We start from the raw sequence: 125102 nt of genomic DNA, 5'->3' as shown, positions 1-125102 counted from the left end.
TTCTCTTTTCAGATCCCGTCGGGGAGCAGGGGGTGGCGCGCGGAGGCATGGAGAGCCCCTCCGAGCAACATGTTGTGCGTGGGGCCCAGATACACCATCCATACGTACAGGCTACACCTAGGTGTGTTTGGATGGAGAGACAAGTGGGACGGGACACGATCATCCCCTTTTTAAGAATGAGATGATCCCACTTGGTATTTAGTTGGTTGGATGGGGATGTTCCAGTTTCGTTGTTTTGTTGGAGGGACCAGGACATATGAAATAAACGAGATTTATATTCCATTAGCTGCGGGATCCACTTGTCAGCCTCATTTCCCAATCTTCTTCCTCTGTTATTTCCTGTTTTCCTCTTCCTCAATCAAAACTGCCATCCAATCTTGAAATTCGACATCCATGTTGAATTCCAACTCAATCAATTGCAATAGAAGCATCCTTGATGTCTCGCGAATCCATTTGACTGCTCATTCTCACAAATCCATGTGCAGCCGAGCCAAATCGAGGAGGCACCGCCCGGTCATGGACGCGTCGCCGCCCCCAGAGCTCCGCTCCCCCTTCCTTCACCTCCTTCGCCTCCGCGGGCGCGGCCCCCGGCCTCCTCCCGAGCTCCTGCTCACCCTCGCCTGGCTGCGCCGCCGGCCACCGCCTCTTGGCCCTGAGCTGCGCCGTGCCCGCTGCCCACTGCAGCCGGTCCCTACGCGCCAAGCCATCCCGCCGCCGCCGGCCGCTGTCGCCGCCCGTCGCCCCGCGCGCCCGCTGCCGTGCCCTCACCCGCGCCGTCCCGCCGCCGCCCGCGTCCTTGGCCGGCTGCCATTACCGCCCGGCCTGGCCACCACCGGACATAGCGAGGAGGAACGGAGGGGCGGGCGCGAGGAGATGGAGGGAGACGCCGTGCACAGGGGATGGATCCATCTGTCAGTTTTGGAGGGACCGATCCATCCCTCTTTTTCAAGGAATATTTCTGTTTGATGTTGTCCCGTCCCACCTGTTACTCCAACCAAACACATGCAAAATTGGGACCGTCCCATCCTGTCCCTCCATCCAAACACACCCCTACTCGATCCCTACCCTGTGGAGACATCCCCTTTGCTGGAAAGACGTCGGGCCGGTCTTGAGATCTGGCTACCGTCGGGCTAGCTGGGGGACCAAGCTGGCCAGCCACACGCTACCCTCGCGACGTAGCCATGAATTGTGGTGTACTACTCACCCCACACCACCACTGATCACGAACCCCCACGGCCATGGAGTTCGTAATCAGTGAAGGGTGATGTGGGGTGACTAGCACAATAGCGTGGGAGCTTCATATGATGCTTGTGGAGGGAATGGAGGGAGCCCATGCGTTTTCGTCCCCGGGCGAGCGAGCGGCGAGCTTCGCCTGCGGCAGAATCGCGCGCGACGGGCCTCGAAGCTCCCACAACTGCGACGTGAGGAGGGCTGGGCGAGCGCCTCCCTACTCCGAATCTGCGCAGAGGCGAGCCCTAGCGAGCTCCGCTGTCCGGATCCACGTTCTGGCCGCCTCCGATGAGCGCGAGTGAGCAGGGCAACGGATCTCGATGAGCTGCGACCTCCCGGCCGGCGTGACGAGCTCCGACAAGTCCGCAACGAGCTTGGAGCTCCACACGGTGTTGGCGAGCAGATCCCCGGTGCGGCGCGCGGCTTCCTCCTACCTCGACAGCGGCGGCGGCCCCGGCGCAGCGCACGGCGGCGGCGGCCGGGTGCGACGATTTTTTTCTTTTTTTATATGATTTATGCAAAAGTTTTGTACAAAAATTTTTATCCTCATTTTTTTAAACTTTCTTTTTCCCGATAAGTTTTCTTCAATTTTTTTCGAGAATTTTTGTGCAATTTTTTGTTTCAAAAGTTTTGAATGTTCAAAGTTTTTGTTTTGAACATTTTTTTTATCTTTTTTGAAAAGTTTTTCTTAAAATTTTTCATATCAAAGTTTTTGTTTCGAATATTTTTCTGTATCTTTTTTGAAAAGTTTTTTTCGAAATTTTTCTTCTCAAATTTTTTATGTTTTGAATTTTCGTATGTCTGAATGTTTTCTTAGATTTTTTTCGAAAACTTTATTTATGAATATTTTAATTATTTTGTTTTATCTAGTGGGCTGTTTTGTTTTTATTGTTTTTGGTGGAGAGATCACGCGCACGTGAGCACGTAGTGGTGGGTCAGTCTGCCTCTCTATCTCAGCTGCTGTTCGAAAATCATCCTGTGGGAAGCCTTCTACTGGACCCGAGTCCTAGTGTACTTTTCAGCGAAAGAACGAGTAATTGTACGTAGAATACCATGTATCCCTGAGTGCGACGAGATGTATAATCGTATATTGACGAGTATAGTACTATGTATATGTACATATAGTATACGTAGACGGGAGTGGAGCCCGTGGATCACATTCAGCGGACTGTGGTAGGCAACGTCATGATCAGCACGGGTAGGCCCGGCCCGGCAGCGTGTGATCATGGCACTCCAACTCAGAGAGGCCGGAGCACTAGAAGTTGCCCAAGAGAGGGATCAAATCATCACAGGAATTTTCTAAGCCGAAAGGAAAGGAACGTGCTCATGAGCAAATAGCCAAATACTACTAGCTACCAGTGCTAGATAGTGGAGACGGGGCAGGGGATTCTCCATTCCCCAATCATGCAGTCAATGCCCGGGATCGGAGAGGCCAGCCCAGAGACCGCAAGAGTACAAGGCCATGTGTCGTTGCCATGCGATGCCTGCAACAGCTGTGGCTGCAATCTTCTTGTTCCAAATAGAGGGAAAAAAGGAGTATTGTGGCTGGTGAAACCTGACAATTTAGGGCATTGGAAGGCTCTAAAAATGGGCTTATCGCCCACCAGCCTGGTCGGCTGGAACTGCCTTGACCAGCCCGGGAAATGCCAGAGCTCTGTGACTCATGCATGAGGTGACAACCTGCCTTGGCCCCCCTCCAATTTGGTTTGAACAAGCTACAAAGAAGCATGTACGAGTAGCTGCTTTTGGCGTGATGTTCAGTCATCAGCATCCTTGATCACGACCGCATGATTACGAGTGCTATTACCAATGCCATATGGTCTTGCTTGTCACATTCCAAACCTTTGCAGGTTCAGAGAAGAGAACAATGCAGAAGCTAGAAGAAAAAAGAACAGAGGACAATCCATGGGAACATTTTTAAAAGCTTTGAACAGAATTATAATCAAGCATCTTCTACTTTCTGTATATATGGCCAGCATGTTCAGCAAGCTCATAGATGGCCACAGCCCAAAAAATTCGGCAAGGAATCCTACGTGGACGTCGTACGTCGCTACAGTGCTCCACAGTGCACCCTGCTTTTGTCTGGACGTTGCAAAACGCATATACTACTTGGCACCGCACGGCACGCGCGGTACTACACCGTGCTTCGTTCGCCTTCCCGGCCGTCTGCTGCCGCGGCCCATGCATGCTGTTGTGTTGTACGCTGCGGCTGCGGCTGCGCCGCGGCAGACAGCGAAATTTGGAATCCTCCCTGCTGCAAAGCGCAACCGGCGTCCCGGACCGGTCGCCTCTCGCTTCGCCCGGTCGCCTCGGCCGGTCGGCGTGGTGGCCCATACCCCGACGCCGTGGGCCCAGCTCGTAACGCACGCCTGTCGTCATCACGGTCACGGCCATGCATATCCTTTCGCGGATTATTCACCAATCACCAGCAGAAAAGGGGGCCCAAAAAGGAAAAGCTACTCCCACTGGTAGCAAAATCTTGGTCTCGTCGGTTCCCATCTGCTTGCTCTCCAACATGAATCATCTCTTTCACCGTTTCGCGGCTCTGATCGATCATCAGAATACAAATCCCAATCTGCTCGTCGAGCCGCTTCGGTCGTCGATCGGTTCCGATTTCTCAGGCACGCCGAAAAGCCTGAAATCTGTAGAAGAAAGGAGGTACCAGAGAGACGTTTTCCACGACGCCAACCAAAGCCCGAACCATTCGACGCAGCGGCCTTGCTGGTCGTTAAGCAAGTACAGGGGCAACTCGGCGGCGAATGATTAACGCGGCCCTGAGCGCCCGTACGCCGTCCAGTCAAATTACGCTGCGAGAAGCCGCCCGGGTGGGGGCGCGTCATCGGAGCGTGCCGCGCGGGGGCGAGGCAACCCGACAGGCGGTCGTACGCTCCCCCCCGGCGGAAACGACCGCGTGCAGGTGCCCCGCCTGCCGCCCTGCCCCACGCCCACCCGCGCCCGGATTCCTGCGCCCGCGGCCGCGCAGGCGCAGGCGCGGCACGATCCGAGCCGCCCAACGCAACGCGGCCGAGCCGAGCACCCGCCCGACGGGCGCTCGTCTCGTCCCCTCGGCGCGGCGCGGCATGCCAGGAGCAGCCGGGCGGGCGGGGGCATGGTGCCAGGGTCACCTCTTCTTTGGGGCCGACCCCGCCGGGCGCAAAGGCAGGCCCCGGCAGCGCGGGCAGGGAGGCCCGGCCGGCAAACGCAAAGCGCAAAAGCGACACGCGCAAAAGCGAGAGGCTACCGGGGGCGGGGCTAGCTAGCTAGCGGCTCGGCTCCAGTAGTCCAGTCCCTGGTGCTGGTGGCGTGGTGGTGTGCCGATGGATTGACTGACTCCTAGAAACCCGGGCTCCGAGTCCTTGCCCGGCCGGGCCGGCCTTTACCTCGCTACGGCTGCTTCGCTTCTCCCGGACATGACGACCGATCATGGGAGGCCAGCCGACGACGAGATGCGTGAGAGATTCTCTCCTCGACTCGACCCCCCCTGCCGTGTCTGCGTGCGTAGCTAGTACTCTATGAGGAGTAGCTCGTTCCGTGTCATGATGGTACAAGCTACACTGACGCTCTGGCTATCAGGTTGAGGTACGAGTAGACACCACTGTTCATTTGATTCCTTGTTTTCCCTGGTTGGATGCGCACCTGATCTGCATGGCATGGTATTTGGTAACGGGAGGATATAAACATAGCATTCTTGCTATTGGAAACCAATGGCAATGTCGTACTTGCATGAAAGGAGCACATGTTTATGATGACACAAAAACAATATAGAAGCAGCGGTACAATCAAAAGCTGAGTTAGAAGGGGAGCTACTGATGATGAGTTGATCAGGACACAGAGCATAGAAAGGTCCAAAATTGCGGTGTGGATCATGATGGGTCATGAGTGAAGATGGAAAGGAGAGGCTTCTTGGTGCGAAGAGAGACAGTCACAGACAGACAGAGAGAGAAAGACATCAGACATCAACGATCAACAAGCACTCCGGAATCGGAGTCTGGGCACGCTGAAATCTTGGGCGAGTGGCGAGAGCCATGAGTCTGGTCACTCGATTGTGCCCCGGCCAGCACTTTCGGAGTTCGGGAAAGATGAATGAGTCGACGGATGGATGCGTCGAGTGGACGGCCGAGAGGACGGGTGCAGGCAGCAGGCAGGCAGGCAGAGTGGGTGCAGGGCCTCGTCGGACGGGCCCAAGGCCAACACATGTTTGTCCGCCGCCCGTCGGTGTCTCGCTGAATGACAGGACGTGACATGAGGAAACAAACTCTTGTACCCTTCCCTGCTTTTTCCTCTGTGTGCTCCTCGCTCTCCCTCTCTCACCTTCTTCTTCTTCGCCGCGCCTGTGTGGTGAGGTGAGGAGTGACCGAGTGAGTGTGCACTGCACGCACGAAGCTCGATGCATACATGCACGTCAGGGGAGAAGAATATCGGGTGGGGCCTCCGCGTCTTTTCTCGCCGGCCGGAACGAGAGACTGGACTGCAGATTAGAGGTGGGTACTGGTAGGAAGCATGATGATGGTGGTCAAGGTCGGGATTCGCGCCCGTCTGCGCTAAGCTGTTCACAAAGGTGCGAGAGGGCACGCGCTTGAAAATTGGGCGCCCCCTGCTCCTGCTGGCTCGCGCTCCTCGCAAATCCACGCTTGGAACGAGGTGATCTTGCCACCAGAATCTTTCGGTGGCCTCATGAGACCGAGAGCTAGCTCTTAGAAAATCGGTATCCAACTGTATTCTTCAGTAGCTTACTGCACGAGATCGCTGCAAAATGGCCGATACTAAGAAATATGGTTGGGGCATGAGCGTGAGATTACTACCTCGAATACTTGCTGCGAATTTTCACTCTACAGTGCAATGCTGTGCTACTGTTCCGTTCCGTTCTGTCCCTGAACCTGAGTTCCTGACGATCCATTTAGACACAGTGCTAGGGCACAGTGGTATGATCAGGAGGGCTGGCGCGTCAAATTAACAATGGCAGCCGGATACGTCACAGCTTTATCAGATCACCCCGCAGCGCGCTCGCTTTATTCCTCGGAATTTCCACACGCGGGGAAGAGCGCGGCAGCAGTGGCTGCAACCCAAGCACGCGATAGGTCCCGTTTGGATCCAGTCGTGGATTTTGAAAATCTAGATTTTAGATGGATTTTCAGAATCTAGATTCTAAGCAAAATATGGATGGTGTTGTTTGGATCATAGATTCCAAAATATGATGGTATGGTAGTTTGTTAAATAGATGTTTTATTATACCATCACTACCTTAAAAGAGTGGACAATAACAGATAATTATCTAGAAGGTTGATGGGCAAGATAGTAAAATATGCATGCAAAACCTGGTTAGCAGCTTCTAGGATTCTCAGAATCCAAAATCTAGATTGTAGAATCTGGATCAGAATCTATGATGTGTGGAGGGCAATATAGATTCTGGATTTTGGATATTTAGAATCTCTTGTTCTCCAATCTGGATTTTGAAAAACAAGCCTAGTCCCAATCCAGCACGGATCGTGGCGCGCTGCCAGAGGCAGGAGGCAACACCGCACACAGCAACAGCAGCGGTGAGCGGCAACCGGGAAACAAAGATTCGGGAACCGCCATCATCACGCCAGGAACACCTGCTCTGCGCCTGCCCTTCCATCGATCGGCGCCACCCCCCAAGAACATTCTCACGCATCAGATCCTTGTCCCCCAAATCTTTTTGTTTAATCGATCGCTCGCCGCTGCTGTGCTCACTAGCTAGGCCTGTAGGCCTAGGCGAGGCGAGGCTAGGGCAGTGTGCGTCGCAGCGGTAGCAGACTGTGCTTGTGTGTGACAGCGGGAGGAGGGAATCGAAGACCGGATCGACGCCGAATCGCCATGCGTAGAGGCCTTGGACGGCACGAGAGGGGATCGGAGAAACCATTGCGCCCATAACGTGATCCAGGCGAGGGGAGGTGCGCGCCTGTCAAGGCTGGCTGATCGAGATGGGATCCGGCCGTTATACTAATATGATACGCTATAACACCGGCCGGCATGAATCATGAGCGATGGGGTAAAAAGAACGGGGATCAAGATCGTGGTCACAAGCCCCAGGCGCATGATTACTGTCTGCCAATGCCAATGCGGCGTCGTTGGGGATTCGGTGCTGGCCGTGGCCGGACTCGCTTTCAAACGTACTAGTAATGTCATGTGCGCGGCGTTGTTTAATCTGTCCGTTTGTGTAATCTTGGAGCAGTGATGGGAACGGCCGGAGAGTGAAAGGTGCAGATTTTCTTCTGTAGGGACACCACCAGGTGCGTAGGTCACCCAACAGCAACGGAGTTTCAGAGTTTCTTACGAACCATTACAAGAAACGACTAGCAGGAACTGAAACTAGCGAGGGAATACATGAAGCTACTGTCCAAGCGACCTTTTAGAGTGTTACTCCATGGTGACATACTACTCCCTACTGACATGCATGTCTAGACAGGACAAGACAAGGATTGGCACGTAGCCGAGTGGGTGCCGTGGAAACTGCAGAGCGGCCGCTGGGTAGACGGGCGGTCTGGGTGCACTGAAGAAGCCGCAGAGTAGGCTGTACCGTTCGGCCTGGTTGGTGGCGCCGTGGCGCCAATCGTCGATCAATTTGGGCCCGTGGCCTAGATTGCTGGCGCGCTAAATGGGCTGCTCGGACGATGGTGTTGGTCTCGGAGGAATTCGAGCACAACATATATGGAATAGGAAAAACAGTAATGTCCGTCACCCCCTTTACAACGGTGCAGGGCTCCCCTTTTATAACGATCCATGAGTTATTTTACATCTCGTAAATATCTTTCCTCACTTATTACATTCCTAGGATATGACTTACATAAAGATCATTGGGGTAACATGTACAAATTGAATTCCCCTACGTAGTCACACTTCTCACGCCTTCATATAGTCACGCTTCTCACGCCTTTGTGTCCGTAACCTCGAGACTTCTTCTCTGTGCCAGGTTAAGCCCTCAGCTTCGCACCCTTAGCCTCGCGCTGAAAGAGCTCCTTAACCTCGTGCTTTCAATCTCGAGCTCGAGATAGATGTCCAACCTCGTGGCGTTTAGTTAAGTTCTGATCCTGAGTAAAAAACAGAGTGAAAAGTTCGGTGTTCGAGACTAGCTTCGAACATTCAAAGGTAAGTTAATTTATAACTTAGCCATCAGCCAATAACTGTTATCTTCGAAGTCAAAGTAACAAAGAAGCTGCGAGGTTAACTAAGTTTATACGTTGGTTGAGAACCTACGAGGTTAACTGAGTTTATACGTTGGTTCGGAACCTGCGAGGTTAGGAAGTTTTCGCTTACGAACGTCACTCGAGGTTGTTCGGTTTTTGGGTGATCCCTAACAGAAGCCCCTCGTGGGCGAGGGTCGACTCCGACGAGCCGAACCCGCAACGAAGGATCGCTCTACCAAAAAACGTCACCCTCAAGCGTTGGATGAGAGATAAGCCAACGGTTACTTTCTGCATCTTACGTGTCAAATTTTGATTGGTTGATGCTTCGGCTCCGGTTTGAGGTTCGAGACTCCTGTTTGCGCCCGTTAGCGCGCCTATAAAAGGCGGGGGGTGTGAGTCGCCTTGCATTACCCTCGCGTCTTGCTGTTACTTTGCGCGCTGCCCGCTAAGTGCTTTAAGATTCGTACTTCTTCTGTTGTTCTCCTTGATCTTCAAAGTTTCGAAGGTACTGATGTTGTCTATATTTTACATTCTTCCTTAACTCTTGTTTTATTGTCTTATTTGATTTTCTGCTTTTGTATTTTTCAGCTGGCTCAGATTATGCAAACAGCGAGGTTGATGTCTACCGAAGAACAAGCGGAACAAATGAGGTTACAAGATGACACTGCTGAGGGACATGGGTCAGATGAGGCTGGTGAAATTTTGGTTTCTTTCGATATTGATAGTGGGGAGGATCTTTCAAACATAGAGGCTGACCCATCGGAGTTAGTGGCTGGCAAGGAAAAGTACCCTCCTACCCTGTGCTTTGGGTGATCATTGGCTTCGTGGAATACTATTGATTTCTATGTGAGTAAAGGATATTTCCCCGAGGGTGTTGCTAGGCTTCCTGGTGATGAGTTAGTGCTGAAACCACAGATTGGCGAGGCTGTGGTATTTAGGGACTTCTTTACTGCTGGTCTGCTATTTCCCTACAATAAAACATGACTTTGATCTTGGAAAGATACAATACCAAACTTCACCAGCTTACCCCTAATTCTTTCATTGCACTTTCCAAATTTTACTAGGTTCAACGTACTTTTGGAGGTGCGATTGATGTTGATGGGTTTGCGAGGTTATTTGAGTTTCATATTCAGAAGAAAAGGGTGGAGTTTGATGATGAGGATGGCGTTTCTAAAATGCAATTTGGCTGCTGCATGTTCACGATTTTAAGGTGGATATATCTGATGGCTACATTTAGCTGTTCTATCCGTTTTTTACCTCCCTGTCGCCTTTGGACGTTACAACTGCTCCTCCATTTGTAAGGTCAAAATCTTTCCGAAGGTGCGAAGAAGCTTTGGCGTTGCCTCCTCGTCAATTACTGGTCGATATTTGGTTGAGGAATTTTTGGTGGCAAACATTTGGTCCCTTTCTAGCGGATGGGCGTCAAAGGAAATTGTGATGAAGTTTGTATCATGGTACCCTAGGCCAGTTCCATATCCTATTGTTGGATTGAGTTTGCCGGAGGGTGGTAACGCTGGCATTTTTATTGACGAGGTTGAAAGGCGAGCTGTGAATATTGTTAGACCTTGTAGTGAGAGCGAGTACTTGTCTGCTTGCAAGTTTGTTACACACGGCCTCCGAGTGAACCGTGTTCTTTCGGAGGACGTTACAACTGCTCCTCCATTTGTAAGGTCAAAATCTTTCCAAGAGTGCGAAGAAGCTTTTGTCGTTGCCTCCTCATCAATTACTGGACGAGATTTGGTTGAGGAATTTTTGGTGGCAAACATTTGGCCCCTTTTTAGCGGATGGGTGCCAAAGGAAATTGTGATGAAGTCTATATCGTGGTACCCTAGACCAGTTCCTTATCCTATTTTTTGATTGAGTTTGCCGGAGGGTAGTAACGCTGGCCTTTATGTTGACAAGGTTGAAAGGCGAGCTATGAATGTTGTTGGACCTTGTAGTGAGAGTGAGTTTCTGCTTGCAAGTTTGTTACACACGGCCTCCGAGTGAACCGTGTTCTTTCGGAGATGGGTATTGAGGTCGAGCCTCGCGCCAAGCCTTGCAAGCCCTTCAAGCGGATGCGCGATGCTGGCGTGACTAGCTCAGTTAAGATTGGTAGGAATGGTGGCAGGGGGCAGAGAAAGAAAGCTGAGGACTTGGCCTCTAAGCCTATGAACGAGGTTGGCAAGAAGTCCAAGACCTCCAGCCTTGAGGCCCTTAAGAAAAAAGGCTTGCTCGGCCAAAACTCTTCTGATGATCCGCTAAGTGTCCTTGGTAAAAAGCCCGGGGTTATTATGAGCTTTGTGCCTGCAACTCACAATCCCGAGGCTAGGCCTAAACCTACAAGGCTAGAACTCGAGGCTGCCGGTGCTCTTGCTAGTATGAAGGTGAAGAAAGCTGGCAAAAAGATCAGGAAATTATCAGTGCCACTGTCAGTTGGTGGGTCTAGAATTGTTAGCGCCTTGGATGAAGAGGAATATGAGGGTTTTTCGGATGAGGACTTGTCTCTAGCCTTGTCTCAATGCCCTGAAGCTAAGGCTAAAACTCCTCCAAAAGAGGTGCAACTCAAGGTTGCTACTGCCTCTCAGTGCCCTGAAGCTACGGCTGAGACTCCTCCGAAAGAGGTGCAACTCGAGGCTGCTGCCGCCGGTAAGACAGACAAGCCTGATCCGGTGCCTGTTGAGCTAGGTAAAAATGTTGTCAATTTTTTACTTAAGTTAGACCTTATTGATTCCAGCGGTGCGTCTGTTAAATTTTTGATGGAGTTGCAAAATACTGTTGGTGCAGCTAGAGAGGCGTATAGCGAACCCCCATTGCTTCTCAAAGTGGAACCTTTACCCGAGGGTTTTGCTTTGCCTTTGTCAGTTACTAGCTACAACCGGGCTTTTGGCACCGATATCAAAGAAAAGTTGTTATCGATTCATGTGCCCAGGTCAGGTAAGGATGATGACCCTTACAATCCACCGTTGTTGTGGGGTTCTAAGGACTCATTCCGTGCTGTAGATGAGGCAGCGCGAGCGGCTTTAGGAAAGGCTAAGGCCGGTAAAGGCGAGGTTCGTGGGGGCATTGAAGAAGAAGAAAAAGATAAGATTCCTCAGACCTCTGCAATGGTTAAGATATCTGTTAAAGATGATGCTCAAGACAGAGCTTTTGACCCTGAAAGTTAGTATCTTTTATTTCTTGACTTGTTCTATGTTTGTTCTTTGTTTACTTTGTTTTTTTTTACATGTTGGTCTTTGTTTTAACAGAATATGAGAAGTGCCTTCGTTGCTTTGACCCTGATCATCTGGCAGGATAACAGCTACCCTCGGATATAAGGTACTATTTTGGAAATGGACAAGGTTTTGGTTGTTTCATAAATTTGTTGTTTTTCTTAGTTTTTTACTTATTTTTTCTTATTTTTCCTTTCCATGCTGTAATTGTTGGAAAGGTCGCTGCTCAGAGGCTTCATGAGAAGGAGAAAGACACACTCAGCCGCAACACTAAGGTTATGGAACTCAAGGCTGAAAAAGGAGAACAATGCTTTAAATGATCTCAAGACTTCGCTTTCTGAAGCCAACTTCGCTTTCTGAAGCCAACGCTGAGCTGCAAAAGAATAAGAAGTTGCTTGTGTAGACATGCAGCGACCTCATTCAGAGGGTGGAGAGCCTAGAGAAGAATTCATAGGATAACCTTGGTGTTTTGGAGAAACTTCAAAATACAATAGAGGAGGACTCAACAACTATCTCATCTTTGAAGAAGGCTTGTGCCGAAAGGGATAAAGCTTGTGAAGAAAGAGACACAATGATTCACACGCTCGCCAAGAACCTAGAGGAACAAAAAGTTTTTATTGATGAAGCGGAACAGATGCTAAAGACCAGCTTTACAGAGATTTATAATGGGTATAAGGTAGCTTTAGCAGAGTTTGGTGATGTACCTCTTCCTTTCCCCACCGATAAGGGTGCAAAGGAAATGTTCGATTAGATGGACCGGGAGTTCGAGTATCTGCCTAGAGTTATAACTGGAGCTAGCGACTATGCTGCCTCTTTTTGTATTGAAGGCATGCTTAAACTATTGGAGAAAGAGGGCTGTTCTGATTTTCTCAAGTTTGGGGTACGTAGCTATCAATTTCCCTTAGCTTCGGAGCTTGATGAACAGAAAAAGCCCAAGAATATTAGAATTGTGAAGATAAATTTTTATAAACAACTTTGGGCTGCTTTTGGGCGCGAACATGCGAGGCTAGTTGCTCAAGATTGTCTTGCGAAGGTTTGGGCTCTTTATCTTTCTTGTTTTGATTTTTCATTTTTCTGGTTGTTTTTTAATCGATAATGTTTTGCTTTTGAACAGGCGAAGGGAGAGGGCTTGTGGGATAAAGGTAACGGTGATGGATCTAGGCGACACGAGGGATAGTGCTCGAAGCTATAAATGAAAACTTGAATGCTGTAATGTTTTAAGGCTATGAAATGAAACACTTGGTGCTTGTAAAATTTGTTGGTTGTAAACTTTTGGTGTAAATGTTGGATATTTAAGTTTAGTTGTTTTAACGTTGTTAAGTATTTTTGTTGATCATCTTGTTTTTGATTTATACACTCTCGCATGAATCCTTTTGCTTCGAGGTTGGTTGTATAAAAGCTTTTCTTGGATTTGTAACAAAACTCGAAGCATAAAGGAACGAGCACCGTCTTTCTTTAGAAAAAAACGTCACCCCCTGTTCCTTTGTGCAAGGGTTTTGCCAGGTTGTTAAGTATTTGTGATGTCTGCACGTAGTAGGAGCTATCTGTTTTATTGTCTAAATGCATTTTAGGCCACGGGGTTTCGAGGCTTGATGTTTGGTTATGCGATGAAAACTATCGTCGAATTTGTAGCAAAACTCATAGTACAAAGCAATGAGTATGGTTTTTCTTTTTTGAAAAAACATCACCCCCTATTCCTTTATGCGAGGATTTTGCTTGGGAAGCCAAAGCTTTATGATACCTGTTCGTGGTAAAAGAATATTTTTCACGTTAAAGGATGAAGATCTTTTTTGTTAAAAAAGGTCACCCCCTTTCATTCCTTTGCGTGAAAGATGTTGGTTTGTGCCTTTCTAATTACAGGTTGAATCAATATCTTGAAGCATTTTTAAGGTGTTCAGTCTTGTCCTGCCCAAGATAATGGAGCAAATAGTTGTCATTGGCAGAATATTGGTATAACACATCATTTCATTCAGTTTTGGACCACACGTCTTTTGAGGTTCTTTATGCCACACTTTTGGCATAACTAATTTGAATGCTTACTCAGTTCCTGAATTGGAGATTTGGTTGACATAAAGAAATCTGCTGACAAAACTGATTCAGCAGCAACTTCTTAGAGCACAACAAAGGATGAAATCTCAGGCAGATAAGAACAGAACTGAGAGATAATTTCAATTTGGTGTATCTTAAGCTTCAACCATATATTCAAACTTCAGTAGCTTCCAGAACTAATCAAAAGCTATCTTTCAAGTTCTATGGGCCCTTCAAAGTGTTGCAACGCATTGGCCATGTAGCTTATAAGTTGGAGCTCCTTGAAGACTATAGAATGCACCCTGTTGTCCATGTTGTCCATATGTCTCAGCTCAAACAGCACATTCCACCATCAACAACAGTTAATCATGAATTGCCTACTCTGCCGACAAGTTCACCAGATCAGGTAACTTCACTGGCTCTCCTTGATCACCGGCTAGTGCATCAAGGATCATCTTCGGTGTCTTAAGTACTTGTGCATTTGGTGGGTTTACCAGCTTCACTTGCCACTTGGGAGGAAATCAATGATTTGCAGCGTCGATTCCCTAATGCTTCAGCTTAGGGCAAGCTGGATTTTGAGGAGGGTGTAGTGTTATGTCCCTGATAAGCTCAAGGACTAATGTTATGAGTCGATTGTTTGGCTGCGTGTGCGCGTATGGGCCGTGTGTTGTGCTAGTGAACATGTGGGTCGAATGCCTTATAATTGGATCCATGGACTAATTTTCAGTTCAGGTCATATCGGATGTTTAATACCAATTAGAAGGACTAAACGTGAACTAATTATAAAACTAATTGCATAAACGAGGGCTAATTCGCAAGATGAATCTATTAAGTCTAATTAGTCCATAATTAGCTCATGTGATGACTATATTTAGGCTCCGTTTGATTCTTTAGGAGCTCATAAAATTCCTGTCACATCAAACGTTTAGATACTAATTAGAAGTATTAAACATAAACTAATTATAAAACCAATTGCACAGATGGAGGCTAATTTGCGAGATGAATCTATTAAGCCTAATTAGTCCATGATTTGACAATGTGGTGCCACAGTAAACATGTGCTAATGATGGATTAAGTAGACTTTAATAGATTCGGCTCGGGAATTAGCCTCCATCTGTGTAATTAGTTTTATAATTAGCTCATGTTTAGTCCTTCTAATTAGCCTCCGAATATTCGATGTGACATGAATTTTAATCCGGACTAAAGATCTAAATACCCCTTTAATACTTCTAATTAGTATGCAAACATCCGATATGATAGGGACTAAAATTTAGTCCCACCATCAAACACCCCAGCTATCAAACACCCCAGAGCTGGGTCATTCGGTTGAGACCAGTAACCAGAATAACCGAACATTTACCACTCGCTCATTCTTGTTCGTCTGTTTTCCCCCTTCTACCTCTCGCTCGCATGTTCTTCCTCCAGTTCTTCTGATTGTATCCCTTGGGTTGCGGTTGAGCAAAGCGAGACCATAACACTTCCTCCAACTCGACGACTCGACGGCGACGCAACTCGCCGCGGCCTTCCTCACCTCGTCTCCCTCCCACGGCGGCCACTCCCGCGCACGATGGCGGCGCGTAAGGAGTGGAGCATGTCCGACTTCGAGATCGGCAGGTACATCGGCGAGGCCGCGAGGGCAAGTTTCGCCCGCGAGGGCAAGTTTCGCCCGCGAGAAGAAGGTTGGTTCTCGGAAGCATCGCTCTCCAATCCCCCAAGTTTCCCCCAAAATTTTGCCTGCTGAGGCTGACCTGCGCATGGCGATGATCCAGAGCGGGTACGTGGTGGCGCTCAAGGTGACGTACAAGGCGAAGCTGGGTACCAGTTCCACTCGCACCTGCGGCGGGAGATTGAAATCCAGAAAGGGCTCGATCACCCCAACGTGCTCCGCCTCTTCGCCTGGTTCCACGACGAAGAGCGCGTCGTCCTCGTCCTCGAATACGCGGCCCGTGGTGAGCTGTACAAGGTCCTCCGCACCGCTGGCCGCTTCACCGAGCGCACCGCCGCCACCATAAGGACCCCTTGCCCCTGTTCCTTTTGCTTCACTGTTAATTTTGCCCCAAACGTTTGTACCTCCGGCTGGATTGGACCCGTTGCCTTCCTTCTACTGTTTATGACTTAAATTATGTTAGCCTGAACCCATAATATTAGAGGCAAGGCTCTTGTGGCAGCAATTGTTTAATATTTGTTAGGGAAATACTGCAGGCTACTCTAACGTTACTTTTATTATTTATTAAAACAAAACCAAGATGAAAACGGCAGAGGAAAGAGAGAGGAAAAGGAAGGAGAAAGAAAAGCACCTTATCCGCTTCCTCCGTCCTAAATTACCATTCGTTTTGGCTTTTCTAGATACATAGCTTTTGCTACGTATCTAGACATATATACATCTAGATCCATATCAAAAGTTTTGTATCTAGAAAACCCAAAAGAAATAGTAATTTGGGACGGAGGGAGTACTAACAAAGTTTCAGAGAACTAGTCCATGAGACGATTAGGTCTTAAGTTGGCAATTCTATGACATTACTTCTATCGACTCCTGAAAGACATCAAGAGGGTCTTCAGAAATGCCACCAACTTGATTTTACTCTGATACCATGTATAACTCATTAATTGCTGATTCCTTGATACTGGTTTCCTGTGCATTGGAAACAAGTAGAAGTTACAGTTCATAAAAAAGGCGGTTGAAGCAGCAAATTCTTTGATATTAAAAAACTTTGAGTTCCATTTTATAATTTGTCAAAATGGTTCTTGGGTTTTATAGACTTTTGTATTTTCTGATTGCAACATTAAGTATCAGAAACTCTGCAATACAAGGCAAAGGATCAATCCCGTTCTACAAGTTAAGCTGAAACAAAGTTTTCCACAAACAGCGACCACATGAAGTGCACTCTGCGGTTTACTCCACTCGACCTATACATTTACACATGAAACAATGTGAGAATACATTGCATTTCCTTTAGCATGAACACTGCAGCTTTTGATAATGCCATTAATGGCCAAGAACATGTGCTGGCAACTGGCATTGCCATAACAGTTCCTAGAATATGATATACATATGCAGGCTTCCTTCTGATTTGCCATTCTTTTGTTAGATTCTGACGGCTCAACGCCGCAAGCCTTGCTGGTGCACTGGCGCACTGTCACAGGAAGCAGGTCATTCATAGGGATATCAAACCAGAGAATCTGCTACTTGATATCGAGGTTGGTTCTTTATGCAGTTGTGGCACCTCAATGCTGTTATCATTTCTATTTATTTTTTGTGAGCAAATTTAGTGGCACCTGTCTTTGTACTTTAACTTCCTTCTGTTTTGTTATAATTTTTCTAGCCTGATGGTCTTATTTCAGCACAGCATTTATTTGAAACATAACCATTACTGCAAACCTTGTTCAAGAGTAGTGCTCGTACTTTTTACACCATTTTTTTATAATTTTAATAGGCTGATGGTCTTCTTTCTGTACCGTGCACACTATAAGCTCTGATAGAACCACTGCTGTAAGTTTGCTCAAGAATCTAATCTATAGCTAACATCATAAAACCTCATATGGTTGAAAATCTCTCTAAATGGTTTGCTCCTCTTAACTGTACAACTGTACACTATAAAAGTATTTCACTATTTTTTGCATGTAAACAATACAGAGTTTAAGAATTTTATATGCTGTGTAGGAAGGGTAGACAACATTAAAATGTGAAATTAGCCATTAAAATGTGAAATTCAAGTCACTGCATTATATGTATGATGAAGATGATGTTTGCTTTACAGTTCAATAAGTGTAACCCATTTTGCATGTAATTCATACTGGACAGGATATGCAGGATGCCTCTACGAATAGATTTGAAAACTCATATATATTGTTGCTGATACGCATAACATATATGTGGAGAAATGGTTATGCAAATGCAAGTGCTTATTAAATGTCTTGGTATTTCTAAAGAACTGCTATTGTCATGATGGACATCACTAAGTGCTAGCAGCAAAATTGTTAGTTATGCTGCCTGTTAAGTCGGGGAAAAAGAAAATCGTGGCTGATGCCTCATGCTACTGTCTTGAACTCTTGATGCACCAAGCATGAGTGTTTATCCGATAACTAGTTAACTTCCATTTTCTCCAGGGCCGGCTTAAAATTGCAGATTTTGGATGGGCAGCTCGATCAAATGCTAAACGACACACACTATGTGGCACAATTGATTATCTGGCACCAGAGATGATAGATAAAAAAGCTCACGATCATGCTGTTGACAACTGGACTTTAGGAATCCTGTGCTATGAGTTCTTATATGGCTCACCTCCTTTTGAAGCTGATAAACAGGCTGATACCTTCAGAAGGTATGGCCTGAAACATCTGCTTTCTTTTTCTCCCCTATCTTCATTCCTTAACATTCTGTGCCACATGAATCTTGAGCAAGATAGTTAGAGTGGATTTGACATTCCCTTCAACTCCTTCCGTATCTTCAGAAGCTAAGGATCTCATTTCCAAGGCAACGTCAAAAACTATTAGTTATATATCATATATAAGAGATTAATTAAAGTGGTGGGTGTGGACTGGACTGTTGACTTTAAGTGCGGTTTTGTATGCAGCTTCTAGTGAAGGATTCAAGCAAGAGGCTTTCTCTTGAAGACATAATGAAGCATCCATGGATCAAAAAGAATGCAGAACCTTCAGGGAGTTGCATTAAGCAAAAAGACCTATGAAGAGTTAAGGTAAATGATAATCCCTCTATCTGTTTCTATTGGCGATACGAGGATGTGAAAAGGCCAAACTTCATAAGTTTTGACCAACAATTAATCAAATTATGTGCATATTTATGCATGAAAGTTATATCAGTAAATTTGTCTTTCAGAAACATTTTAATATGGTATTGACCTTGTAACAATAGATATTATATTTGCAAGAGAACTTAATGGTCAATGTATGCCCTTAAAGACTTTCAAATCCTAATATGTCTTATAAAAGGAGTGTGCAAGATATCGTCTGATAAACACTCACTCTATTACTTTGCTGAGCATGGAAATTATTATTTTGGTCCCACAGTTATAATATTCCTGTTTAGCTTCACATACTTTATCTTTGCCATATCTGATTATATTGAGCTGTTAAATGCAAGGATTTAACAATTATTGCACCCATAAGAATTAGTGCATGTTCATATCCAAAATACTCCCTCCGTCCCAAATTACTATTCGTTTCAGCTTTTCTTGATATGTAGCTTTTGGTACGTATCTACATATATATATCTAGGTTCATAGCAAATGCTATATATCTAGAAAAGCTAAAACGAATTGTATTAGGCTAACGCACTTTCATAAGGATGGCTCATTTTTTCTATCTGTCTGCATGTTTGCATAATCAATGCACCTTTTGCTCTGCTGACTACTTGTAAATGACACACAATTACTGTAAAGTATCACCCCGATATTTAGCTAAATTTCCTTATGGTCTTCTCTACAGCCTGTTCTCATCTGAAAATCGGCCTATTTTGGCGAACGACTTGTTTGCCAGTGGCCCAGAAACTTCACATGTAAGTTAACTGATGTGGTGTGCCGAACTCGTCGCTTTTGGAGCTCAAATATGAGGGCACTGTGGATGTTTGTAGTTCTGTTAGTTCTGGAGTGGTTGTGTGCCTGCAGGCTTGCTCCTACAAGCGGGAGGAGTCTGTACTCTGTTGCCGATTGAGGATGGAATTGGATGCAGCGCTAGTGTGTTTCCCTTTTGAAGTGAGCTGTGAAACCTTTGTAAATTGGAGCATTGATGGTTCGTGCGGATGGATGTGGTTTTGCCTGTGGGCAATCTTACTTATTCATTGTCGAATATTGCAGTATTTTGTGTTCTGAACAGCACTGACGGTATTAGTAATTCCGTGGTCTGTAGCAACGAAATTCTGGCCATTTCAAAACGAAATACGCAAAGCCTTCTCCACCGGGAACATGCCGCTACTAGCGTTCGTCTGCTGGGTGCCGCTACTTACGATACGAGTAGCTGGCTCAACCGAGCAAAGGCGCTTTGGCCGCCTAATTACGTAACCCACTGTTGCGTCACTGAGTCTGATGGGAATAAAGGCCCAGACGGCTGGCGCCACGCCGTAACCAATCTTGTTTTCCGGGCCCACACGTCAGCCTTTGCTTATACGGTTCTAACCATCCACGAGCGCACCCACCAGGCTTCATCGTCTCCGCTCTTCCTCCTCCGCGAAGAGATCCCCCTCTCCGGGGAAGGAGGCCTGGAGACCTACTCTTCCTCGAACTCCAATCCTTCCAGAACCTTCCCGATCCTCCGACCCCCATGGCCTCCTCGCCCCTCCCTCTCACCTCCCTCGTCCTCCTCGCGCTGCTGCTCCTCTCCGCCCCGTCTCCGTCCGCTTCCGCCTCGCTCTCCTTCCTCGCCGATTCCTTCAACGCCTCCGTCTCCACCTTCGCGGACCCGGAGCTGGAGGACCCGGCCCCGGAGCCCACCTTCCTCGAGGAGGTCATCGACGCCGTCTCGGAGAAGTACGACTGGGACCCGGACGCCGAGGTCAGGGTCTGGCCGCTCGACGCCGACGCCGTCCGCGTTGGCGCGGTGCAGCGGTACGATTTTCGGGCGCGGGCGGGCGGGGTGGCGGCGCTGGCGCGGTTCTCCGACGAGGCCGTGGAGTGGAGGCGCCCCACCTCGCCCGCGGTCGAGGAGGTGGACGGACCGGACGGGATCGACGTCGTCCCCGGCGACGGCGCGTTTGGGTTCAGCCGCGGCGTGAGGGACGTGGAGCTGGTCGGGCCGGTGGAGTTGAAGCTCGCTGGCGATGAGGATGGCGGCCTCGTCGAGCTCCAGTTGCCATCGGTGAGTGGGTTGACTTTGACTTGTCGCTCCTCCCGATTTTGCATCCGATCAGTTGCTTGCGGGTTTGGTTTGGTTGGTGTGGAATTGTGTTAGTTACAATCCTGCAAGGTTGGGGTTCAACAGCTGAGTTGATTTAGCAGCAGCTATTGTACTGTAGAAGTACATCTGCATCTATATTTCGCCCTGTTGTTAGTGTTGCTGATAACTTCGCATTGATTGCTGGTGTGTAGTAGTTCAACGTTAAACCAGTATGGATCCCTGGTTTTGGTAAGGTAATTGTGTAGAATCAACACTCAGGTTGGTTCAAGGTGTTGTTCTGGCTTGATTATATTGGGGCTATCTAGTATTGGACTCATGTACAGTGATTTAAGCATAGTGCAACATACTGTCGGCATTTAAGTTTATGTTAATATTTGGCTCCGTTTGGCAGGGCTTCACCACCGGCTCCTCCACCGGCTTCTGGTGAAGCCCTACCAAAGGGGCACAAGCAAAACGGCTCCAGTGCAGGAGCTCCATGAAATCCACTCTCTGGAGCGTTTTGGTGGGGGAGAAGCCAAAAAATTTGGCTCCCCGCGGCTTCATCCTCAACCGCGGGTGCATGTGACCCTTTTACCCACCGTGGCCCATGGCCGAGGACAGCAGGGAGCAGGCGTGGGGCAGAGCAACGGCGCGGTGGAGCTCCATGGCTGGGACAGGGCGCGCGCCGGAGGGAGGCGGCGCATTGGCGCGGGTTGGAGGGAGGCGGCGCTGGGGCGCACGCCGAAGGGAGGTGGCGCATCCGTGCGGGCCAGAGGGAGGCGGCGCTAGGCCAGCGGGCTGGTGCACTGGGAGCGAAGGAGCCGGGGCCGGCGGTGCGAGATGGAGCAGAGGCGCTGGGGGGCTGATGGTGCGAGTGGATAAGGAAGGAAACGGGGTGATGAAGAGATGAAGGAAAGAGAAGAAAAAAAAGGAGGGGAGAAAAAAAGAAATATGAAGAAAAGAAGAAAAACTGGAAGAAAAAAATGAAGGACATTGTGGACATTTCACTTTTTTATCCATTTGAAACAATGAAGAGAAGCTATTTTGCCAAACGTTTTTCTAACCAAACAAGCTGAAGCTAAAAAAAGCTGCTCCACGAGAGAAGCCACAGCTGGAACTGTTTCAGCCACAGCCAAACGAACCCTTATTGGCACACACCATATGGAAATTTGTTACTATTGAATACAGATAGAAGGCAGTTTTATTAGACATTTAAATTTTGAATGCTTCGTTCTTTTCAGTACCTGCTTTCTGGTTGAACTGTTGAAGTGAATGTATCTTTATGATTGTTTTAGTTGGATTAGAGTGTAGCTCAACAACAAAAGATAAGACAAGGACCAGTGAAATAGAAAACAAACATTCTGTTCTTGCTTGCCATGTAATCTGGGTATTGCTAGCTGTCATGGGTGTAATGGAACAGGACATGTTAGATTTGCTTGGTTACTAACTGATGGCCGGCTGTGAAATCTATTGATTATTTTAGAAGAATGTAGTTTTGCGTGCATCACTGAAGTGATTGATCTGCTAGTCTATTGATTGGTTTCTTACTACTGAATAATAACATCGTGGTATTATTGATGCATAAGGGTATACAAGTTGCAGTAGCAGCCGCAGCAGGAGCAACACCTTCGATCCATCTTGTTTTAGAACTTTGCTGGCTAGGTTTTCATATTTGATTTAGTGTTTGCTATCAATGTCGCTTTCAAATTTTGTCTTACTAGACTCACTTTTCAATTGTCGTGCGCTGAGCATGTGACAAAATGATGTCGGTTTTCTTGGTTTGCCGTATATAGTTACCCAGTCTTTAACAAATTAGTAAGGTCTAGCTCTTCACATTCTGTGCTAGCATCTTTTTATGAATTAATAACAAAACATCCATAGGCTAATTTTGTCTTTCCTTTTGTAGACTTATGGCAATCCTGTTTTACTCAGCATATATTTCATCAACTCTTAGTATTAGAAAATGCACACTGTAATATTTCCCTTGATTGTTGCAGAACCTTATGTTGCACTTCTTGTGCAGGGGAATGTCACTTATACAAGGCTGAAGAAGATACTAGTCGCTGATGGAGTTGGATTAGAGGTCATCGGTGCACAGAAAGTTTCACTTTCCCACCCACACAGTATAGGTCTTTTAGCAAATGGAAGCTTGCTGAGTAGTAGCAACAACCTCAGCCAAATATGGCCTTGGAGCACAACTTGTGCCCCACTACTTCAAGTTGGTGTTGTAGGATCAGTTGTAATTGTGGTGCATCAAACCAGTGTGTCTGGAGGCCATGTGAAGACTGAGTTGAGGTCACATGACACCATGGAGTTATTGCCGGACAAGTGTCAAGTCAACGTATCAAATCGGTTGATCTCAGCATGTTTGTTCTGCTCAATTAGCCCAAGACTGATAAAGCTTGAAAGGATCTTGAAGAGTTGGTTTAGCAAAAGAAACATGGAGAATAGCTCAATGCATTTCATTGAAGCTAAAGTGACATCGATACCTTTGGTGAAATTCCGTTTGGAGCTTGAAAGGGACATCACTGAAGAGGATCCCATCTGGAAAGATGTTCCAGAATGGAAAACACTACCTATTGTCCAGCGAGTCACCCTTGACATTGTAGCTAGGGTGGAAGATGACGATAGGCTGAAGGCTATTTCAGTGAAGAAGGTTAGACAACCGTTCCCTATAGTGGACACTACTTCTTGGGGCAGCCTGACTTCAAATGTTTCGTTCACACAGTTTATGTCATTTGTATTACCACCAGAACCTCTGTCGCTGGATGTAAAATGGTGATAGCTTTTGCTCTGGTCTGCTTCTCATAGGGATGATAGGAAATTGCACATATACCTCGATTCCGTGTATACTTGAGTAGGCTGGAAGTGTACCTGAAAAATGGTCATGCTGTAACATCTTGTTAAAATTTTGTATTGCTTCTGGCAACTGTGTGAGTAACGTCTTACATTGTTCATAGTGCCTTTGTGCAACGGCTGTCATTAGGGCCTTGCGAGTTCTGATTCATAACTGCCTTCCTTGTTCAAGTTTATAGCCATGCAATATCACTAAAAAAATTTAGTCATGCTGTATTGTTGATTTTTTTCCAGCTTGTAATTCTAAGTTACATGTGCATTCTTCGTGCAGCTATGCCATTGCATGTTGTATTCTGAATTCGTGTCCCTGCAGACCCCTAATGTGTGCTCCAGTTCTGCCAGTTTATTACCATGATTTTGATGATCCGAAACAGGTGAAATACCATGCAACGCACGCAAATATAAAAGCAAACAGACTGATCTCATTTAAATTACCTCAAGAATTCCAGAACACCAAAATATAATATGGCTAGCAGGGCAAAAGTTTTACACCATACAACATGAATTCAATCAAACCATAGTGTCGCCCTCAGCACCATGCTGGCCGATACACGAATGATGAGCCTCATAATACAGAGTGAGCAATCTTATGCTTTCTATTTCCTTTACACAAGTTTCGAACATCATCCCCATGTCTCAAAAACAGAACATAATTTGCCATGTGATGCTCTGCCTTTACAAACATGTATTCTGGGGGGTTTCTTCTAGGGCTACAGCGTACAAGAATTGTTGCCCTCAAAAGAGCAGCTGCCCATAAGGAGGGTAAAACTAATGTCAGCCAAGCTGCCAATGGGCATCTGCAGCAAGGCGACAACTAATAAATAAGAATGCAAAATGTGGCTCAGCTTATCACTTGTCAGTAAAGCTCGGCCGAAAAAAGGAAAAATGGGGCTGGATTTTCCATGCAGCATTGCCACAATGCATGTCAGGAGGTAGCGACAGTGAATTGCGCCATATCGTGCTCATATATTGTATCTGATATTTTCGATGGTGGCCAGTATCGAAGCACAGATCTCCCTAGGATGCTCTTCATTGGAAGAGGTCCCCTGCAGAGATAATACAGCACATAAGCTATTGTTGTGGAAATTGGGGTTAAAAATATGAAGCACAATCCTCCATTAGGAGTTTGGCATACCAGTTATGCGAATCAAAGCTGTTGTTTCTGTTGTCCCCGAGTACAAATACATAGCCTTCAGGCACACTCTGCCCAAGCAACAACAATTAATTAGCATGTGCCACTACTACAGTTTTGGAAGATAAAACTGCTTTATACCCGTATGCGATCCACCAATAAAAGGCCCAACCCATAGAGATCAATCAAGATAGAAAACAAGAACAAATTTGAGTAGTTTTCAGAGATAAAACTGCTCTATACTTGTATGTGATCCACCAATAACAGACCCAGCCATAGAGATTAACCATGATAGAAAACAAGAACAAATTTGAGGTTGCAGCCAATTCAATGTTTCAACTTATCAAATTTTGTCAAACATGCTATTTCAGCATATCAAATATTTGACATCTTAACATCTTCTCTAACAGAATCAAAAGTTATTTGAGATAGGATTGATGTCATATAACTAAGATGTTGTCAACATACAGCAAAGTACAAACTACAAATAATGGTGCTTTAGTATGTAATAAGAGAAGTTGTCATACCAGTGGATCCATTACATAGTCAGCCGGCTCCAGCACAAAGTCCTCATCCTGGACTACTCCATTAACCAACAAGTTACCATCACGTACCTATCAAATACAATGAATGGCGATGGGTACAAATCATAAATGAATCATATAACCCCCAAAATTGTTTATTAAACAATAATGTAAAATTGAAGGAAAACATAAAGAGGTTACTACCATTGGGATAAAAGCTTACTTCAACGATGTCCCCACCCTTAGCCACAACTCTCTTGATGAACACATCACTTGAGCTGTAGCCCAATGCCTACCAAAAAAAAAAATTGTTCTTATTATAACTAACCTTGATGAGCTAGATAAGACAAAATAGAGATAAAGATTATCATACCTGAAGGACTGGAGGTGCACGAAAGATCACAATGTCCAAAATTTCCGGCTCTCGGAAAATGTACGAAACCTAGTCACAATAGGAGCTGGATGTTAAATGCTTGTTCACCATCATCAGCAGACAATACATAGGCAAGAAAAATCCTATTCATGTAACATAGTGAATGTAAAGCATTATACCTTCTCAGCAAGGATTCGGTCACCAACATCAAATGTTGGGTACATGGACTTGGATGGAATGGACCTCGGCTCAGCTAGGGATGATCTATAGAGCAGCGGCACAGTCACAGCAGCGAAGACAGTCTTTGCATCATCCGAGCATGAGCTCACCCACCTTGAGAGCCAACCGGCCCTCCTGCTCACCCTTGCACCAGTGGCAAGACTAGCACCGCTCTTCCTCACCATCCCAGCTGCACCGGAGGCGATGGCGCCACTACCAATCCCAGCTGAACCTGAGGCAATGCTGGCACTACCAACCAATGCTTGAATGCCCACCTTGGAAGGAGCAGCCACAGCAGGTGACGGCACAGGTGCAGGACCGGGCAATGGGACAGCTCTGCGTGGTGCAGGACGCGGTGATGGTGCAGCTGCGCGAGGTGCAGTTGCTGTTGAGGCACCTGCTGCGCGGGATGCAGGCGCCGTCGAGGCACCTGCTGGGCGTCCTGAGCTGCGGGACGCTGTGGCAGCGGTGACGATGTCACTGCAGGGGAGCCACTTGGTCGCCTGCAGGAACGGGAGGAGCGCGGCAGGGCTGAATCCGGCTGATATTGACGGCGACGCCGCGAGGGAGGAGGCCCCCGCAATGCCACCAGTCGAACCCATCCCGGACGCGAACACCGACAGCAGCCCCACTGCCAACGACGCCGGGGGCTCATCGACCGGTGCCTTCGTGGAGGACGACCGCGGGAGCAACAGCGAGTGGCCACCTCCCGCGGAGGCGGCCTGGGGCAGAGCCTTGGGGCTGGGCTTCGGGTGGTTGTGATCCTCGGCGTCATGGTGGGAGTCGGAGCGGCGGGAGGACGCGAAGAGGCAGAAGGGGCGGGATAACGCGTCCTGGATGAAGCGGCACCCCGCGCCGGGTGCAGCGCCAGCGCCAGCGCCCGCGGCGGCGGCGGAGGTGCAGCGCAGGCCGAAGGACGAGGCCAGGTTCTGCGCCACGTAGCCCGAGTAGGACATGGTGATGCGGATCGCCATGGCGGCGGCGCCTCGCGCACGCGCGAAGGCGGAGGCGGGTACTCCTGGGTCGCTGGACCTTACTGGAGATGGCGGCCCATTCCGATCGGGTGGCCGTCGGCGGGAGGGCGCGCGGGGTATCGGAGATCTAGGGTTCCGTGGGAGGGCAGCCGGATGCGGCTACAAGGATCGGCGGAGAGGGAAGGAAAACAGATCGAGGAGAGGGGGTGGGTGTCCGGCGAGGTGCTGCCTCGCCGGCGGTGCCACCGAGGTGAGCGGCGGCGGCGGCGAGGTCGGGGGGGAAGGTGGGGAGATGCGGGTGGAAGCCTGAAAGGCTGGAAGGGAAGCGACGACGCGGCTCTTTTATGTCGGCGAGGAGTTCGTGGAAGCCGCTCGGATTTTCGGGGATTTTTTTACGGGGTGGCCCTGCTAAGTTGGAACGAGAGTGGTGGGGCGGATCAACTCGGGGTGCGTTTGGTTCTAGGGTCACGTAGAATGGTTCGACAAGGTGTTTGGTTGGAGAGGGTTAGAATGATTTTGATTAAGTTAAGCGATATGTTTCTCCGATGCGGGTTGTAGGTATCCGTCCAAAATGAGTGAACGCATCCAACCCACATGCACGGCGTCTCCCACCATTTTGTTCGAGAGGAGGAGTAGGCGGGGAGAAGGGAGGGGCGGGCGGCGGCGACCGGCGTCGGGGAGAAAGGAGGGGCGAGTGTTGGCGTCGGCGTGGAGCACGAGCTACGGTTGTCGGAAGAAACAAAGGAAGAAGAAGATGCAGGGGCGAGCTCCGAGCACGACACCGGGAGGGTCGGTGGAGGGCGAGCTTCACGCGGCGACGAGCATGGGTGGCCGCCGGAGGGATGAGCGGTGGAGTGAGCTCGGGCGGCGCCCCCCACGGAGGGGATGAGCTTGATCCGAGGACGGCGCCGGCGAGCCCACGGTCACGGCCTCTACGTAGGGGAGCTCGTCCTCGAGGCGGCCCCGGCGAGGCCGTCTGCCAGGGAGCCCATCCCGAGGGGTGCCGGCGAGCCCCGGTTGCTCCATGACCTGGGCACAAACAGGGAGCAGAGAGGCGAACAAGAAGATGGGAGGCGGCAGATGGCAGATGAGACCACGAGGAAGAAGCAAGGATAAGGCTCAAGGAAAAAAAAGAAAAATATTGAATAGAAAATGACAGGTGGGTCCACCAACTGTTGTGGCTAGCGATATTAAAATAACATCCATCACAACCTTCTCAACCTATCCAATCGAACATAAAAATTGGAACGGATCCATCCCTCTCATCCAAATACGAGATAGGTTGAATCCAACCTAAAAAATGGGATGAACCTAACCTATTCCACATCATCCCAAAACTAAACACATGCTTAGATATCGCCGCATCCGCATGCTGCAAAGTTATGGGAAGAAAAACCGAAAAGGAGATTTTTTCAAAAAAAAAACGAAAAGGAGAGTGGCACTTTTGGGGGTTTACCTTTCGCGTTTAGATCTGCTGACTTTTATCTGATATTTTCCGGCAAGCATTTTTCTCTTTGAAATAACCGAGTTTGAAGATGTTACGGGATTGATTACACATTGCACGCAATTTGCAACAGTGATTCTCTTTATCCGCGAATACACGCACGATGAAGCATCAACATCAAGCATTGCAACTATCGACCGTTAAAGCTCGAAATTCTAAGGTTAGACAGATCGCAGATGCACTGCCACACACACAATTGGGTCAAGTCTATACTCATTCTATCCAGTAATCGATGCTATAGTCACCATCTTCACAGCTATACCAAAGCATGTACAGGATCCCCAAATTTCACAAAACTACAGTTAGTTCCTGGCACTCAGAGAAAGGGAGAGGATGAGCCTAATTCAGAGCATCCCACCACCGATGATCGGAAAGAACCTGATTCAACCCACTAGTTTTACGCCCGACAGTGACGACACTTTGCTACACCTCAAAGCAAAGCAACGCGGACCAGCCTCCGGTGGTTGATTGGTTGCCGACCTGCCGAGGCGATGCTTCTTCGCAGTTTCCCCATCCCCAATCCAGGTCACAGATCATCTCACGTGGTTGCCGCCCACGAGCCGTAAGAGAGAGCACTGCACGGCCATAACCTCCAGACTGCGAGGGAAGTAAGTAAACGCAGATTCGGATTAGAGTTGAACGAGTCCAGATTCCAACAGAAATAAACAAGAATGAAGGGGCACCACATGGTTTGGTTAGAACGATTCAGAGGCCAAAGATGAATGCATGAACGCCACCATAATGTCCTTATAACAATTAAAGTAACAGCTCTTCTATACAAACATATGCGAGGAATCGTCAGATAGTAGAACTTCAACGGCTGAAATTCCACTAATTTTCTGCTGGGCTTCTGACATAGGAACTGCCGTAAGCACTGACGTAGCCCGGACGCAGATAGGGATATTAATTTTTGGGTAAGGAGGCACTAAAGAAAAAATATCGACTCGGCTACCCACCAGACTTTGATAACGAAATCACAACGTGCCCTCAGGAACCTACATGACAATGCACGCAGCAGCTGCTTTTGTGGCATTTTGTTAGAAACACAGATCAAATATGCAACTAGCCAATTCAGAAGTTAACATGAACCAATGCCCTTAAACAAGTATACAGGTCCTGATCTGAAAGCGTGGATTTTTTCAATAATCTACTGCACCAACAAAGAAGCTTGGTTCTTAGATTACAAGCGAGGCAATGGCCAAACCAAACAACATGCCCACTGTGTCGGCAGTCGTCGGAAACAGTCCTACATTTATTTGCACAATGCAGATTCACGAAGAGGGTTTGGACGAATATTTTGGAAAGGATGGCCATCCCGGTTCTGCAGCCGGCGGACGGGCCGATGTTGGACAACCTACAGGAATGGTGGACGGCCATGGCGAGCAGGCCGTGCAACTCGAGGAAAGGCTTACGTTCACTGATCATGCTGATCTTGTGGACAATCTGGAAGGAGAGGAATGTAAGGATTTTCAACCACAAAGAGTCTACCGTTGCCACAATATGCTACAAAATTAAGGATGAGTTAAACAACTGGATGATGGCGGGCGCCAAGCAACATATCATCTCTGTCCGGCCAAATCTAAGAGAAGTTTTAGAATTTTTTTTCTCTAAATCTTTGTTTAGAGTGTTTAGTTTTTAATCCCTCCCATCTGGGAGCTCCTTCTTTTTAATATAATTGGCAGCCTGCCGGTTCGTTTTTTTTTAAAAAAAAGAAGCTTGGTTCTAGACTTCCTAGTGTGCAGCAACAGGAATGTGAAATAGTCCATGTTTTAAAAGTGTGTGGAAGTGTAAAAATGCGCCGTGCAATAGACCAAAGAAACAACGGGGTAACCTGTTGACACAAGCTGTTGCGGAAAAAAGGAGGGGAAAGGGATGGAGTCAAATGGACATACATGAGGATGAAATACACAGCTAGCGGTTTCTATTTCTTCCGGGTTTCGTCCTTCCCTGTAAACAATTGGACATGCACAGGAAAATGACATCAATATAGTGAAAGATAAAAAGCAATCAACACGGAAGATGACAAGTGATAGCTCTGACTCTGCAAAATTCAAAGCTCACTCACAGTACGATTGATGCCTGAAGCTGCTATTCCACCTATATATGAACATAAAGGCACGAAGTTAAGCAACTCTTACAAATAAGAGAAACCAGGATTATAACTATCTGGAACATAAAAGCCAAATAACCATGAGGATCAGGCAGGGAAGTTTAATCCTGTAGGCATGGAAACTAACAATCAGGCACAATGGACAAACATTATCACAACTGTAAGCAACAAGATAAAAGACAAAAGTGCTGATGCCTTCTCCTTTGACCATTTTCACTGCATGCAACTCAGATGCATCATACATGCCAAACAGCATACAAGGATGATCGAATTCAAATAAGAGCGATCAAATACACTAAAGATCTGAATATTGTATTTTATCCTTCATGTTTCAACAGCAGAATTCATTAGTTTTTACAAATCCCGAATCAAGAAGGTACATGACATTGACCATATTTATAATTCTAAACTTTGCTGCTGATTCCGTGAAGTCCTTATTGAACTTCAAGTAAACTAATGTAACTTCTGATTCAAAGAGGCCAAATTGTTTTCTGATTCTATCCAGTTGCGCATAGCATGTGATGCATACCTCCGGACGGTATTGGGAAAAGTGAAGTAGCAGAAAAGGGGGTGCCAGTCCCTAACAAAGATGCAGCCTGTGTGGATCCAAGCTCAAGTGTGGAGAATGAACCAAATGGTGTGAACTGCAACACGGGCCAGGGTGAACTTAAAGGGTTCGTTGTTAATGGAGCAGGGCTAGTTTGCATGCGGGATGGAGGCAAAACAGAAGGCAGTGGAAGAGTTGGATAAGATCTTGGGGAAGTTGCTACAGTGGGGAATGAAGTTTGGTGTAGCTGGCTTGATATCACTGGCACAACAACTACTGTTGTTGGCTGGCCTGGAGGCGGTAGATGCAACATCGGATGCTTTATTCTGGCAGTTGCTTGCTGTTTGGCTTCCTCTCTTCTATTTGCCTTGAGAAAAGGATTACTCAAATCACCCCTGCATCGTCGATTATTCAGATACTGAGTCTTCATTGTTTCAACACTCTGATGAATATGTTCTGCCTGGACAAACAAAAAAAATATAAATTTAGTATAAACGAAAATATACCAAGATGGTATAGTTCCAAACAGGACATTATCTTTATTTTTACAAAGCCAGCAACGACAGCTAACTAGCTAAGGTTGTTATATTAGAAGGGAGAAAATACAACGCGCAGAAGAGATTTAGACAAGCAGGAGGTTACCAAATAAAAATATTATCAACCTACAGTCATCAACATATATAGAGGAACTTATGGTTCTGTTACTAAATCCAAAGTTATATCAGGTCACGTTTTTATCAGAAGTAATAAGATGGATGGGAGCTGGCGATCTAGGAGGAAGCTCAAAACAGGAATAGACAAAAGTGAATGAGACTTTGCATTCCCTGAAGAGACAACTTTATTATAAATTCATAGTGACTGAATATTTGATTTGTGAGCTTTGTTAGCATGATTAGAAAACACATGTTGTGTTAGATTTCTAAGTATTTGTGAAGGATAGCATTTTGTGTGAGAGTTACCTTAGATGCCAAATGGATTAGATAGTCATGGACATTAGACATAACTTTTGATAGAGATTCCAAAGATTCTGCAAAGGTTTTATCATTCTTCGTCTGGACAAGCTGTTCTAGTTCTAGAATCCATTTGCAGCATTCTCCAAGGTGATCCTCAAACCTGGCAATTGTGTGTTGCACAAAAGGAGAAGGCCGCCTTGTAGCACTACTATAACAATGAAAGCTCGGTGCCGTGGTCAAGAGCTGACTGAAATCAGTCTGAGCACCAGAAGATCCAGAGTGATTTGCAATTCCAGCACTTAAATGCACAAACCTTGGCCTCAGCTTTACATATGAACGTATAGCAAAACCTGTGTTCCACATAATTTCTTTGATGACAGTCATTAAGCTCTCAATGGAAATCTTCTCTCTATTCATGGTGGTAGAGATAGATACAGCCTCCTGTTACATAAAGAAAACAAATCTTCCTATGAGAAAGAGTCCCTTGAAGTTAAAGGTGCTACTTCACACAGTTGGATTCACAAATTATGTGAAACAACCTATATTTTCATTTTTCAAGCGCCTTTTCATTAAAAGTAAATTCCACACCAAAAAAAAGAAAACTATACAAAAAAGGTGCCAGAACTCTGTCGAACATTTCAATCATTCAGAATATGTCACACCAGTTACTTGACAGTATATATTTCTATTCTAAGTGCCCTAGTCAAACTCAAAAGTCAAAACAAAGGTCCACCTTGAAGAGGCATTCAGGCGATGGCAGTGACAACATTAGAATGAAGTATAAAGACAACTCTACCAGGGAAATTCATGTTATAACAAAATTTGATATAAACTGGAAGCGCACCAAATTATGAAGGCTTAATTATAATTGAAGTGACTATCAAACATGAAATTGCAAATGAATATACTCGAGAACATTTAATATCACTGATAACACATTGATCTGTGAAGGCTGCAACATATACCGAAGTTACTACTCCACAAAACATGCATCGCAGATTGAACAACAAAAGTAGTAAAACAAACCTGAGTAATCTGACCAGCATCAAATTCAAAACTGAACGGTGATAGGTCATCAAGGCGACTGCACTGATCCAATCGTTCACTATCATCTCTGTACTCCCTAATATTGTCCCTGAAATCAAGCAAGAACCAGGTGATCATCACAGTAAAAGCTTGGTCCAAGATAAGTCGATCGAGATCTATCCCAAAATCTTCGGATTCTTAACCACAACCTGGTGGAAAACCCCAGAAGGTCACTACAGTATGAAACAAAACCCCACCAGAAACAAATTTCACAGGAAGTTTCCTACACAGAAGCAAGAAAAGCAAAGTGACCTCCAACGACATCCAGAACACAATGTGACCCATGAAACCCACAATTCTGATCTAAACCACACCATGCGTCTTCCATTCATCATACCAACAACAACACAATGTGACCCAATACCCCCACGATTCTGATCTCAATAACACAATGTGCCTTCCATTCACCATAACAAAAGAAACCGAACACAATAATCCAAGAAATTCACAACTCTGATCTCAAAAACAGAATGCGCCCTCCACTCACCGTACTAAAGAAATCAATCTAGAACACAATGTGACCGAGAAATCTACAATTCGATATCAACAACATAACGCGCTCTCCATTAATGCAATGCAGCCAAACCTCGGAGAAGAACCCCAATCCTGACCGGAAATAAACGCCTCTATCACCAATCACTCAACCGTAGAACATCAAGCAAGAGTGCAGAGCAAGCCGTACTCGATTCGAAGAAGCAGCCCCTGGGAGACAGGGTGCAGCTCCTCCCACCTGGTCTCGTACCCGGCGGCACCCCCATCCACGGTGTACAGCATCAGCTCCTGCGACTGCAGCCGCCCCGCTGCCGCCGACGCCCACGCCTGCTGCAAACCCTTCTGCGCGGCCAACGCCTGCTGCTGGTGGTGGTGCTGCTGCTGATACTCCCCAAATAATTCCGCCTGGCGCCGCTGCTCCGACATCCTCGTCGCCGCTACCGCCTCCTGCGATTGCTGAGACTGCGACGGCCCAGGAGGCGCAAGGGAAAGCGAAGTCGCCACGGGCGCACTGGGTGTCGTCGTCGGCGTCCCTCCCGGCGTCGGGTACAGTGGCCCGGTCGTCCCCGGCGATGGCGGAGGCGTGTTGGATTGCGAGAGGGCGAGTGCCTGCGCCAGATCATCGCCCTCCTCTCCGATCGTCTCGAGACCCGGCTTCGGCTGCACCGAGCCCCCGCGACCGGGGGAGGGGAAGTCGGCATCGGAGAAGCTGAGGCGCTTGGACGTGGCCAGCAGGTCGGGGCGCAGGTTCAGGTCCAACCAATGGTGGAGGCCAGGCATGGCGGTTCGTTCCCGGAAGGGGAAACCGAGAGGGCGCGCGGCCGGGCGGGGTTGCGGCCCTTGCAGGTGGCGTGGAGTGGCCGGGTGGGTGGGGTTTCGCGCAAGGGCAGGGGTATTTATTGCCTTGGCAGGTGGAGTTGCCGGAACCGGCCGCTCCAAGACGGCAAGCGCCAACGGCCTGTGGTGCGGCCTGCGGCGACGGCGAGGCCACCTTGGCCGGCCGGTGGTGGCGTTGCGTTGTGCCGTTGCCCCAGGCAATCGGCGAGTACGAAGATGAACACAGATTTTAGCATGTGCCCCAAAGAAACGACCCATTTTGCAACACACGGAACAAGTGAAAAGTGGCAGTCATGGCTCACGAGAGGTCAGCAGAACTGCCATCAGCACATCAGTTCAAAACGCCATTCTTAAATCCTAACTGTGATGTCCAGAATTTTCCCCAAAGAAAAAGAAACTATGATGTCCACGAACTCTGATGAAACCCAGAGATTTTATTCCAGTATATATAAAATGATGCATCATTACACAGAACCTCGAAGGGGGATAAAGAGTGGAATAAAAGCTATTCTGGACGTAGGAGCTGTACAGCACAAAGCAGACACCATCATACAGTTCATATAGCAAAAGCAGGGAAGAACAAGCTTAATCTGCATAGGTGCAACATCAACACTAATCTATATCAGAGGCCACAGAGGTTCAGATTATCACGCCGCAAAATTTCGAAAACGGACAATTGGATGATGGTGGATGACTTGATTCAGTCAGTCTCATGATCAGGGCGTGGGGTGTACCAATCAGGGTATCTCCCCATCCTTCTGAGTAACCTGGTGTAAGAAGACTCAGGCATCAGGGCTTCCTCTTCTTCAGCAAGCTCTTCCTGCGTTTTCGGCAACCCGTCAGGCACAGGGAAAGGCCTCGGCTTCGCTGATTGCCCCAGGGAGCTTGATGAGACGGTAGCACGAGTTTTCTCAGCCATCTTCTTCCGTAGATTTGAACGGTGATGGATGCTATCAATCAGGTATCTCACATCTCCCTCTGAATCCTTCACCATCCTTGCGATTTCATCTTTGGGTAGCTCTTGCTGTTGAACAATGAACAGGTGGAGATTTAGATGAGTCCAAGCGCGGGATTACAGATATCTGTTGATGATGGATTAATTAGCACGTACCTCAAGTTTATTCAGTTCAAAATATGCATCCCAACAGCTGCAACATTCATCACCTTCTATGGTCGTGCAATAATCTGTATCCATTTCAAACAAGAAGAAGCACTGTTAACTAGTTGCACACGACTATCCAGTTATCGAAGGCACAACCTCAATTGAGAAGTTTCCTACCTGATTTACACAAGTCAGGAAAAAAAGCTTTACTGAAAATTTCTGTGAGTTCAGTAAAATTTTATCTATCTTTCTTCAGTAGCACTATCTCTGCCTAATTTGAGATACCGCTCATAATTTTACAGTAGGACATCATGATTCAGATCATGCATCCCATGAAACAACTCCGCAATTATATTTGAAGTGTAGCTCCATTGATAATGAAGACAGAAGAGTATGCCTATTTACAGACCTCGGCGACACAAATTCCATCTTACAGCAAGACTGTGCATTTAGAAAGCATATCCCACTAAAACAGTTCAGAGATCATTCCCTAATATAAATATACTGAAAACTGAGTTCTCTGCAAATGATACGTGCCTCTGAATAATGGACAACGTTCTTAACTTCTTACTAGAACGTTTCCCTCCTTGTGCTTGTTCACCACCACATTCTAACCAGTGAGCAATTCGATTCAATACACGCTAGTTATCTAGTTCTACAAATCTACAACTACAGAAAGACATGGGAAAATACGTTTGAACTTTGAACTACAACAGGAGTTAGTATCACGATCTACCTAATTTTACGCCAACATAACATCTTAGTACCATCCAAAAGTACGGTTTAATCAGGAAAACAACAAAATCAGAAACAAAGCTAAACTAAAAAAAGACATCGGCAGGATGCCGCATCACACGCATAGAAAACTCAGAAAAATAGATCATGGAGCAACGACGTGAGACAGCGAGTGTACTGCGGCAGCGGAGCATCGTACCTGTGATCTGGTCCTTGGTGCGCTGGACGAGGGGCTTCTCCTGCCTGAGGAACTCGTCGAGGATGCTGCGGCTGGAACTGAAGGGCTTCCGCTTCGGGATCGAGTCGTAGTTCCGCACCGCGCGCACCGTCAACGCCGCCGCCGGCGAAGCCGCCGCTGGCACCAGCGGCCGGAGTGTAGTGGAAGGCATCATTTGCGGTGAATTTTCGGTGGATTTCGCGCAGCAGAATTGCGAGTGGATTGGCTCGGGAGAGCTATATAAAGCAGCGGCACCGGCAAGTGTCAGTATAGAACGGATAAGGATCGGAGCGCATCATGGAACACTTTTTCCTCTTTTGCAGAATGATCCTTCATGTATATATTATTTTCTAAAACAACCTTGTATCTTCGTCTTCCATTCAAAGGCTGTATATGCAGAAGAAGAATGCACGCGCACGTAAATTTGTGGGGGCTAGAATGCTTAAGAGTGTGGCGAGTCGCAATCAGCGAAATGGTCTGGTAGCGAGAGTACAAAACAATGTTCTGGAACGATAAGAAATATCTTGAGATACTTTTGAGAGATAATTCCAGTTTCGTGCACCCGGTATTGGACTTTCTGGGACTGTTCCATGGGCTTGCTTGTTGCATGTGAGCCGTCGGTTTTGGCCCCGTTCGTAACTTTGTATCAGCAGCTGCCTTTCCTTCGTTTTACGGAGTACCGGCTATGCAGTGGAAAAGACTAAATTGCACCAAACTGAATATTATTGCTTAGTTAGTATTTACAGTATTATTTTATAAGTGAAACCTGGCTCTCAGTTTTTAGATTAAATCTAGAAATTATTTTTTAGATTTAATCTAGAAATTAACGACCTTACGGGCCGCACCTAGATCGAAGTTTTTCTTCGCGCGCAGGCCAAAAGATGAAATAGGCCGAAATCACTCCACGGGCCCGCGGCCATTTCTCACTGTCAGCCCTTGGCCATTTCTCCCCGCGCGCGGCGTCGTCCGTCGTTGCGCAGGGCGCAGGTGGGCTTGCATCCGCGGGCCGCGTGCAGCTGGAAGGGCAGGCAACTCAGGTGCAGGACTCGGGTTTCTGAGATTAATAAAAAAAAAGGTGGACTTGGAGATCCAAGTATCCAACTGCCCTTGTCGTCACCGGAAAGCCATTGGCACCAATACTCTACTGAAACTTGGGGAGTCACGCGAGTACGCAACACATGCTGCTCCCTTCCACGAGCTGATTCATCGCATAGCAAGTTCTACTCCATGTTGTCGTGACCTGGACCTCCTGGCTGCCCAGGGATTAGGCACACCAACCCTTTTCCGAGCCCTGGGTGTGTGTTGTGGACTTGTGGGTAATCCTTGGGCCTACGTTTGACTAGATGTTTGGTTGGATCGTCCTTGGCTCGTCAATCTGTTTGACATGGTGGCATGATTAGCAAATGTAAGAGGAATGATTGATTCATATCTGCAAAGGCAACCATAATGCGATGGAAAGTCATCAATCGTACCTTCCCTGCACCTGAACATGAATAACTCATCTAAAATTTTTAGGTAAAAAAAGATGAAGTGATGGGCTTATTTAATTGCCCAACCAAACTGTCCAGGTGTGTTTTGTACACCACGGGCAGCCACTCTATATCGTTCCTACAAGACAGTAGTATGTACAGTACTGCCAGTACAGCACAAATACTTGCAAGGTAAGGACATGTGTGCAGTGCAGCCTGCAACAACAGTTTCCAGATGTGCTTACCGAAAAAGAAGTGTCTGCTTTTAATTATTCTGCATCAAAGGAGAAAGGAGACAAACACAAGGAGGCTAGAAGCTTTGCCCAAAGACAACAAGATAGCCTACCTGCTACTCTAATTGGAAGTAGAGAAGGCAGTCGCCATGTACCATAATGGACAGGTAAACAATAAAAGTGGCACATTATCGCAAGTGTTCTCTTTTTTTTTTACAAAGCTGTGCAATTGCAGCTGTACCTGTACCTGTATGGATACGAGTACAATCTTATCTCCAATTGGAACTGGTCCTGGCTGTATATCAAAAGGCTTGAAAAGCTGTGGTTAGGTGTATATGCTTTGGCCTTTAGCCAAAAGCTTTCTCTGAGCTGTGGCAAAGGGGATTCAAGAGGAAAACAGCATTATGGCATGGGCCAGTTGTGAGATAGATTTGGCTTTTGACCCTTCCTCCTTTTTTTTCCAACACTTTGCCACTCAGAGGAGGGAGAGGGAGAAAGAACGATGGAAAACCAGATGGTTCCTCCTAATCTCTTCATCAACTGTCAAAGCTTCCCTGCAGGTAAGTCTCCGCCTTGAATTCTGATGAATAGACTGAACAACATCTATAATTGAGTTGTGAGCTTGTGCTATCAAGAGGAATGAGTCTAAACACATCTTCTAGAAAAGAAAGCTATGTGTGTCCTATGGTCATGCCAGGCTTTAAACTAGTATCATGGATGCTCCACATGGAGAAGAAAAAAAGATAAGGGAAAGATTGCCATCCATGGGCATTGACCTGAATTAGTTGGATTTGTCCTCTACCTTTGTTTATCTTAGTCCATAATCCTTCGGTTTTTTAAGGATATGGTCACATTGGTGGCCTTTGGCCGTCCAATAATGTTGCTATCTTGTGCATCAACCGAGTCATCACGCCATGATTGGGTTTAATAAAGTCATACCACTCACCAATGTCTTGTAGTAGTATGCATATATTTCTGCTCCGGCAGTCAATTTGACGCAGCATCCGCTGTGTAGGCACAAGAGGAAGAATTATGCTGGCATTATGACCGTTTTGAATTAAAAAATCAAGAAAATCTGGGAATAAAAGGCACCGAAATGATGTATAATTGTGCCTAGTAGTCGTGCTTATTGTTCTTAAAAAATACTCCAAAAGAGGTAAGAAATCTTCCTACAAAAGTTCCTTAAGTATTCATCAATCCTTGAAACAAACTCAAAAGGACAACCAAAAGAACTACTACAAATGATTCATTGAAATTTAATAAATAAATGGAAAGGTAGTAGCCGATTAATGAAGTCTACGAGACGTCGAGACACAATATCGGACTGGCCCAATAGATGTTCCAATCCAATTTCCAAACATCATGCATGATCCTGGACATCATATCGGAGTATGCTTTAGAAGCCTGAGGATGACCCCCTGATGCATCAACATCGAGCACTAGTATAATATGGAGATCGAGCAGCCATGGTCACCAACGTTGACGCCGTGCATATTAAAACATTTCCCCGATCTCGACGGGATTCGTGGATGAGCAGGTAGCTGACGACTGACAAATAGACCAAGGAGTTCTAGCTGATCAGTTTCCTTTACATCCTGTACCAATCCGGACAGAGTCTATCAGATGCAAATTCTGCTTCTTCTCTGAAGCTGATTCATATAGGTGATGTCTGAAGTCTGAACATGGATCGGAGGATCATGTACAGAACGCAAGTTGGAGGCCCTCCTGAACATGGCCACAGAGGAAACCAAGGGCCACACAGTTCAATGAAAAGGAACTCCAGCAAGACAGACAACCCCCCCTGTTCTTGTTTAAGCACGGCTGATGGCGGCACGGCGTTGGCTTGCAACCGGGGTTTCAGGTTGACATTATCATCAAACCGGTTGAAGAAAACCTTCTGCACAAAACTATTCGTCGGTTGAAGAAAACCTTCTGCACAAAACTATTCGTGCTTACTCAAGGCAGCTCAGGCCTCTAGCACTGTAGCACACTGTAGCGTTTTGTTTGTATTTATGAATTATTGTCCAATTATTGACTAATTAGGCTCAAAAGATTCGTCTCGCAAAGTATAACAAAAATGTGCAATTAGTTTTTGATTTTGTCTATATTTAATACTTCATGCATGTATCGCAAGTTTAATGTGATGGGGAATCTTCTTTTTGCATAGTGTCAAAGTTGGGAGTTTTGGGTGACTAAACATGCCCTCAGTTGGTTTCGGTCGTCCATGGACGGCGACAGAGATCGGTGATGTCCCGGTGCTGATCCGACCCCCGTACTGCGCGCGAATCGGTCAAAAATCCAGAGCTCGGGCGCGTCGGGTAGCGCCGATTTTTGCATGGCTGCGGCGAGGAGGCTGACGGCAACCGGGGCCGCCAGCGCCGCTACCGACAAAGGCATGAACAAATATTCCCCGCCTCGCATGTGAAAGGAGCTCGTTTGGAGCTCTACGCGAAAGCTACGAATTTCACACGAATTCGGTTCAGTTTCGGACGGGAAAAACAGGGAATATTTCATCCGTCCAAATCTCGCCCTGACAGGCCGAGTGTTGTTTGGCAGCGGAAAGTCCAGCTCCAGCGCGTAGTCTTTTTGACAGGGGTGCGTGTGCTTGCATTGCATGCGTGGGCCCTCCGTGTGGACACGCATGGTCGATGGGACTTGAGACTGTCAGTCAGGCAGGGCTGGAAATTGGAAAAACCAAGCCCACGGTTTGGACGATCTGAGCGCAGAACACACGAACACCGACATGGATCTTCTGCCGATCACTCACTGACCGACAGACGCTGCTTCTTTTCTGCATCTAGATGCGCAGCAATCGACCGGCGACGCGATCGCGTGGTCGTTTTCTTCGCGATCGGCGTACGTCCTACGAGATCGCACGGTTCGACGGACTCGCTTTGTTCGTAGTCTTCGTACCGTACGTGCCCTGTATGAGTATCCCGGGACGACACACGAGCAAGATCTGCCCGGACTCGGGTGGATTGTGGAACGGACGCGTCCTTCGCCTCGGAAATCAAAGCCTCCTCCCTCTCCGTGTCAGCGTGTGTGTGGGGAGGGGGGATGAAAGCGTTGCGTGCTAAAAATTATATCCTCTTACATTTTACATTTGGGTGTTTGGGTACGAGATGCTAAACTTTATCAGGTCACATCGGATGTTCGGATGCTAATCAGGAGGACTAAATATGAGCTAATTATAAAACTAATTATAAAACTTTAATAACCTTAATAGATTCGTCTCGCGAATTAGACTCCATCTGTGCAATTAGTTTTGTAATTAGACTATATTTAATACTCCTAATTAGTATCAAATATCTGGTGTGATACCCCCTTAATTAAGAAAAAAATAAGGTGGAGATCCCTTTATCTTGCTAAAGAAAAGACTGAGCAATGAGAATTACTGAATCATATTGCGTCATCTAAAATCTCCGTAAATCCCCAAATGCCCATGCATTTGAAATCAGCCCGATGACTTCTCTAGTTCCCTGGCCGAAACCATGGACAGTTGAGGTTCACCGTCCCACAATAGTTCAAGGTCACGCTATACCAAGTCATTGGTAACTGTGCGCAAATTCCTAAAAGGGCTTAGACTACGCTGATTGCTGACATTCCACAAGAGACTGGGCCAAACTACTTTAATAGTACGGCTAGGTATCATATCAATAATCTACACTTACTATGCATTTGCCAAAAAAAAAAAGGTGTAGTTTGGATGCTTGTACATAAAGCTGACGGCCACGCATGCCGCATGTCTCTTGCAGCTGAAAACAACTCGGGTGGTGTTCTTCAGCTGTTCATTTGTTGCCCCTGCAAGAAACCGCATGAACTAACAAGTAACAGTGTACTAACAGCACTGTCCTCCCACCTCCCTGGAGCTACTCCATTTGGGCTTGCTGCCATGTACGTTTGCTACAGGACATCTATTTGTTAACCTGTTCTTATCACTGGTGTGAATCGCAATGCTCGTCGTCAGTTAAGCGTTTGATCCTGAACGCCGTCCGCCAACTGTCAGGAGCGCGTGACTTCAGGAACATGCTTGCTTGATCGTTTGGGAAACGTGTGTTCCTACAGTAATCTCGTGCAATGCAAGCTGGAATCTGAACAGCTTATCGATCGACAGAGCTTGCAATTCTTGGTGCTGAAAACGAGAGATCATGTTTAGCCTCGATCGGAAACCAGCTCGTTCCTTTCACCTTCTGATAACGAGTTGGAAGCGATCATCATGTTTTAGTTTGTGGCTGGTAATACCCTTTTGTTGTACTGCTGCATTATTGAGTTTTTTTGTTGACATCCCAAGAATTTTTGCTGAATGCAAGAAAAATTATCGGATCGGTTTGCTAATTTTTGCATTGCGAATTCCTGGTGCAAACCGTGGCAAGCACATGCACTTGTACGATGGCCATCCATAGGCTGTACGGTACCGTGGGAGAAAAGAAATCAGGGCATCGTTAGGTTTGACAATAAACATGCGGGGATTAGGACGTGAAGTTCCTGTATGACCATCATAATCAGGCAGGGTCCCATACTTCCCATGTAAGATGCGACGGGGGAGAAGCTTTTGCTGATGTGGACTCTTCTGAACCATGGGCAATTGACCATAGGATGGAAATTCAGTAATTCCAGAGGGTTTGTAGTGAAATCCATCCCCCAAGGAGAATATCTTTACGACAAAGTCAATGGACACGATCCATCACATTTCCACTCCTATCTTCTCCCCCAAACCAAACCTTTCAGCATAACAGAATATTCAAACCCCAAGAGTAAACATCTAGTGAGAAAAAGAAAAGGAAATCAAATGCATTTGACCCTCCCTCCTTTTTGCTTGGGAAAATAGTAGAAAATGCCATGAGCCATGTGAAACAAACACAAATACAGGATCACCAGGACCAGGAGGGTACCCTGCAGACTGTAGTGCTAGAGGTAATTAATGAGCTCACCAGCAACTGCAAATCTGCAACAACTGTGAAGCATCCAGCCTCATTTATCTTCAGAGATTGCTTGGATCCAGTACAGATTTCATTTCCTGTGAAAAGGCAAATCTGGGATATCTGTACACTAATTTTAGTTCATAAATGACGATGGAAATTTACTGATGCGCAAAATACAGCAAAAATATGTGGAGTCGCCATTAAATGCTCCGGTGGGACCCCTTGCTTTTAATTCCGTGCAGGCGAGTTGGTGTGCTCCAATTTACTCCCCTCCGCCTCCTCCTCCTCTGTCCTCTCCCCTTCGGCCCTTCCTCCCTCACTCCTCCGTCGCCCCCCCTTGCTCGGCTCCGTTCCTTGATCTAGATTCCACAGCGGAGAGGGGGCCCAGCCCGATTGTCTGTTTCCGTCGATCCCCCAAGCCCTAGGGGGAACCCTGCTCCGAGTCGAATTCGATCGCGGGCTGATTTGATCCCGAGAATTCGCGGGGGGACGCCGGCGCCGGGGAATCGGATGGTGTAGGAGGGAGGGAGGGAGGAAGAAAGGTCTCGGCTTTGTGGGCGGGCGGCCATGCATCTGTCGCTGTGGAAGCCGCTGTCCCACTGCGCCGCGCTGCTCCTGGACAAGAAGCACCGTCCGCCGCGGCCGCCGCCGGGCGGGGCCGGCGCGGGGTCCGGCGGCGGGCGGCGCCTGCAGGAGAGCAAGCTGCGGGAGGCGCTGGAGGAGGCTTCGGAGGACGGGTGCCTCGCCAAGTCCCGCGACGAGGCGCTCTTCGATGGAGGGGACGGCGCGGAGGAGGGGTCGGTGGGGCGTTCGCGGTCGCTGGCGAGGCTCCACGCGCAGCGGGAGTTCCTGCGCGCGACGGCGGTGGCCGCGGAGCGCGCGTTCCAGTCGCCGGACGCGCTCCCGGTGCTGGAGGAGGCGCTCGCCACGTTCCTCGCCATGTATCCCAAGTACGCGTCCGCCGCGGACGTGGACCGCCTCCGCGCCGACGAGTACCCGCACCTGGACAAGGTATGCCTCGACTACTGCGGCTTCGGTCTCTTCTCCTACCTCCAGAGCTGCAACCCTGCCGACCCGTCGGCGGCGTTCACGCTCTCGGAGATCACCGCCAACCTCAGCAACCATGCGCTCTACGGCTCCGCCGAGAAGGGCACCGCCGAGCACGACATCAAGAACCGCATCATGGATTACCTCAACATCCCCGAGTCCGAGTACTGCCTCGTCTTCACGGTCAGCCGTGGCTCGGCGTTCCGGCTGCTCGCAGAGTGCTACCCCTTCGGCACCAACAAGCGGCTGCTCACCATGTTCGACCACGAGTCCCAATCCGTGAATTGGATGATGCAGGCCGCGCGCGACAAGGGAGCCAAGGCATACTCCGCCTGGTTTAAGTGGCCCACGCTCAAGATCTGCACCACCGAGCTCCGGAAGCTGATCTCCACCAAGAAGCGGCGGCGCAAGGACTCCGCCACTGGCCTGTTCGTGTTCCCTGTGCAGTCGAGGGTGACGGGGGCAAAGTACTCTTATCAGTGGATGGCATTGGCTCAGCAGAATCACTGGCATGTCCTGCTCGATGCTGGGGCTCTGGGGCCTAAGGACATGGACTCGCTGGGGCTGTCGCTGTTCCGGCCAGACTTCATCATCACGTCATTTTATAGGGTGTTTGGGGCTGACCCAACGGGTTTTGGCTGCTTGCTGATCAAGAAGTCGGTAATGGCGTGCTTGCAGAGTCCGAGCGGCGGGACGGGGGCAGGAATGGTGCGGATTGTGCCGGTCTTTCCACAGTATCTTAGTGACTCAGTTGATGGTCTTGATGGTGTCCTGGATGGGCTGGAGGATGATACTATCATTCCAATTGAGGAGGGGTCAGTGTCAAACAATCACCATGCATCCCAGTTACCTGCATTCTCGGGCGCATATTCATCAGCTCAGGTGAGGGAGGTGATTGAGAGTGAAATGGACCAGGACAGTTCAGATAGGGATGGTGCCAGCACAATATATGAAGAGAGTGAGAGTGTTTCTGTTGGGGAGGTGATGAAGAGCCCTGTGTTCAGTGAGGATGAGTCATCCGAGAACTCCTTCTGGGTTGATTTGGGCCAGAGTCCACTTGGTTCAGACCACTCAGAGCAATCAGGCAAGGGGAAATTGGGATCTCCATTGCCAGCGTCCTGGTTTTCTGGTAGGAGGAATGCGAAGAAGGCATCGCCAAAGGTGCCATCAAAACTGGCAAAGAGTCCTATTCATGACAACCATGTTATGTCATTCGATGCAGCTGTGAGGTCAGTATCACAAGATTCAGGGCCTGTGAAGGTGGTTCCAGATGAAGATCATTCACATAATGACATAAAGAATGCCATTCCTGTTAGTGAGATTGAAGAAGATAAGGATGCCAAAGGAAACAAGAGGTTCGTAAAGTTTTCTTGTGCCAATGGCCCTGCTGAAGGCAGTGCAACCTCTGTATTTGGGAGTTACACCACCCATGAGAATGGCTCCACTTCAGAGATTTGCTCAGAAAGTCAGGCAGAAACCAAAGAGAGTGCAATCAGAAGGGAAAATGAAGGTGACTTTCGTCTACTGGGAAGGAGGGAAGCACACAATGGCAGATTCAATGGTGGAAGATTCTTTGGAGTAGAAGAATCGGAACGAGTTTCAAGTATGGGGCGCAAGGTATCATTCACTATGGATGATAGTAGGCTCTGTCGTAATTCTGATGCTGGGGAAACATCTGGGTATGCAATGGCAGATGATGATGACGAAGCATACAGTGACTATGATGAACCTCAGGATGGCAGGAAAGAACCTGAAATTATCTGCAAACATCTTGATCATGTGAACATGCTTGGACTTAGTAAGACCACACTTCGGTTGCGATACCTGATCAATTGGTTGGTGACCTCACTATTGCAGCTCCGGCTACCTGATTCAGGGGATGGCGAGGGGGTATCCCTTGTCTATATATATGGTCCGAAGATCAAATATGATCGAGGAGCAGCAGTTGCATTCAACATAAAGGACTGCAACACTGGAACCTCACTGATCAATCCCGAAATTGTACAGAAACTGGCAGAAAAAGAAGGCCTCTCTTTGGGCGTTGGGTTTCTAAGTCATATACGACTCACAGACAACCAGAAACATGGTGCGGCTGATGTGGGTCTTAGCTCTTCCACACCAGCAGCAAACGGTCGCCGTGAAAAGAAAACTAGCAAAAATGCTATTATTGGTACTGAAGTGGTCACTGCTTCTCTTGGGTTCCTTACAAATTTTGAGGATGTCTACAGGTTGTGGGCATTTGTTGCAAAATTTCTGGATTCGTCATTTCTTGAGCAAGAGAGGCTATCATCTATTCCTGAGGATGCAGAAAGGTAGTATTAGAGGATTCAAGTTTATGGCTATCGCAGCTACTTCATAAATATAGAGGGAAGGAGGCGACAGTGTAATTGAGAGGAGGATAGAAGAAGAGATGTCAAGGTGCTTCTGTGTATTGCTTTTGCATCCGAATATCTCTGCTTGGCATCAAGGGGCAATACTTGCCAGTTTGGCTGGTATATTTCTTCATTCTTCTTTTTCCCCTTTTCTAGGCATGCGACTTTTTCGTCTGTAGATTTTGTTGGAGATCTATATGTACCACCTAATTATTTTGAGGAGCATCCTTTCCATGTACTTGTTTGTAAATTGGCTCCATTGGCCATGAAGTACACTCAGCTCGCTTGTATGATTCTTGCAACATGAATAGCATGATGATAGGTGATTCTACCCTTTTCAGTTTTGTTGTTAAATCCTCTACTTTAGTGTTGTGATGAATTCAGCGAGCAAGTACATGGTGATTTCAATCACGTCGTTTTCAGATGGCGTTGAGAATAATGGTCTACTAGCTACAGTTTTCTTTGAGCTATCATTCCAGATGATAACATTTTTTTAATCCTTTGCCTCTTTTAGCTTTACTGCTAGCACTAAGCGGCAAAGTAGGACAGTTAATCATGTGACAATTGGTTAAGGAAGCGAATCCTGCTCTGACTGAAATTGCCTGCTTCCTAACATATGCTGACCTTTTTTTCTGGGCGCTGCTGTTAGTTGCAAATTTTGTATTGTGGCGATCAAAGCTTATCGACAGACAGGGTTGTTGAGCTGGTAGTTTTTGGGTGCATTTCGCTGTGCTGTATCTGGAAAGGTAATTGTTCTATCTGCTGGCTTTGTCCATTTGCTTAATCTCGAAGCACTGTTGTTGCCTTGCGGGAGTAGAGTTGGATTAGTTATCAGGCAGCAGGTGGCGTGGCTGTTCTTTTGAGTTGCCCTGCCGTTCTCTGAATATTCGGAGTCGCCTGCATGCAAACCATAAGAAAATGGAAGACATGCCATAGTGCATATCGTACCCAGAACTATTTGTTTCATTCTCTACTATTCTAGTTCATCCTGTGTTCTCCAAGGTCTACAGTTGTTTCCACGTGTGAAAATCAAGTCAAGTTTTTGGTGAAGTTGAGACTTCAGAGGACTCGTTAGTCAGGCTTATGCCTCCCACACGTTTGTCTAGAACCTAAGTTGTGCAGTAGTTGAGGGCGATCAGCGTCCAGCTTGGGCGGCCACCAAGCACAAACCGGGCTATGCATGCTGCTTGCCGGCCCGGCCGGGCCGGCAGTCTGGTGGTCACCAACCAAGCCGCAGCCGCCCGTCCCCCGGCCGCCTTTCGCGCGCGCTCTGATTCCGTTCGGCGACTCCGACGTCCGCCCCGTCCCGTCGCGTTGGTGCCCGTCAACCGGTGCCGGGTTGGTTGGTGCCTGCCAACACGCTGGCCCCGGTGGAAATCGCGCGCACCCGGCAGCGGAAAGGCGAGCCGCTCGCTTTTGGTTTTGGGCCGCCGCCCGCCGCGCTCTTTGCTTTGCTTTCCCTTCCTGATCAATCAGGGGCGCGGACGGTGGTGGTGCCGTGGTGGGGGAGGCGGCTCGCGACTTCGCGAGAGCGACGGCACGCGGGCAGCCGGGCGGCAGCCAGCAACGGCAACAACAGCGTCCTCCGATCCCCTTCCTGCCAGCAAGAATGCAAGATCCAGGCGCTGTAGCACGCGCTGATGCAAAGCTGCTGCTTCAAGGCGATGCGAGCTCCAGCGAGAGGGATTTGACCATGTGACCAACAAGTACTGCCAAGGCCACGTGGCCATGTGTGTAGTAGTGGTACGAAAACGTGGAGGGAGTTTCTTGGCACGAGCACCTACTTTTCTGGTCAACCCTGCTGAATCTGACAGCACCGGTTGAGAGCGAATACGAGGTGAACAGACATTTCCATCGAAGGGGTTGCCAGATCTCTACCGTGGTAGGAGTGTTTCCTTTTCCCGTCAAACCAAGAAGTCGACGATTGTTCAGGCAGACCTCGACGATGGTGTCATTTGTCTCTGGTGCTTTGTACACTTGTATGGAGTGAATCTGCCATTGACTACGGCCTAGACTCTTTTGTCCAGAATTCTGACCTCGTTTTTGTAACAATACAATGATGGTGTCAAATTGTCTCTTGTGCTTACACTTGTATGGAGTGACCTGGGCTTGTATGGAGTGAATCGGGCATTGACTAAAAAAAACCTGTGTCCAGAATTTTGACTTTGTTTTTTGTAACAATACATTGATGGTGTCAAATTGTCTCTTGTGCTTACACTTGTAAGGAGTGACTCTGGCATTGACTACTACAGCCTAAACTTGGTCCAGAATTCTGACTTTCGTTTTCATAACTGAAATGTCCTCTTTCGGAAAAGTCAAACCATGCGTGACGCCATGAAATCCTCTCGTCCTGGCATCCGGCAATCCAAGTCAAATGAACGACTCAACTGACAACTGCTGAATCAGCCTAGAATCCTACGTCGTGTCATGAAAATAAAAGTAAATGTACGGCCGACTCTTGAACTTGGCAACGAATGTTATCTGGGTCCTCGAACTCTTAAAATGCACATTCACCTTTCTAAACTCTAGTCAAATACAAAGGGAAGGATCCAAATTCCTGTGGAAGGCCGTGGTGACAACCACTGTGGCACTGTTCCATCCGATGTAACCTTCCTTCCCCATGCCAAGTCTCGATCGCCGGCCACTGTGCGTCCGTGCTGACTGCTGGAGCCTGGAGCAGTCTCTCAGGTCTCAGCCACCATGAATCACATCTCCTCCTTGGCTGTTGGCTCCTTTGTAAAAGCACCCGTGCACCGAACCAAGAATTACTTGCTTTCATTTCATCCCGGCTACTGCATGCTCACCAAGTCATGATATCGTATACGCCGACGGCCGATCCAAATATCCCGGTCATCCCCAGCAACCCGTACCGTACTCATGGCGTCGCCAGGTCCACCGTGTCCGTTCCTCGACTTGCTGCCGGCGCTCGTAAATACGATGTCAGGAGACGCCGGGCCCCGCGCCGGGGAGGCGACACCGGAGCCGTTTGCGACGCCGGCCGACCGGGGAGCGCGCCCTGTGGGGGGAAAGGTGGACTGGCCTATGTATCATGGCGATGCGCATGCAGTACGTTGTACAGCTAGCGCGCGTACATGATCCTGTGCATTTGCAAAATTTTGCGCGCCTCGGTTGGTTAAGCGCTGGAGCGTGTTGCGCATCTGCCTGAGAGATAACGCAACGGTGGGCGTGTCAGCGTGTGACCCACAGTCCACAGACCACGGTGGGCGTCTGGGCGGCGCAGGCGAAACGCAACGCCGGCAACGGTCGGGGGCGTGTGACCGAGACGGGCCTCGGCGCGTCGTCGGTGGGTTTGATCCTGTGTGCTGGGTTGCGGCCTCACAGGAAGACGGGCTGATTTCGGCCTTTTATGAGCTTCCTGACATGTGTCAGTTGTTAGGCCCGTTCGCCGTTGCGGGATTCGGTAGTGTTGTCCTGTCGTTAATGGTTGGGCTCGTTTCGGCAGTCAGCTAGGAAATTGAAGACTGAACAAGAAGAAAACGGTGACGCGGAGAGGATATGTCGAGAGCTTCGTCGTGCATTTCTCGCAGATCTTGGTCGTGCTCGTGCAGTGCAGTACATCGTACAGCTAACGCTCGTCCAGATGGTAAGCGAATTCTCTATCATGTATACACGGATATCGGTCGTATGGCGTAGTGTTTATGTTTACACAATAGAAAAGGGGTATCATTACTTAAGGAGTATCATTACAGAGGAGTGCATATGTGTACACAATAGAAAAGGGGTATCATTACTTAAGGAGTATCATTACAGAGGAGTGCATGACCACACTCAGGAAACGAAAGAAAAGAAACGCAACACTGCTTCGATCTGATGGCCAGATGAGCAAGCTCATGAGCTACCTTATTCTACTCTCTCCCTATCTTCATAAAAATTAAACTACGCAGCTGGCATCCATAATTACAGGCACCACCTGGGACCTGTCCATGCCTCCCTTCATGAGCTTATCAATTACAGTGGAGCAGTCTGCTTCCAAAACCATATCTCGGTCCGCCCACCATGCAGCTAACCTGATTCCCTCTAAGCATGCTAGCGCTTCTGCTTCTTCAACATTTCTGCAGTGCCGTAACCATCTCCAAGCTATCAGTAGGGGTTTGCCCGTGCTATCACGTATAACAGCCCCCCACAGCTGCTGCTCCTGTCTCGATGATGAAAGCCCCATCCACATTTATTTTGAGTGTTTTGCCTGGTGGTGGAGACCACTTCTTGGGAGATTTCTCTTGTTGCAACCACACAACCCTCCTCTCATTACAGACCTTCTGCTTTCCTCGACCATCACCCGACGGGTGCTGTTGTCGGATTTGCAACAGTGCGTCCAAATATCTAGTGGAGTGCCCGGATGAAGTACATGGTGATGGGGGCGTCAGATATGGTACGGAGCTGTGGACTTCGCCGCACAAGAAGGAGGTGGGGAGGATCATATCCTTTCGAGCGTCGCCCCCAGCTGCCAAAAGGGGTCTGAATTTTAGTGGTGGTCAGAGAGATAGGGTGATTGCTTCCCTTAAGCCGTGGATGAGTGGAGGGGCCCATAGCAACTCAGTGTTCAACGGCGGCGTTCACCAAAGTGCAAGCAAGGACACACGTGTGAAAGAAGGAGTGTCCGTGGAAAAGATGGATGAATCACCAATTGGAGAGGCGACGGTCGATCTGGAGGTGGAAAGCTCGCTAGCACAAGATGTGCAGAAGATGGCAGTGGATGAGGGGCTCCTCGACCCCAATGTATTTGCTTGTGCTCCCGCCCAAAACCATCCAAAGGCTCCATTGGCGGATGAGCAGGGAATAGTCTCTAGGTTAAATTCCTTTGTCGACTCCAGTGAGGGATCTCTGTCTGCACAAACGGGTGCTGCCGGTACGGCGCCTGCTATGCCGCTGAGCATTCATGACAGGCTGCAGAAGGCTAAAGCGAAGAACGATAATCTGCAAGAGAGGAAGACCCACCCAAGAAGCCCAGGTGCTGTGAAGGACATTGACAAATAGAAGAAGAATAAATAGGTCTTAAAGCCAGGGGCAATCATAAAATCTATGCAAGAGCTGCAGGACAACGATCTTTTGGATGAAGGTGTTACGGTGACAACGACAACTGTCAACAAAGGCGCAGGTGCTGGTAACACCCCTCGGGGCAATGATCAGGTGGTGGAGAAGGATGTCTGTGCACGAGGAGAGTGCAAGTCCCTAGCAGGAGCTCACGGCAAGCCCCGCCAGGCACAATGAATGCCTTGGTATGGAATTGTTGAGGGATTGGGCTCTCTAGCACAGTTCAGGAATTGACGACTCTTGTGAGAGCCAAAAGCCCGTCTTTTGTTTTTCTTTGTGAAACTCATAATTCAAAAAATAGAGTAGGACATTTACGTTGGAGATTAGGTTTAAAGCATTGCATTGGTATGGATAGTGTCGGTAGGAGTAAGGGTTTAGTTCTTTTTTGACATGAGTCAGTTGAAGTTATTTTAATAGAAAAGAATTGCCGTTATATTGATGTCTCCACACACGTGAGCGTGAATGATCCATGGTTTAGAATCACATTTGTTTATGGGGAGCCGAGAACAGAAAATCACCATATTATGTGGGATGCTCGTCGTCGACTTCGTGGGGGGTATCTGATCTCCCATGGTTTGTAGTTGATGATTTCAACGAAACCATGTGGGGCTTCGAGCACTTCTCTGTCTGCGCAAGATCGGAAAGGCAGATGGCGGTGTTTCGAGAAGTCTTGAGTGACTGCGATCTGATTGATCTGGGGTTCGTGGGCCTCCCCTACACCTATGATAATGGGCTCTCAGGAGACACAAATGTTAAGGTACATCTTGATCGAGCTGTTGCGGATTCTAGCGGGCATGATTTGTTTGGCAACGCTACCTTGCATCACCTTGTGTCCTCACGGTCAGACCACTGCCCGCTATGTCTTGAAATTAGAAAGGAGAACTGGGAATGGCATAAAACTCGAATCTTTCGCTATGAGATTATGTGGAAATGTCTGGAGTCACTAGCGCAAGAAGTAAAGGAAGCTTGGTGCACGGCACCAAGTAGAGAAGGACTGGGAGGTGTAGCTGTTGCTTTGCGATAGGTACAATCAGCGCTGTGCACCTGGAGCACAAAGAACTTTGGCTCAGTCACGGTAGAGCTAGACGTGTTAAGGGCCAAGTTGGAGGTGCTCAGGGCGGATCCAGGGATAGAATGTTGTGATCTTCGGAGAGTGACAGACAGGATGACCGAGCTGCTATACAAGGAGGAAATGATGCAGCTTCAATGCTCGCGTATTGCATGGCTCAAGGAAGGTGATAGAAAATACTAGGCAGGCTGTGTGGTAGAAGAACAAGATTAAGAGGCTCAGGCAGAGTAATGTTGGGTGGTGTGAGAATGTGCAGGAGGTGAAGGAGATGGCATCTTCCTTCTTCCAAGAGTTATACAGGGCCGATCAGGGAGTCATTCCTGATGAGCTGTTGCAGCTAGTTGAGCCAAAGATCAATGATGAGATGAACAACCACCTATGTAAGGAGTTCTCTAATCAGGAAATTTCAGACGTGCTATTTCAGATGGGCTCGCTTAAAGCATCAGGACCGGATGGTTTTCCAGCGCGCTTCTTTCAGAGACACCGGGACATTCTGAAGGAGGATGTGATTAATGTTGTTAAGAAGTTTTTCTCTGACGGCGTCATGCTATCGGGTATCAATGAGACGGCCATTGTACTGATTTCGAAGAGCAGCAACCCTGAGGAATTAAAAGATTTTTTGGCCCATAAGTCTGTGCAATGTTATCTACAAAGTATTCTCTAAATGCATGGTGAATAGATTAAGGCCCCTGTTAAGTGAGATTGTGCTGCAGGAACATAGCGCCTTTGTTCCAGGGAGGATGATAACTGATAATGCCTTGATAGCATTTGAATGCATACATGCCATCCAAAAGGGCACACGGGTGATAGAGGGGAGTTTTGTGCGTATAAGTTGGATCTATCAAAGGTGTATGATCGTGTGGATTGGGGTTATCTGAAAAGGTTGTTGATGAAACTGGGCTTTCAAAGTCAATGGTTGCATTGGGTTATGACGTGTGTGACCACAATGTGCTATTCTGTCCGCTTCAATGGGGTACCCCTGGTACCCTTCGCACCATCGCGCGGTTTACAGCAAGGTGATCTGCTTTCGTCTTATCTTTTCCTTCTTGTTACTGATGGTTTGTCATCCCTGTTGAAACAATATGAAAGATTGAATCGGCTGGAGGGCCTAAAGGTATGTAGGAGAGTGCCTAGCGTTTTACACTTATTATTTGCTGATGATAGTCTACTTTTCTTTCGTGCTACCGAAGAACAGGCTCATAATGTACGCTCGGCCATATCAACTTTTCAGAAGTGCACGGGTCAGCTCCTGAGCACAAGTAAAACGTTCCTTACTGGTGCGTGAGGGAGGAGATGAGGCGAGAGCCCAGGCAGTGTCGTTGTCAAGATTAGTGGGTCAAGACTTAGACTAGTAAATTTCTTTTATGCGCGTAAGGCTTGAGATGGTGGCGTGAGAAACACGGGATTTAGATTGGTTCGGGCAAAGGAACGCCCTACGTCCAGTGTCGGGAGCTGCTCGTGTTGCCCACGCGGGGTTCTGTAGTAGGGGTTACAGTAAGGCGAGAGAGGGATCCGGTCCCAGGTCTCTTGGGTGTGCACTGATGCTCTAGGAGGGTGCGTGCGTGCGTTCTGTTGGTTTGGAGGTGTCACGGTACCTTGAGTTGTGCGTGGAGCCTCTGTCCTGTCTCAGGCCCCCGATTCTCCTTTTATAGCGTAGGGAGACCTCCGGGATTACAGGCAAGATCGAGTGTGGGGAGCGGTAAAGAGATAAACATGGCTAGGTAAAAATACAACACAAAGGGGGAACCAAGTTCCTAGGTCGCCGGCGTCCTTGCCGGCCTTCGGCCTCCACCGGCGTGTTTGCCGGAAGAAGGTGGCCGCCGTTGCGTCCTGTCGATGGCTTCCTCGGCGATTGTAGCCGCCGGGCGTGATGATGGCGTTTCGTCGTGACCCCCGTGTCCGTTGGGAGGTGGCGGATCCCGCCATCCTGCTGACGGCCTGCGGAGAGCGGACGTCGCATCTTTGCTGCCGGGCGCGCGGGGCACAAGAGCGGGTGAGGCTTCCTCCTGCTCTGGGTGGTGCAAGCCATGAGTGCCCTGTGGCCAATCGGAGGGGGTAGCAGCTAATGTAGCAAGTACTGTGCGGCCGCGCATGGGTACTTGCGGCGGGTTGCGTGGGGGCGCAGATATCCTTCTCCCTGACAGCTTTGCGGCGCATTTATGGCGAGATCGACATGGGGACCCATGGGATCTGCGCCCGAGGCGGGTTCTGGTCTGGAGAGCCTGAGGTAGCCCGACCCCTTACACCTGGAGTCGGGCAAGGCGGAGACCTTCGGCGGGGGGTCGGACGCTCCCAACCCTAGGCCCGTGGTCGGGCGAGGCGGAGCTCGTTCCTCCGGAGGTCGGGGGCGCCCGACCCCGGGGCATGAGGTCGGGCGAGGCGGAGCGTGGCTCTCGCCTCCCATGTTGGGCCGACGGCAGTCGTTGTTCCCTTAGGCGGGCCTGGGCCTTTGCGTCTTTGTTGTTTCCATGGGCTTCGAAGGGTCGTTAATATTTCCCCCCGACAGGCAGTCAGGACTATTTTAGGGGTTGAACGCCTGAATTTCGAAGAGAAACACTTGGGTCTGCCCACACCAAATGGAAGGTTAAAGCGAGGGACATTCCAACCTCTTGAAGTGAGATTTATGAAGCGTATGGTCGCAGGCAAGGAGAAAGCCCTATCAGCTGTCGGTAAGAAGGTCCTAATCAAGTCAGTTGCCCAAGCGCTACCAAATTATATTATGAGCATTTTCAAAATCACGGGAGGTTTGTGTGAAGATATAATAAAAAGTATCCATACCTTTTGGTGGGGTTCGGATAAGGGAAATGGAAGGTATAGTGGGTACCCTGGAAAACGATGATCCTACCAAAGGGTTATGGAGGCATGGGCTTTAAAAATCTCAACTTATTCAACCATGCACTATTGGCGAGACAGGCTTAGAGATTAATTACCTTCCCCGATAGCCTTTGCGCGTGGGTTGTACGTGCTAAATACTTTCCCACTGGTAACCTTCTAGATATGGCGACGGCAGGCGAAGCATCTCAAATGTGGAGAGCAATCGAGCATGGTGTGGTACTTCTGAAAAAAGGTATAGTTTGGCGAGTCGGGGACGGCCAAACCATTCGTATATGGCGTGATAACTGGTTACCAAGGTCGCATGGTTTGTGCTCTATTGGAAGCACTAGAACCTGCCGGATCCGGAGGGTAGCGCATCTTATTGATCAAAATTCAAATTGCTAGGATGAAGCTCGTTAGGAGGTATTTTTACACCTGCGACCTAGCTGAAATCCTAAAAATTAAGCTCTCAAGATTGTCGTGTCTAGACTGGACACGGTGCGAGGTGCATACAAGGTTGCGATGAGAATGAATTATGGATTGGGGGAGGAAGAAACGGCAGACAGGGAGCTGGTTGATGTCTCCGAGAGTGAGCTTCAGTTGCAACCGGCGTCAGGTAGCAGCTGCCAGGCTCCACCGTACCCGAACCACGAAGTGATCAGCAGGCCAGAGAATCGAAACCCATCGCTCTTCTCGAGCCTGACGAGTACTGTTCCTAAAACGCTAGTAAAATAAACGCAGTGACTTGCATTGGTCAGGCTTGCAAATCTAGTAATCTAGCAGCACCACCACCACTGATTGATACTCTCCTTTTTCTCCTTCCTAATTAAGTACTGGTTGCTGTACTATATTCGCAGTTTAACAACTCCAACTCTAGTCCACAGCTTTACGCCAAGTTGCCAAAGCCTCTCTTTATCCTCTGCCTTTTCCCGAGGTAAAAAGTCGGCCGGAAGTGGAATGGAATAATCCGTCCATTGCCGAAAGGACGTTGGCAAAATTCGCCATAGATTTCGAGGCGCATATTCACAAAGTTGCAGGCTTTTTTCCCAATTATTTTTTCGGTAACGCTAAGGGCAGGACGACTGGAATCTTTAAAAAAAATTGGATGCTCCGACACATGTTGCTATAGTTAAGTATATTATTTTCGCATATTTAACAATAAATGTTGTATGAAATATAATGTTCATGTTGCAGCGGGAATTTTTTATCCCAGAGTTGAACGACATAGTCATTTTTTCCGTATATATTTTAATGTTTCAACTATAGATTTTCAATGTTACATCAACGGATTTTTCATCGGACATCCGGGCATATCTTTTAGACAGCGGCGGGGCGCTCTCGGTCTCTCGGCTCGGTGTCGGCCGCTCGTTACCTTGGCGTACGTTCGCGACGGCGACGTTGGTGGCGCCACCCGTGCAGTCCGATTATGCAAGTGCGTCCGCTTGCCGGCGGCGAAGCGTTCGCCGTCGTCACGCATCTTTTGACCAGCCGTGCTTAGTTTAAGCCCTATTTGGAAGGCACCTCACTTTTAGCCCCATTTTAGCACTTGTCCTGCCAAACAGGGATGCTAAAAGTAGGGTGCTAAGGGTGTGTTTGGTTAAGCTGTGGCTTTTTAAAAAGCTGTTGTGAGCCGTGGGCTATAGAAAAGCAGCTGTGAGAAAGCAACTGTAGGAAAAGCAGAAGACCGTTTGGTTAGAGCAACTGTGAAACTGTACGCTATGTAAGAAATACCTGTAATGACTCTAAAGGTATGTGGGTGTGTTTATATGTAAATTGCTCGTAATAAAATAATGTGTTCACTAATTCGCATGTAAATGACTATTTTAGAAAGAAAAAAATAAATTTTATATGTTCTTCGCCCATCGTCCGTCAAAGTGATTGGTCAATATCTATCAAAAGGTTTATACAATGCCATTCCTCAACATTTCTATCCTCCTCTCGCACTAACCATCAAAGGAGAGCTACGTAGAATTACATGAACATCAACAGAAGGGTCTTTTACATAGCTTACCTGTTCTAGCATGAAAATATGGATCTTTGGACATAAATACTCTCGCACTAACCATCAAAGGAGAGCTACGTAGAATTATATGAACAACAAGAGAAGGGTCTTTTGCATAGCCTTTTCGTTGTACCTGTTCCAGCATGAAAATATGGATCTTTGGACATAAATACTTGACAAGAAGACTAACTGAAGTGAAGCAGCCATTTGTATCTGACAGCAAAACAAGTACCTCTACTCCGACAGTACAGAGGCATTTTTTCGAGAAAATAGTGGAGGGATTTTTAGATTTCCATGCTACTGCCTCCAAAATTCCCATGCATCCTGGCACCCGCAGATAGAGTTTATCAGAAGTTTGTGACAGCTTGCAAATTGTAATGGAAACTTTATTATAGGCAACAGATGCCCCTTTGCAGAAAAATCAACCAGTCACCAGCAAAATTTCTGACATCTCAACTGCAGTTAGATTTCTTTGCAACTAGCGAATCCCATTTCACTGAAATTAGATGGGATGAAAAGGAATTAACGGTTGTGTAGATTATTACACAAGGGAAGGCAGAATTGCTCTTCAGATTGGAATCGACAGCTTGGGGCAAACCAAGAGATGATTGCAGTTTACAGAGTATGGACGAGTACCTGGAGGTGAAGATTGACGCCGGCAACGGCGAGCCATCAAATCGAACCTTGCCGGGGAGATCAGCAAATCGAGCTCCTTTCACATCATCGGATTGAACTCCTCCGCCTCGGACAGAGTCCACCCTGCCTGAATCGAGTTATCTCGCTCATCCCGCCCCTATCTTCCGCCGCGCGCAAAACTGAGCGTCGGCGGTGCCGCCGTACACCGGCCCGGGCTGCATTCTCCACTCCGAGTTGATGCTTCACTCCGTTGGTCTTTGCTGCTACCCCCGACGGAGATGAGCGCGGATGCTTTGCGACGGGGCTAGCGGAGGCGGACGGGACTGCGCGTGGGGGAGAAAATAGAACGGGGGGAGCAAAATGAACCGGTACCCTCGTGATCAGGGGTAGTTGGGTAATTTTTTTACCTCAAAAGCATTTGAAATTAGGTGGAGGGTGCTTTTAAATTTGTACGAGAGAAAATAGCTTTTGAGCAAAAGTAACTATAGCTTTTAGGTCCTTTAATTGCCTTTTAGCTTTTGCAAAAGTAAAAACAGGTTGGAAGTCCAATCAAAGGCACTCTAAAGTTCACTTTAACACCCCCTTTCCTTAGAGCAACTCCAAAAGTTTTCTAAAAAATTCTTCCCCAAAATATGGTATCGGGAGCTATGCTATAAACGAGGTATTGGGAGTTATGCTACAATTTTTTTCCCTAAAAACATATCAAACCAAAAAAAACGCTAAAAATTATTTCCCAGTATTTGCCACGTCATTATAATTGGACCTACCTCCAGATTAGACCTCCTCTACCTTCCATCACTCCTTCGAGAAGAGCTTGCCGCCGGCTCTGCTACCATGGCTCCTCGCACGCCAGCCAACTCCACTCTCCTTCGGCCATCTCCCACAAGGCCACAAATCAACCGTACCCAAATGGCCACAAATCAACAGCACAGAAACACCCCACAAAAATGTGGCCTTGTTCAATACAATCTGGAACAAAACTGAAAGGCAATGAAGAAACAGAACATCTATCCTGTTGATCCACCTATATGTACATGATATATACGGACACTAAAATGTCAGATTGCCTAATGTAAGCTCCCGTTGGTAATTCCCTCAATGACATATAGGCCACGACCATTGTAGAAGCTCGGTGAACTGGCCTGCCTTTAGGATTTGAGCCCCCGGTGGTGGCCGGAGCAGGCCGATATGGTCTCTATCAGAGGCCGGGGACGGAAGGGCGTCCGCCAGCGGCTCCACCGGCGGCGCCGTCGGGAGAAGGGGAGCTGTGGAGGGTGGCTCCACCTGGACGAGGCCGAGGTTGCGGCGACGCGGAGGTCCGACTCACAGCGGCGCTCGGCCTCGCGCTAGAGCTGCTCCTCGCGGCGCGGACAGCGTTGGTGGCCGCCGCCGGATCCAGGAGGAGGATGGCGTCGAGACGTGGCCGGAGTGGAGGATGGCGCGGAGCAGGGACCCGGCGGCGCAGCCCTCCCTTCCCAGCACGAAATCCCGGAAGAGCATCCCGGCGTAGTCCCCGACGGATGTGAGGCGTGGAGAAAAAAAATGAGCGCGGTACCGGAGCTCGTCGGATTGGGGAAGACCGCGCCTCGCGAAAATATGTGGGGCGAGGGATCGCTTTTTCGGGTAGCTAATTTTTTTTTGGGGTTGGGTGGGCTGTTGGAATTCAATTTTTCTTTTTTCCCCCTAAAGAAGGTATTGGGGGTAAGATTAGCAGCCTCTTGAAGTTGCTCTTAGCCCCTCCAAGAGGTGCTAAAGGGTGCTAAAGGGGCTAAAAGTGGTTCCTGATCCTATTTTTTCCCCTAGTGGCCCCCCTCCCCGCACTCCCTCTCTCTCCTCCCTGCCACACCCCCGCCACCCTCCGCCGGCCACGCCGCCTTCGCACCCAGCCGCAAATCCCCACCCCTCCATCCCTCCCTCCCTCCATACCCACTTTGGCATCACTGCCTCTCGCTCTCCGGCGTCCCCCGCAGCGGCTCCGTCGGCGGAGAAGAGGGAGGCGACAGTGGGGTTGAGCCGCGCGAGGAGGTTGTGGAAGTGGGGTAGCAGCAGGGATCCAGGCAGGCGGAAGGAGGCACGCGGTGGGTGAAGGCGGCGCGGAGGAGCGAGAGCGGCAGAGGCGAGGGTCTCTTGCTCCCGCTGCTCGTGAGCCTCCGGGGAGGGGTTGACGGGAGGTCGTGGGGTCCGCCTCCAACAAATGCCCCGCCGTGTTGGTTTTGGTTGAGATCTCGGGCTTGATCCACGCTAGGCACCGCGACGAGGAGCTCTAGCCCCGATACCGAGTAGAGGCAAGGGCCAGCAGTCCGGCAGCCAGGGAGCGGCGGCCGACGCGGGCCGAACACAGCAGGGAAGGCGGCGGTGGAGCGGCGGCCCCCACGTTCTGGCTCTGGAGATTTGTGCGGCAAGAACAGGAGAGGAGGAGAAAGCGAATTGGAAGGAGAGAGAACAGTGCAGTTGAATGGAGGGGTAAATATGTCTTTTGCAAACCAAGGTGCTAAAGTTTAGCACTGTATCCAAACACCCCAAGGAGCTAAACTTTAGTACTCCATTTGAGGGGCTAAACTTTAGCCATGGGCTAAACTTTAGCACCGGTTCACAAACAGGGCCTAGGTTAAAATTAACCGAGCGGAGGGGGTAGGTTATTTAGGGGATGTTTGGATCTCCGGGCTAAACTTTAGTCTCTGTCATATCGAATGTTTAGATACTAATTAGGAGTATTAAATATAGACTATTTACAAAACCCATTACACAGACGGAGGCTAAACGACGAGACGAATCTATTAAACCTAATTAGTCCATGATTTGACAATGTGCTGCTATAGTAACCATTTACTAATGATGAATTAATTAGGCTTAATAGATTCGTCTCGTCGTTTAGCCTTAGTTTTATAATTAATTTATATTTAATCATTTTAATTAGCTTCCGAATATTTGATGTGACACGAACTCATAGCTCCCCTACCTGCAACATATGACACGGAGACGTTGATGACGATTGGTTGCATCGTTGGGCTCGGAAATTTCTGCCACCAATGAACCTCGGCTGCTAACTACTAATTAACCAGCTGCAGTAAAAAAGGTGCCGTAGACTTGCGGTGACTCGTGACGCTGACACACCGGCCGTATGTGCCGGATTTACAGAGGGTAAAACGGGAAAACAAACTCTAACGTGATGGGCTTATCGTTGGGAGGTGTCACTAACGTATGGGCTAACAATCTCATGACGGTTTGCAAGCTATGATTGGCTTCCTCGTGTTAGATTCAAAGGCGAGACGGAATCTTTGGTGTGAGGTCGGGGGGACGGAGATTCCGTAGCTTCGCGGTGTTCAGAATCTTCTATCATTACTCCAACAGCGAAAGATGTAGTGCCTCAACGCACACAAGCACCACTTAACGTGACGACAAGACGCAGTTAGCCAAACAAAGACGGCACTGCTAACCTCGTTGAAAAAGACGAATGGAGAGAGAGAAGAGATGGTGCACGCACGCCCTATACAGCCATACAGGTTCAGAGGCTACCACAGAAAAACAAAAGGTACAGTACAAGTACAGATATGGGCCTTTCAGCCCGGGAAACACCTATATGGCCCAACTGAGCGCCACCCGCCCCACCCCCCTATGTAAAGGCAAAAACATTTGCAGCTTTATTCATGCATCGACTTCCTCGACAATTGACATGTACAGGTAACAAGGATTCTCTCATCTTCTTATGAAAATTAGTAGAAACAGTCCAACTTGGCGCCACACCACAACGCTGAACCGCGATTCAGAACTTGTTCACATGCTACCCTGTACAGCTCACACAATTTACAGCTAGTTTAATCACAACAGATGATCAAGTTTCACTGACGAAACAACAATAGGCTGTACATCAGGCGTGATAAGGCCAAAGAAGCAAAGAATTCCTGAGTCTACAAGCGGCCACCAACGTCAAGAAGCTCCGTCATGCGTCATCCAGTACAAGGGGCTGTCCGTGTTCAACATTTTGGGGCCTAAAGCAGAAACAGGGAAGGCTATAACGGAAGAAACCAAGAAAAATCAGGATAGGACGCAAGGATAAGATAAGAAACCTCTTTTAATTGCCTGTGGACTCTGAGCGCTTCAAGAATGCTTTCAACCCACCTATGAAAAGCAACATGACAAGTCAGGCGTACAGATTAGGCAGTAGTCAAGGGCTGCGCAATATTTGGTGAGAACAGCAGTTTGAAATGTTCAACATCCCTGACGTGTGCATGACAATTGGATGATGTTGTTCAAAGGGCAATATGATGTGTGCATACCCTTCAAGTCCAGGGGTTGTTGGATAATATATGCTCTTCAGACCCAATTTCTTCGCTGCAGAGCCAGTGGTCTCACCAATGCAAGCGATGGAATTATTCCAGTTATCGACTTTTGAGATCAGCTTTAACCAAGCCCTGCATCACAATGATGACAAAAAAGACTGAACAACGGAACCACATATAAAAGCAAGCTGTGGCAAAATGGAAGTAAATATTGGGAGGCTGACGGTTCAAGGAAAGTCAATCCAGGCAAATAGCATATTTCAAGTTTTTACTTGTGTATATGGATGGTTAACTGGCATGGCATGCTCCCCTTTTATAAGGTTAAACTGAGCTTCCCCAAAAGTATTTGATGTTTAAATGTTAGTATCTCATGATCAATTCAACAACAGCTTTACTTTGCACGAACCAAGATGATTTGTGAAAACTTTATCCAAATATGCTTGCTATAATTACTTCAATGCGGAAGGAGAAGCTACTGCAACAACTGGAGCTGAAATAGCAAGCTTTAAAGTTAGTGGTTCGACATCTTCAACAGGTACCTGCATGTGCATGCATACACAACACCTTAATATTATTAACAGATGTCCAAAATCCATGCACAGGAATGTGATATAACACTGATGCCAATTATTTTCTGGTTCTTACGGTAGAAATCTCTACTCTGGTAGTCTAGTGATGCATGCAAAAGTACAGAAGTAAATGACACTATTAAATTAAAGAATGCTAGACATTTATATCTCAGGTCCAGAGTTTGTCATTAGATTAAGCATCTGCAGAGTGAATAGTTGAGCAAGAGATTGAGTTCAACAGCTAACCAAAATTTTAACCAACAAGAAATAAATAGACAAACAACAATAGTTCAGCTTACGTTGTCGTAAAAGTTCAGTTCGTATGAAGATCCATGCCTAAGCACAAATGAAATTGATATAGCAAATTCTCAACAACAACAAAAAATATTCATGTTTAAAACAGGTACCACAGACCACAGGAATAAGTTCAACAGGATGTGGAAAGACTTGTTTGTGCATGTGGTGAGAAAGGAGATGATTGTTAGAAAAGGTAAATGAAAAAGTTCATCCCACATAAGTGAAAAAATTACGGTTGTATATGTATTCAGTCTTGTCACATGAAATCCTCGATCTGATAGCCCATCTTCTGCATTAGAAAAAAGTATCGTAAATGCAGATAGAGATAGTGTACACAGTTCCTGAATAAAAAAAATGATTAAATCAAGAGCATTGATCTCATACGCCAAATTAAGAGCTCATAACCATAAAATTTCAACTAGAAGACTGAATATTGACTGGAGATCAAAATCAATATGCAATACCGTGAAGAAACCAACACTCCACTTCGAAAAAAGTTAATGTGAGAAACATGTGGCCTTAGTGAAAGCAGAAGAAAATAATAACGAAAGAAGCAAACTGACTCACGAATTTCACGGCTAGCCTTTGCAGATGCAGGATACAACACTTTACATGTACTCTCACTGCCCCTGGGAAGCTCTGAGGCCAAAACTTTACCCATAGCTGATGAAGAAGGAAAATTCATTAAATCTGATAAATAATTGAGGATGAACAAAAGAGCAATAAATCTTGAAAATACAGACGTAGCAAGGACATCATAGAAACCACAAGAGAATATACCTTTGGAAGGTGAAAATGCAACCTCAAGAGATTGATCATCAGACTGTGATACTTCATCAAAAACCTTTGCAGTTCCTGCTCCAACAACCGCTACTCGCACCTTAGGACTTGCAGCTGCCCTGGCATTGAATTATTGTGCAGCTCGCGTAAAAAATGGCAGTCTTAGGTTATGTTTGATCTGGTGATGCAACAATTATTTGAAATTAAGGAATTAAGTCTGTAGAACTATAGAAAAAAGATATACCATGTAGTCTGTTAGCTAATGAAATACTGGCACAAATATTTGTGACAAGTTACAAGGAATGATAAATTGAGGCATAATTAATACTTGTACAGCAACATTGAGCACAATAGCACATAACTGCAATATGCTTGAAGCTTACTTCCATCCCTGAAGGAACACTGCAGCTGCCTCAGGAGAGCTTATAGTAATCCAGTCAAACTTGTCGTCTGTAAATACAGAATTCCATTGAGACTAAACCATGACTTTCCAATTGCATTTGTTTTAGAGCTAGTATGAAGAGGAGAATATCATGAAATGAAATACTATAATATCTTCTGGAGAAAACATATAAAAAGGCTAAGAGGAAAGAATGGATATGTTAAGTGCTGTGTATCCAAAGAATGAAACTCTGAAAATGAAATTGAGTGGGCGAACAGTGTACATAGTGACAAAAGAAAGACTAACACTTACTACGTAAGACATCTGGAAGCCTATATGTATCAGGGCCATCAACATGCTTAATAAGAGGAAGTTCCAGAGACTGTATATTGTGCTTTTCCTACAGAATCCAATTAGAAAATTGATGTAAATGCTAGGCTGCAATCAACAGAATAACTAGAAAGAAAGACTAATCTCTGAACTTATGGAGACCAGCAGTAATTTAAACAATATTAGTCTTTTGTAAGACGATATTTACATGGTTATCCCACAAGTAACTTAATTATTATCAGAACTAAGTATATTCATGATTCAAGTCACCCTGAGAAATTTTCAGCAGACTCCCAGGTATTGTCTTCACTAAGCACAATGGTTCAAGTCTGCATGAGAGTTTTATTCTATTTTATTTTGCCCTGGCATTTTTGAAGGGTTTGTGATTGTGGGTACCAAAGATCGAAACATGGCCTGTAAGGCTGTAACCATCGCAATTGGTGATATTGCCTACTGCCCCCCACGGCAGCTCCCTACCATTCGAAGCCAAATTGATCAGAATCGACAATGCAGTATTGACACTAGGCTCCATATTTTTTTAAAAAAATATGGGAGCAAGGACTAAGATGGAAGATAAAATAGCTTCCAAGATGGAACCATAAATTTGAAATCACACATCACAGAAAAGTGGAAATGCCTACTAAATCTGAACTCCTGATGGCAGTTTCAGAAGGACGATGTAGTAGTCAGCTCCATTAGCAATCAGTACGCTAATGTACAAATTTTGCAATGAGGTCCTCCATATCACGCCCCATGTTAACTCTCCGGTGAAGGAAACCAGTATAATTCCCCTAACAGGTGAAGGAAACCAGTATAATTCCCCAAGCTAGAACAACAGGCCGCATGTCTAGCACGCCGAGAAAGGCAATTAACCTGCAATACTCCTTCAATTTCGCAAACTGTTCGTACTGCCACCTCCTCCGTATCTCTAGCTACAGATTTGAAGACGAAAGCACAATGGGAGAAATAAGTACCCATTGGGGGGACTCACCAGCGCGGCGATGAGCTTGGCGTTCTTCCCCCGCTCGCGGGTCACCACGACGTCGGGCGGTGGCGAGGAGCACCCCAGCAACCTACCGGTGGCGCCGGCTCGGAGCCTTCCTGCGGGTCGGGCTTGGCCAGAAGGTGGGGAAGGGAAGGGGAACGCCAGCGAAGAAGAGAAGGCCATGGCCGCATGGAGCTCGTGGGTGGAGAGGAGACTGGAGAGGAAGACGCTCTGGACACGGGCCCCACGCCTGGATTTGGGTCTGCGATTCTGCGGTCGCTCCCAGTCCGTTTCACTCGGCGTTGATAGCGGGCCGTTTGGGCTGAGCGTTATTTGGTGGGTCAGTGGGTGACTTGTGGGCCGTGAAACGTGTGCTCCTCTTTTTTTCTTTCAGAAACACGTTCATTCATATACTCCATCACAAATCGCGATTAATCAGCCACAAATCATGCATGCATGAGAGAATCCAAGCTGTGCGTCGACGGTTGATCAATCGTGCCGGCCGCGACCGCCGTCGCCGTCGCCGCGACGAGCTCCTCCCCGCTTGCGTCCGCCACGGCCCCGAAGTCGACGAGGGACTGGATGTACTCGCCGTCGACGCGCGCCACGGCGTCGCGGATCGCGTGGAACACTTGGCCGTAGCTCGATCGAGTTCAGTAGGTCCGTGACCTGGAGCCATGGGAACGCCCAGAGCACCATGTTGCCGAAGAAGTCCAATGGCACGGCAGGGCTGGCTCTGCTCCTGCAGTTCACCGCCACCGCCCTCACCTGGGTGAACTCCTCCGGCTTGAGGTCCCGCGCCGCCGCGATCTTCTTCCCCCACGTGTGCGGGACCTCCTCGCCGGCGAGCGGGTGCCCGGTGGAGTAGACGCGGTTTTCCATCGTGCGGTTTGCCGTCGTGATCTCCACAACGTGTCAAGATCGACTCAAGAATTGGAAGCCACCTAGATGAATTGTTGTGCGATCGTGGATATATTATTCCTGGAAGCTTAGCCACAAACGCTGCTCGCCGGTCGTTGGTTTCGGACTGCACGCAAACCACGCATTGCGCGCGCGGGGTCCTCACCGGTCGTGTGGCTCTTGTACATACCATGCATGCAATCTCGACCAAGCTAAGGTATGGTCTGCGTGTGATGACGAGCTCGCCACGTCGCGCATATAACCTAAGCCATTTCTTATTCTTATAATCCATTATTTTGCATGATCTCCATAACATGTCAAGATCGCCATTATTATTCCTGGCACTGGCAGAGCCCTCGCCAGCAGGCAGCAGCACTGTCGGTGCCCTCGGCGAGGTCCTCACGGTCGGCATCAACCTCGTTCCCTTCACGTGGGCCGCCTCGCCGGCCGCCACGGAGCTCGAGATGGTCGTCGTCGACTGGCTCGGCAAGGCGCTCCACCTGCCCCTTTTCGAAGCAACTACTCGAGTACAGTACTACGCAACTACTTCGTATAGTTGCGTACCTGGCTACCTGCTGCTCCGTACTTCACTACTCCCTCCGTTCCAAATTATAAGTCATTCCAACTTTTTTGAAGAGTCAAAGCATCTCAAGGTTGACCAAATTTATACAATAAAGTGCTAACATTCATGATATCAAATAGGTACCATTAGTTTCTTCATTAAATATATTTTCATAGTATTTCTATTCGGTGCCATAAACTTTTGTAATTTTCTCTATAATTTTGGTCAAATATAAAAATGTTTGACTCTCCAAGAAAGTTGGAATGACTTATAATTTGGAACGGAGGGAGTACTTCGTAGTTCGTACCTGGCTACCTGCTGCTCCGTACTTCTTTGCATTCGAGCTCTTTTGGTTTCGTTTAACTCTTCCTTTTTTTGCGCACGTTTGCACCTTCCACCAGCTTATAAATAGCTAGAGAAGGCGATTCATGTTTTCATCTGCCTCGATACTGCATCATCTTCTTTCTCTCACTACTACAAGTGGAAGGTGCAGCTAATTGGACCGTCAGTTCATTAATCACTTGTCTCTGCACCTCCCCACCACGCATATATGGCACCGCCTTCGCACTGCTACATCAGCAATGGCGCCCCACAGAACGGCGTTGTCGTCCCTATGGAAACAGGAACTCTGCCGCCGCAGGACTCCCACCTGCTCGACCCCGACGAGTTCCGGCGGCAGGGCCACCAGGTCATCGACTTCATCGCCGACTACTACGCCCGCATGGGCGAGTACCCCGTGCACCCCAGCGTCAACCCCGGCTTCCTACGACGCGAGCTCCCCGCGGACGCGCCGTCGCGTCCGGAGCGCGACGCATTCGACGCGGCGCTGCGGGACGTCCGCGACCTCATCCTGCCCGGCCTGACGCACTGGCAGAGCCCTCGCCACTTCGCGCACTTCCCGGCGTCCAGCAGCACTGTCGGTGCCCTCGGCGAGGCTCTTACGGCAGGCATCAACATCGTTCCCTTCACGTGGGCCGCCTCGCCGGCCGCCACCGAACTCGAGATGGTCGTCGTGGACTGGCTCGGCAAAGCGCTCCACCTGCCCGAGAGGCTCATGTTCTGCGGCGGTGGCGGAGGCACGCTTCTAGGCACCACGTGCGAGGCCATCCTCTGCGCCCTTGTTGCCGCGAGGGACCGGAAGCTCGCAGACATTGGGAGCAGGAGGATCGGAGACCTCGTCGTCTACTGCTCCGACCAGACCCACTTTGCATTCCGCAAGGCTGCCCACATCGCTGGTATCCACCGTGACAACTGCCGCGAGATCGCGACGTGCCGCGATGACGTGTTCGCGCTCTCGCCAGCCGAGCTGCATGCCGCCACGCAAGCCGACGTGGACGCCGGGCTGGTCCCGCTCTTCCTGTGCGCGACGGTGGGGACCACCCAGACCACCGCCGTGGACCCCATCCGCGAGCTCAGCGCCGTCGCGGCGGCGCACGGCGCCTGGGTCCACGTGGACGCGGCCTATGCTGGCTCGGCGCTCGTCTGCCCGGAGTTCCGCCACGTCATTGACGGCGTTGAGGCCGTGGACTCATTCAGCATGAACGCCCACAAGTGGCTTCTGGCCAACACCGACTGCTGCGCGCTGTGGGTGAGGAAGCCGTCACTGCTCGTGGCGGCGCTCGGCACGGAGCAGGAGTACATCCTCAAGGACGCGGCGGCGGAGGGGCACGACGTCGTGGACTACAAGGACTGGTCCGTGACGCTGACACGCCGGTTCCGCGCGCTCAAGCTGTGGCTCGTGCTCCGCTGCTACGGCGTCGAGGGCCTGCGCGCCCACGTCCGCTCCCACCTGCGCATAGCCGCGTCGTTCGAGAGCATGGTCAGGGCCGACGCGCGGTTTGAGGTGACCGTGGCGACGCAGTTCGCGCTGGTGTGCTTCCGGCTCCGGTCGCCGGAAAAGCTGGGCGGCGAGAAGACGGCCAACGAGCTCAACCGGAGGCTCCTGGAGGAGGTGAACTCGACCGGCTCCGGGCCGTACATGAGCTCCGCCATGGTGGGTGGCATCTACATGCTCAGGTGCGCCGTCGGGAGCACGCTTACGGAGGAGCGGCACGTCCGTGAAGCGTGGAAGGTCGTGCAGGATCAAGCTGCTTCCCTCCTCCGTAAAATGGAGATCAATTACAGCGTAGTTGCCGAATAAGTTGAAATGAATTATGCATTGTCAACGTGTCAATTTATTTTAGTTTGAATAAGCGTAAAAGTGTTAGCGGATGGGCATGTAGATGTAGCCCAGTGGTAAGGCTGCAAGGGAACAGCTGCCCGGCGCCGGCGGGGTGTTGGCGCCCTCGTCCCGCACCAAGCTTTCAACGAATGGCATGCCGAGGTGGCGCCTATCAGATAAAAAGCATACTTGTGTTATGTTGTAAAACAACCGAACTTGGTTCTGGTTTCTAGAACCGAGAATCCAGAATTAAAGAACTTGCCAGGTCTTTATAACAAGTTTTTGCAAAAAACTTAGTTGAACGAGTTGTTCTGAGACTTATTCCAAACATTTCTTTTTTGCAAAAGTGATGTGGCGAAAAAATCATGTGTATAAGTTGTCTAGAAAAGTTAAAAAACGAAGTTAAGCAATCCTAACAATGTTATCATGGAATTTCTGCTGAAAGGTTATCAACTTATCATTCAGGAGCTGTTGTACTGAGAAATTAACTGCAGAACTTATGCATAAAAGTTGTATGAAAAAAGTTTTTCTGGCAATATTCTCGTGAATGGTTTTCTAAAAAAATTATCATGAAAAAGTTATCTAGACAAGTTGAATAGAGATATTAAGCGTTAAAGTCAAGTGACGACAATGCTATTGTCGAAAATTGTACTAAAAAAGAATCATGAAAAGTTTTTTAGTAACATTGTACAGAAAAGTTATGTACATAAGCTTATATCATTTTTAAAATAGAAAGTTGCGTGAAAACAAAGATTCCGGAGCGAGCAGTTTTTAACTAATCATTTTATCTTAAATCTATGAGAACTGTAGTTGCATATACATCCTCACGAAATTTACTCATTCTTTTTTTAAAAAAATAAAATGTACCTTCTTCTTCTTTGTTTTGTCTTCGAGCTATAAACACTGGTAGAAAATTGAGCATTAGTCCCGATTGATAAGGACCATATCTCTTCAATACCCAATCGGGATTAAATTTTCAAGATAAAAGGGGTTTCTTTAATCCCGAGGTAGTTTAAAAAAAAACCACCACGCCGCCCGCCGCCCGCCTGCGCGACGCCCAGCGGCCGCCCGCCCTCGCCTCCCGCTCCTCACCGCCAGTGAGGGGGCGAGCAGAGGGGGATGGGGCGGGAGAGGAAGAGAAGGAGGGGAGGGGAGGGGAGGGGGCGGGAGAGGAAGAGAAGGAGAGGAGGGAGAGGAGCTGGCCGCCCGCGCCGGAGGGAGAGGAGGAGGAGGAGGAAGAAAGGGAGAGGAGGAGCTGCTATCTGTGTGCGCATGGAGAAGATAAGAAAGAGAGGGGAGGAGGAGAGGAGACCCGTGTGCTTGCCTATGTTGTGTCCCGGTTGGTGTTTTCAACCGGGACAAAAGGGTACGGCCATCGGTGCGATTTTTTCTAATCGTTACAAAGTTATTTACAATCGGCACTAAAGCTCCTCCCACGGTAGCCTTCGGTGATATTTTTTTGACTCGGGACTAAAGCTATTTTAATCACGGGTTCAATATTAATCGGGATAAAAAGATGGATGGAAGGTCAGTTGGCTAGCAGTGAAGTCATGCCTCCACTGCCGCCGCATAACATTAGGCTCTCGGGCAAGTGGAGCGCCTTGCCGAGCCAGTCGATGACGACCATCTCGAGCTCCGTGGCGGCCGGCGAGGCGGCCCATGTGAAGGGAACGACGTTGATGCCGGCCGTGAGGGCCTCGCCGAGGGCACCGACAGTGCTGCTGGACGCCGGGAAGTGCGCGAAGTGGCGAGGGCTCTGCCAGTGCGTCAGGCCGGGCAAGATGATGAGGTCGCGGACCTCCCGCAGCGAGGCGTCGAACGCGTCGCCCTCCGGAAGCGACGGCGCGTCCGCAGGTAGCTGGCGGCGTAGGAAGCCTGGGTTGACAATGGGATGCACGGGGCAGGGATTTTTGTTTCTTTATAACCTCCTAAAATTCCGGTCACATTAAATTATAAAATTAATTGTACTGGAGCCTAATTTGCGAGACGAATCTATTAAGTCTAATTACTTCATGATGTAACAATGTGATGCTACAATAAACATGTGCTAATGATGAATTAATTAGGCTTAATAGATTCATCTCGCGAATTAGCCTCCGTCTGTGTAATTAGTTTTATAATTAGCTCATCCTAATTAGCTTCCGAATATTTAATGTGATATGAATTTTAGTCCGAACTAAAGATCCAAACATCCTGTAGTCGCCCATACTGATTGCTGGCATAGTAGTCGGCGATGAAGTCGATGACCCGGTGGCCCTGCCGCCGGAACTCCTCGGGGTTGAGCAGGTGGGAGCATTGTGGTGGCACAGTTCCCGTTTCCACAGGGAGGAGGACGATACCGTTCCGTGGGGTCCCATCGTTGATGTAGCTATGCGAAGGCTGCGCCATATTTGGGTGGGAAAACTCGCGAGCACTGATGAACGGATCGAGGAACTAAGTCCGATTAGCTGCACCTTCTACTTGTAGCGAAGGTAAGGAGATGTTGCAATGTCGAGACTGGTGAAAATTTGAACTGGCTTCACATCTATTTAAATATGCAGGTGGCTTCACATCATTTTTTTCTCGAGATTGCACACAACAAAGTGCCATCAGTTCGCAAGCCATCTCATATATAGTCATGGTAGGTAGTTCCGGCGTTTCACTAGTAGGTCTATCTGTTGAAGATATACGTCTCCAAGCAATCTTTGAATATAGACAAAAGCTTCCGGAAGCTAAGACCCGTTTGTTTGAGCTTTTGCTTTCTGAAAGCTGATCTTTAGCTTCTCGTCGTGGAATGGTGGCTTTCCGAAAGCTAGCTTTCTGAAAGCTGAGGACTGTTTGGCAACCCAGCTTTCTGAAAGCGGAAGCCTCGCAATTGCATCCACCCAACGCCGGCGGCTGCCGTCTTCCTCCACCAGCGGCCTCGCCGGCACGCGCATCCATGTGTTTTTTCCCAGCCAAAATTAGAAAGCACAAAGACCTCCAAACCTCCCGCCGCGGCCATGCCTACTTCCAAGGGCAAGAAGAAGCAGCAATCGGCGACTTTGCCGCAGCAGTCCCCACGCACCCGCTCGTCCCGTGGCCCCGAGAACTGCGGCTACGGCGACGGTGAGGGAAGCGTCGACCTACCATCCATCATGGTGCCCAGTGCTCGTGCCGCGCAGCGGCGAGGGTTGCTTCGCCGGCGCCGGCGCCGAAGTGGCCTCCAGGGGCACGAGCAGTGGCGGCTGCTTGGGGAGGCCCTAGATCTCCGAGGCCGCTATGCTCTGACATGAGCAGGCTCCCAGGATGAGAAAGGTGAGGGCGGTGGGCGGCGCGACCTGGGGTGGAGGGAAGGCGGCGGGCGGCGCGAGCTGGCGGCGGCGGGCGACGCGACCTGGGGTGGAAGGAAGGCGGCGGCCGGCGCGAGCAGGGGCAACGGGCGGCGCGAGCAGGGGCAACGGGCGGCGCGAGCAGGGGCAGCGGGCGGCGCGAGCAGGGGCAGCGGGAAGGCGGCGGGCGACGTGAGTTGGGGGCGGCGGGCGGCGCAAGCAGGGGCAGCGGGAAGGCGGCGGGCGACGTGAGTTGGGGGCGGCGGGCGACGCGAGCAGGGGTGGAATGAGGGGTGGGCAGGCGGGCAGGCGTGCTGGCAATAGGGCGGAGGAAGGGCGGCACGACGGGAGCGAGCAGGTGTGGAGGGACGGCGGTGCGGGATGCGGAGGGCGGCGCGACGTGGAGGAGGAGGCGGATGGGAAAAAAAGAAACGTACCGATTCGATACTTTACCGATAGCATGCGGGTAAATAGCTCGGAAAGCTCGCCAGAAGCTCCTTTCTTCCTCCTTTCCAGCTTTCCATTGTAGCGTGGTTTTCCATAACTTCTGACCCATGAAAAACTAGGGTCGAAAGCTAGCTGTTTGTTTGGGCTTTCGGCTTCTGGGGGCTGAAAGTCCAAACAAACAGGGCCTAAGTTTGGAACTCAGCGTACTCCCAAACTCTAGGACTACGACTATCTAAAACCTTCTCTACCCCTCCTCCCTCGACTTCTCAATCCATCAGGGAGCCTCTCAACTCCTCAAGCAATCGAGAAGCTCGAGCCCCTTGACTACTTTAATCCTTTACGGGGCTCGATGCCAGTGGCGGACTTAGGATTTTACCGTAGGGTACATTGAAAAAAATCTTATGCAATTCGTTAAAATCATTTACAATTTGGTAAAACTATATTCTAATTCGGTAAACCACATGCACTAAATAACATGATAAGTCTTAAATTCAAAGATTAAGTTAGAAACAATAATAAATCACAATATAAATAGTTCAAATGAAATACAAATAGTTTGAAATATAGCATAAAAGAAATTTACAATACTTGTATACTTTGTTTACCCGCCGCTTTTTGAATGACATGAATGTCTTGGTTATATATTTTTCATTTACTTAGAAGAAAATAACCCGCAATGACAACATTGCGCAATGGAAGATAAACACAAGTTAATTATTCATACTTGAATCCATTAGAATTATAGCTACCGAGATGAGCAAAAATATACTGAACAAGACTGATAAGCAAAGCATACAATACCCATGCCTAGTATACTTCACTCAGTAGTATAAACAACATAAAAAGACACAGCCTATATACTTGTGCTAACCAGCTATTTTTCAATATCTAGGGTAATTATTCACACACCTTGCACCAAATTAACTAAGAAAATCATGCATTGGCTCGCCGGCGATGCGCGCCTGGCCGTGTGTCGTCTCCTCCCAGTCTGTGAAATAGAGAGAAAGGTGAAGAGGAGAGAAGTAAATCTGGGAACGAAGAAAGGAAAAGTAATGGAACCATCACCGCCAGCCTACGTTGCAGCTGCTTCGCCGCCGCTCCGCTGCCATTGACTCGCGCGGCCGCGCCCCCAGCTGACACGTGTGGCCTCCGCGCGCCGCCGTGCCCAATCTCGAGGGCCTCAGTGCCGAGCCACGTCGCGCGCGAGGGCGCACCTCTGCGGAGGAGCGCCGCCGTCTGCCCCGCTGTGCCAACTTCCGCCGGGAGCCGCTCCGCGCCGCTTCAGATCCGCAGGCCGCGCACCGTCACGTCGTCAGGCCGCGCAACGTGGGCGTCGGGCCGGCGTAGGGCGAAGGCGAATCATCGGGCGAATCGTCAGGTAACCAGGTAGCTGGGCCCCAGGGTATGCCGTGTGGGTCCGCCCCTGCCCGATGCTAGTATATCAGAGGCTCCAACGGTGACGGTGTAAGAAAAATGGACCCTCTAGTCGTAACTGTGATTCTAGTGATAGAATCACAACATTATATTGGGATTAACATATCAAAAATGAACACTTGTATCGTTTCATAGGTTTCGTGGATGCAATACAAAGAAAGGTACCGAAATCGGGATAAAGAGAGGAATGAATTGTACTTATCACATGAATAATTATTTTTGGGTAAAATAAATGGCTTGAATTTCTATAGAATCTGGTACAATACTTCACAAGCTTTCATAGAGTTCAGATCATTAAAATCGGACTCTGGAGTAGAAAATTATGATCAAAATATGATGTGATGAAAAATGACCACCGGAAGATCCGATGGCACCGTCGGACTAAGCAGGGGAATAACCAACACTTACAAAAATGCAATCAAAGGATGAACCGATGAACATACAAGTACATGCACCGAATCATCCGATACTACCATTGGAGTTTGCATATTTACAATGTCCAAATGTCTAGAGAGCATATTTTCGTACACAATGCATGAGAAGGTCACAGGAAAATCCAACGCTTGAAAAATTATGTGCATCGAACTTTTGAGCATTCACCCTGTGCTCAAAAGTTGATCAAAAGGTATGGATTTTTTTTAAAATCTTTGGAAGAATTTTACAAGCTTTTCGACAAATACAAGATCATCAAAATCGAATTTCATAGTAAAAAGTTATGACCAAAATCGAAGAGTAGCGACGTGGTGACCAGAAGGTCCGACGGTACTGTTGGAATTTGAGCTGTGCTAAAAATGTGATTGAATGGTCTGGATTTTTTTAATAATGTCGTAGAGAATTTCACAAGCTTTCCAACAAGTACAAGAACATCGAAATCAAAGTTCGAAGTTGAAAGTTATGGCCAAAATACGGTGGCGGATCATGCGTCAGATTAATTGGTGTCGATGTTTTAACCCGGCAACCTACCAAGAGAGTACCCGGGGTAGAGTTTTGGTTGGTTGGTGTCGCCGAAATCAGGAGCTCGATGGTGTACGTAGGCACACGGTTTAGACAGGTTCGGGCCGCTAGATCACGTAATACCCTACATCCTGTGTGTTGTTTTCTTGTATTGGATTGAACTTATTTTGAGGGGGTCCTTGCCCGCCCTTATATATCGGAGAGCAGGGTTACAGGTCGGCTATCTTACAGGAGTACTAGTCGGATTTGACTAGAGAGTTCTACTCTAACTGCTACGAGTAGTTTCCTTATCCTCGACTAGTTCCTGTCCTCCACATAGACTACACTTCCTGCACCGTAGTCTCCATGTCTGACACGTCTAAGTGTACAGCCCTTTATGCGGACTTATCCAAACTTTCTGGTGGGCCCATAGATGTATGTATGATAATTAGTACAACTGTTTTACTAGCCGTTGGAGTAGCGGTTCTTTTGATATGTTGGGCTATTTATACCCCTTCTACTCCCCCATTTGGAGTTGTTGGAGTGTGTAAAAGTTTATTGGAGTGCAAGACACATCAAGAATACATCCATGCCACCAAAAATGCAAAAGTGATCATCCAAAGGTAATTAGCACAAGCTTAAAGAGTGATTAAGTGTTAGGATAGGCTTAGAGAGAGTGAGTGCAAAAAGGCGTGGTTCAAGAAGTGAACCGCCATTGTAAGCTTGGTGTGCCGGCCTCTTGGGGTCATGGTGGCTCCTCGGCAAGTCTTCGACCCTCCAGCGTGGTGTGGAGCGACGATGACAACTGTGTGTGGGGGACGAGGAGACCCCCTCCTTCATCATGGAAAAGCTTCGTAGTGGAGACGACGTTAAAGTGACTGGAAGAGAGGGAGCCGTGAGCTCTTGCCTTCGTGACAAGCTTCTCATCCGGCTTGGCGAGAGTCTTTGTGACGAGTTCAAGATGGAGAGACTTGGTGACCGGGAGCATACCTTGGTGGAGCTCCAACATAGACTAGGGGTAGCATTTGCCTACCAATACTACGGGATAAATAGCCATGCCAAGTTTGCATCCTTCCTAACCCACTTCTTTACATTTTCGTATGTCTTACTTGCAACTTGTGTGCCTTTACTTTCATAGAATAGTTATTGTTATGATTGACTCTAGGTTGCAAAACTCTTTGTGCGTAGAAATTTTCACTAGATGAACCATAGATGCATATTTAAATAGCATGATCTAGTCTATATTTTTATGCAAAATAGTGGAAGTTATATGTTAAGATTATAATTTTGCCTAATTTATCCCCTTCCCCTCTTAGGCTACGAGCACTGATTCCTTTGAGATGGACCTTCCATGGACCTTGATGATGATGATGTTAGCAACGGTACTCCTAGGAACCTGATGATGACACTCCTAAGGGCTCTAGAGTAACCATGTCCTGAAACTCTTAGGGTGTGTTTGGTTTGAGGGTCCAGGTGGGTTGGGACAGGTTCGACCCAGTTAGACCCATGCTTGGTTTAGAAATGAGGTGGGTTGGGCTCATCCCTAGAGGGAATATTCATCCTACTTCAACGCCGTCTTGCTCCGTCCGCTCCTGGATTGCATGGCGTGGGCGAGGGAGGCGAGCACGAATGCGCGAGAATGTGCGCCCAAGAGGAGCTCCATCACCAGCCGGCAGAAGGTTGAGCTCCACCGCCGCCGAGCCGAGCTCGGGCATGCTCGTCGAGGCAGGGAGGATGGCGTGGGCAACGACGACCGGTGCGACGTGAAGGACAGCGGCCGACGTGGCGAGGAGGTGGCGTTGGGAGGATTGTGCTGGACCCTGGGGGAGGCGAGGTCGGGGCGGGAGGTGAGGCTGGAGGTGGGTTGGGGAGGCACTAGTCGGTGGGAGAGGCCCAGGCTATTCCTGCCGGAGGAAGAAGATAAGGCGCATGGGAGGCCTGGGCTGCTCTTGCTGGAGGAAGAAGATAAGGAAAAAAAATAGAGGATGACTGACGGGACCAACAGTTGACAGGATGCTAACGGTGTTAAAACAACATCCATATATCCCTCTCAATACCTCCTACCAAATAAAAAACTGGAATGAAACTAACTCATTCAACCAAACACGAAGTGGCTCGAACCCAACCTAAAAAGGAGGGATGGAGCCACCCAACCCACTTGGTCCCGAACCAAACACAACCCCTGCGTGGGCTAAAAAAAGATCCACTAAGGCCCGTTACAGCAAATTCTCAACACCAGCAAAAAAAAATTCAGGTTTAAAACAGGTACCACAGACCACATGAATAAGTTCAACAGGATGTGGAAAGACTTGTTTGTGCATGTGGTGAGAAAGGAGATGATTGTTAGAAAAGGTAAATGAAAAAGTTCATCCCACATACGCGAAAAAATTACGGTTGTATATGTATTCAGTCTTGTCACATGAATTCCTCGATCTGATAGCCCATCTTCTGCATAAGCAAAAAGTATCGTAAACGCAGATAGAGATAGTGTCCACAGTTCCTGAATAAAAAAATGATTAAATCAAGAGCATCGATCTCATACGCCAAATTAAGAGCCCATAACCATAAAATTTCAACTAGAAGACTGAATATTGACTGGCGATCAAAATCAATATGCAATACCGTGAAGAAACCAACACTCCACTTCGAAAAAAGTTAATGTGAGAAACATGTGGCCTTAGTGAAAGCAGAAGAAAATAATAACGAAAGAAGCAAACTGACTCACGAATTTCACGGCTAGCCTTTGCAGATGCAGGATACAACACTTAACACTACTCTCACTCAGGGACGAAGCCACGTTAGGCACTTAGGCTTGCCGAGTGCATAGGCACCAGCAAAAAAAATAAAATTCCAAAGATTAGAACTTAATTTCCACCATGTGTGCACTCCCTGAACTTCGATGCGTGCACCACCATCCGGCCTAGCAGCCCATGCTTGCTACGCTTGCTTACTTTCTTTGCAGATAGGACAACGCAATAAACAAATGGGGCAGTTCAAAGCATTGTATCAGAAAAAGCTCACATGGACGGGCCAATGGTCGTTTGCTAATAAGCCAAGTGTGTCGCGCGCATGACGAGCAAGAGTTGCACAAGTAGAAAAACGACCTTCCATCCTCAACAAAAATCTCGGTTGTTTTTGGAACCGGGACTAAAGATAGTGCTGGGTCTAAATTTTGTAGTCCGTGGAGACACCTTTAGTCCCGATTGGTGTTACCAACCGCGACTAAAGGAGGTTTTTAGTCCCAGGTGAAAGACCCGGTACTAAAGATGGAGACCTTTAGTCCTTATTAATTAGTTCCGGTTGGGAAAATGACACTCGCGAAATTGCGGTTGCTCAAAATGCAAAAACTTCATCTTCCAGGTTCCAAATTGCATGTCGCGAAAGATGGGGAGGCATCATTCGCTCATCGTCGGTCGCTGCAGCACGCCTCCTCGCCAGATCGGTGCCCACGGCCTCAAGCTGCTCATAAGCTTCCTTTTCTATTTCTCTCCGCTACAACATCCTTATGGAATCTTGTTTTGCTCCAAACTTCAATGGTATGCAACTAATTTCCTTACGAATGTTTCGGGTGCAAATCAATTTATTTGAAGTAATAAGGTAGTGTTCCAATTTCTTTAGCCACCAATTCTGATTCATTCATTTAAATTGCAATGTTAGGGTCTGCATTTAGAGGTTTTGCTTTCGCAAATTGCAACAAATAGGCAATATATTTGAGACTTGGGGTATTGGAGTAATATACAAAATCATGTAATTGGGGAATTGGTGTAATAATATTGGAAATATGTATTTTTCATCTCTTAAGTATGTTGGAAGTGTTCTGCATGTTTTAATTGGTGCAAATCGATCCCTTAATTTATTATATCGATGCACTAATCATCCCCATCCTAACACTTTTTCCCACAATATTTGGTCAGATACATCATTTTAGTAAGCATTTTTACTATTACCGTTTTGTCATTGTATAGGCTAGACATAGATTTTTATACATATACATATTGTAGTGTGCATTCAGGTCGTCCATGCTCTAGCTTTGCCCCTGACAGTGAGTGTCACCTCCCCTGCACGCACCACAAAGTAAAGCAATGCAAGCGAATACAGTAGAGCATGCATAACAAAATTGATTGCCTCACCTGCTACCCGCCACTTGTGCACTAACCACATCACGCCACCAATCGTAAGGGTGCCTCTGATGATGCTCCCCACCACGATCCCAGCCAACACCCCACCCAACACCCCACCAGACGATCCAGCAGGCCGCTGCTTCTCGAGCGGCGAGAGGCTAGATGGCGGCGGCTGGCGAGGCGGAGGAGCTGGGGATGATGGCGGCGGAGGGGAAGGAGAGGCATCAGCCGGTAGTTGGAACCGCCTCCTTACGGCCCCCGCACGTGCCGTAAAGCATCCACACCGAGTCGATGTCGAGGTTGGCTTCGACGAAGGCGCTGTACTCGCTGACGCTGCAGAGACAGCCGCGGTCTGGGTTGTCTACAGTGTCTAGCACCACCAAGCAGCAGCCTGGAGGAGGAATGGCTGTCAAGAGTGTACACTGCTCCACCAGCCTTGCCACAAGAGTAGAGCCATTGCATTTCGGCATCATTCGTGCCCATGCATGTCATTACCATTTACATTAATTAGATATATGTGTTGTGTTTGTGGGTAACAGTTAACTCAAATGAAACCAACTAACTGCAGACCGACTACTCTAGCTACTTTCATGATCCATGGCAAAAAAAAAATAAACTACTACTACTATAATGAACAATCGCATACCAATCCTACACACTCCATCTTGTTTATTGGCCAGGAACGGAAACAATTGCATACCTCCTTTTGGTGTCCTGGCCACTGACGCCACGGTGTTGCTAGGGCCAGCTTGGGTGCGGGTTGGGAGCTTGTAGCTGCCGTAGAGTCGGACACGAAATAAATATACGATCCAACAAGTCTTTTGCTGCATGCAGCTAGTTCAACATAGTGTGTGCATGGGGTGAGTGTTGAAATATGCAATGCATATTTGGAACATTCTAGAAGATTGTGGAGATCTCAAGAGACTAACTTTGCCATGTATAAGGAGAAGATCATGGCAAGGTAAGAAGGTTCTAAAAAATTGGAGAGAATGTATGAGCCATAATTGTTATACTTCATGGTGAAGTGTAGAATACTCTAGCACTAGATATTTTAGTATGGTAGAAATATAAGAAACTAGATAAGGATGAGGAGGGTTCTAGAGTTAGGATATTTTGTATTGAAGAGTGTGGAAGTTGCCACGTGGCAACACCACAATGATCATGAGCACCTATAAATAGAGGTGCTCCCCTCGCTCCTAGCCGATTTCTCAACAGTGAGCGAGGCCAATTATTAGCATATACATGCAGAATGTAGTATAATTATTAAAGACCACCCCTCCTCCCCGCAAAATCTCGCCCGCCGCCGCCCCTCCTTGACCCCTCCGACACCCGGCGCTGCACCGCCATAGGAGCGTGGAGCTCCTCGGCGTCCCCTCCCCCATCAGTCTCACCTCCAGCCACCCCCGCCCCTCCCCTCTCCCCGTCGGTCTTGCCTTCCAGCCGTCGAGCAAGGGCAAAGGCAAACAGATCCGGCCGGTATCCAAGGTTGAAGAAAAGCCTGACATGTGGAGCCCATAGAATAGACACTCCATCCCACCATTTTAAAAGCTAGGTCGCCAATGGATATCGGTTGTATGGCGTAGTGTTTATGTTCACTCAATAGAAAAGGGTTACGCACACAGGCTCTATTTCTAGTGGAGGGTTACAGTCTTACAGAACGCTCTCAACACCGTAGGTCTGTAGCAAAACTTCATCCTAGAATGGTATTGTGCTACTGTGCAAAGACGATAGTGAACCGCAGCCACAAGGCCACGACAAAAAGATAGAGATCTTTTACTGTACGCAATACTACTATTTAGTGGTATATAGTATATATAAGATCTAACTATTCATTATTATGGATAATTTAGTAATTATTACATTGTAAAAGTGATATTTCAAATGGAATGGTCTTTAAACTTCATTCTAGTGTTAAAAATAAAATTATACTGATGCCATTTGTGTTCTTTTACCATGACTCTCTTATTTTTCCATCAAGGACCTCACCAAAATTTCATTACCTTTGGGAACAATGAAATTACAAAGTTTTGCATAGTACTATGAGTTCAACTACAGACCAAAAAACCAGAACATAGGTCTTCAGTAGCTAGACACAGAGGGACTGTTCACTCAAGATGACACTGTTATAGTCTATTACAGAAGCCATTACTAACACCATACTAGTGAAAATAACATTCCAGAGACGATCCAGCAACAGAATCTCCTTGTGACGTAGTCTTCCAGCACCCCCTCCTACTAGATCAGAATCACTCATGTATCTTCAGGCGGTGTTGAATGAGAGTGAAAGTGCAGCGCCGTTTCCTTCATAGCTTCTGTGCCGGCTTCCAGGTCCCGTTTGTCCTCTGGCTTTTGAAGACCTGCCCAATACAAAATAAAAGAGGATGCCAAGCAGATAATCTCAATAGGAGATCTTATATGCTTTTTATCAAAACAAACTGAATTTCTTGTTTTCCACAAAGCCCAGCATACTGCTGACCATAAGGATCTTTTTGGAACGGGGAAGGTATCTTTTGACCCGTATCCAAAACTGTACAAAGGATGTCGGTCTACAGGGAGCATCAACTGTAATTGCAATCAAACTCCAGATATATCTTGCTAGGGAGCAGTCAAAAAATAAGTGTTCAACTGATTCATCCAAGTTACAGAAGCTGCACCTTTTATCCCCGCTCCAGTTCTTCTTAATCAAGTTGTGTTTGGTTAAGATAGTGTTTTGATGTATTAGCCACATAATTTTTTTTTTTATTTTGAGAGGAATCCTTGTTTTCCAAATCTCTTAATTAGGATTCTCTATTTTAGAGTTACATAAGTGGGAGTACATGGTTTTCACCGAAAACACTCCTGATTTCCCCAAGTCCATTTAGGTATATCTTTGTCGGTTGTCAAAGCACAAGATGTAAGAATGTCTCTCATCTGTCTAAAATAGTTTTGAGCTCCCTCATTGAGCCACCTCCAGAAGGTGAAACTCCATCCTCTGGAGGCCATTTGAGCCACACTTTCTACCTGTTCATTACAAATTTGAAAGAGTTCCTGAAATTTTTCTTTTAGCGGTATCTCCCCACACCAAGGGTCTCTCCACAAATCAGCGTCTAAACCATTTCCTATTTTGACAGTTCTTCCTTTCAGATAGAGGTGTTTCATTTTTAGTAGATCATTCCACATAGGGGAATTGGAGGGTTTTGGTTTTAGTTGTTGTATACCTCCTTCATTTAGAGATTTTTTCCTAGCAATTTCCTGCCACAGGCTCTCTTTTGCTTCAAGTTTCCACCACCATCTACAGAGCAAGCTCAAGTTCATCTTCCTCAAATCTTGTATGCCCAAGACACCTTTCCTTTTTGGTTTTGCTATTTTAACCCATTTAACTAGATGGTATTTCTTCTTAGTCCCCCCCTCCTTGCCAAAATAATCTCTTTCTGGTTATGTCCATTCTCTTTAGAATGGTTTTTGGAAGAAGGTACATGGACATTGCATAGATTGGAATACTACTTAAACAGGCATTTATCAGAGTTAGTCTCCCTCCAACAGTCAGGGAACTACCTTGCCAACCATCTAATCTTTTAAGCAGCTTTTCATCTAATAAGAGCCGGTCCATAATATGTAATCTGGATCCACAGACTGGAACCCCAAGATATCTAATTGGCCACGCTCCAGTAGCACAATTCATCATTTCAGAGTACTCTAACGATTTCTGTTCTTCCATGATAACCTCACTTTTGCTGAAGTTTATCTTAAGGTCTGACATCTTCTCATATAGGTATAAAAGTAATTTTATATTTAGTGCAGTTTCCTCGTTATCTTGCATACACAGGATTGTACCGTCAGCATACTGTAATATTGCTACTCCATGAGGGATATATTCAGGGACCAGTCCTTTCACCAGTCCATTTTCTTGTGCTCTGTTAATCATTTTAGCTAGGGTGTCAGCTGCATGGTTGAAGAGGAGGGGAGACAGAGGATCCCCTTTATTTCACCCTTGCCACTTTTGAAGTAGCTTCCAATCATATCATTGGCTCTAACACTCAAGGTCCCACATGACACCACATCTCTGATCCATTTACACCAGGTTTCGCAAAAACCCCTTTGTTTCAGACAGTTGAAAAAGAAATCCCAGCTTATTTTGTCAAATACTTTTTTAAAATCTAGCTTTAACACCACCCCATCCTTTCTCTTAGTTCTAGTATCATGCAGAATCTCATGTAAACTCAACACTCCATCCATAATATTTCTACCTTTTAGGAAAGCTGTCTGGCATCTATTTATATTTCTACTCATGCAATCTTCACATCTAAGCATCAGAGCTTTGGTTATAATTTTATAGCTCACATTTAATAAACATATTGGTCTATATTGTTGGATTTTACTAGCCTCTTTCAATTTCGGGATTAAAGTGATAACTCCATAGTTTAACCTTTCCACATCTAACTTGTGTTCCTCAAAGAACATGTCTATTAAATCTGTTTTTATGATCTCCTATCCAGATTGATAAAACTCAATCGGCAGGTGATCAGGCCCTGGGGCAGTATTCTTCTCCAAGAAAACCACTTTTTTAATTTCTTCTACCGAGAAAGGTCTTGTGAGGAGTTTGTTTTCGGATGATAGATATGGAGGAGGAGGGCCTCTTGAGCGCTCCTAAGGGGCGACTCAGGAGGCGATAGCTCAACACCAGCAGCCCGCCTACCCGCCTAACTCCGGCGGCCGCCGCCAAAGCCGGCCCCCGCGTCACGCTCTCTCCCTCCCCTTCCCTCCTCCTCTCTCCCTCTCCACTCCCACTCCGCAAACCCTAGGCGCCGGCGGTCGCCGGCCGCCGACCGTCGACCGCCGTTAGCAGATCCACCTCCCCTGAGCTCGGATCTACACATCCCTAGCGTAGGGGTCCCTTCCTCGATGATGACCGCCGCGTTCTTCCAATTCCACCATCTGGAGGACAGGGGACCACGGCCGAGAGGCTGCTGCCTACGCGGCGGCCGGATCCGCGTCCCTCCCCTTGCCACCCCTTTCGCTGCCGATGGGCGGGTGGCGAGGGTGGCTGCGTTCCTCCCCGGTTGTCGGGTCCGTCGAGGGCGGGGCTCCATGCGCCGCCGCCGTGTGACCGGCCGGGTGGCCGCCCCCCTTCCTCCCAACCCCTCTCTAGTGGTTGCGCCATCTTCCGCCGGTGGGGGGACCGGACAACCGGCTATTTGGCGGCTTCCTTCGGCTCCTTGGCGCCCGGCGGTCCCCGTGCTTCTGGTGGCGGCGGTGATTTCTGGGGAGGGAACAGGGTGTAGGTGAAAGCCTTATGCCTGCTTGCGGGTCAATGACGGCGACACCCTCGGGCACCGCTTCCGTTCTTGAAGGCGTCATTCATTCCCCCTTTCCCTCCCCTACGATGAGCTTCCGGGTGAAAGCCTTGACCATGTTGGTCGGACGACAACGGCGCCAGCAGCGTCGCTCCCTCCTTTGAGGCATCATCTTGGAAGCTCAGCAGGTTCTTGCTGCCGTCACTGAAGGGATCGTTGCTGAACGCCGCTCCTAGTCGTCTCCGGCCGGTCAGGGTCCTCGTGGTGGTCGTCTGTTCTCCCTGGGAAGTGTCTTCTTCTGCGCTTGTTTTCGCTTCGATTCGTCCACCTCGCCCGGGTTGCTTAGGTCATCGTCATCTGGCGGATGCTTTGCCGCCCCCTCTTCTCTAGCGGATGCTTTGCCGCCGTTGGTTGCTTCGAGCGAATGCTTTGCCGCCATGATCGTGCTGGTTGGCTAGATGCTTTGCCACCGTTGTTGTGTTCGGGCGGACGCTTTGCCGTCGTGATCCTAATGTCTGGGTGGATGCTTTGCCACATTTGCAGTTCTGAGACCTTTAGCACCCTTGACGAGGTTGTATCTTTTGGCAGGTTCAAGAGAGTGGCTGTGTCTAGGTTTGTGGGTTCGAGTGTGAATCCATGTGTGTGCGCCCGATTAGCCCGCGTTGTAATTCCGTGTGCGTGTGCCCGGTTGGCCCGCGTTGTAATTCCGTGTGCGTGTGCCCGGTTGGCTCGCGTTGTAACATTTCTAATGTTCTTTCCTTCTTAATACAAAGATATGCAGCTCTCCTGCGTGTTCACGAAAAGAGGAGGTTGTTTTCCTCAATAGTCACTTTTTCAGCCAGCATCAAGTTTAAATGAGGACTTTCGGAGGGTCCAAACAGATCTTTATGGTATTGTGTGGTATGTTTTAGGATATTCTCATCCCCTTCGATGTTCACTCCACCTTTTTTAAACAGAATATAGATTTTTTCCTCTTCTTTCCATTAGCGATTTTGTGAAAGTAGTTAGTGTTGTTATCCCCTTTCAACAATCAGTTTGTATTGGATCTTTTATGCCAATATAATTCCTCTTCTTCTAGCACTCTAAGTAACTCAGTTTGGATAAATGTTTTTTTGTCCAAAAGATTTCTGGGTACCGTACCCTTGTACTACTACCATACCACAGGTAAAACTTTTAGTAGTATATAATTAATTTTGATCAATCATTTACGAACAGTAGTACATGCTAGTATCGTGTATAGTAAAATAGCTGGCCGTTAACGAGGAGCAGCCAGCGTGTGCGTGTGCATTCCACGGACGCCTCCGGAAAAAGTAAGACGAAAACATAGACGAGTGGACCATCCCTGGCCAATCAGGATCCCTCTGGCCACCAAATGGACCTCCTCCATGTCACCACCAAGGATAAACTCCCCTTTGGCAACCGTCCATTCCCCGCCCCGCCTTATCCTCCCCTGATCTCCCGTACAAATGCGCGATCCCACCCGCCCGCCCAAGCCATCCACCACCATAGCCGCCACACTCTTGCTCACGAGCCACAGGAAAAAGGTAAGCGTCGTTCCGTCCATGCCGCATTCTTCCCGTTCCCTGCATCACAGCGCGTCACGACGTTGCCGTGCGTTGCAATTCTCACTTTGCTCGTCCGCTGTCGACTCGCAGGCTCTAGCCCACCGAGAGCGCAGGAATGGCGTCGTTCGCCGTGGCAACGATCCCGTCGCTGGCGGCCCCGGCGGCCAAGAAGAGGTCGTCCGGCGGCGTCACGTACGTGGAGGGCATGAACGCCTACAGCGGCCTCAAGGGGCTCAACAAGGTCACCATGCTCGGCATGCGCAAGACCGCCGACTACTCCTTCGCCAAGATCGTCGCCTCGCTCAGCCCCGCCGGCAAGACGCGGCGCGGCAGCGCGTTCGGCGCCCAGATGAACGCCGCGGCGGAGATCTTCAGGATCGCCGCCATCATGAACGGCCTCGTGCTCGTCGGCGTCGCCGTCGGCTTCGTGCTGCTCCGGGTGGAGGCCGCCGTCGAGGAGTCCGAGTAGGGATGGACGCGCGCGCCCGCCCTGGTAGCAGCAGCAGCCAATCTGTCGCCGCTGCCTCATATAAACCGTGATATATAAAACGCGATGTATGTTTTTGATTGAATTTACTTCGGTATGTATCCATGACAATTGATGAATACCGTGCAAACATGTTTTTGGGGTCGAGGCCCGCAATTGATCTTGAGGTGTTCACATATAAAAGGACTCCAGTCAGTTCTGCGACTCTGAAATCACAGTGCATACACATCCACGTCTTGCAAATCAAATCATGTACAGCTAAGTGGCAGGAGGGAGAGATGCAACCAATGCTTTTATTCTTGCATTCTGATAAGATAACTGAATTATACGATCTATACGCTAGATGATGCGACTCAAACATAGGATATGAAATGCACAGCAAGATTAAAAAGAAAACTCTTTCCGCTCAAATGCCTTGAATAGCATCTGTTACATAACCACTCATTTGAGGCATGGATTTCTGCTCTGCAACTCACAACAGATAATTCTAAGTAAAATGTTCTATAATCAAAGACGAAGAAAGCTTTGTAGCGGAAGGGCTCAAGGATCATCCTAATTCTTGACATACATCAGGAGGCACCTTCAAGAGCGTCAAACTGTAGGTAAAACTGAGACTGCTATCGTCGACTCACTACATCGGTCTCTGACAAGCCGAGAACAGCTGCCAGCTGATGAAAGCCATAACAAGCGAGGAGAATAGCTCGAAGCCAACCACCTTTGGTGTCTGCCACTCCAGTGATCTTCTCAAGTAACTGCGATATTGGTGAGCATGTTTAGCCCAGTAAACAATAAGCGAAATATCTAGAAAGCATGGAACGTGCAAGTCACAGCAAAGCAACTAAATAATCAGATCAAATGGTACGAGTAAAGAATGATATGTTCCGATCACTGGTGAAATACCATAACCCCCCAAAGGCTAAGATCAATTACCAAACCTACACACTCGTATACTGGAATTCAACAGAAAACTCAAAACAAAGCATTTGCCTGGATACTTAATTCAAACACTTAGTTTGGTTCACAACTAGTGCGAGAAAAGGTTCACGGTATTCATGGGAGTATGGGACCTTGCACAAAATGATTATGCATCCAACGGACAAGGAAAATTAGGACTTCTAAATTGCGAACAGTTAAGGGTTAAGGAAAATCTGAAAAAGGAATATATAAAAATTGTTCTGAATTGGACATCAAGTACCATGGTTATCTAATTGGTCAGGTGTAAAGCACGCTGTTAATTGAACAGATAATCTTCCCCAGTTCAAATTAGTAGCAGCAGCAACAGAGCCTTTATCTCAAGTTAATACATATAACGCCACAATAATTTAATAAAGACGTAGGTAACAGCAAAAAGTAGACACACACATCTAAATTTATTATTTCTCATAATAAAACATTTTTATTTCAGAAAAAGGGGGAAATAAGAACACAAACAAAGTGGAGCATGATAGGGATGCTTTACCTTGTGATAGATGGCATTGTTGCCAAGAGCAGAGCACATGCATAAATTATTGGAACCAAAGTCCTAGGCTTGTTCTTCCTAAGCCACATCAATGATCCCAATGCAGCAAGGGAGAGGGTCATCACCTGTAGAGAAACACAAATCAGCAGTCTTCTTGTCAACAACTATGTTAAATAAACATGATGAGTTGTAGCACTAGGAAGCTGGTCTCTTCAAAACAAGGAATCTGACACTACGGAGTGGCATACAAGATTAGCATTTGCTTCAATTCCTTGAAATATGAACTCCCACGTAAATTCAAGCCCTCTTGCCCCAATCCACAGAGGTGCCAGTCGGTGCAGAACCGAATCAGCAAAAGCCCAACCTGAAAACACCAACACATCGATGATAAATCACAACAAAGTTATCTTAGATGGGAAAAGTACAAAACCAAACATTCTTCCACAATTATGCAGAGCAACAAACAAAAGGACATGCTGTTGAATTTCTGGTAACCACTGTCAGTAACCAATAAGTCTAAGTGCGCTTTTGTATCCAAGCCAAAGCCATATCATGGAAAACTAAATTCAGCGCAACTCAAGATGGCCACATAGAAAAGGCTAAGCAGATATTTTTCAGCACATCGTACGCAAGGAAAAATAGGAAAGGCACAGAATGGAGATGCAAGAATAAATATCCCCATGGACGCTGTTTGATGACATGAATCAAATGTCAGCGAGAACTCTGTACTTACCAAGACCAACAGCCTGGAACTTATGATTCTGAGAGATGTTTCTGTGAGTCAACTGTGTCAGAGCAAAATATAGTCCAGCTACATCAATGAACCCAATAAAAACTTTCATTAACTCCTGCAATTTGAAAGAACAAGATATATTAGAGGACGCCAAGAACATGGTATCAAAGTATATTTTGTGTGCCAAGAAAAGCAAATATACCTGATAGGGATCAAAGCTATCATTCTCAGGTACTTTGAGCAATGTTGCTAAGCAAACAAGCTGCCAATACGATATAGCAATGTTAGCAACCAATTCATTAACTTTGGTCACAAGTAGATCATGATAGTAGTAGGTATAGAAATATAGCATGGCAAGGAAGACAATAGGTAATGCCATCCACTGAAATTAAGTACAAAAACTTCAAACAATTTATCTTGGATACATCAGAACAGGAAAAGTTTGAACTTGCCCACTTTTCTTCAAAGAATAACAATACAAAGAAAACTGTATAACGGGGAGCAATACCAGTTTATACCATGCAGAAAGAATTGAATTCAAGAAATGTTCACTACTTTCTTTAATAGCAGTCAAAGAAAAAGCTGTTTGTTATGCATCATGTTAACCCCCAACGCAAAAGTTTATTTCAGAAAGTCAAAAGTGTGCATAAATGTTGCAGAATTATGTTAAACTTATTACTAAGGAAAACATAGTGTCAGGGAAAATATGAATCGGAAAAGGTAGATGCAAGGAGGCAAGATAACATGATATAAATGATTTGAACTAGAAAAAAAATCAAATGGAGAACATGATATCCATGAATGGTAAATAAGTTGGCTTAAGAATCATGGTACAGTCAAATTTTCTTATTGTGAGGTATCTATGCCAAAGCATGACTAAGTGAACTAATGACAAAAAACAGTTCTCATATATCAAACTAACACCAAAAGAAATCCAAAAAACTAGGCATAGGCCCCTCAAATTATTTTACATATGTACAACGTTTTGAGTTCTGCCACTCTATATCAAGACATAAGAGTAGTAAAAATGTGAATATATGACAAAGATAAATCAAAGGGAAAAGGGGCTGGTATTACATATCCAGTGTCCACAGTACACTTGCAAATTTTTTTCCTTATCTATGTTTCATCTGACATCTTTAGTTTGAAGTTGAAAATGTTGAAAGGTTCTAGAATAACTCAGTAATCCACAATCCACATCTCTTTGTTTTTTCCTTCTGGAATTCTTCATGTTATTTGCTGCCCAAATAAAAAGATCTGTTTTCCCATGATTGTGCACTAGATGTAAACCCTTTATCATTTTAAGTTTCAGAAGACATAAGAATCCTGGACTGTTTGCTGACCTTTACAAGTGCAGTTCCAAGATAAACAACAGCCGCTTTTACAGAAGTGCCGATTGTATCATACTCTGACCTGAAACAAATGAAAGGATAAGAAAGTGTAGTAAAAGGGACCTATGGATACAGAAGTGTGTTCATCTATGCTCAGATTAAACTAGGTCAACTAGGGTATACATTCAGATAAAACTAGGCCAAGAATTCATCTAACTTATTTAAATGTTCCATGGATCATGGGTAGACACTCTCATTGCTCAAGTGGGTGACAGTTGAAAAATAAGCAGGGTTTAGTTGAACTGGATGTGACCGTTGCATTAGATGGGAAATGAGATATTCAGACCTTAATGCCACTGAAAAAAGAACAGCACCACAACCTTGCAACTACAGAAAGAAAGTGACAGGTTCGGGGTACCCTCAGGAACGGGGCTTAAGGCAACCAGGCACCAAAAAGCCAAAGGACCAACAGCTAGAAGCATCCTGGAAATGGCCCAGACGACGTTGAAGCCCACCACCCAACCTCCCTTGGTCGGAAGCCAAGAGCCATGACTCGCTGGCTCAACCGGCTCGGGGGCGGGGCCCGCAAGGGGCCCACGGCGCCTTACCCACTCCTTGACTCAGGAAGACCTGCGCTATACAAGAGGCATTGCCCCACGCCGGAGACATGACCAGGCGAGGGGAGCTGACCTTTAACCAGGGGGTCTGAGGGTGAGGCTACACCCTTCAGACCGCCTGCAGGATGAGGCAACGCGCGGCCGTACACGCCCACGCCCCGACGTCATCATCGCCTTCGCCGTCAACGAGACCCGTCAAGATCAAGGCCATGCCACCGCGCCAGGCCCGATACTGTCCCGCAGGTGAGGTGGGACCCAGTGACAGACGTTACGGCGAGGAGCTGCCGTGAGCACACTAAAGAGGTCGAGGAAAGCCGGGACGAGCGGCACGCCCCGTCCAGGCCACTAATCAAGGCCCGCCCATTCATCACCAGTACGGACGACAGCAACAGCACCCGTCCCGTTCACTACCACGGAGTTGACGGATAGGACAGGAGCACGCCACGGAGTAGGTCGGGCCGTGCGTAAGCACCCACGCGGCGCAGAAGCCACCGTACAAGGCGTGCGAAACCCACGACCAGCCAACGGGACAGGACAAGGAGGCCTCTTGGTGCAAGGAAGACCTGACCACGCCACAACCCCCAACCTCTGAGGTCGGGGACCCCCTCCATTTCTCAACGCTGTTGCCCAGTCCCTAGCCTATATAAAGGGAACCAGGCCTCCTTTCACTCTCTCTCGCATTCGACGCATACAGCCACACATCGCACGAACGCTTGCTTGCAAGCACCCTGTTGTAAGCCCAGTGCGCTTGATCCAAGGAACACGACTCCTGCCGAAACTGGACGAAAGGATCTTCCCGAACCAGTATAACTCCTTGTCTCTTGTGTGCTAGCCATTGGAAGTGAGGAGAGAGCGGCGTACGATCACTAGTTGGCGGTACGAAACACCGACAGAAAGGCCATACTAACAACCATTTGATATAATTTACTTGGTCACCCTGTTATTACGTTGTTTGAATAATCCATTCCCCTCCAGAATTCACTTGACAGATTTATATTATTATCATGTGGTTACTCTCTACTGGCAATATAGATCCAATAAGAATTTACTTCCACAAGATTGAAGTGTTCTTCCATACAGTCAGTAGCATCATTTCATATTGGTGCAGCTCACCAGCATCTTCCACCTAATATTCCCCTCCCAACACACAAAAGAGTGTAGGCATGAAGTTAACGTAACAGGTACTGCTAGTAAAAATGGTCAGCTAACCAGTTTCGATTCGAACACCACAATCCACTCAAGCTAAGCTATGAATCCCAACGAACAGTGCAACATAAGTAAGCCAGCACACACGGAACTTGTCTCAGTGTCTCATGCCAACCCAACTCAACTGAGCAAAATTCACTGCAATTGTACTGACTAAAACCACATCCCACAGGCCCGGATCACATCAAGAACGCGCACCATCAGGCGTTCGTGCTCCTCGGTGCAGATCACGCGGCAAAGCTCCCAGATCGCGCAACACACGCAGATCTCGCGTGTTTAGCATACGGATCTCAGAGAGAGAGAGCACGAGAGAAAGGAAGTAAGGGAAGGGAGTTACAGGGGGGTGGCAGAGTAGTAGACGACGTGGGGACCGAAGGTGAGGAAGGCGCAGTTGAGGAAGTGGAACACCGTCATCTCGCCGCCGCCGTCGTCTCCAGCGTCTGTGCAGCGGCGAGGCCGAGGCGCCTGAGACCGTACGTGCGAGACGATTGGGGGAGACGCGCTGTGGGGTAAAACTGGGCTCGAGTCGGACCAGGTCGAGCTAAGTATGTTGGGGAATTAATGGGCTTTTGTACTTGTGATGGGCTAATTAATGGGCCTGAACTTGCGTAGCACAAAGGCCTCTTTTGTGAAACTGGGCATCCGACAACATTACATCACCGAAGACTTACCGTGTTATCAGATCATCAAAATATCAGATAGATACAAATCGAGAAGGTTTCAAGGCTATCGAGGTAAACAACTTGTACTTCCTTTGTTGTATTCTACTCTCTTTTTTTCTGTTCTTCAATGTTCTTGTTCTTGTGGTACAATCGGGCAATCGGGTGTTGAGCTCCTTCGAAAACAAAAAAGTTGGCTACCCTGATGAAAAATGCTTACCCGTACCCGCACTGGGGACTGAATGTAACAATTGACCCGGGTCTGGGGAAAACAAAAGCCAGTGCTGGGCTCGGAAGAACGGTCCATGGCAACGTACGTGTCTTCTGCGAAACACCTGACGAACAGCTCCTCTCCTGCAACTCGGCCGCTACTCCTTGGACGCGCGCCTGTTGTCGCGTAACGCATGACCACCCCAACCCAACAAAACTCCGTGGCCTTGTCACACACTCACACCCGCTGTTGCTCGCCTGGCTTCCGTCAGTCAGCTGACACCGTAGTTCGGCTAGCGCAGTCGTGCCCCCAAAACCCGTCAGGGTACCAGGCACCAGCACCAGCAGTGGTGGGGAAATCATCATGGATTTCCGGGTCGTGGTCCGCCCCAATCACCCCGGCCCGTCCATCCTGAGGCCACCGCCCACCGCGGCGACCCCTCGAGCCGGCAAAACGTAAGCTAAGCGAAACTCGCAATGATCGCGCGGAGAAAGGCAGCGACCTCCCACCGAAACGGCCGGAAAACGAAACCACCCCACGCGGCCACGCCCCGGGGCCACGGTCCCCTCGGCCGGCTGGCCGTTGCTGGACGCCTCCGCGCCGGGAACCGCGGCCGGACGAGCTGGCCGATCAATCATGCGCTCCCACCGCGCTGCGTGTGTGGCTGGGCACATGCGCGCGGGGCTGCTCGGCGCGGCAGCTTTTGGTTGGAGGAGGCGGCCACCACCACGTCGCGCTCGACCAGCAGTACGTGCCCACTGCCCGGCACCGACCACTGCGGCTTTCGAAGAAAGGAAGGAGAGGGCGCAGAGCAAGGGGGAGACCACACAAGGCTCCTAGTCCTAGGCGAGGTCCACGCGCGCCATCGAGTACGTGCAGGTGCAGCGGTGCGCAGCGCGAATAATTGGGGGGAGACGATTGCGACGTAGCGCAGGGCGTGTGTGCTACTCCCCTAGGAGTCTTGCATTGTTAGCGTGCGACCTGGGATCTCAGGTTCTTCTCCAGTGCACGATGGACACACGATCACCATGCACGATGGTCCGCATAATCCATCATCATGCGTGCAGGAGTGAAAAAACAATGGACTGGATATCCATGCCATCTGGGTGTGTGTACGGAGAGTCTCGAACTAATCGGTGGAGTCAACACGAGCGAGCGGCTCTCTGATTTTAGTATGGTCCTCCCACTACCAAGGTCCTTTTTGGTACACCGCAAGTGCCCAACCCAACGCTTGCTATTGCGTTGCCTCTTGGTGAACACATGCATGTAGCACACGCATAGATTTTACCTTTACCTAAGAGAAGATGCCGGCAGTCAGGGTCGTCGGCCCCGCGGCTCCCTGCTGTAGCGCTTTTCAGTACCGACTTTTGACTGCTCGGAATAATGCCATTTGCCCCGGACATGTGTTCGCACGCAGTAGCTAGGTCCACGTAGGGCCTGCATATGTATCAGTACATGTACGTACATATACACATCGGTTTGGCGACATACGTACGAGCGTATTCCTCGACACAACGTGACATCGTAGACTGGAAAAGTACAGTACTGTCAGTACACGCTACAACTACTCCACTAGACACGACCACACAGCCATGCATACAGGCAGCCAGGGGCAGACAGGGCTACCGACTCGCAACACCTCGAGTCACCGAGTAAAGAAAGCCAAGCGGCGTACCCGCGGCGCCCCGGACCAAGATCACGGCACGCACATACCAACACGGCGCGCGCACAGGCGCATGCATGCGGCTAAGAGCCACCACCATTAAACGCGCGCGCACGGGGGCCCGTGCGCGGCAGTGGCGATCTATCGAAAAGCCGCGCGAGCCTTTTGCGCGAGGAACACGCCGCGTTAGGCGCTGACCCGGGGGCGGATCAAAATTCCCCTCGCCCCATTTGTTTAGCCGCCTCGAGAAGTTCCTCCGGCTTGTTGCCATCTCCCCGGCCGCGCGCCCGGCGCGCGTGCCACCGCGCTACGGCCCAGCGCGGGGCGGTCGGAGTCGCCGTACTGCGCCGCGCCGGGCGCCTTTTCCTTCGTGTGCCGCGAGGAGTCCTTGTTGTTCTCTTCCGATGGTTGTTTCCGGGGGGGCTTGCTTAGGCGGCTGATTGGGCGATTAGGTTATGCGAAGACGACGAGATCGGAATGTAGGAGCCGTACTTTTTGCCCCCCTGCTATCTCTCTCCTGGGCGATCGATCGGCCGTAGTATATTGGCGATCCCTTGCGCGCGCTCACGTGACTGACACACGTGCGTGCTGATTCGGCAGGGTGGATTGCTCGTCGGCTGCTATGATATCTTCAGGCGCACAATTCACAAATGCTTGCGATTCTCGGACGGTGTTTAGGTTCCCCAAATATGGCATGTTTGACACTTTCAACTGTCAGCAACAAACCACTGCATCCTGTTTATGTGAAACATTACAGGACAGCCTTTGTTCTTGCTGAGTGAGCGAGTGAAGAAGGATAGATGGCTACACCTTGTCACCATCATCATCATCTTGCTACCTGGCTAGCTAGACGATGCAAGCAACAACTCTTCTCTCCGGTGTCACTCTCCATGCCTCTCGCTCTCGCTCGTACCAGCTAGCAGGGCAGAGCGCGCGGCAGCTAGTGCTCCGCACCGTGTTGTCGCATTCCGCCACATTCACTACGCCCTGCAGCCGGGGCAGCGGGCAGGGCAGCGTCCGGCGTCCCACACGGCCACGGCGGACGGGATCGAACGGGAGAACCCTTTTCCCTTTCATGAATATGGAAAGATCCCCAGCGGCCTCGCCCGGGGGCCATTATGCTTCTGCTTTGCTGAAAACGTCCACCCCCAAAGGGGCCGGCGTCAGCCCGTTTTACACACCTTCCTTGGTCCTGCACTGCAGCTGCAGACCAAGACCATCCTTCAGATCAAAAGGTGAGACCTATCTTTGCAGCTAGCACAATGGGTAGCCCTGGCTGGCTTGGATTGGTGTCAGACACTCAGACCCTACCATGTTTATTCAATTCAGTGGCTTGCTTGCACTCGCTCCCTCACCGGTCACCAGCAGATAAGAAGACCCATCTCAAGTCAAGCGCTAGACAAGCGCTCTAAAATCACTCATCAACTGTTGGGTTTTGGCTAAATAAGCATATATGGTAGCCCCTTATGTGTAGCACTCCTACTAGATAGGATATCTAAAACCACACTAAATATATGCTGGCAGGACTGTGAAAACCAGAATTGGAGCCCACACACTTTGTCTATTGTGCTTTATTGTCCTACTAACATAGTGTCCAGCTCTTAGACTGTTGACCACCGATGTGTTTTATTGCATGGAAATTACTTTAGTACCTCTTGGCATCCAAAATAACCTACATATCATTAACCTAACATTACGCTCCTCCTCCCCGACCCCTTAATGAAATATGTTCTGAGAGTTCGTGAAAAAAAAACCGATACATTGCTAGCATATAATGGGGGAAAATAACGGTCAGTGTAGTGGAATGAACTGTCCCGGTCAAACCATGACGTTGCACTTGTTCACTTCTCACATGGCGACATAGATCATGAACAAACAAAATGTTTTTTCATCGGTAAGTGATCAGCAGCACCAAATAAATTTTCTTGAAAAAGCTGTTTTTCATGATAAAAAAAAAATTCTCTTCTCCCAGCTCCAGTCAACAGGTAGAGTATAAAGTAATTTGCCCACCTGAAACATCATGGTACGAGGGACGAGCTACGTTTTGAACATTCACCACATACCACCACCGTACATACGTTCCAATGTCAGATTGCACATGAAGGCGGCCAGGAACAGCGACTGTAGCACCATTATGGCCTTCAAGTACAGTGCCTTCAGCTTATGCGCCCTGCGCCCCTGCCCCTCCAAAGCTTACATGCTACACCCTTCTTTAAGCAGCATTCCCAAGGGACCAAATCATACACCACTCATGACCTAATCACCACAGCTTCTTTTGCCCCTCATCACTACCCCCAGGCTCTAAGCATCTCCTTTCCCCTCTGTGGCTCTCTCTCGCTCCTTTTCACTTGCCACTTTGCTCAAATCCACCATCCCTTCCCCACACTCTCTTTCTCTTTCTCAGTGACTGTACCACTGTCCAGACTTTGCCCATCTCTCTCCTCATCTCCTTTCCTCTCCCTCCCTCTCTCTTTCTACTACCTTCTTTCCTCTTCTTTGATCACCGGCCGGACCACCGCTGATATAACTACTTCCTACCCCTCCATGGCCTCCGCTTGATTCAACAAGTATATGATCGCCTGATCCCAAGAAGCAAGAAGTCGTGGATTGGCTAGGAGCTTGATTCCGTCCTCCATTTTGATCGTTGAGGTAGCTGCAAGGCTGTGACTTTCCATTGCTTGAGATCCTCCAATGCTGCAAAGGAACCTGCCGAATCTCTCCCTCGGGATAAGCCCACCAGCCGCCTCGTCAGCCGCTGCTTGTGACGCGCTGGCGGTGGCGAGGCCTCCGTTGGCAGAGCCAAGCACGGCCCCGCACGCTGAAGGAAGCGGCGAGGTAGGGTTCTTCGCAAACCCTAGCCCCGTCGCGGAGCCCCCGGGCCTCAGCCTGGGGCTCGGCACGCCAGCGGCGCGCGGCGGCGACGCGGCCGGACGCCGAGGCCACCTCGAGCCGCAGGGATGCGCGTTCAAGCGCGCTGCCACCAGGGCGTCCCTGCCAGGCGGATCGACGAAGCGGAGCGCCCGGGCGCCGCGGATGCGCTGGACCACCGCGCTCCACGCGCGCTTCGTGCACGCCGTGGAGCTCCTCGGCGGCCATGAGAGTAAGCTTATATAGCATTCGCGCCACTGATTTCGCATGATCTGAGATGCTTGCATTCCCCTTATTTTGCTTCTGCATAAGCTTATTCTTTATGCTCAATTCTCTGACGATCTTTCTGGCGCGTGCGCGATCCGTTCTTGTGGCTGCCGCGCCGTCTCTGACTGCCGGCAGGAGCGACTCCGAAGTCGGTGCTGGAGCTGATGAACGTCAAGGATCTGACGCTGGCGCATGTCAAGAGCCACCTTCAGGTATACGTGCAGAAAGAAAACAAGAAAAACTAATGGCATATATAGATTAGCTAACACCATACACTGATACGCAAACACGGAATGAGAACATCGTAAATCTTTTTGCATGATGATGGCTCCTTTTTGTTTTTTTTCACCACTTTTGTGGGTTTCTTACTGGTAAACTACTTTTGTCCCTGGTGAATCTTGCATTGGTCAAGTGCTAGGTGACAAACAAACGGCATCTAGCTTGGCCGCAATGGAGAGAGTAAACAAGACGCACATGATACTTTCATCATATCGTGCACCTTCTCGCACATACGCGACACAAAAAACTAACCAAAACATCATGATAACTAATCCGTTTCCGTCCTCCCCTTGACTTGCAGATGTATAGGACGGTGAAGAGCACAGACAGATCGTTACACATCGCCACAGGTATGTAACTCGAACAAAGCTAGCGCAGATCATGGACGTACGTGCAATGTAGTCCTATTTCATGCCGTGCGTGCAATGGCCGATCGTTCGAGCATTGTGGTCGCAGGCGAAGCGTTGCCGCTGCAGAGGACGACGGCGACAGGGATGGAAGCGGCGGCGGCCGCGGCAGCAGCAGGAGGTGGTGCTGCTGCTGGGGGTGGGGTGGTAGTGGTACCGGTGCCAGCAGCATGTGACGACATGGTTGGGATCTGCAGCTCTCCTTCGGCGGGCTCTGCGCCGCCTGCTGCGGCGACTACTTCCGCTGCTCACTTCCTCTATGCGCCACCAGCAACTGCTCCACTCGCGGCAGCACCGCCACCTCCTCCACCCATTCCCCCGAGGTCTGTCTCCGCATGTCACCTTCATTCATCACTTATCTGTGTCCTATTGTTACTGCTATCACTGGGTTTTACAGTCGTCGCTTCTGCTCTGACCAACGAGTTAACATTGGTCTGCATATGTTGCCTAGTTTAAATTTTCGAAAAACAATGCATGTGCACACACAAAGCTTCAAGGATTTGCGACTTTGTTTTCACGCATTAGAAAAATCTCTGGATCGAGTATGCTCAAATTAGCTCGATCAGTTTGCATATATGTTCTTTATTTATCGTATTCGTAGGAGCGATAATGCTTACTGATTTTGCTATCTCGGCCTTAGTCAAATTGCAGCCTTTTATTGAATCTGTTACTAGTATAGATATAGGCATATAGCTCTTAATAACAAGAGGAGAAAAGCAGAATGCACATGAAATGTGCTTATGTTTGACGCATGCAGCAGCTACTCTTTTGTTGCCATTTGTAAATAACAAAAGGCCTGATCACCTGCTTAAAGAAATGATACAGATGCTCTTGGAGTAAGCCGAGTATATTGTACACTATATATGAATAATATACTAGCTAGTAGATTGTATATTATACTGTATCAGAAGAAGATGGATTCGGTTCAAAACAATACTATACTATAGCCTATAGGTGCATGTGGTTCTTCGAAGGACGCTTGCACACGCCCGCACCACCACAGGCATAGACACGTTCACACATCATGTCTATGAGAGATCGGTTCGATAGATCTTGATATTGACATTTATCATAGGCGCCTCACCATTATATAAATTGACCCGGTTTGCCAGAGGCTTCCCAAGTCCCACATGCACATCTCATCTAGAGTTTGTAGGCTAAAATACAGGTTTGCTAAGTCATTATTTCTAGTCTAAGTAATAAAAACAAGATGCATCATCCAAATACTTTCGGTGTATCCGGCCCGTAACTTCACTGACATAAATTCTTGGAGCTAAAATATGAAGCTTTAAAAAATTGTAGTCAAACTCTGCCCAAAAAAACCTATTATCAAATAATCATTGATTGAAAAAGCAATTGTCAAATTGATTGGCTAGTGGTCAGTGGAACACTTGAAGGTCTCAAATAACCATTGCTTACTGTACTAGCTCTCACAAAATTATGGAACGAATTAATATTATTCTATGTTATACATGTTAAAAATCCATCAATATTATACTTGAGCTGACCAGCAATATTCAGCGCTAGAATGTCATGGAGAAAAATGCTTACTATACCCCATTTTCCTGCGAGCATGTCCTCTCTCCAGAGTCCAGACTGCACCTCAGTTCTCGATCCACCCCCTAATCTCTGATAAAATCTGGAGTAGCATATATATTTATCCCAGGCATGGACTGAGCGACAACAAGTGTTTTCGCTGTAGCCCATATGTCCCCCTGCCGACCTCTTCCCCGTGTCGTCACGCATCCATGCACGCTTCTCCTTGTCCGCGTCCGCGTCCGTTAGCCCCAGGCCCCAGCCATCATCACGCTCCGTGCTGTGAGGTGCTCACCATCCCTGTCACCCTCTCTCTCTCTCTTATCTCTTGGTCGCAGTTCACTGATGCGATCATATGGTCAATCGACCCATAGACCTCAGAACTCACCAGCTATCTGTGCATGTATCATTCAGCTGGACGGAATGGAGTTCTGTCTCCTGACCAGCTTAAATCGTTGGAAGCTAATATAACAATTAATATGAGCATAGTGAGTCTAGGTTAAGTACAAACCAACCACACGTTTCTCGAGGAAAGAAAGAAGCTGCTGCAGATCAATAGGACACACAGGGGATCCATGGCAGAAGATGCGTAGCTAGACATGGGTCGGAGGTCTTGCGATATGCTGCAGGCTTGGCTTCTGGCCGTTCTGGGTTATGTTCGGTGCCCATGCACGCAAATATGGATCAGTTGAGAGACAGTGGGACAGTATTCCAAGTTGTTGACCTATGGGCGTCCGGCCTCCTGTTCATCTGCAAGCAGCGGAGCGTGGTAGGGACAAATCGAGGCATGCATGTTCCCATATGCTACAGCAACGACGCCAGATGCGGCAGCACCAGAGCCCTTCGCTGTGCATCAACACTAAACATCACGGGGCAAAGCTACAAGGAAACATGGAAGCTAGTTCGTGCATGTCTGCAATGATAAAGCAGATATGCATGCACCATGCGTGTTTTAGAATCCGAAGTATTTGGCAGTGATGCGCAACCTTCTGTATACACTTTTATCTTCTGTGCGCAGCCCTGCTGCAACTACTGATAACCTGCATCTCTGACCACGGATTAAATGGCTAACAGTGGGTTTCACTTTTTTTTAACACATTGTGTGCTACTACAAGTACTACTGGCGAGTGCATGGAGTTGATAAGGGCTCTCTGTTAATTTGTTGAGCACACAGGACTGACCACGCACCAGGAGTGCTGGGGAAAGGTGCTGCAATTGTTGACTCGGCTCACCGGTGTCAGAAACACAATTTCTCACCACCAGCGCTTCAAGATACCCAGGTACGTGCACACGCAAGAACTATCTATATTGTGTCTGATGCAGACAAACGAAAAGGCTGTGGTAATTCCACCATGCACGCAAGCCACGTGATTTGGCAGCTCTTTTTGCACTATACTGTTTGACTAGGCATGACACTATATCAAAAAAACACTATACTGATATCAGGACATATAGTACGTGGAGTATAAAAAGTATACTGCTCCTCTGAAGAAGTGTATATCATCGCTCTGAATTGAAATAGTATATGGGATAGTGCTGGCATTCACATATATTCCTTTGGAGGAAAAAACTGTTATTTATGCATGCATGTATTGTCATGGTAATGTATCAGGCAGCTCAAGAAGAGGTAAATCGTCACCTTGCTATGGGACTGCACGCAAGATCTGAAGCGGTGGCTACAAACTGCTCGAGCCCAGCGAGCTCTTCTTCTCCGTCCCTTGCAAGCGTGGAGCTGCTGGCAGACGACATGTATGCGCCGAACCTGGAGATCTCCCTCGGGAGGCAGGACTGGAGCATGGAGCGCCCGGAAGAACTTAGCCTAAAATACCTGTGACAAAAAGGAACGTACGTAATCAAATTCTTTCTGGTTTCGCTCAGCTAACCGTGTTGATGGATCAAAGTGAATGAAGAAATCCCATGGATTTTATAGTTGGCATGGAGGAACGAAATCTATAAAGTTTCGAGAGTGCTTTAATCGATCCCTTGGGAGCGTGTGAATCATATGTTTTTGGACTTTACCAAGATATAACAGGTAGAGATGGCAGTCGGACCCATGGATGCGGGCGTCCGTGGGTTTCACACCCGATGGGTGCAGGCGTGGGTGCAAAATTCTACTAGTGGGTCTAGACCTGACCCGACCCCGCGTTAAGATGGGTTGGGTATGGGTGTGAATTTTTACCCATGGGTGCTCAATGAGGCCCATCATAACAAGGTATATTCTAGTTCACCTCATGACACATGATCCTTTGTACCATGAATTTGGTCCAACCTAAGAATCCCAGATTATACATTCACTCACTCAATCACTCCCTTCCCCTCAATCCCTCTCCCTCCCTTTATCCACGCCGCCATCCCCAGTTCCCAGCTCCTGGCCTCCTGTACGCGGAGGCAGAGGCACGAAGCCAGCAGACGCGCTGTCTAGTGGCCCGCTCCTATGCATCTTGTGCTACTGCATCTAGAGATCCAACTCCATCATCTTGTGCTACTGCATCTTATCATTATATATTGCCTGATATCGTGCGATCATGTTGATATATATTGTATGTTGTACCCATGGGCGAACCGAAACCCGAGGGCGACCTGTGGGTGCGGGTGCGGGTGTGTCGTTTCACCCACGGGTCTGTCTGAGGACGGGTGCGATCGAGTGTTGCCGGTCTTGTTGAGGGCGGAATTTTACTCCACCCCACCTCACCTCCGCACCCATTGACATCCCTAGGTGCTTATTTGTACCCCGCCGCATGATTCAAATAACTTGAGAGAGAAGCTGGATGTGTTGCGTCCTCTCTCGAGACGACTGACGGTCACCGTACCGTGCTCAAGAAACAAGAGACGAGGGCGTTGCAGCATACCGGAGGCGATGGGACGACGACAGAGCCGGTCGCGTGGCCGGAGCACCGTGCTATACTGTGGAAGCCATCGAGATTCCGATAGGGTCGCAAACTAGCAACGGCGGACGAAGCCTCGGGCTACGGGAGGCGATGCCGCGATGGCCGTCTGAGCAGCAACCGGCGCCGGCCGTCTTTCTTCCACGCCACGCGCTTTGGTTCTTTCGGGGGGTTTCCGGCTTTTCCTCCGCTAGCAAGCAACGCCGCCGCCGTGTCATGCGTTTTGCCCAATCACCATGCCAGTTTGCGGCCCACCAAGCTTCTTATCACGCGGCAAAAGCCACGACAGCGACATCGGTCTACCAAGAGACAAAAGGCCGTCGCGAATATACATCGCGTACGCGACAGTTGTGCCGTCATCACCTTCAGCGGACCGGTCCGACGCCTTGGTCCGGCTTCCTGTTCAGTTTGGCCCACTATTAATTATTTCGGCCCAATTATACTGTTTATTGTGGTTTTTGATTTCGGAGCGATGCTTTACTAGGTGGTGCATGCAGGCCGACGTGCGTGCGAGTTGTAGGCTCAGCATGCAGCTAGAGGCCCACGGTAATTTTCTTTCTTGCTTCTCTGTTTTTTTCCCTCCTTTTCCCATTCTCTACCCATTCTCTACCGTAGATTTTTTTAAAGACGTGGATATCACATTTTTCATTAAAAAGGAGAAGTTTGAACATGTACAACCAAGATACACGACCACGCAAAAAGAAAAAAGACTTGATTTGGTCAGGCTGTAAACCACAAACTGAAAAAGAAACACCACGACCTAAGGTACTCAAAGCTGCATCAACGAGCGGAGTCCTTGGAAGCCCACTCGACCCAAAGTCCTCGCTTCCTCCACAACATATTTAATTTTTTGTTCGTAGAACATAGTTATTTATTTGTGGTGTTCAAACATTTGTTCGCAGTAGTCATAACTAATTAATTTGTATCTAAAAAAATTTTAAAAAAATATTCTACAAACGATCTTGTTATAAAAAATTTAACGGTACAATCAAAATTTGTTTTGAAGGTTCAGTTTAAGAGTTATGACTATTTTAGTTTTCGGACGCTCTTCCATGTATATGATATCACCAACTCTAATAAGCTGTTACTCCACTTTGATTTTGCGGCCCAGGCTGCAGGCCAGTCGCCGGATGTGTGGCCTTCTACTGTGCATAACCACACCCGCAAAACGTTCCACACGGAAAGCAATTCAGGAGCAGAAGTGATAGCAACAGCAGCAGAATAGTCCATGAGACTCTGACAAATATGCCGGAGCTGCTGTCATCGAGCCCACGGTAATCGCACGAATCCACCCACTGGCTCGGCACCGGGCTTGAAACTGCCTGCCACGGCGGCCTATCGAGCCGAGGCGCGTGTTACGGATAGCAACTGACAGGCTAAACTTTCTGCCGACTTATGCTACACGCCCCCGGATATCGGATGCCTGTGGGCACGCAGACTGAAAAGCCGCAGTTAGTTGATCAGTCTCTCACTCACACCGGCTGCAGCTTCAATTCTGTGTGCCGAGCATGGAACGACCCCCAGATTCCAAACAATTCCTTGGAGCACTCTCTGTGCAGGGCACCGCTATAAGCGGCCCGTTCGCGTCGGTAGCTCCCTCGGCAAATCTCTCGCTTCTTCGCATTCACCTCATCAGCTGCCTGTCCCAGTTCTCCTGCTGCTACGATCGCGATGTCAAGCCTGATAGATATTTGGACGCTGGAGCGCGAGAGGATGGCTCGGACCAGGGGCGCACAGGCGTTCAGCTGGTCGGTGGCCGGTGGCGCACGGAAGGGACGCGGCACGGCTCGGCGGCCTCAATCTTGTGGGAGCAGCAGCGCCGCTACGATCTGCGATGGAGTTGGTGTGCCTGCGGCTGACGGTGCCCTGGTTGTGATGAACGCTGCCGAGAAGCAGGCTGCTGCTGCTTCTGGTGGTGGCGCGCCGGCGTTCGTTCAGGAGGACGCTTTCTTGTCCATCCTAGTCGATTGCTTCGGGCAGTAGATCTTTTGAACATATATGACCGAATCTGTAATCAAAGATATAGTAGGTTACCACTTACCACGTAATCGTTGTGCAGTTTCTTGCAATGTTCTGAAACATCAAATGATGTTTGTATTTTCTGAACGTCACTGATACATCGAGATGGTCTGATGCCTCAGATCAAGTTCGTTTTCATGTGCTAGAACACAGCAAAGAGGATACCGATAGGATCCAAGTAGAAGCGAGGGAGCTGTAAACTCACCACCACCACTCGACTATAAACGGGATATTTGATCTCAGATACTTGTCATTTGTCAATAATCTTTACACACACACGGAGATATTTTTGCTTCGTAGCATCCAAAGAAGATCTCTTGACTCTCCAGCTCCTGTTTTAACACCTGTCGGGGGAACTCAGAGATGACCATACGACGGAAGAGATAATTGTCATGAGTTTGATGATCGATCGACTAGCCTGCTACCCTAGACCAAGGGGAAACCCATATAACGTTACGCAGTCGAACAAATGCACGAAACTTTAGTAAAAACACAAGAGCGCTTGTGCGTTTTCGGGCTTCCGGCCGGCATGTACCACGGGCGGATGCCATCGCGGTTCCCGTGAAACTCCGACCAAGACCGTGTGGCAAGGAGATGGATGTCCTTGCACGGTTGCACCTCACAAACAGTACATCGCCGCGGACCGCTTGTTGAGCCTCCATCTGATTCCCCGAATCAAATACTCCTCCGCTACGCAAGCCGGAACTCGAACACGGAGCGGATGGCGATGGCCTCCGCCCGTCGGTCGGCGATCCGCATCCGCGCGCGGAATCAGGAGAGATATCCCTTCGCCCGCCCGCGCGGGGCCGCGGCACGGCTGGCACCGGTATATCCATCACCGGCCCGCGCGCGGATCCCTCGGCGGCCAGCCACCACACGATGGCCGCGCGGGCGCCACGCCGTCACATGGGCGAAGGCGAGGGCGTGGCCGTGGCCCCGGCCCCGAAGCGGACAGCGACGACGATTACCACTCCCCGTAGCCCGTCGTGGAGAACGCCACGCCTCCAGAGCCCCGGACGCGCGTATAAGTAGAGCACCCAGAGCCTCGTGGCTACCAAAGCAGCCAAGTGGAAAAGGAGCTAGTAGCGCAAGAACCTTGTTCTTTCCGGTGTCTAGTGTGTAGAGTGAGAGCAGGCCGGCGCAGCTGAGACGAGTGCAGGGATGGCTGGAGCGGTTGGTGTCTCGCTGGAGGCGTTCGCCAAGATTGGCCGGCCTGAGGAGGCGCAGGCCGTCGGTGTGGAAGCCGGCCGGAGCCATCAGGGTGACGGTGGCGTTGGCGCCGTGGCTGAGAGCGGGACGAAGGGCGTTGTTGTCCAGGAGAAGAGGAGGCGGAACAGCGGCGTGCTCTCCGACTCGGATTCCGTGGTGTGCATGCTCATGGACCGTTTCGCACCGGCTTGACGCGCAGGCCGGCGGAGTCGCGGAGAGCGCGGCGGTGCGTGTATAGCAGCAGGGTAGGTGCACGGTACATACACGGAAGGAGGAAGGGGGCCGGCTGGTGTTTTGTACTGTAATTATGTGCCACTGTGGTTAGACGTGCAACTGTATCATATGGGTTTTATGTCTTCGATCGAAGCGAATATTTCTTTGGTTAGCATCTCAGATATGTTAATTTGCATTCGGGATTTGGTGGCTTTGTTTTCTTGTTTACCCATGATGTTAGCTGTTGTTCATACCCATACCCTGGCAGTCTGCTTGAGCAACTAATCAAGAGGGCCAGGCATACTAATTTTCTCTGAAAATCAATGAACAGTAGTCGATTTACTGTTTCTGTAGCGGAGATTGTCAATGGCAGGGGTGGCCATGCACCCCCCCCCCCCCCCCCCCCCCCCCCCCCCTCCAAGCTCCGCCCCTGCAGCCGATGGAGATTATGTCGCACAGAGAGTACTTCTAGGCTTGTTTCTGTTTGTTTGATTGGCCCGTTGATGAATTCATGAGATGCCGTTGGCGTGCTGACCATTTTATTTTATGTTGTCCTTTTCTTATTTGTTGCTTGAACGGTAATGTAACATATGGTGGGTGTCTCATTTTTTTTTTAACTTTGTGCGAGGGGTGAATCCAGTTGTATTTTGACTTTTTCGATGGACGGATGTAGCATTTTTATTTTCTCTTAGGTTTTTTTTTTCGTGTTGTTGATTCAATCTCGTGTGTAAAATTTATTTTGTCCCAGATTCATTAGGGTGTACATGGTGAGATAATATCAAATGTCTAGAAGCATTTGATAAAACCTTTATACATGACATTTTTCTCATTATAGATATGTTATTTGCTACTAGTAGCCACATGTCATTCAACTGTTGAGTGCCATTTAAACTATAACTCGCATAATGGCTTGTCTATTGCTTGCCCATAGGAGAATTTGAACGACAATTAGTGATTTTGATGTTTGAGGGAGGCCGTTATTTTACTTTAGAGTGGAGAGCAAGTGTTGCGCTTCCCATAGTTAGTGAGCAACATGGGAAGCGTGTAAATTAACCACTCTTATATGAAGCTATAAGCCAAGTGGGAGCAAGGGGCAATACATATGTCTTGCTATTGTCTTTTCTATCAAGCACAAACGGCATCTCACAAATGGAAAAAATCTAATTGTTCTTTCTTCACTGGCAAGTTTGCTCTGCTCTCGCGTGGGAGGTTTCTTTCTTTTTTTTATAATGTTTTTTCATCTTGTTCTATTGTTGTATGTTCTTTCGTTTATATTAAGTATTTTGTATCATTCATTTTTTATTTTTCTAGTTATTATTATCTTATTTTGACGTGGTATTGTTTCGTTCATTAAAAATGTGTTATGTGTATATAAAAAATTGTGTTATTGTTGTTTTTCTTTTATTTCTCTTCTACTTTATTCTTTCATTAGTTGTCATTTTCAATTGTTGGTTTGGAGACCTCTTAAGGACAAACTAGCATTGTTTTTATTTGGTTGGAATATTGAAAAAATAAATTTTATATTTTTATGTCATGAATTGGAAGTTGTTTTTCTCACTAACAGGTACCAGCAGGGGCGGGGCCCACATTGGAGCTAGTGAGGGCACATGCCCTCACTCAAAACCTGCCACACAGTGGAGGTTTGTAAATTTCCACCATATATGTTTGCTTATTTTTTGTGCTCAAGTACATGTGGAAACGTGATTACCGAAATCTGGTTGTTTTGCTTTCTTTTTTCACTCAGATTCCTTCCCGTGCATGAAACGTATGATTGGTTACCTTTTTGATTGAAATTGGATGCCCTTTTCAGCCAAATGATAAATGCCATTTTTTGGATTAGTTGCATGACGTGGCTCTCTTCCATTGGTCGAAAATGTGGGTGAAATGTTAGATGAAAATCTCTCGGATGATACCTAGCCACACCTTATTCCTCTCATAATAAAGAAGGTTGGCATGTTAAAATGGGGCTCTATTTTTTTTTCCTTTGTTGATTTCTCAAATTTGGGCAGGCTCAATTGGGCCCAGAACTGGAGTCGTCACCTTCAATTCGCTAAGAAGATAAGAATCCACGGCCCAAACTAGCCTGAAACGCCGAATCTGAAATTCCTCTGTACAAAAGAGACGTGGAAGAGGACAGAGAGATCTTCTTCCTCGGTAGTAATCGTCTATTCAACTTCTCGCTCAAGGAAGGGAGAGCTTTCGACCGGCAGCCGCGGAGCCCGAGACACACTGCGCCTTCGCCTGGCAGCCGCCGCAATGGAGTTCGCCGTCGTCGAGGGGGAGTCGTTCTCGCCTTCCTGCCCCACGCTCATCATGGTTCGAAACCCTAACGCTGCGAGCTACCACTGAATATTTGCTGGAATCGAATTTTTAGTACCTTCTCCTCATATCTTCCGATTTCTCGGTCGCAGCCGGCGCTGTCGATCGGAAACGTGGGTCAGCTCGCCGTCGACCTGCTGATATCCTCGGCGAGGTCGAGGCGGGTGGCCTACCTCGACGAGCCCTCCGTGCTGCCCTGCGCCGGCAACGACGCCTTCGGCCCCGACGCCGTCGGTGACCTCGCCCTCGCCCTCGAAGGTTGGGTATTGGATTCTAATTGACTCTACTGTGATATTCCTACCTCCTGTTTGATGAGTTGCGTCAGCGTTGTTGCTTGCATTCCTGTGCTGCTAGTCTCATTATCCCGTGAACACCAACTGTTCGATGAAATGTGTTGCCGCTCTACTGGTACTGCAAGCCTATATACTGTGCCATAGGTTGTGCGATGGATAATTTGCTGACTTCCAGCTGGAGTAGAACGGTCCTTTTGATACTTTAATTTACTTACACCTTAAGTTATAAACACACGAGACAGTGCGTGTAGTGTTGATGCACAATTCAAACTGACCATCTTTCTGTCTTTTTCTTGGCAGCTTATGAATCTACATCTCATAGGCTGTCTTTCATTCAGCAAAGATCTCCAGTTATTACAGTACGTTCGTCTTAGCTAAGCTGTTTACTTTATTCTTCACATATACAGATTTTTCTCATCTAAAAATCCTTTGGTTGAGACAAAGAAACTAGATGCTACACCAATTTCATGGTATTTGTAACTTTATTTCGTCTTGCTGTGCTCAGTTACATCAAGACAGTAATTGTGTTTTGCTTCGTTACCTTCATACCGTACAACTTGCAAACTTTTACATTATAACATATTTCTTCTGGAGATCAAAATTCCTTTGATTGAAATGAATTTGTCAAAGAAAGCAACATAATTGTTGCACGTCCAATTAAAGTTACATCTTTTGATAATGAGCCCCTGGAATGCTGTCTAGACATAAGTTTGTGTGACCCAGAACAGTATGAAAATTGTGCATATACCCCTTTCTTTATTGAAATTAGAACTTAGATTTCTTTTGCAAACATCATACCTGGAATTCTTATTCTTGTGGAACTACATGGAACATTTAGTAATCTCTATCGCTGGAATAATTAAAATAAAATTTAGTGCTGTTATGTTCATCCATTTTCTTTTCTATGTTGAGGTTGAGGCACAGCAAATTCAGAATTGTAGGCATCATTTAGGTTTTCATTAGCTTGTTTCTATATTAATTTCTGTACCTATTATTTGTTCTTGCGGTCTTAGTGCTAGTTCCTGATTATTTCATGACTATGTTAATTTTTCGTTACCAATATAGGGAATGATGGTTTCATTTGCAAAAAATGTTGCTGATTTCATAAAAACCATTGGAAAGGACCATATTGTTATTCTTTCAAGTTTAGATTCTGGCAAGAGGAGGGTAATTGATGCATCCAGGTAACTGAAATGCCTAACTGCAGCAGATCTCTTATGTTCTCTGTCAAGAGTGAGTTGATTAGTTAACCTTGTTTTATTATGTAGTGACATGCAGGTGTATTACCTTTCAAGTTGCAATGAAGATGGTTCTGATTCAGAATATGAAAAATTGGGGTGGAAGAAGCTAGAGGAGTATGACCTATCTCATAAGCGTTGGAGTTGTCTTACTGGCCTAGTCGAGGGTGGTGATTTTTCTGAAGATATGGCTGATGACACTGATGAGATGACAATAAATGATTACTATGCGAGCTTGCCATTTGCAGCACTATTCTCTGCCTGCAAGGTATCTGATTTTGTTTCAGCTTCAAAAGTTTTTTTATCACTGAGTGTTGGAGTCACTGTTACAATATGTCTTTATTTGTGATAGGCTAAAGGTTTGAAGGTTTCTTGTGTACTGTGCTACTGCTCAGAAGGTGACAACATGCCAGAATCTTTCCAGTTAGCTGAGGCAGTATGTAAACTTCTAGGTCATGAGCCTGAGAAATTCCATGGTACATTTATATATTATCACAACACTTATCCCTTTTTTTTTTGACTGAAGCCACCGAAAAAAGAAAAGAAAAGTGTATTTCTATCTATTCATCTATTGTCAAACTACTAAAGGGCCATGCGGAATTGCTTTATACTCTTTTAAATTGCTTTGTTAATTTCATTCTTCTTGGAATGTTGCTATTTAGTATTCTGCCGTCATAACAAATGTTTGCTAATCTTCTTAATGGATCTTTCTGTGCGCTTACAGGAAATGGGTCTAATGGATGGACTGTTCCCTTGTCATGGAAATCAGTTTATGGACCACCACCTGATATGTCTATCTTTTAGTGGTGTGCACTTATCTGGTAAGTCAATTTTGTATTTAGAAAGGGAGTTATTATAAGATAATGGCTAACCATGTTGTGATCGGCTACAAATTCAAATTACCGTTCATTTACATTCAATATCTTTGGCATGAATGCTAGATAAGAAACAATGGACTATGTATTGCACACCATGGATTGTACTGAAACAGTCTGCCTTTATGAAACATTCTTTTGCAGCATTAAGTAGAAATCATAATGGACCTTTTTAAAATTAAATTCCTATTATGATTTTTTTCTCGAGTACTCGGGCTGAGTTTACCTGTTATCCTTTCTTGGAAGCACAACATTTCAGTTAATAGAATTGTGGCACAAAATGGTTAATCAGTTTTTTACAAATTTGTGAATTATGCTGGAATAGAACAACTTCGTGGATGATTAACAGCTACTAATGACAGTGGAGCGTGGAGACAAAGTATTGCACACTATTGGGCTGCGTAATTTTGAATATTTTGGTTTTATAACCAACATGAGCCACATAGCAATAGCCATCAATGGATTGTCCATGTTGTTAATAGTTTTCATGGCCTTGTCGTTTATAATACTATGGCTACATGTTACCATAATGAATAAGGTAACCGGAGTGGTCCAATAGCACATCATTCCATGTGGCCCACGATTCGATATTTAATAAAGCAAAGGTTGGATCTTGCATCAAGATGCTGATCTATGGGGGCAATCTGATGTGATTCCGTATCTTTTATGCATTTTGTATAACTCATGCCCACAATAGAAAACTCTTAGAATCGGCATGCGGGAATTTTTGGTATAGTGGTGCTAGTGAATAGTATAACTACTGAAATTGTTTTTTTTTAACTTGCCCAGGAGAGTAGGTATGCTAGCTCAATTAACTAAAGTGTGTCAACTGTCAACCCTGGTTTCAACTAGAGCTTTTATCCATCTGTAGAGTTTAGTGTTGCACCCAAATGTTATTGTTTGTTTAGCTAAAGCGTGTTGGTCCTGATGTTAATCACTACTTTCTTGTGACCCGTTCTGTTGGTGTAAAATGTTTTCTTGCCTTATTATTTGATAGGTGAAGTTGCCATCATGGAAAATTCTGAATTTAGAATCGAGGATGTTGAACTCGTACATGAGGTTGTGTACCAGAAGTATCCTGGAAGGTGAGTTGCAGGTGTGGTCACGTGATGAAAATATTCTTTCCCTGTGGAACTAGTCGAGGTACCGTGAGACTTGAACCCTGGAGACATCAATCAGAATACTTTTTGTAACTGATAGCTGTGGCTGCGAAGAGTCAGATCTTTGTCAATTCAGGTCTGCTAGAGTGGTTACGCATGTTGCTTACAAAAAATGTGTGATCTCTAATCTGACCGTGGAATTCCAAGCTTCTTATCTGTCGTTTTGCCTTTTGGTCTGGTTAATCTGGATGTGGTGGACGAATCTTTGCAAGTGCGTACCCCTTTATGAAAAAGTAGCCGAAAATGGGTGGGATTGTTAGGCGAGGCGTTTGCGTCGGTGATGCCTGTTCATTTTAGGTGACCTCCGGCAGCACTGGTATGGAACCCTTACGTCTTTTATTTAAGCCCCATATACACGTACTGCCTCATGTCTGCGGCTACAGCCGGAGTTCTCCATGCTCCTATGCATGATCGGGCTGGCTGGCTCGTTGGTCCTATTTTGAGAGGCGTCCGGTCGGTCCATGTGGCCTGTTGATCGGCAAAGCTGCCGACCACTTTCGAGGAAAGCTCGCGATCCCATGACCTACAGATCTATGCCGTATTTGAAGTGCAGAACCTTTTACCCTTTCTTAGGGAAATCAGATGCTTTTCTGTGTGAAATTCGGATAACATTTGAGCTTTGTCTCTTAAAAATTTACAAATAGCCGCACATTTGGCTACTCCATGGTTAAGCACATTTGGGGACTCGTACGTTGAAAGTGTCCTATGGGGCATGGGCAGTGCCAATTCCATGGGCTTTGAGCTTGCTTATCCGGTTTCCACTTTGGATTATCTTTATTAGTGCATGATCAGAAGATTTCAACAGAAATCAAACCAAGCATCCGAACCAAACAACTTTCAGGAATCAACTTCGATTGAAGCAAGTTGCAACAGCAACTAGTGCACGTCATGGACCCCAAGAGAATGAAGTGCAAGGTAGGTTTGGCGTTAATCATCTCCCAATAATTTGCAGTCCCATCCAACTGATTAATAGCGCGGCCGATGAACATGGTATTTGCATCACTGTTCACCTACTACTTTACTCTGGAATCTCGGTCCATTACTAGATGGGTCCGTCATGGACAGCCAGCTTGAAACAATAGGTGCATGTCCCCCTCGGATCACTAGCAATTTTTCTTGACCTAAAGTCTCGAGACAGGAAAGGTCCCTGGGGAAAAGTATTCTCTTGTTTTACCAAGAAAAGAAATTTGGTTACACTTCCATATCCATGCCTGCCGATCATACAGTGACACTGACACAGTAGGTCAGTAGCACAACACTTGGAGAAATATTGAGAGAGAGAGAGAGAGGGGGCAGCGCAGTATATTCTACAGTAAAAAATCTGCACGCCGCCTGCTGCGGTGAGACTTCGACGGGCGGTCGATCAGAGGCAGAGCTCAGAATCAGAAGGTGGCTTTCTTGAGCGAGGTGACGGTCACCGACGACCCCAGCGCGGAGGCGCCGACCTGGACGTCGAAGGAGTCGTACCGGAGGAAGATCTCGGCGACGAGGAGGCGCGCGATGAGGACGACGAAGTCCTTGCCGGCGCACTGCTTGTCCTGCAGCGTGGGCGACGCGGTCTCGGGCCCGTTGGACCAGACGACGTGGCGGAGCAGGCGCGCGCCGTCGTCTCCGAGGAACCTGTCGGGCACGTACTCCTCGGGCCTCGCGAAGACGCGCGGGTCCTTGGTGGCCATGGGCTGGTAGCCGAAGAGCATCTCCCCCTCGCGCACCTCGAACCCGTAGTCGTGGCTCTCCACCACCATGTCCCGCTTGGCGCGCCCGTACTGCATCGCCACGGGTGGCTCGATCCGCAGCGCCTCGTACACCGCCGACTTCACCAGCGGCATCTCCGACAGCGCCTTCATGGTCACCTCGCCGCCGTGGGCGCGCACGGCGTCGCGCACCTCCGTCGCCAGCCGCCCGTGGGTGCGCGCGCCGGCGCGGCCCAGCCACTTGACGAGCGACGGGAACAGGATCTTCATGCCGCCGAAGGAATTGAAGCACATGGCGAACAGGATGTTGTGCACCGCCTCCTCCCGCGGGATGCCGAGGCGCTCGCCCTCGTCGACGACGCCCCTGGCGGCGTCGCGGAAGAAGTCGGCGAGCCGGTCGTAGTCCTTCTTGACCAGCGCCGGCGGGAGGCGGAACGAGTGGAGGAGGGAGTCCTCGACGAGCTTGGGCAGGCCGAGGTTGAGCAGCGGGCTGATCTGGAACAGCACCCACTTGGTGATCAGCTTGGGCCCGTCGCCCTGGAGCGCGGACTCGGTGGGGTCGCGCCCCAGCAGCGCCTGGCAGAGGAAGGAGAAGGCGGCGGCGTCGTTGTAGTGGCCGAAGTCGGCCTTGCCGACCCGGGAGAGCTCGTTCTCCATGAGGCTGAACAGGTCGCCGTACACCTCGCGGAACTTGGGGATCACGTGCTGGCGGCGGTGCGAGAGGAGGTAGAAGAGGAGCGTCTTGAGCGGGCCGTGGTTGGCCTCGGAGGGGTCGACGTAGGAGAGGACGCGGTAGCCGCCGGTGAGGTCGGTGGAGGGCATGAAGGTGCCCGTGAAGAGGTCCGTCTTGTCGACGAGCGAGGTGTCGAAGAGCACCGGGAACGATGCGGCGTCGAGGAGCGCCACCACGCGCGGGTCGCGCGCCACGAAGGGGCCCGGCGGCATGTTGAGCCGCACCACGGTGGAGCCGTGCGCGCGGACGCGGGACGTGAAGAAGCCGTCGCGACCGCCGGGCCCGTAGAAGTACTCGAGCCGGTCCCGGAGCGCGCCGACCACCGGCGGGCCGTAGTCGCCGGGCACCTTCCGCAGCGGAAGCCGCTGCTTCGGCGACACCACCTCGCGCGGCCGGTCCGTCGCCGACGCGGCCGCCCGCGTCGTCTGCCGCTGGCGGCGGGCTTGCCACGACGGCGCCGCCGCCGAGAAGGAGAGGTAGGTCGCCGTGGCCATCTCTTGATCTGCTGGCGGGGTCGGCGGTGCTGGAGACTAGCGGTCCACGACGCGGGCTACGCTGACTCGTGGAGTGCCGTGGCGCTGGCGCCAGTCGGTGTGGTATAATAAAGTGTGCGGGTGTCAGTAGGCTGCCTCTGGGTGCGTTTAAAAAGTCTCGGGGTCGGGAGGGAGGGAGGGAGGGAAAGGCAGCTGCGGCAGCGGCCGCGTGGGGGGCGAGGGAGTGGGAAACGTGGGGCATTTCCGGCGGTGGTCCGTTGGCAAGTGCGGCCGGCCGGTGGAGGCGCGTCGTGGATTTGGTGGTCGCCCGGCGCGTCCACGGTCACGGCCGGGCGGCGGCGGGCAACAGGCAACGCACGTGGTGAAATGGGTTGAGGAGCGTGGAGTACTCTCTTGGCCATTAAAGGTGATTGATTCTTTTTGATCTATCTCGCTACGCACACGTACGGCTCAACCATTTGCGTCGAGAGTGACAGTGTGGTTAAGCACCAACAGTGATGCTGTTAAGCCAGTCTGTCATCAGGTCTCCAAATGATTATCGTTGTTGACAGCTACACGGTAGCAAAGACACCGCCTGAACAATAAAATTAATAACCGTCTAAAAATAGAGGCTCTCATTCTACACCTGATAATGGGAGAGCCCCTCGATATAGACATGCATGATGCGTAGCCCCCTCGATATAGAAATGCATGATGCTGTAGAAGACTGCTGGAATACATTTTTGAAAAAAAGGAAAGAGAACGGAAAAAAAGAAAGAAAAGAAAAGAGCAAGGAAGTGATAAAACTGATCAACCATGTAACAACTCTAACTTCAGCGACTCCGACGACCTTAGGCTTAAGGATTCGAGTGTATACGATTACCTATGATGTCAGGATAGAAGGAGCGTAGAGCCTAAGGATTCGAGTGTATATGATTACTTTTGATGTCGGGATAGAAGAAGATTCAAGGTAGATTGTCGACCAGCAGTGGAGGCGGGTCGCCGACGAGAATGGTGATGCCTTGGGGCACCACCCGCCTTGGTGGTGGGAGTCAAACTGGTGGCACTGCAAGGTGTTGGCTCCGTGCTGTTCGCCCCTCTCATCGGTGGTGGCAGCGCTACCAAGAGTCGAGCGGGAGGATTGGCTTTGTATGATTCTACATCGGCGCGCAGCGGCGCCACAGGAGCCAAGCGAAAGGCATTGGAGGCGGAGCGCTGTGAGAGCTCATGAGACAGATGCGCCGTGCGCAAATATGAGAACGTGAGAGGAAGATGCGCCGTGCGCGAATATAAGAACGCGAGAGGAGGTGCGCCGCGAGAAATAGAGGATAAAGGTGGGATCCCCACTAACTACGTGTATGAACAAGTCTTTTTCTAGTGTTGGGGGGAGAGTACTCTCCATATATAGTTGGCTTCGATCAACAATATTAACTACATTTTAAATATCGCAAATGTTAGGTACAATTTAAAAACTACTCCTTCCGTTTTTATTTATAAGGCGCACACACATATTAAGATTCAAACTTTACAATTTTCTACTAATAATTTAACTATTAATTTTTTATTTTTATAATGTAAACTTTATATAGTTTATAACCATAAATAATATGAATAAGATAAATGAATGGTCAAAATGTTATTTGGAAGATCGTGCTTAAATCATACTATATCTTATAAACATAGATGGAGGGAGTATGGTGGAGACTAATTTAGCCCTACATTCAAATATTAAATTTAATTGTTTAAGAGACATTAATGGTTAGAAACTGAAATTGTTGACGGGAGTTGTACCAAAATTTTCGTTACTTGAATGATGCGAGGAAGTGATGCGTTTTTTTGTTCGGTTGAGCGTCTCGCTGCCTTCGCCAGGCATGACGGCACGACGGCTACGTGGATGATCAGAGCTGCCGCGCGTCGGCGGCGACTCGACGCATGGGCGCCGCATGGCACAAGGTATCGACGCAGAGCTCGGCTCATGCCTCGGTCTTTCTTTTATCGTTTTCTTTCAGCTCCAACGTACTCGCAAGCGTCACGGTGCCGCCGATCGTGGGCGGATGGCCGCTGGCCGGTGGCACATTGACGCCTCGATCGGCGGCCGCTGACCTCGGCGTGTGATCACTGAGCAGCGCGAGTCGGCGGCAGTAGCTGGTGAAAGAAAGGATTCGAGCTAGCTAGGGGATTTTCCGCTCGGTGGTCGCTGTGGTCGACAGGTATGAGGAGCGCCGATCGGCGATGGAACGATTCCAAGCCTCATTATTCTCTTGCCTGCCCGGCGAGTGTGATCAAGGTTTGCACGCGCCGACACGCACCTAGGGCCATCACAGACTCACAGTGCATGCTCTTGGTGGTCTCCGGCCAGTTACTGGGCCCAATGATAAGAAACGTTCTTTTTTTTCTGTTGGAAACACTTTGACTGATGACTGAAAAGGTAATGCACCCGGCCGTCACATTAGGCTGGGGCCTGTGGGCCTCGCGCACCATGCTCGCGGGCTCGCGGCAAGGGCGAGTGCACGCCTCTGCCTTTTTCCGCCTGAGACGCGGCACCGTCGTCACGGCGTCACCGGGCACCACGGTTCGGCTCTGCCTCTGCCGGCCTCGGCTTTTCCATTCCACCTGCTCGCGTCCGCGTCCGCGTCCGGCGTCCCCCGTTTCCGTGGAGACGCGGAGCCCCGTTCTAGCAGCGAGTCAGCGATCAGCAAGATCACACGCTCCTGCCCCGGGTTGACTCTGACTGGCCGGCCGTACGCGTCCACGCTGCGCTCGTGTCGTGCCGAGGACCTCGCGGGGTTCACACACGGCCGCACGACGGGCCCGAGTCTGACCAGACCGCGCGGTCAGCGTTCCACCGAGGTGGAGTCGTTGGTCTCGTGTTTGTTCCCCGGCACGAGCCATGACTCTGCCCTGTAGAATAATGCTCGGCGTCCATCAGTTCCGGTCCGGCCCGTTTCTTCTCTGCTCTTTCTACATGGAACATCACAACTGATCACATTCACATGATCCACCTGTCATAGTATATGGCTGCAATCATCCCTCGTGGGACGGTGCTCTCAAGCAGGCACTGCAGAGGCACAGAAAAGTGTTGCAGGACAGTGAACAAAGTGGCAGACAACCTGATTGCACAAAAGGAAATGACTTGGCGGTCATAATGGGAGACCGAATATGGTCGATCGGGATAGATATCAAGGCTGAAAGCAGCACAATAAGCATGTGTTACACGAACAACGAGTAGGAGTGAGCTGCTTTCATGGGCCAGTAGCCCCTACACCCTGCTGGAAAACATTGATAATGTAGTGGTACATGCACATTCGGGGTTGTACTGACGTACTATGTCGGTACCTCTGCATTTTTTTCAGTACAAGATGCAACCGTTTCCCTATCACTGACAAATCAACGCTGAAACAGGCACATCACATCCTCATGACCTGGCATAGACGATTGCTGTAGCACTTTCTTCTGGCATTTACGGTGTTTCCAGCTCCCGCAAGCTTGATACCAAGAGACAGTGATTGTGTTAATAGCATAGTCTTAGGGTCGCCTCCTGCAAAAATCAGATTAGCTTTTTAAAAATTGGCAGGGGTCACAATCATGAAATGTGAAATCGACGTGCTGTTTCATCTCTTTGTATGAAGGCAATTTTATATTAGCTAGGTTCAAAAACTTGCCTTAGCAAAAGGTCCAATGGTTTTTTGGCAGGAAGCCGTTTCTGTGTGCAAGAGAAATCGACAGGTTGTGGACTTGTGGTAGCATACTATATATATAATTTTAAAAGTGGCAGCATACTGTATTATTATCTTGCTAAAGATATATAGCTTGAACAGTCCTAAAAGTACACAACTGAGGCATTTTTTTAGAGTCACTGAGATATTATTTATTCACTGAAACTCTGCATGACATATGTACTTACAACTTACTGACTTATTTAAGAGAAAGAAGGCTTACTTGTCAAATGGTCTTGGCATTATACTGCTACCACACGGCCAACAACTACTAGCCATGACTTCTGGGATCAGCAACTTGATGAACCTTCCTAGACTCGGCACTTGAGAACTGACCAACAACTCGTGCATGAGGAATGTTGGGATCACCAGAAGCAAGTGCGACCACATTGTCAAGAAAATACTGTTTTGGAAGTCTCCCAACAACATTGCCTTCCTCATTTCCTTCCTTATCTAGAAAGGCAAAATGAGGAATGCCTTCTACTCCAAACTCATCAAGCTCTTGTTCCCACTTTGTATTGTCGACATTCAACATGACAAAATTGACACGGTCCCTGAAAAGAACGTTCAAGGTATGTAAATATCATTGACAGGAAATAAAAACAACACATGCAAAGACTAGCTTGGTCAATAATTGTGTCTTGGTTGTTGGATATAATCATAATGCCGTTGATGAAACTCGATAGATTCTTTTGTAAACAGAACTCCTATTTGCCTTTCTATCCACTAGATTGATTAAGATTTGTGATTGATTATGCTTCGAATTATAAAATAAGGACAACCTATGCGCACAGAACTACTTCCTGTGGCAGTCCAGCTATAAGGTTTGTTATGATCGGATCATAAGGGGTAAACACCACCAGAGGATAGCTGGGCGGTGCCTTCTGCTCGGGAGGAATTAAAACTCTTGGGTAGACTTAGACTAATGTTTCTTTCCTGATCCATTGCTTAACAAAGCACCATGCGGCCAGGATTGATAGCCTTTGGCTTCCGCAGACACATACACATAACTTTCTAAGAATAGACCCAACAATCTGCTTTAAGGCCTTATCCTAACTGATGGTGTCCAGCTGGTACCTGCAGTGCAGCACCTTCAGATCCTGGTTGCCATGCCTATAACAAGGATTCGATGGAATGTTCCTAATAGGATATAATGCAGCAGAGACTAGTACTGATTCTTGAATAAATGGAATGGACCATTGTTGTTATTCCGGATGAAAACGTAAGTGCAGAAATGTGAAAAGTGGGTGTAAAAATTACTTGTATTGTTGCTCAACTTGGTAGATATCTGGAGCTAACTCTCGGCAAACTTCACACCAGTCCGCATAAAATTCAACAACAGTGGGCTTGCCATTTGAAAGAGCCTGCATGTTGAGGGACATCACATATAGCCAAATGGTTCATGAATATAAGTGTGTCAAAACTCAAACTGGATTTTTCTATCAAGAGTTAGAAGACAAATCCCATTCTTCTACTATGAAAATATACACTCATCTCACACTTCAAGAATTAGATGCAAAATTGGTTTTTACTACTACACTTGAAGCTTAGTTGTCTATTAGCTACACATGAATTGTTACCTATTTGCCATATGTGAGTTTTTATCTAGTTGTCATATTAGTTGTGTGTGAGTCGTGTAAGGCTTATCAGCCCATAAATAGAGGCAAGCCTCAAGTTTGTAAGATGGTTGTGATGTACCCATTATAGTTATCAATAGAAAATAGAACATGTTGTTCTACCCTTTAGATCTTGGACTAGATCTTGTACCCAAATGGCTTTGTAGTAAGCTCTTGCTATCCATGGATTCGGATTCGACCTTTTGGTCTATCTTTGCCCACATTGAAGTGGTTCCTTCAACACTTTGTGCTGTTTGTACCTATTAGCACATTGGAGAGGCTTCTCCAATACCTATATCTATTTGTAGCAGCAACGTGGAGCTGTCCTACACAATAGTGTGTTGCATCACTGCATATGCATTTATCAGGTTAAGTTTCACCAGCATTTACAGTGAAGAAAACCATATGCAAAACAAATACAATCAGCACAGCCTGGCAAAGAAATGAATTAATGAGATTCCAGCTCTAGCAGTTTTTTTTTCAAAAAGCAATTCGACAAAGTGAACGAAATTGAACAAATTAATCTGAAGGATGTTGGTAACATAACGACAGGAGCTAGACGAAACACATATTAAGCAAAGAGTACCGATAGCACTTGAAGCAACCAACGATGCATTGATTCATTGACAGGTAAAAAACATTGTTTTGTCTATCGAAATTATTCCTTTCCAGGCGGTTCTCATTGTGCATTTCATGAACAACAACTGCAAAGATGATACTGCGACATTACAACATGTAAATCCCTACCAATTAATTTTTCCATTGGGCACCAACCAATTAACTAAATAAATAGGAAAAAGTCCAAATTACTCCCTTCAAGTATAGCGAAAGTCCAGATAACCACCTAAACAATGTTTTGGTTTAATTTACCCCCTAAACTATGCTGTTTGGTTCAACTTACCCCATAATGCAATTTGTCATTTTTGTTTCTCCATACACAAGTTGAATTTTAATTTGAAACTTTGCAGGCTGGTAGTGGACATCATAATCTATATTAAAAAATATTTTATAAATTTTTCATTATTAGTTTTTATATAATTTTGTATCTCAACGATAAATTTTATTATTAAATATCCTACCCTATCAAAATAGTGATGAAAAATTAATGATATATTGTTTAACATGTCTTATGTTGTCTACTACCATCTTGCAAAATCTGAACTTAAAACTCCACTTGTGCATGGAGAAACAAAAAAGACAAATTGTGTTAAGGGGTAAATTGAACCAAATGGTATAGTTTAGGGGGTAAACTGAACCAAGAAATACTTTAGGGGGTTATCCAGACTTTGGTTATACTTGAGGGGAGTAATTTAGACTTTTTCCAAGTAAATATGCAGCATCAGGCAAATAATCCACATAAAGTCCAGGGAGCGCTGACCTCTTCATATGGCACAGCATTGGCTGCAAGATCTTTAAGAGATGCCTCACTAAGATTGAGCCTCTGCGATGCAAAGAGAGCCACTGCCCCAAGAGTGGACAGTAATGCTACCCTTCTGTTGAGATCCTTGTTTGGGAGAGCTGGAAGTCCAGCATCCTGGGTTGTGCTGGTTGTCTGAGCCTCTTCTTCAGTCGACTCAGCTTTCACAGTATGCTCATCCTGTGAAAGCAAAAGACACATCACTCCATTAGCATCTCGTTGAAACCTATATCCTAGCACTAGCAGGAGTACTGATCTCAAGAGTGCAAAATTCCTGTAACATGTTTATGCCCACAACTATCTACACGAATTTGAAGTTCTAGTAGAACAATCATCATTTGCACGGAATTACTGTAAAAAAAATCCAGGGATCCACTTCGCATGCACGAAATAACAATACGGGAACAAGGTAGAGGAGTCCTTGGTGTGCTGTCAGAGCGCACCGTCTGTGGCTCCGCGGAGTCCGGCGGCGCGACGCAAGCGAGGGTCCTCGGGTGGCGCCGGCCCCACCGCGAACGGAGGCGGAGGGAAGAGGACGGGCGCGGGCAGCATCGGGCTCCGGCGAGGCTCGGCCGGAGGAGAAGGCCGGGGCACCTCGAGGAGGCCACACTCGCCATTTCTTCTCAGTGGTAGTATTTTGCAGCTCAGGCTCGGCGGGATGGAGAAGGCAGCCGAGGAAGACCACGACTCCACGAGCCGCCGGAGTCAAACACGGAGGCGGAGCCACGGAGGGGAAGGATGATGTGGGTGGCCTGCGTGGCGCCACGGCGCCAGGAATCGTGCGATCCACGAGGCCTCGGCCACTCTGGGCTCCAGAAGTGGCGTACGTAATAGGAAGGACGAGAAAAGGCCCAATACACACGATGGGCGAGAAGCCCAGGCAGCCTAACCAGCCCAATAAACAGGCCCAGATGTACCTGGATACGCATAAAAACGAACCGGTATAAGAAACCAGCCAGACTACATGACCCCCTGTTCATGCCGAACGCGCCGGCCACGGACTAAAGATGGCCAGATGGGCCAGGCCCGCTGAGCGGCCCGAGGACTGGCCCTAAAAAAGCTCGGCCCTAACACAGCCGGCATGAGGGTAGTAGTACACAGGCCGGCCCAGCCCTATGGTTGGGCTAGTGCCTGGCCCGCAACCTTGGCCAGCCCGAGTGATTTTTGAGCCGGTCCGACGGCAGCCTACTAACCACCTTCGCTAGTCCATATTAATATAGAAAACTCTAACTCTTTGCCCCCACTTTCCCCTTCCCAGCCGCCGCCCCTTCCTCCCCTCACTCCTCCGCCGCCGTCCTTGTCGCGCTGGCGACCGGTCGCCGCGCCTGCTCCAGGTCGCCGACACTACGGGAGGCTCGGTCAGGAGCGGCGCCGTTCGCCGCCACCGCCATCGCATCGGCGCGCCTGCCGCCGCCGCCGCCAGGGGCTACCACCAGGCGGTGCACTTGCTGTTGCCGCAGGGGCGCGGCCATGAACGGCGCTAGGGCCACGCTTGTCGCCACACATTCATTTTCAATGGATTTTGTGTGATGTATTCGATGTGTGTATTTGGTGATTACTGTGAATCCGTGAAGAATTTCTTGATTTTTGCATCTTAGTTTGATTTCCTCTTCAATTCTCTTTTGCTTTTCGGGCTTGACCTGGCACTTGCCTGCCATGCCGTTGTGCTGGCCCGGCACAACAAAAGGATCGTAGTGCCGAGCTTGGGCCGGCAATTCAGCACGTAGTGCTGGTTCAGCCCGACACAACTAAGCCACCGTGCCAAGCCTAGTCGAGCCGGGCCAAATCAGGTTAGTGCCGAGCTAAGGCCGGACGACCCATCTGACCATCTATAACCACGGTGCTGGAAGCAGCCTTCGACGTCGGCTTGGCTAGGGTCGGCTTCCCCGCTGAATTCGTCACCTGGCTGGTCGTGACGTGCTTTGGCCAGGCGTGGTGGATGCTTCGCTGGCTCTGCCGGAGTTCGTGTCCCCTGATGCCAAAAACAAACCCGGAACGGGTAGGGTCCCGGACGCTCGTATGATTGGGGCCGCGTGCGCGCGGCCGCGCGCAGATCGCTCGCCGGCTCACTCATAAGCGAGCGGAAAGCGCCAGCGATTGCGATGCTGCGCGCGATCATTCTGTCGCCTGCCGATCGTTCGATTCGTTGCCAACTCGCGGCACGGTTGCGTGCCATCGTGCCAAGCCGCGCTGGCATTGTTTGTCTCTGCTTGCGTGCCCCCGTTGCTTCTCTTGTCCCCATCGTCAGGGTTGGTCTTGGTCCTGCACTCCTGTCAAGAGGCTTGTGCAGAAACAAAGGGGAAAACGAAACGGAACGAAATGGAATGAAATGCAATGCTGGACCAATGATGGGCAGTGGTTGGGCGTATTAATCTATGAGATTTGCCAGAGGAATTTTAGGTGCTGCGAGAGGCCAAGGGCCAGCCACATCTGCGAGATGTGCTTAGATCTTGACAGTTTCTGAATCTCCAGCCGTGAGACGTAAGTGCGCGCTGCCATTAGTCCCGATAATCATTCTACTAATGCAGCCAATTCTCATGCGCCATGTGAGCCTACAGCAGGTTTTCCTAATCGTGATCGTTGAAGACGAGAATGTTGCTTGTTTTGTTTACTATGTTTAGTCCCGTCAGCTTTGTCCCTTGCGATGTACTGTTACTGCTGTAAACATTCTACGGCGGAATGTTTCGCGTTAACTTTCTGCCGGCATAAGACTAGTTCTTTACCTGCTTGTCGTTGTGTTCTTCCGGTACCGATTGATGATATCTGAGGAAAAAAAAACAGAGTGGTCCCCTACTCATGTACAATGTTTCAGTTTCAGATGAACATCCATACAAAACGCACTGTGCGAAAAGTAGCCTGCTGAAATTGCACGATTTGTTCTGAAAATTCCCGGGGGACAACGCCCGTTTCTGATGAGCAAGCTTAAGTTTGGATTAAACACTAGTGGAATCGCCCTCATCGAAGCAAGATTAACGTTATGTTAGCTAGGACCCAGAAGGGCTAACTTTTTCGCAAGCAAAGACTGAAAGAACTGCATAAAGGCTAAATCTAAAGAACTTCCTCTCGTGAATGCAAAGATTACTCGAGTTGTACCACGGCATGCACGCTCATTTCATGAAGATCAGGGAAAGGCAGTCCATGGTGTAGGACCAGAGCGCATGAAAATGATCCACAAATGCTTGACAAAGCTGATGCACCACTAGTTGCTCGTGCCCCATTATCCTGCGTCGCCAAGATTGCCAGCATCCTCATTGATATCCGCCAAAACGGCCAAATGTCTAGTTTTCTTACCCAATTTTCTGGGAAGATTGGGCCCTACTCCGAAGTCGATCGCGTGTCATCGAAAGAAACAGATCCAGCAGCGTGTTGAGATGATGCCACGGACTCATGTGCTCTGAAGACCACACCTGACTCACGGTCATTCAGAATCAGACTACCTTCACCGGGCTGAAATCATCTGAGCTCTAAGGGCTTGTTTGGTTGGAGACCTGAACAAGTTGCCTGGCAAAAA

At 48.2% G+C, this 125102-nt stretch overlaps 14 protein-coding genes and 1 long non-coding RNA gene across 19 annotated transcripts; 7 read left to right on the top strand and 8 right to left on the bottom strand.

The window, feature by feature from the left end:
• Positions 1–15161: 15161 nt before the first annotated feature.
• On the top strand, positions 15162–18282 carry LOC117839995 (serine/threonine-protein kinase Aurora-3). The gene is made up of 3 exons (XM_034720448.2): positions 15162–15273; positions 15364–15656; positions 18169–18282. The coding sequence occupies exons 1-3, from the start codon at positions 15162–15164 to the stop codon at positions 18280–18282; spliced, it is 519 nt and encodes a 172-aa protein (XP_034576339.2).
• A 1424-nt stretch (positions 18283–19706) lies between these two features.
• Positions 19707–23379, top strand: LOC117839994 (protein TUNICAMYCIN INDUCED 1). The gene is made up of 2 exons (XM_034720447.2): positions 19707–20404; positions 22446–23379. Exons 1-2 carry the CDS (start codon positions 19871–19873, stop codon positions 23202–23204), a joined length of 1293 nt encoding a protein of 430 aa, XP_034576338.1. The 5' UTR covers positions 19707–19870; the 3' UTR covers positions 23205–23379.
• A 301-nt stretch (positions 23380–23680) lies between these two features.
• Positions 23681–26862, bottom strand: LOC117839993 (uncharacterized). Of its 2 annotated transcripts, XM_034720446.2 has the most exons (6): positions 25487–26851; positions 25308–25376; positions 25158–25226; positions 24938–25024; positions 24414–24481; positions 23681–24324 (listed from the first exon to the last, which is right to left on the bottom strand). In XM_034720446.2, exons 1-6 carry the CDS (start codon positions 26498–26500, stop codon positions 24204–24206), a joined length of 1428 nt encoding a protein of 475 aa, XP_034576337.1. In that variant the 5' UTR covers positions 26501–26851; the 3' UTR covers positions 23681–24203. The 2 variants fall into 2 exon arrangements, 1 of the variants encoding a protein (XP_034576337.1); XR_004636927.2 differs by lacking the exon at positions 23681–24324 and having other exon boundaries at positions 24419–24481; positions 25139–25226; positions 25487–26862.
• Positions 26863–28123: 1261 nt separating this feature from the next.
• LOC117838926 (uncharacterized) lies at positions 28124–34296 on the bottom strand. 2 transcript variants are annotated; one of them, XM_034719130.2, is made up of 7 exons: positions 33383–34296; positions 32641–32749; positions 31621–32055; positions 30644–31121; positions 30070–30101; positions 29897–29951; positions 28124–28601 (listed from the first exon to the last, which is right to left on the bottom strand). In XM_034719130.2, the coding sequence occupies exons 1-6, from the start codon at positions 34285–34287 to the stop codon at positions 29916–29918; spliced, it is 1995 nt and encodes a 664-aa protein (XP_034575021.2). In that variant the 5' UTR covers positions 34288–34296; the 3' UTR covers positions 28124–28601; positions 29897–29915. The 2 variants fall into 2 exon arrangements, with proteins under 2 accessions (XP_034575021.2, XP_034575023.2); XM_034719132.2 differs by lacking the exon at positions 28124–28601 and adding an exon at positions 29122–29447.
• Positions 34297–34434: 138 nt separating this feature from the next.
• LOC117838927 (CCG-binding protein 1) lies at positions 34435–36319 on the bottom strand. The gene is made up of 3 exons (XM_034719133.2): positions 36066–36319; positions 35141–35214; positions 34435–35053 (listed from the first exon to the last, which is right to left on the bottom strand). The coding sequence occupies exons 1-3, from the start codon at positions 36256–36258 to the stop codon at positions 34730–34732; spliced, it is 591 nt and encodes a 196-aa protein (XP_034575024.1). The 5' UTR covers positions 36259–36319; the 3' UTR covers positions 34435–34729.
• Positions 36320–42961: 6642 nt separating this feature from the next.
• LOC117838403 (uncharacterized) lies at positions 42962–46466 on the top strand. The gene has a single exon (XM_034718420.2). The coding sequence runs from the start codon at positions 43275–43277 to the stop codon at positions 46068–46070; it is 2796 nt and encodes a 931-aa protein (XP_034574311.1). The 5' UTR covers positions 42962–43274; the 3' UTR covers positions 46071–46466.
• Positions 46467–56926: 10460 nt separating this feature from the next.
• On the bottom strand, positions 56927–58156 carry LOC117836621 (uncharacterized). Of its 2 annotated transcripts, XR_004636135.2 has the most exons (3): positions 57700–58068; positions 57296–57559; positions 56927–57196 (listed from the first exon to the last, which is right to left on the bottom strand). It is a non-coding gene; the product is annotated as an uncharacterized lncRNA (long non-coding RNA). The 2 variants fall into 2 exon arrangements; XR_004636134.2 differs by having other exon boundaries at positions 56927–57559; positions 57700–58156.
• A 3219-nt stretch (positions 58157–61375) lies between these two features.
• On the bottom strand, positions 61376–65599 carry LOC117840410 (uroporphyrinogen-III synthase, chloroplastic). 2 transcript variants are annotated; one of them, XM_034720913.2, is made up of 10 exons: positions 65329–65599; positions 64320–64407; positions 64009–64075; positions 63626–63744; positions 63413–63508; positions 63079–63131; positions 62433–62518; positions 61977–62111; positions 61767–61818; positions 61376–61688 (listed from the first exon to the last, which is right to left on the bottom strand). In XM_034720913.2, exons 1-10 carry the CDS (start codon positions 65503–65505, stop codon positions 61674–61676), a joined length of 888 nt encoding a protein of 295 aa, XP_034576804.1. In that variant the 5' UTR covers positions 65506–65599; the 3' UTR covers positions 61376–61673. The 2 variants fall into 2 exon arrangements, with proteins under 2 accessions (XP_034576804.1, XP_034576803.1); XM_034720912.2 differs by having other exon boundaries at positions 63079–63134; positions 65329–65597.
• A 1429-nt stretch (positions 65600–67028) lies between these two features.
• Positions 67029–69223, top strand: LOC117837139 (tyrosine decarboxylase). The gene has a single exon (XM_034716725.2). The coding sequence runs from the start codon at positions 67335–67337 to the stop codon at positions 68922–68924; it is 1590 nt and encodes a 529-aa protein (XP_034572616.1). The 5' UTR covers positions 67029–67334; the 3' UTR covers positions 68925–69223.
• A 16643-nt stretch (positions 69224–85866) lies between these two features.
• LOC117838644 (uncharacterized) lies at positions 85867–86655 on the top strand. Its single transcript, XM_034718746.2, has 2 exons — positions 85867–85987; positions 86099–86655. Exon 2 carries the CDS (start codon positions 86124–86126, stop codon positions 86475–86477), a length of 354 nt encoding a protein of 117 aa, XP_034574637.1. The 5' UTR covers positions 85867–85987; positions 86099–86123; the 3' UTR covers positions 86478–86655.
• Positions 86656–86879: 224 nt separating this feature from the next.
• Positions 86880–92370, bottom strand: LOC117838643 (uncharacterized). The gene is made up of 7 exons (XM_034718745.2): positions 92179–92370; positions 90031–90100; positions 88890–88949; positions 88688–88802; positions 88203–88318; positions 87955–88079; positions 86880–87247 (listed from the first exon to the last, which is right to left on the bottom strand). Exons 1-7 carry the CDS (start codon positions 92253–92255, stop codon positions 87127–87129), a joined length of 684 nt encoding a protein of 227 aa, XP_034574636.1. The 5' UTR covers positions 92256–92370; the 3' UTR covers positions 86880–87126.
• A 4121-nt stretch (positions 92371–96491) lies between these two features.
• Positions 96492–101706, top strand: LOC117836322 (uncharacterized). Its single transcript, XM_034715726.2, has 6 exons — positions 96492–97474; positions 97645–97721; positions 98090–98138; positions 98245–98518; positions 100906–101011; positions 101344–101706. The coding sequence occupies exons 1-6, from the start codon at positions 97066–97068 to the stop codon at positions 101563–101565; spliced, it is 1137 nt and encodes a 378-aa protein (XP_034571617.1). The 5' UTR covers positions 96492–97065; the 3' UTR covers positions 101566–101706.
• A 6483-nt stretch (positions 101707–108189) lies between these two features.
• Positions 108190–112125, top strand: LOC117836968 (uncharacterized). The gene is made up of 8 exons (XM_034716496.2): positions 108190–108373; positions 108469–108634; positions 108970–109028; positions 109735–109853; positions 109938–110175; positions 110260–110383; positions 110632–110728; positions 111780–112125. Exons 1-7 carry the CDS (start codon positions 108314–108316, stop codon positions 110709–110711), a joined length of 846 nt encoding a protein of 281 aa, XP_034572387.1. The 5' UTR covers positions 108190–108313; the 3' UTR covers positions 110712–110728; positions 111780–112125.
• A 965-nt stretch (positions 112126–113090) lies between these two features.
• On the bottom strand, positions 113091–115002 carry LOC117836966 (allene oxide synthase 1, chloroplastic). Its single transcript, XM_034716495.2, has one exon. The coding sequence runs from the start codon at positions 114861–114863 to the stop codon at positions 113325–113327; it is 1539 nt and encodes a 512-aa protein (XP_034572386.1). The 5' UTR covers positions 114864–115002; the 3' UTR covers positions 113091–113324.
• Positions 115003–117971: 2969 nt separating this feature from the next.
• On the bottom strand, positions 117972–122324 carry LOC117836969 (thioredoxin-like protein HCF164, chloroplastic). The gene is made up of 5 exons (XM_034716497.2): positions 122035–122324; positions 121553–121771; positions 119819–119922; positions 118782–119112; positions 117972–118380 (listed from the first exon to the last, which is right to left on the bottom strand). The coding sequence occupies exons 1-4, from the start codon at positions 122206–122208 to the stop codon at positions 118830–118832; spliced, it is 780 nt and encodes a 259-aa protein (XP_034572388.1). The 5' UTR covers positions 122209–122324; the 3' UTR covers positions 117972–118380; positions 118782–118829.
• Positions 122325–125102: the final 2778 nt, after the last annotated feature.

The sequence above is a fragment of the Setaria viridis genome, chromosome 9, assembly GCF_005286985.2.
Source record: "Setaria viridis chromosome 9, Setaria_viridis_v4.0, whole genome shotgun sequence".
NCBI lineage: Eukaryota > Viridiplantae > Streptophyta > Magnoliopsida > Poales > Poaceae > Setaria > Setaria viridis.
This window is presented reverse-complemented; position numbering and strand designations above follow the sequence as displayed.

Excerpts from the sequence above, each read along its gene's own strand:
- LOC117839995 (XM_034720448.2), top strand. The coding sequence starts at position 15,162 with ATGGCGGCGCGTAAGGAGTGGAGCATGTCCGACTTCGAGATCGGCAGG. Across the intron at positions 15,274-15,363 it reads GTTTCGCCCGCGAGAAGAAG|AGCGGGTACGTGGTGGCGCT; the intron begins GTTGGTTCTCGG and ends GCGATGATCCAG. Across the intron at positions 15,657-18,168 it reads CTGTTAATTTTGCCCCAAAC|CTTCTAGTGAAGGATTCAAG; the intron begins GTTTGTACCTCC and ends TTTTGTATGCAG.
- LOC117839994 (XM_034720447.2), top strand. The coding sequence starts at position 19,871 with ATGGCCTCCTCGCCCCTCCCTCTCACCTCCCTCGTCCTCCTCGCGCTG. Across the intron at positions 20,405-22,445 it reads TCGAGCTCCAGTTGCCATCG|GGGAATGTCACTTATACAAG; the intron begins GTGAGTGGGTTG and ends CTTCTTGTGCAG.
- LOC117839993 (XM_034720446.2), bottom strand. The coding sequence starts at position 26,500 with ATGGCGATCCGCATCACCATGTCCTACTCGGGCTACGTGGCGCAGAAC. Across the intron at positions 25,227-25,307 it reads GTGCACCTCCAGTCCTTCAG|GCATTGGGCTACAGCTCAAG; the intron begins GTATGATAATCT and ends TTTTTTTGGTAG. Across the intron at positions 24,482-24,937 it reads ACTATGTAATGGATCCACTG|AGTGTGCCTGAAGGCTATGT; the intron begins GTATGACAACTT and ends TTGCTTGGGCAG.
- LOC117838926 (XM_034719130.2), bottom strand. The coding sequence starts at position 34,287 with ATGGGTCGTTTCTTTGGGGCACATGCTAAAATCTGTGTTCATCTTCGT. Across the intron at positions 32,750-33,382 it reads GGGCTGCTTCTTCGAATCGA|GGACAATATTAGGGAGTACA; the intron begins GTACGGCTTGCT and ends GCTTGATTTCAG. Across the intron at positions 30,102-30,643 it reads TTTCCCAATACCGTCCGGAG|GTGGAATAGCAGCTTCAGGC; the intron begins GTATGCATCACA and ends GTTCATATATAG.
- LOC117838927 (XM_034719133.2), bottom strand. The coding sequence starts at position 36,258 with ATGATGCCTTCCACTACACTCCGGCCGCTGGTGCCAGCGGCGGCTTCG. Across the intron at positions 35,215-36,065 it reads CACCAAGGACCAGATCACAG|ATTATTGCACGACCATAGAA; the intron begins GTACGATGCTCC and ends AAATGGATACAG. Across the intron at positions 35,054-35,140 it reads TTGAACTGAATAAACTTGAG|CAAGAGCTACCCAAAGATGA; the intron begins GTACGTGCTAAT and ends ATTGTTCAACAG.
- LOC117838403 (XM_034718420.2), top strand. The coding sequence starts at position 43,275 with ATGCATCTGTCGCTGTGGAAGCCGCTGTCCCACTGCGCCGCGCTGCTC.
- LOC117840410 (XM_034720912.2), bottom strand. The coding sequence starts at position 65,505 with ATGGCCTTCTCTTCTTCGCTGGCGTTCCCCTTCCCTTCCCCACCTTCT. Across the intron at positions 64,076-64,319 it reads GCTTCCAGATGTCTTACGTA|ACGACAAGTTTGACTGGATT; the intron begins GTAAGTGTTAGT and ends CTGTATTTACAG. Across the intron at positions 63,745-64,008 it reads GTGTTCCTTCAGGGATGGAA|GGCAGCTGCAAGTCCTAAGG; the intron begins GTAAGCTTCAAG and ends ATTCAATGCCAG.
- LOC117837139 (XM_034716725.2), top strand. The coding sequence starts at position 67,335 with ATGGCACCGCCTTCGCACTGCTACATCAGCAATGGCGCCCCACAGAAC.
- LOC117838644 (XM_034718746.2), top strand. The coding sequence starts at position 86,124 with ATGGCGTCGTTCGCCGTGGCAACGATCCCGTCGCTGGCGGCCCCGGCG.
- LOC117838643 (XM_034718745.2), bottom strand. The coding sequence starts at position 92,255 with ATGACGGTGTTCCACTTCCTCAACTGCGCCTTCCTCACCTTCGGTCCC. Across the intron at positions 88,803-88,889 it reads ATAGCTTTGATCCCTATCAG|GAGTTAATGAAAGTTTTTAT; the intron begins GTATATTTGCTT and ends TTCAAATTGCAG. Across the intron at positions 87,248-87,954 it reads ACAATGCCATCTATCACAAG|TTACTTGAGAAGATCACTGG; the intron begins GTAAAGCATCCC and ends CCAATATCGCAG.
- LOC117836322 (XM_034715726.2), top strand. The coding sequence starts at position 97,066 with ATGCTGCAAAGGAACCTGCCGAATCTCTCCCTCGGGATAAGCCCACCA. Across the intron at positions 97,475-97,644 it reads GCTCCTCGGCGGCCATGAGA|GAGCGACTCCGAAGTCGGTG; the intron begins GTAAGCTTATAT and ends GACTGCCGGCAG. Across the intron at positions 98,519-100,905 it reads CCTCCACCCATTCCCCCGAG|GACTGACCACGCACCAGGAG; the intron begins GTCTGTCTCCGC and ends TTGAGCACACAG.
- LOC117836968 (XM_034716496.2), top strand. The coding sequence starts at position 108,314 with ATGGAGTTCGCCGTCGTCGAGGGGGAGTCGTTCTCGCCTTCCTGCCCC. Across the intron at positions 108,374-108,468 it reads CCTGCCCCACGCTCATCATG|CCGGCGCTGTCGATCGGAAA; the intron begins GTTCGAAACCCT and ends TCTCGGTCGCAG. Across the intron at positions 109,029-109,734 it reads AAAGATCTCCAGTTATTACA|GGAATGATGGTTTCATTTGC; the intron begins GTACGTTCGTCT and ends TTACCAATATAG.
- LOC117836966 (XM_034716495.2), bottom strand. The coding sequence starts at position 114,863 with ATGGCCACGGCGACCTACCTCTCCTTCTCGGCGGCGGCGCCGTCGTGG.
- LOC117836969 (XM_034716497.2), bottom strand. The coding sequence starts at position 122,208 with ATGGCGAGTGTGGCCTCCTCGAGGTGCCCCGGCCTTCTCCTCCGGCCG. Across the intron at positions 119,923-121,552 it reads ATGCTGTGCCATATGAAGAG|GCTCTTTCAAATGGCAAGCC; the intron begins GTCAGCGCTCCC and ends CTCAACATGCAG. Across the intron at positions 119,113-119,818 it reads CAAGTTGAGCAACAATACAA|GGACCGTGTCAATTTTGTCA; the intron begins GTAATTTTTACA and ends CGTTCTTTTCAG.